Source organism: Pinus tabuliformis, chromosome 4_2, assembly GCF_031772625.1.
Source record: "Pinus tabuliformis cultivar Carrire ecotype Pingquan chromosome 4_2, CPIR1, whole genome shotgun sequence".
Lineage (NCBI taxonomy): Eukaryota > Viridiplantae > Streptophyta > Pinopsida > Pinales > Pinaceae > Pinus > Pinus tabuliformis.
The window spans coordinates 116,836,102-116,980,280 of NC_142304.1; the positions used below are offsets into that span (position 1 = coordinate 116,836,102).

At 38.4% G+C, this 144,179-nt stretch overlaps 1 protein-coding gene across 2 annotated transcripts; it reads right to left on the reverse strand.

Moving 5' to 3' along the window:
* Window positions 1-20,863: 20,863 nt before the first annotated feature.
* Window positions 20,864-110,007, reverse strand: ATP5 (delta subunit of Mt ATP synthase). Of its 2 annotated transcripts, none has more exons than XM_089428290.1 (6): window positions 109,654-110,007; window positions 109,459-109,509; window positions 109,083-109,326; window positions 49,499-49,611; window positions 22,071-22,157; window positions 20,864-21,333 (listed from the first exon to the last, which is right to left on the reverse strand). In XM_089428290.1, exons 1-6 carry the CDS (start codon window positions 109,777-109,779, stop codon window positions 21,205-21,207), a joined length of 750 nt encoding a protein of 249 aa, XP_089284416.1. In that variant the 5' UTR covers window positions 109,780-110,007; the 3' UTR covers window positions 20,864-21,204. The 2 variants fall into 2 exon arrangements, with proteins under 2 accessions (XP_089284416.1, XP_089284415.1); XM_089428289.1 differs by having other exon boundaries at window positions 109,459-109,512.
* Between the last annotated feature and the right edge of the window lie 34,172 nt (window positions 110,008-144,179).

Consider the following 144,179-nt stretch of genomic DNA (forward strand, 5'->3'; position numbering starts at 1 on the left):
AGGTTGATGCTCTAATAGCAATTTTGGATCAAAGAAAAATACTGATATCAGCTGATCATGACCAACTTAGATGGGGCAATAACAATGAAGGCACCTTTAACCTTAAAGAGGCAAAGCACTTAGCCCTGGAGCTTGATTCTACAGAACCGGATTGGGATTGGAAGAATCTCTGGAAGAACCAAGGATGGATGAAAACCAAACTGTTCATGTGGCTAGTACATCATAAGAAAATTCTGACTTGGGAGAACATCCGGAAAAGGGGTGTTTTACGCCCATCCAGATGCCAGCTATGTGAGTCACAAGAGGAGACAATGGAGCACTTCCTCAACACCTGCATATTTACCTCCACATTGTGGGATGGCATTGCCTTAATTTTCAGAAAAAACAGACAGGGACAGAGGAAGCATTACCAATACCCTTAGCAACTGGAGAAGAAACTTCTCTGATTATGAAACGATAAATAGAGCTTGGGCGTTAACTCCAAGCTTCCTAATATGGAATGTCTGGAAAGAGCGCAACAATAGAATCTTCAAAAATAAAAAAAGTTCCTCCCAGAGCATCATGGAACAGATCTTAAGACAGCTTAAGGAGACGATTGAGACTTTAGTGCAAACATCCCTTAAAAATCTCCCTTCAAATGCTAATATGCAGATACTTCTTCAGTTGGGTATGCAGGGGCTTATTCCTCAGGGCAAGAATAGGATAGTAAAACAACCGGTCACTGAGAAAGACTTTTGGCATCCTCCCCCTCAGGGATTTATGAAATGTAACATAGATGGGGCCTCAAAAGGAAATCTGGGTATAGCTGGTTATGGTGGTGTGTTAAGGGATGAAAAGGGCTGCATACAATACATTTTTCATTTCAATTTGGGAAGAGCCACAAACAATATGGTGGAGCTAATGGCACTTGAGCAATGTTTAGAAATCCTGAAGCACAACAATCTTCAAAATATCATAATTGAAGTTGATTCTGAGTTGATCATCAATTTGGTCAAGAGAATCTATTGTGGTTCGGCTCCGGAAAAGGTCTTGAGACACTGGAGGCTGCTTCAGGTATATCAAAGAATTCATCTCCACCTTCAGAACATGAGAACCTTAAGTTTCACACATGTGCGAAGGACGGCCAATAAATTGGCGGACATACTTGCTAATAAAGGGGCTCTCTGCACTAAAAGCAGCAATAAATATAGATGGAAAGAGGTTCCACAGGGCAGATTGAGGGATGATTGTCTCAACCAGGCGAATGAGGACCGAGAGATATATCAGCACAGAGATTGTCAACAGTAGCAGAGGTTGGGTTTAGTCGATACACATTTAATATGAAGTGGTTTTCCAGAGGTAATTTTGAAAACGGTACGCAGGCCTTTGTTAGCTTTATCAGCCCAGAACAGCTCAGACATAGAGTTCTTGGGTGGAAGTTGTTCGGCAGCTTGCAGATTTTTGCTAAACTTTCTCCTAATACAGATCATCTCAATTTTGCTCGGTGGGAAGAGGGGGTGAAGAGCCTTCAGTCAGAAGGTACAGCAGAGTCCCACCATAGGTACATAATTGTTGGCAATGGTTACAGTGAATCGGCGTGGTTGGTCTACAAGTTTTCGGGTGCTCGGACGGCGGGAATCCCTCCTGGTTTTCTTCAAAAGGAGACTCCTCTCATCCGTTGGATCAAGCAACTGAGGATCAAGGGTGGAGAGTCAAATTGCAGTTCAATGGGTTCAAGCCGGAGTCTTTGCTTCCTCAGCGGACTTGAAACTTACCTCATAATAACCTGTTGTGTTAATACCGCCCTCAAGGTGGTTTACGGATTATCGGAAGCTCTCAACACCGGGAGTGGTTTCACTGATTTGAGCCCGATGCCACTCAACATGCAACACATGGCTATAGTAGGAGAGAGAATACCGCCCTCATCGGGCAGGTATTCTCTGGGCTTCTTTTCCATCCGATATGTTCCTCAACCGTTGGATCTTGCGAGGCAGATCAATGGCCCAGATGCATTATGCAGGTTGGTGGGTCCAGGTCTGAGGCATGTCTCTCTGTTATCGTTCGTGCTTGTCTAGCTTCGTGGCGGGCATCAAGGAATTTCGGGCGGGCCACATACACATTGTTTATTCCCCTTTTGCGGACACAAAATCTAAATAATTGGGGGTTAATTCCTTTTCGGGTCCGATTATAGTTCCATCTTGTTTGGTTTTCTTTCGCTCTGTTGTAATGGATTATAATTCATATGTTTTGTGAAGGACCTTTTGTTAGGGGATTGTACCCATGGCACAATGGTTTAGCCTTTGGATAGTTGCCCCATACCCTGGGGGGGAAGTTAATTCTATGTCCCTAGTTTCCTCTGGGTTGGTTGTAATTTATGTAATTAATCCTTTTTGGTTATTTTGAATAGAAGGCATGACTCTTGCATTAGCAAAAAAAAAATATTAAACCATAATGTTGTCACATTGGACATCCTACACACCTTTATTGATTTGAGATGGTGTAGTTTATTTAATAAATAATATAAACCTTTATTGGTTTGAGATGGTGTAGTTTATATTAATAAATAATATAAACAAATGCACATGTCATTTTATCATTCGTATTTACATGTTTGGCTCTTCCTAGCTCACTGGCCACTATGATGGAGGGGATCCTTGTAAGTTTGTTTTCCTCACCTTAATTATATGCTTAAACTTAGTGGGTGAGAAATAATATTAAACCATAATGTTGTTACATTGGACATCTACACACTTTTATTGGTTTGAGATGGTGTAGTTTATATTAATAAATAATATAAACCTTTATTGGTTTGAGATGGTGAGGTTTATATTTATAAATAATATAAACAAATGCAGATGTCATTTTATCATTCGTATTTACATGTTTGGATCTTCCTAGCTCACTGGCCACTACTGATGGAGGGGATCCTTATAAGTTTGTTTTCATCACGTTAATTATATGCTTAAACTGAGTGGGTGTTCTCACCTAAGTTGGAGTGATGAAAACCTAAGTTTGTTTTCGTCACCTTAATTATATGCTTAAACTAAATGGGTGTTCTCACCTAAGTTGAAGTGATGAAAACCTAAGTTGGGGTAATGAAAACTTAAAGGGCGTTCTTACCTAAATTGGGGTGCTTAAACTTAGTGGATGTCACCTTAATTATATGCTTAAACTGTGTGGTTGTTCTCACTTAAGTTGGAGCGATGAAAACCTAAGTTGGAGTAATGAAAACTGAGTGGGTGTTCTCACCTAAATTAGAGTGATGAAAACCTATGTTGGGGTGATGAAAACTTAAAGGGTGTTCTTACCTAAGTTGAGTTAACGAGTTCTTACCTAAGTTGGGGTGATGAAAACTTAAAGGGTGTTCTTACCTAAGTTGGGTTAAAGGGTTCTTACCTAAGTTGGGGTGCTTAAACTTAGTGGGTGTCACCTAAGTTGGGGTGATGAATGGATTCCATTCTATGCCTCAACTTAATGGGGTGATGAAAATAGATTCCATTCTATGCCTCAACTTAATGGGTGTTCTCACCTAAATTGGGTTAAAGAGTTCTTACCTAAGTTCGGGTGCTTAAACTTAGTGAGTGTCACCTAACTTGGGGTGATGAAAATAAATTCCATTCTATGCCTCAACTTAATGGGTGCTCTCACCTAAGTTGGGGTGATGAAATCCATTTGCGGTGATGAAAATGGATTTCATGGTTCCTTCAAATCGAATTTACATTCTCATTTAGATCCTAAGAATTATGGGTCGCGGCCCCGATTATATTCTCCTAATGTGCAGCAATGGTCTTAAGCCCTTAAAACTCCATATGCTTTCGCGCCTGTGGGAAAATCCCAAAACCGCTGAGTCCAAGCACCGTTAGAATGTAGCCACCGGAACCAAGCACCAGGTGTAGGGGTCTAATTCAAAGACCACTAGATTCAATAACCAGCGTGTTCAAAGCATCACACAACCTTAGCCCCGACACTTAACCTCCAACGCTCACACGTCATTTCCTTGAGACAGAGATCTCAGATCTTGCCAATTTAAAACCTAATTCGTTGCACCTCCACGCCAATCCTCCGAGATGACAGACTCTGAGATGGAGATTCTTACTTGGCCCTGTCACCAGTTGAAATCTCGACATTTACAAAAAAGGGGTTTCTCGGCAATTTATTCCGAGAATTTCCTCCCGAGAAGTTTCTCTCGAGACAGAAAATAATTCTCGTCGTGTGTTGCGATTTTTCCCATCTCTGGGCTCCGTCACAATCTAGACAATTATCAATATTGCCTCTCAGAGAAATCTTTGAGATGTTTCTCTCCAATATTTTTGCTCTGAGATGGAAACGCCACGACAAAGCTCAGTTTCTTCACTATCGACTACCACAAATCTTAGTGTTTTAGAAAATGGTTTCTCAAAAGAATTCCCAAGAGGGTTCTTCTGATAACTATGTTCCGAGATGGCTATTTTTGACAGAACTCGATTTCTATTCCCGCAAGTCACGACGATTTCGCCCTTTCTGGTTTGCTTCCTTCTCAAACGTCGTCTATTAACTAACTCCTCGATATCATTTGACTTGGATCCATCTGTGATTCATGGTGGATCTCCTCACTGAAATGAGCGTTCAAAGCAACCAATCCACCAGTCTAGTTTACTTCCTCAACCTCACTCTCAACGCATTCAAAAATTCATGCACACACAAGATTTACACGTACAAAGGAAATTCAAAATCATTAAACACAGTTTTTTTTATAAGTTCAAGCTCGAATTACATACAGGGCACGCAGGCCCTCCCCTCCTCCTCGGCCTCGTTTTACATTGTATCTCCTCTCTGCCTTACAATACCCAAAGGGTTATGTAAATAGTAACAATTACAATCAGGATCGGATCATTCCAGATCTGTTACGATCATATCCTATTGTTATTAATACACGAACAGCCCTATCGATTTCAATGTTTTTTGAGAAAATATCGTATTTTTGCCCCCAATGTGCTTTATTGAAGATTGACAATCAATTTTGACTTGAATGCGTCAATGCTTCTGCGTTAAACTCCATGTGTATAAAAATTTATGACTTCCTTGTCATATGCTTCATTGTTGCATTTCGTTCTTTCTCATTTCTTTCTCTTCGAATATTGTTAAAGCTCCTTTTAATGAACTGCAACCAAGCCTTCACAAACACCGCACTGGCACTCTCCTCTCGCTCTTTCTTTTGGCATCTTAGGTTCACTTCCACTGGGACCTTATTGAGCTTCCTTTGCTCCTCTACCTATTGCACGCTACTCACTTTCCTGACAATTCTACCCACAATCGGAGTTGTGGAATTGTCACACAACTTCTACCCAACCGCAAATGGAAGCTGTTCTCTCCACTTCCCCATCCTCTTTGCAGTTTCCACTACTAGCACTCATTGTATCTGCACATATTCCCTTCTTACTTGTTATATGAGACAATGCGGTCTCCTCTATTTAAACAACTGAATTATGATCTCCTTTACCCTTACATTCCTCGTTACATGTAGACACAAGGCACTCATTAGTCTTTAAAGCATGAGACTTTAGAGCCCCTTTAGATGCTTCCGGAACCCTTTCGTCATACAGTACTGAAATATTCGAGCTATTCTGTTAGGGCTATTAATTGTTCAAAGTAAACAACTAATTACCTAGGCATTGGTCTTATCAACCCAGGAAGTGTCATGTTTGATCTAAGACTTCTGTGATCCATAATCATTTTTGTAAAAACTTACGGATAAATCACATAGGCAATAATTGATGGCCAACGTTTCGAACCTACTAATAAGGTTCATCTTCAGGACCAAGATGAAAAAAAATGGTCTATCAATGGGATTAAATAGCAAGAAGATGCATCAAGTGTCATGTTATTTCAAGGCAATCAAAAAAAATTATGCAAGCAAATATCAGAGGCTAATACTAACTCTGTATGAAATTTCCTATGATACTTTAGAAATCACTCTTACTTGCTTAAGGTAGATCTAATCTATGCACTCTTCTAAAGAAATTTAGATCTAGCAAATCCTAACGAACAAGAAGAATGTCGCAAAATTTAGAAACTAAGTGACAAGAATAAAAGTATATTCTGCCTCTAATTAAATCAAACTCACACATGCAGAAAAGAAATCCAACTGAAAGCTACAGTACCTACAACTAAAATTAATACTAATCAAAAATGTTACTCTAAAACAGAATTCCAACTCGTGAATTTAATTAAGAAACATCAAAGGAAATTTTGATAACCTCTCACTCATACATTTATAAGCTAATTCACAAATCAACTAAACTATAGCTAAGAAACAACAAGCTCTACTTTAAAGAATAACAATTGGGATATAAAGAAACAACATGTAGCCCCAAGAGTTAGCTCAATCGGTCAAATCAAGTGCCTCGCCAATGGGAGGTCACAGGGTCGAATCCCGAAAGCTCCTGGGGTTAGGTCAGTAAATAGGCCGAGGGGTGTTGATGCCCTTCGGGTGGCGTCCACTCAGAGTTTAAAAACCCTGGACGTAGCGGCTACCCACTGACCTGGGTATCCGTGAACCAGTAAGTGAAAAAAAAAAGAAACAACATGTACATATCTAAGGGAACAGCAATCAAAGGGAAAACACAATAAACTTTAACTTTATCAAAATAGTGTATATAATCGAAACTAAAAGTAACAACCAACCATGCAAGCTAAGGAACAACACTAACTAGGAAAAAACAGCACATGATTTTGTGTAAGAATAATACACTTCGTCAATAGTGAAACTAATATATTTTACGCATTTGAGACAGTGCCTCGTCCAAGGGAGCTTCTTTCATTAACTCAATTCAATAACTCAGATCAGAGTGTGAAATAACATATGCTAAACTTATTTAATAGTTTTTTTCATTAAAAGATCTCAGAGAAATAATTACAATTAGAACAGAGTTCCTAGTTTTTCCTTAAATTCAATAATTTTCCATCATCCAAGTCAAAGGCAGATCACCCCTTTTTATATTACAAAGAAGATTACAAATTAATATTACAAAATAAGGAACATCTTGAGAATCCTTGATTCTCAGGATGTTCTTTCTGATTCAAGGAAAAAGTCTTCTATCTCGATGTAAATGTTGAGAGTTGTTGTTGCAACCAATGTTATAATGTAGGAATGACTTTATGTTGGTGTTTTTCCTTTAGCCAAAATCGTTCATGGTGAAACCATTCTACACTAGGCTTCATGATTCTTGTTTTCGTAAAATCTTCCTCCACAAATCATTAGCTTAATTACAAATAAAACACTTTTATTCTCTAAATTATTGAATAAAACAAAATGGTTTTGTGGATAAAAAAAATTCACCAAGTTTTGTATTATAGTGAACAAAAAGACATGAGTGTAGATCAAAGGGATAGCAACATAATATAAGAATTAAAAAATTAGGTGGCAAAATGAGACAATTATATAGCCAAGCACATTTGCCAGATCTTTATATGCTTCCTTCACTGTAATAGCTTATTTCTCAACTTCACCATCTTCAATGTATGTATGCACACACTGAATTAAAAACTTATCAACCTCATATGCTTGTCCATAAAATAAAATTTTCTTTATTTCAGAAAACTCGTCTAGAAGTAAAACCCTTTCCACCTCATCCTTTTCTTCCATCAATGCATTTGTCCATTGTATATAGTCTCCACCTCGATTTCCTTTACAAAACAATTCTATCTCCATTCCTCTTCCAAGAGAATTTAAATTTTGTTCTCCTTCAAACTTTATAACAATGCTCGATAATTGTTCTTCATCTTTCACAAGCATCACATCCAAGTATTATTCTTCATCGCTACATAAAACAAAGTTGATGTTTTGTCCATCATTTGTAACAAATCTTGCACCCACACACCAATTATTAGATTTAAAATCATTAGGCCCTTTAGCCTCAATATAAACTAACAGATTATGATAATATATATACATCTCAGGGAGAACCACATAACATTTTCTTAATAGATGAATATCATATAATGATTAAAGGATTAAAATATACCAAGTTAGGATGTTTTACAACATTAACTAAAGTATTAATTGTTGGAAATACTAGGGGGGGTGAATCAGTATTTCTTTTCAATTGTTATTTTACTAGTTAAAACATTTATATTCAAAACACAAAATGAACAACAAGAATAAATGCTTTTATTAATATAATCTTTGCAATAAAATAGATACAACATATATATGGTTCCAATCTGTTGCCAAGCACCAACTTGGAATTTTGTGAGGCTCCAACCTCCAGAGAACCAACTCTGTTTTGTTAACGCACCAACCTTGGACTTAGGAGCACCAACTCCCAGGACACCAATCCTTCCAATTCTGAGGCACCAACCTCAAGGGCTCCAACCCTCTGCTATCAAGGCACCAACCTTGGATACAGGAGTACCAACTCCAAGGACACCAATCCTTCCACTTTTGAGGCACCAACCCCAAGTACACCAATCCTTCCAATTCTAAGGCTCCAACCCCAAGGGCTCCGACCCAATCTTGTCAAGGCATGTTTGATAGTGATTCTCTGCTCCCAAAACTCTTCTTTACTGAATTTTGTCTGTTTACAACTTCACTGTAGTCTCCACGCTACAGCATCAATGGCAACCAATCTACATATGAAGAAGTCTTTACAACTCTTCATACTATCCACACAGAGTCTGCAAGAGTTATCTCATGATGATATCAAATAGCCATCATGATCTTTGATAATGTCTCCACACAGCTTTAGTGAGTCTACTATTAGCTGACTAAGCTCTGCACAAGAACCAACTCTCTGTTTCAAGCCTTTGTTCTCACTGTCATGGTGAATGCTTCCAGTGTGACTACTGCACATTGTTCTTGCTATTGCAATCTCTTACTTCCCATAAATACATTCACATATGCTTCAATACTAGTGCTGGTTATTGTTCCCTTCAAGCGATATCAAATGAAACTTTATTTATTATATCACAGAATTGTTCTTCAGTATGCATTATGTACCTGATAAATTCATCACAGGTCTGAGTCTTTCACAGGGTAACATAATCAACAGAGTTTTTGGTCCTTCGACTGCCTCCTGGCCGGCTGGACCTTCGTCTGCCTTTTGTCCTACTGGACCTTCGGCCTCTTTCTATCTTGTTGGACCGTCGGCTTCCTTCTTTCTTCCAGTTCGCCAACAACCACTCATAAAGGCAATTCTCTGTTTTCTTATACTGATACGCCTGACCTTTGGCTTCCCTTTCGCTCGCTTGAACTTCCGCTTCCTCTGTGCTCGCTCGACCTTTTGGCTTCCCTCCTCCGGTCACTTTATCTTCCTCAATGCTCGTTCATCTACGCTCGCTTGATTCTTCGGCTTCCCGGTCCATGGCTTCCTCTATCAACAGGGAGGTCCCACATGCCACATCACTATCTCAATCGCAATCGGAAATCCGGCAGCGACAACCCTTATGATTTGCATGACTTCCCCGATACCCAGACGTGATATTACATAAAGGTATATTTTATGGAGCTATCGGGTCTGCATTCATAAATCGTCAGGTCCGCACATCAAAGACATCTCCGCAACGCTCTCCAATCTCCGATCTCCGATCAGCCCTTCACCTCTGCGATTAGAAATTAAATCGTGATCGTCGATCTGGCGCTCGATCCAACGGTTGTCGCTTAGCCTAATCACCAACCAGTCCGCGGCTGATCCATTTTCCCAATCAATCAACTTTCACGACACTTTGTGAACTTTGATCTGGATCTACTTGATCTAACGATCCAAAACGATTTCGGGTGAGACACAAGCACGAAGAATACCCGCCCGATAAAGCGGTTTTCTCTCTCCTCGGTTGCTACATGTTGAACAGTTAATGGAATCGGGTGACTACCCTTCAATACAACTTACAGCTTTTTGTCCGCCCGAAATACCACTTATGGTTTTGAGAAACCACCTCTTCGTTGATTATCTTCCGCGCTCTTCCACCATGCGATGACCGTTGATCTATGAGATCCAACAGATCCTGTGCACTCTCCATCTGTTTCCTCCCTAACTTAATCTCACTTACTTTTGATGGACTCTGTGTTAAAACCACGGTTTCTGCCACACTTCGTTTAACACACGACATTCATATATCGATTCATTCACTTAATATTGGATCGCCATCGATCCATTCAGTGGGAATACAAAGAAATACCCAGTTAACTATTGAACGCGAATACACAGAGTAATGAGAGTCCACACCAGGGACGAGTCTTGCCCTCTCGAATCAATTATAGCAATAAATTGACCTCTGTCTCAAACCCCCTCTAACACTCAATCTCTTGATTCTCACTCAAAACCTAATCATCTCAACTCCCTTGACTTTCCGCTCTTCTCTGGTCTGATATGGCTCCTTTGTTAACTCCTCTAATACTCTGCAGTACTCATGGCTTGGTTGGCTTGGCTTTCCTCTGGCTTCTCCTCATTGATTTGCTCCTTTGCTTCTTGCTCCTGTTTCTTCACGGATCTGCTCTGCTTCTCCCTGGCTTCATCTCATGATTTAGTATCCTAGAATATTGCCATATTGACATACTCATGTTGCTTCATGGATCTGCTCTACTTGGCTTCACATCATTGTTTACTGTCCAAAATATTTCCATATTGACATCAATGACAACCTAGATTAACAATCTCCCCCTTTGTTATTGATGGCAATATTCTTCTTCTCTCCCCCTTTGACATCAGTGGCAAAGGAGTGCACAAGGACTCCCCCTGTCGAACTGCTACTCTTCTTCATGAATTGTATATCTTCGTGAGTCTATTACTCCCCCCGTCATAGTGCTCTTCTTTTTACTCAAGATAGAAGGATTGTTGCAACTAGCACATTATCCCCTCTTCATGTCTCAAAACTACTTTATCATGGCTTCAACAATGCTTCAGTTTTGTTAGATGCTGCCAACTACTCTTGCTTCATACTTCATTCCCAACTGTATTTGTTTGTTTGAAGGTTGCCTTTATTTGTGTCCATAATTTACTTGTTCTCACATTCAATCCCTGAGTCGAGACATAAACTTCTGTAATAACAGCAACATGGTTATTTGCCCTATTTCTCTAGTATTAGATGACATTCTCTGTTGTTCCAATTTCTACTTAGTGATCAAGTGGAAAACATCTTCAACACCAGTCCAAAGAATAGTTAAGAGATCAAGTTCTTCAATGGAGTGCTCCTGAGAAATGATATTTATCAATGAATGATTGTTAATATAGCTCAACAAGGATTTCATAAGGACCCTTTCACTAATAGCTTCTGCAATAATGATCAAGAATCACAGGCTCCCCCTAATTGTATGCATCATCTCTTTTGGCAGAATCTTCCTATCAAATGCTCAGATTGTTGAAGATCAGGTCAACAACATGTGTTGTTGGCTGGAAAGTTCAAGGGACTTTCGGATTGTATTTGCTTCCTTCTCCATACTTGTGTAACTTTCTTCTTTTGCATGGTTCTAGCTTGTGTAAGAGCCCAAGTTAAGTTACAATCATGTGCCATATGACCAATGTTATGACACTTGAAGCATTCTACATTGTTCATGAATAAGAATTCATGATTTCTTCCTGCAAAATTGTTCCTTGGAGATTGTTGGGGACCATAATATCTATCTTTATGATATGGTTGGGGACCATAACATCTATCTTTATGATATGCTTTACAATCTTTTGCCATGTGACCAAAGTTTGTACAAGAATAACAATAACCAAGAAATAAACTTTGGTACCTGGGAGATGGAGATTTCCTTGATGTACTTCTGAAGTCTTTCTGTCTTGAGATCCTTTGATGATAACTATTGCTTCTAGCATCCTTGACATTATCTACATTTCTTCTTGGAGCAGGGTTTTTTCCATTGTTGCCTTGATTTTTCTCCTTGCCTTTGCTAGAACTGAGAGCATCACCATTCTTTATGGCTTCTTCACATCCCTTTTGTTTGAAGCATTATCATTCTTGTTTGAGGATTCACCTGCATACCCAAGACCTGATTTATCAAATGGACATCTTTGATGGCTGAGCATGTCATCCAAGGCTTGAGAGCTCTTCAAGTTTTTGTTCATCCCTTCAACCTTTTTCCTGAGGAAGACAATCTCTTCTTCTAATCTTTCACACTCATTATTCTTCTTAGCAAGTTGTTTCCCAGTTTCTTCCTTGATATGAGCAGCTTCATTGCTTCTATTTTAAGGGAGATGATATCTGACTTCATTTTGAAGATTTCTTCATTTTCCTTTGCTAGACTGCTCTCCATTTCTTCCTTGATCCTTGTAGCTTTACATGTTTCGGCCTTGAGAAGTTTGATGTTAGATTTTAATTTGAAAATTTCTTCATCCTTTGCTTTTAGTTGACATATCATGGTGTTTCTCTCCTTTTCTGCTTCATCGACCTGTTCTTCTATGATTGCTAATGCTTCCATTGTCTTCTCAGCGCCTTGTGCTAGCTTTCTTGCTTCTTGTAGTTGACTTGACATTATATCTTCCCATTTCTTTGTTTTATCCAATTGAATTGTCATGGATATGACTTGTTCATGATGCTTTCTTTTGTTTTGATGAAATTCCTTCTTAAGCTTGGCAATCTCTTCATCCCTTTCTTGTACTTGAAGCTTGACAAGGTCAACTTTCTTCCTTGTTTGGTCTCAGTCACCGGCTAGTGCTTTCTTCTTAAGTTCCTAGTTTTCCTTTTTCAAATTGATGATATCTTCCATGGAAGCCATAAGTTGAGCGAGGAGATCTTCTACAAAATCTTTTTCATTCTCTTCATCTTCTAGATCTTCTTTAGCCTTGATATCATCATTCTCATTTTCAACTTCTGTGATGGGTTCTGGATTTCCTTCTTGATTTCCATCATCTTCTTGACTGATGGTCATGGTCAATGCTCCTTTCGAGTGAAGGTCATGAATTTTGTCCCATATACCCTTTGCTGACGAACATTTTCCTAAATTGTTCTTTATAGAATGAGGTAGCCCATTCAAGATTTCCTTCATTTCTTTTGCATTGTACTCCTTGGATTCTCCATCCATCATGCTATCAACAATCATTGATTTCCAGATTTCAGTGCCTTGAGTCTTTAAGAAATTCCTCATTCTTGCTTCCCATATATTAAAGTTCCCATTGAACCATGGAGCCTCCTCAAATTGATTGTCTTCTATTTTAGTGGTAGAGGGAGACACATCCTTAGGAGGATTGGAGACTTTCTTCCTTGACTTCGCCATTTGTGTTCTAAAGATCAACCTTCAAGCTGTTAAGCTTTGATTGAAGGTACTGGCTCTGATACCAATTGTTGGAAATACTGAGAGGGGGAGGGTGGGGGGCGGGGGGTGAATCAGTATTTCTTTTCAATTGTTATTTTACCAGTTAAAACATTTACATTCAAAACACAAGATGAACAACAAGAATAAATGCTTTTATTAATATAATTTTTGCAAAAAAATAGATACAATATATATATATGGTTCCAATCTGTTGCCAAGCACCAACTTGGACTTTTGTGAGGCTCCAACCTCCAGAGCACCAACTCTGTTTTGTCAAGGCACCAACCTTGGACTTAGGAGCACCAACTCCCAGGACACCAATCCTTCCAGTTCTGAGGCACCAACCTCAAGGGCTCCAACCCTCTGTTGTCAAGGCACCAACCTTGGATATAGGAGTACCAACTCCAAGGACACCAATCCTTCCACTTCTGAGGCACCAACCCCAAGTACACCAATCCTTCCAATTCTGAGGCTCCAGCCCCAAGGGCTCCAACCCAATCTTGTCAAGGCATGTTTGATAGTTATTCTCTGCTCCCAAAACTCTTCTTCACTGAAATCTATCTATTTACAGCTTCACTGTAGTCTCCATGCTACAACATCAATGGCAACCAGTCTACATATGAAGAAGTCTTTACAACTCTTCATATTGTCCACACAGAGTCTGCAAAAGTTATCTCATGATGATATCAAATAGCCATCATGATCTCTGATAATGTCTCCACACAGCTTTAGTGAGTCTACTATTAGCTCCACTAAGATCTGCACAAGAACCAACTCTCTGTTTCAAGCCTCTGTTCTCACTGTCATGGTGAATGCTTCCAGCGTGACTATTGCGCACTGTTATTGCTATTGCAATCTCTGACTTCCCAAAAATACATTCACATATGCTTCAATACTGGTGCTGGTTACTGTTCCCTTCAAGTGATCAAATGAAAGTTTATTTATTATATCACAGAATTGTTCTTCAGTATGCATTTTGTACCTGATTAATTCATCACAGGTCTGAGTCTTTCACAGGGTAACACGATCAACAGAGTTGCTCGTCCTTCGACTGCCTCCTGTCTGGTTGGACCTTTGTCTGCCTTCTGTCCTACTGGCCCTTCGGCCTCTTTCTATCCTACTGGACCATCGGCTTCCTTCTTTCTTCCAGTTCGCCAACAACCACACATAAAAGCAATTCTCTGTTTTCTTATACTGATACGCCTGACCTTTGGCTTCGCTTTCGCTCGCTTGAACTTCCGCTTCCTCAGTGCTCGCTCGACCTTTTGGCTTCACTCCTCTAGTCACTTTAGCTTCCTCAACGCTCGTCCATCTACACTCACTTGATTGTTCGGCTTCCTGGTCCATGGCTTCCTTTGTCAACAGGGAGGTCCCACATGCCACATCACTATCTCAATCGCAAGGCGGTCCAGCGGCAACAACCATTATGATTTGCGTGACTTCCCCGATACCCAGACGCAATATTACATAAACGTATATTTTATGGAGCTATCGGGTCCGCATTCATAAATTGTCAGGTCCGCACATCAAAGACATCTCTGCAAAGCTTTCCAATCTTTGATCTCCGATCAGCGCTTCACCTCTGCGATTAGCAATTAAATCGTGATCATCAATCTGGTGCTCGATCCGATGGTTGTTGCTTAGCCTGATCACCAACCAGTCTGCTCGATCTCCACCGTTGATCTCCTCCCATCAAATCAACGACTGATGCCTTTTCCCGATCAATCAACTTGCACGACACTTTGTGACCGTTGATTTGGATCCGCTTGATTTGACAATCCAAAACAATTTTGGGTGAGACACAAACACGAAGAATACCCGCCTGATAAAGCAGTTTTTCTCTCTCCTCGGCTGCTACGTGTCGAATAGTTAATGGAATCGGGTGACTACCCTTCAATACAGCTTACAGCGTTTTGTCCGCCCGAAATACCACTTATGGTTTTGAGAAACCACCTCTTCGCTGATTATCTTCCGCGCTCTTCCACCATGCGATGATCGTTGATGTATGATATCCAATGGATCCTGTGCACTCTCCGTTTGTTTCCTCCTTAAATTAATCTCGCTTGCTTTTGATGGACTCTGTGTTAAAACCACGGTTTCTGCCACACTCTATTTAACACACGACATTCATATATCGATTCATTCACTTAATATTGGATCGCCATCGATCCATTCAGTGGGAATACAAAGAAATACCCGGTTAACTGTTGAACGCAAATACAGAGAGTAACAAGAGTCCACACCAAGCACAAGTCTTTCCCTCTCGGCTCAATTACAGCGATAAATTGACCTATGTCTCAAAGCCCCTCTAACACTCAACCTCTCACTTCTCACTCAAAACCTAATCATCTCAGCTCCCTTGACTTTCCGCTCTTCTCTGGTCTAATATGGCTCCTCTGTTAACTCCTCTGATACTCTGCAATACTCATGGCTTGGCTGGCTTGGCTTTCCTCTGGCTTCTCCTCGCGGCTTTGCTCCTTGGCTTCTTGCTCCTGTTTCTTCAAGGATCTGCTCTGCTTCTCCCTCGCTTCATATCATCATTTAGTATCCTAGAATATTTCCATATTGGCATACTCCCGTTGCTTCATGGATCTGCTCTACTTGGCTTCACATCATTGTTTACTATCCAGAGTATTTCCATATTGACATCAATGACAACCTAGATTAATATTAATCTCTTAATCTATCTATGTATTGTGCTTACCATATGAGGACCACCACTAACATACCAACACAATATGTATTCAATATATATACTACTACATGAAAGTTGGTATTTATACTAATATAAATATCAACATAATATGTGAGTATATATATCGGCATAATATGTTGTAATATATAATAAATGGTATATATAATATTATTTTGGTGTATATATACTAGTATATATACTTGTACATATATTGGTATATATATATATTGACTTGTATATGAACATGATATCAATATATCTATAGGTATGTATACAAACACATACACCTAGTATATCGGTACATAATATGTCAACGCGCGCGCACACACACACACACCTAGCAATATGTTAATATATATACTGGTATATATGTTGACACATATAACTAGTATATATACCAATATACACACACATACACAAAAGTCCATGAAAACCTTAATTTACATGTTTTAATTTGCTTTTTATATGGATTGGATTGTCAGTTGATTGTCTCTCTTTCTCCTCAATGGATGTATATTTTCCTCGAACTTTGTAATGTAATTGAAAGTTTCCTCAAATAATCGACATCCATCAAGCTCAATCAAGATCAAGAAACAAAGAATAATTTAGGCAAATTTACTATCAAATGTTTTTGTACATACAATATAAAGCCTAGAAAGACAACATTAGTCTTGGAAGTTACAATATAATTCTTGGAAGTTATCTAATGTTATTACCTTGACAGGAGTGGCGACAATGGAGATTCTAGTTGTGTACACAAAGATTTCATTTGCTTCATGTGCAATTGTGTTGCAAACATTTGGCCTTTTTTATCAGAAAATTTCATCATTTTAGTACAGTAACTTGGCTAGATTTACTTCAAATGGATGCTTTCTTGAAGTAGTAACTCAACAATCAACCTATTAATCACAAATATATAACATTTGAATACACTCCTCTACTAGAAGGAAAAGAATGAGAAAATAGGAAATTAGATGCCATAATTAGTTACCCAAACTTGAGGTCACCATAATTAGATCCCTAGGAATTTCCAAGTTGTTATATAGAACTCAAATTGTATCTATTGTTGAATTTGATAATTTCTCTAAGAAAAGGTTGTTGGGTTTTTCCATAATTAGGATTTTCCCCAAGATAAATGTTGTGCCTTTTTGTGTTTGGTTGTCTCTTCATGATCCTTTTGTCATTATAGTTAACTGCTGAAAATTTTCTATGTATAATTCCTTAATGATGAATGTAACACAAGATAAATTAATGAATAAATAATTGGAAGTAAATATCAGTAAAGGAAATAATGAAAAATCAGCAAACCTTCCCCTAATGCAATCTCAGGGGAGAAATCAAAGAGGCCCTCAAATGTATGATCCTTCTAGTTAGAAAATGCCCATAGAATCTTTATATAGGACATTTTATAAATGTGACATGATAAATGTTGGACTAGAGAAGAAAAAGAGAAAGCAAGTGAATGCCTACATAATATGGGGGGAAAGAGAGGTCAGGGGACATCGGAAGAGCTTCTTGCTAGTGTAGGGAGAAGGCATTTATCTTATGAGGAGGAAGGGTGTCATCGACATTAACAAGTCTAAGGGCTAGTGATTAAATTGGTTGATTCGAGGAGACACCTATTTAGTGTTTATTAAGGATGATATTTAGGAAAATGAGGTCAAGAAGAGAATTAGTCAAACGTAACTCCATTTTGGAGTGGGAGAGAGAAAAATCCTAACTTAATATCCAATAGTTCCTAGGGCACCTTCAATGATAGAAATCCTTTTGGAAACTTTAAGAGGAGACTTTAGAGGGTCATCAAATTCTTTCTCCTTCTTCTTGGGATATTTTGAAGAAATCTCTTGAGTTTACTTCCTCAAAATAATCACATTTGATTTTGGAGGAAGTCTTATTACTCTTGATAGAATTCAAAGGTCATGATTGAGAACGTGATCCTTGTAGATCCTACGTGTGACATTTTCTTATGTGGGAAAAGTTTTAGAATTTGGAGGCTTATTAGTGTGGCCTTTGTATACATTTATTTTTATTTTAACAATCATGTCTTATAGTATCACAATCATGTTATTTACACAAAATTCTCTATTTATTTAGTGTAAAGGATGCTTTAATTCAACGTAAGAAATCATCACCCTATCCTTGATTTCATTTTGATTAGATACTTGGGGCTTATGTGTTTTAGTTATATTGTCTCTCATTGTTTAAGATTGATGGAACTAAGTGATGCTCAAGCTAGGTTTGGAGGAAATGGGAGGAATCCACATCACTAGGTAAATATGTTGATTTATATGCTAAGATACATATGCCAATATATATATATGGGAGAAGAGTCAAATTGGTAAGTGCAGGCTTCGATTCAAGATTTGCAACATCATCTACAGGCAATGGAATGGATTTTTCTCCCATAGATATAATATTTTCCAAGCTTTCTGGCATGTGAATGTGCTCCATTGTTATTTCTTTTTTTTCCACTTAGCCATTAGCACTAATCACCTTTCTAATTGTAGTGCCATTTTGGGTTCCTTGCATCTCATGAAATTTCTTAGGCTCCTTAGCATTAATAACATCTTTGGTAGGATTATTTTTTGTTTCTTGCACTTGCTTGGGAGTAGTTGTCTTCTCACCGTAAGTGGGAACATTTTCTCGACTTGTCCTTCCCCAATGTCCCAATTTTTATGGGAGTCTCATCCACAATCAAAGTCCAATTTTCCTTGGACTTGACTTCCTCTATGAGGTCAATGACGTCAATGGGTATAGCAGGATTGGGTTTTATCGCAATAGCTTCGGGCTATGCTTTCTTTCTTCTTTCTTTTTTTTGAGTTTCGCCTCTTACTCCTTTTAAGCTTCCTCCTCTTATTGTTTGATAATGTATTTCTCCCGCAAATATGTCTGGAGCATAAGTAAGAAGATGTGGGAGTCTATTGCCCCAAAAAATTCTTAGCCTATTTTGATAGTCTAGGACATTCTTGCCCAAAAATAAGATGATCCAAGGGAGATATGAATGCATCACAAATTAAGAAGTAAAATTTAATATACTTGTCCTCCCATAGAAATTGAGAGGTATATGTACTTAAGGATCCGATGTTTTCCAACTTGGTCTCAATCCAACAAAAGCAGTTTTAGCACATTCATTATCTAACAAATAAGATGCCATATAGAACACAAACAATAGGAAACATTACACTCTCGTGGTCTAACATTGTGCAAATGAAGCGCAAACTCAAGATTGAAAGAACTCCAAGTTCTTTGAAGGTAAGGTCAATCATCGAAGGCAATTTGGTAAAGTCCAAAAACTAAAGGAGAAAATTGCCACCATTAGCATTTCACCCCATCCTTCACGTTCACCTTTCAATTCACATGTACTACTAGCACTCATGAGCCATGAGTCATCCATTTATAATTTTAGAATCTACCCAATTTTTTATTTGCCAAAGACATTTCCACCTATATTTTTAGTGACTCTGTATTTACGTAGTACATTTTGATTTTGATGAGTTAAAAGAAGTTAGAGTTGTTGATTATAATTTCTTGTATATTTGTCATTTCACCATCATTGATGTAATAACTAGTATGATTATATCAATATTTGAAATGCTATTTAAAAAATGAATCTTCTAGATATATATTTCATTTCTGCATTTGTACGAATCTTCTAGATATATATTTCATTTCTGTGTTTGTAATTTGTAATATTTTATGTATGTCCCTCGTGTTTTTCTTTTGGGCTCCAGATGTCCATTGTCAAACATTCATATTTTTGTATCCTCTAAATCTTGTGACCTAGTGTCATTTGATTTAGTTCCCGATTGAAGGCTACAATAAAGTATTCAAAGTTCTATGAGCAAAGCCACTAACTACTTCAACAATTGTTTCTGACATTGACAACAACATCCACCAATAGTAATAGTTTTGGCCTTAAATATTTACGTTCCTTTATTAAGATTTATCCCAGCAATTTCTTTACCAAAATCACAATTTTATATTCATATTTCAAAGGCATACATATGATCTTATATTACATTGTATTAGCAGTCAAATTTAAAAACACTGATTAATACATAATAATATTTACTTTTGCACTTAAACATTATTTTTAAGCCAAAAATTTTTAAAAATTCAAAAACATATAAATACAAATAATAGGGGTGAGAAAACATTCTGATGTAGGAATGTTCTTCGTTGTGTTCTCAAAAGTGGAAAAATAAATAAACTAATGCAATCATATAAGTTAAATAATTTACGACATCAAACACTTCATAATATTTCTCATATTGTCAAAATTAAAGAAAAAAAACACTAAATTATAACTTCATTTTAAATTATTATTTATCATTGCAAAAACATGTAACAAGATTCCTAGCCATGGAGATTCCTAATATGTAGATGCTTTATTACAATATTGTTGTTATCAATACCACATGCCCAAAAAACCATAACTCATTTCATATTGTTTATATCAATTTTTCTCTGATTTGTAACTGCTATTAAAATATTCTCGAATATTATTTGGAGGTTAAATCCTACCATTCACCCAACAATTATTGAAAATTAAATTAAAATTCTGAAAATCATATTCCAAAATATACACACCCAAAAAATCATAACTCTTTTCATATTGTTTATATCACTTTTTTAATTAATCAATTTAATTAAAAAGACAAAAAAGCCATAACCATTTTTTATAGATAAATATCAGTCTAAATTGTAACTATTATTAAAATGTTCTAGAATATTATTTGGAGGTTAAATCTTACCATCCAGCTATTAATTATTGAAAACTAAATTAAAATTCTGAAAATCCTATTCCAAAATATACCAACCTATAAACATAATTAACCACCGTATAAATGATGGTTGGTTCTCTCGCATCTACAAAACTCTGTCGAGCTTGAACGTTGACATTCGATGAGAGACGACGTTAATGCAGTTACCAATGCTTTTCGTATTTCCAATCTCTGTTTAATTTCTCAATTATGAAATATTTTCACTTTATAGTTTATTATTTCACATTTTAGTTCTTAAATGCTTTCACGTTCATAGTTTATCATTTCACGTTCTAATCCTGCAAAGGAGAAAAAATTGTCCACCCATAAATGGTGGCGGCATCAAATCCCTTGGTCTCCGAATTCACATAAACAGAAGTACGGTCATAGTGGCTACTCCATGGCCCTCAAAATGACATCTAAGAAAAAGTATTCTGCGGTTGTCAGAAGACGTAAAAAATGAAAAAGCATTATTTAATATCAAGCAGTGCAGACCAATTTATTGTTTCATTGACACCGAAGAATCCAGAGCAAAATCAAAGATTTAGAAAGTCCACTGGTTCGTAAAGGAGCCTCTCCATCTTTGCTGCCCTTGTTTTGATTGATATGTCAAAACGTTTATCTTCAAAATCAATAATCAGACCTCCAAGAATACTTGGATCAATCTGCAACAAAAGACAATGAAAAAAGTTGACCCAATATGTTAGTCATGTCTGTTGTTAGAAATTAACTGAAAAGTCAAAAACCCAAACACTGAACAAATGCCAATCAAGAAAATGCGGAATAAAGACTCGATACAATGCCATATTAAACAACGGCTGAAATTTTGAAGTAAAACCATTTGTTTACAATATATCAAAAAAAAATGAAAACCCAGGTGAACACCCATGCGCCAGCTATCACATCGGCAAAAAAATGGAAACCTGTCGTGACACTAACATTAAAGCTCACACAACATATGTCAGATTGACATGGTGAAGTATATCTAGGTGAACACCCATGGGCCAGCTATTACATTGGAAAAAAAATGAAAACCTATCGTGACACTAACATTAAAGTTCACAGAATATATGTCAGATTTACATGGTGAAGGAAGTACATCTAGGTGAACAACCATGGGCCAGCTATCACATTGGAAAGAAAAAATGAAAACCTAGCGTGACATTATCATTGAAGTTCACAGAATATATGTCAGATTTACATTGTGAAAGGAAGTACATCTTGGTGAACGCCCATGGGCCATCTATCACATTGGAAACAGAACCCAATCAAAGAATGGAAAAATGTAAAAATGTCTCCTCAGACTAATCCAAAGTTGCATGAATACGTGAACTCATGGCACAGAAAACCATTAAAATGAGTTTGTACCATAAAAAGCAAATATGGGGCTTTTCGTATTTACCTTTTCTTCAAACTTTACAGTTTTCCCGGGGCCGAGAATTTTTCCTAATACCTGCTTCAGATCCTTTTCCTCCTCCGCAGGAAGTGGCTGGCAATAAGAAATGGAATGGTGAGAACGCATATAGAGAAACTCTATTTAGCAAGTGTGGACTATACAATTCACCAACAAAATCACGACACAATAAGAAACCTTAGCCGTTATACAATAAAACAATCAGTGGAATTCTTTTAAGGACTAGTCTCGAGGAAATAGAGGTCTAATTTGGGGCTAGTCAACAGGAATGTACAATTAAGTAAAAGAGAAAGTAAAACGTCAAAAATGATGTGATGAAATGTGTTAATGCCAAAGATCCATGCCATGTTGTAAATAAAAAATATATGCCATCACATATTGGTTGCTACAGTCTTCCCACTAACTAGTATCCCCACAATTGGCCAATTGGCTGTGTAACAGTTGGAACATATATAAATCAATCTAAAGCTTCATACATCCCTTAAACTAATTTCCTCAATGCATTCTTTGAACAAAAATTTCCATACTATGATTTAAATGATCAACTAGCCTTTCATTTTCAGAATATCCTGTCTCAAGGTTTCCTCTTTGATTCTTGTCAGATGTTCTCATTTATGAAAATACCAGTTGCCTCTTCATTGTGCCGAGAGGTGTTATGCAGCTTCATCTGTTTTGTCTAACCCCGAGCATCTTCACAATGAGGCTGCCTTCCATGTAACACAACTATTCAGTCGCAAGGAGGTTGTAAAACCCAGAAATGGAAATCACAAATGCACCAGTAATGAAAGGAATACTCAGGCATGGGGATATCAAAAACACCAGTTATGGCAGGCACTCATATTCATTATTATTTATCCAGGCAGGAATATATAAAGCGCCAGTAGTTTATCCAGGCATGGGAATCACAAGCAAATGCACCAGCTAGGGAAGCCTGCAGGAATTTGTGGTTGTTAATTATCCAACGGCATAATGCACCTGTTGTTTATCCAGGCATGGGAATCACAAATGCACCAGGTCTTAATTGAATCCAAAATTATCATTCATTAGCTTGAATCAAGTCTTCTGTGACTCCACAATGTTTACCATCATCAAATGGCAACTTTTTTAACAGTTAATTGCAGAAAAATCTAATGGATGGGTGGCTCCAGCATCGAAACTCATTGTGGTGAAAGGTGACATGAACAAATGAAAGGGAGTGGCCTCAAGGGTTTTAAAGCCTCTCAGACCTCAACTGGCCTGAGTTTAATGGATCTGAGCTATTTACAATAATTTATAATAAATCATAGTTTGAATTCCGTCCCTAAAAAGAACATGAGAGTTCTGCTGAACTATAAATTAATATTTACTTTGAATGGCATTTTCTCTCACCTGAATCACTCTCAAGTTTTAATGCCTGCACTTGCTAACATAGCCCTGGATTTCAGGGATAATAATGACCATAAAAGAGCCTTGTTAAGTCTTGCAGCGCATTCCTATAGTACTAGCATAAAATTTCATGGCTAAATTGTGTGGTCATCTAACTGATCTGTAAGACTAACCATTTTCCAACAGTACAGCAACTCCTAACAAACGAAAAAAAATTATACACAAATGCATAAACATTTGACATTGGCTGGATGCTACAGACACTGAATCAACCAGTTATTACCCTTAACTAATGAGAAGTACATTTGTTCAGCAAAGGTCCATGATTTTAAGCATATTTTAAGGTCCATAAAATTCATCTTGAATGTAGGGCATTCTACATACTCATTTTAGCAAGTAACAGTAAAACCTAAGCCATTCCTTCTCCACTACAAATGGATATTAAAATTTGGTGGTGAAAGCCATGGATTTTTTAAGAAGTGTAAGAATATCCATGTGTATTTGGATTAGATCACATAGAAGAGATCAGATTTCTGACCAGTTGCAAAGTAGCCTTTGTAACACCTTCAAGATGACCCATATGTTGGGCCTGCATGCCTCTGTATATGATGCTTTGAGGCTAGAATGCCAATGTGATTTTAGGCCAAACACCCTATGTGCTAAAGGCCAGTGAGCCTAGCTATGTAAATATGTTATAACATTTAGATACACCACTGCTGCAGACCGAGATAAGAGAGATGAAGGACTAGGACTCCAAGAGTGGGAAAAGAGGCTAAGGGCTAAGTGATGAGCTTCAGCCACATGGCTAAGCCAAATATTTATTTGAAGCCTAAAGTCATGTTCTATCCTAAGTCTCCAAAAAGGTGGGGAAGTGACGTCCTTAAGGGCCACTTGTCATTTTTGGTACATGCACATAAAAAGTGGGGCTTTAGTGTCATTATGGAATATGGATTATATTCCATCCTTCTCGTGACTCTAGGAGTGTTTGGTTGGAAAGGGGTGGTGACCCTATGATACTATTACCCTATGGATCTTAGGTGGATTTGGGTATGGGGGTAGGTTTTCCTGGCATGGGGCCTGGTGGGTAGTAATGACTCTTGAGGGTAGTTGGAACTCTTGGAAGCCACAGGGCTTTGAAACTCCCTGGCTGGCCTGTGCTAGAAGCCATGGGAGGGTAGTGGCACAGCATGAAGCATTGTGGGTGCTTGCAGAGAAAAGGGCACACTACCTTGGGTTGTGCACACTAATGGTGGGCGAGACTATAGACTAGAGGTTGTTGGAATCTAATACATTGCCTTGACCATGTTGGTGCTATTTGTGGAGTCATAGACCCAGCTCGGGGGTGACCCATTACTGAGAGTATTGGAGGCAGTGTGGTATATGGCTAACTAAGGTGGAACGTCTGAGGTCCCCAGCCAATTGGTGCCATTTCTAAATTAGAAGTGTTCTTATTGTAATTAAAACCATTTTTCGTGCCTACTCTTACGAATATATTTTGTTATGGTTTATATGTCATCTGCAAAAGTTTTCATTTTGTTAATTATCAGTTTATTGTGCTTTAAGCATACATGAACAAAACAGATATTAGCATTCCAGTTACTTAACATAGGGCATGTGGGCATGGTTATTCATGGTATCAAAGATATAAGAACCAAAATCAAGGAAAATTTTGGTAATGGGTTTTGCAGAGGTAGTAAGGTGCCCCAATGGATGGTTGGGGGCATTGCAAAGTGCTATCAGAGTGAAGGTTACAGCACTAGAGCTGAATGGGTCAGAACTTCACTTGAATAAGAAAAGTTGCAGGTGTCTATTTCTTTGACAAAATTGTTCATGGAGAGGAAATGGGGAAAATTTCTTAAATTCAACCACATATGAAGAATGATCCTATTCAAAGAGTGGATGAGTTGCCAGAGGTGCAACTTTAAATTGCAGCCACAAATTGTTGTTATTAGGGTCAGATTGCAAAGTCGCAAAATCAACCATGGAAGAAAGTTCTGAAATGGGGCAAAATTTCTAATTCTGGGTAAGAAACCAGGGAGAAAATTCTCCCAGAATAATGACTGTACAGCGAGGAGTCAAATTGGTAAGTACAGGTAAGGGAGTGGAGTTGCAAATTTCGTTTACTCACATCAAATTCTTGGAAACCTTAGAAATTTTTAAAAATTCAAAAATATGTACCGATGACATCAATAATGACTTAGAGACACCATGTGGAAATTGAGAGGACAGGTGACAAATACATTTCAACATGGGGAAAATTTAGAATGGAGATATCTAGTTATCTGATGATCATTTCAAAGATCGAAATCAACCTCAATCATTGGAACAAATCATCCTACGCCATTAGATTTCGCAGATGTAAAAAGGCCCATTATCAGGAAATCAAATTTAAGCCTGAATTTAATATGGGTCATTGGATCATGATCACCTTGTTGAAAATAGTAGCAAGAAAAGGTTCCTTGATTTGTGCCTTAATCAAAGGTACCTCAATGAGTTCATGCCTTAATCAAAGGGGCCTCAACGAGTTCTTCTCTAGAATGCCCGAATTCCCTATAAGATGGGACGAATTCCTATAATTTAGGATTCATTCCTAAAAGTTAGGACGAGTTATGAAGCAGTTAACTAATGCGCTGAAGTGGAAGGCCGAGTTTCTTGTCTTCTAGTGCGAGTTAATTTGGGAAAAGGACAAGTGACTGAATCTCAAGTTCTGGAATTGAGATGAGATGAGTTACATGAGTTGGTACAACTCAGCTAACGAAATCAATCACAAAATCAATTTCCTAAAATATAATTTGTCAGATTAGCCATTCGAATTGTTTTAAAAGAAGGAACGAAGGCACAATTGTATTCATTCTCGTATGCACAGGTTGTGTGTGTGAGAACCTTGCAGTGAGAGCGCACTTTTGGAGCAGCCAGTACACAGCATAGAGAGACTTCTTGAAGCCAGATGTGTGCTAGGATTTAGGAGGTTCTTCCCGAATCATAGGGGCCTATTCCAGCACTACGAAATAGGAAGAAACAGATTGCAAGCAAGTAGGAGCAGAGGTCAAGGTTGCAGGCAGAGTGTTTCTAAGCTAGTGTAGCAGTGAGAACAGTTAGTTTTTCAATTGAAACAGTTGTCCTGTATTTGATCTATTTACTCAGAACTCTATCAATAAATCTACAGCAAGCACAGGGTTTTCCCAGTTGGCTTCCCTAGAAAAATTGTGTTGTCGAATTGTGTGATTATGTATTTATTTCTGTTCCTATTCCGCTGCAAAATAAGTAGAGAAATTCTGTGTCTATATGAAAAGAAATTAGTTTCACATTGTTCATATTAGCAGTTGCAGAATTTCGTGGATTTCCTACATGGTATCAGAGCAGTGAACAGAATCAACCAGCACACAGATTTCTGCTTTGAGAGGGTTGTGGACAGCATGTAAATGTGCCTTAAGGACTGTCAATTTGAAGTGGCAAAAGGACAGTCAGTGGGCTACTGATATAAACCCTAAGGACTGTGATTTGATGTGTTAAAGTATTGTTCAGTGGGTTGTCTTATGTGTGCCTTGAGTACAATACTTGACGTGACAAATCAGAGTCAAGTGGGCTGCCTAGAAATTCCTAGATCAGTCAGAATTGGAGACTGAGAGAGGGATGGGTGGATGCCCCAATTACTATCAACCATTGTTTTAAGATCCGACCGGCTCGGAACCGACTCGGCCGAGTTGGTCTGAGCCGGGAAAAAAAAAATTCAACCCGGCAGAAAATTCGGTTCGGTCAGCCATAGCATGACTCGGCCGACTCGGCCAGATCCATAACTACTCGGCCGAGTAGCTGACAGTGGCCAGTGAACCATAAAAACACGCCTTTTTTATTTTATTTTTAATTTTTCTAAGTGTGGGGGACACCAAAGGGGTTTATGAATTAGTTTGTTGGTCTTTGGGGTCCATTCCCCTCTCCCAAACCCTAGTATTTGATCATATTGCCCTACTAAGGCTATGCTATTCATGGTAATGTTAAATTCTTAAATTCTTAAAGTAAAAGGAAGTGACATTCTCCTTAATCTTCATTTTCATCCTTTTACTTAAATTTTTAACATTACCATGAAATGACTCAGGATTTTTGAGAGTGGTTCTGGCCTCATTGGATTTCATATGGAGAAAGTAGAATTTTAGATTTCATTCAAAATCCAGCAGACTTATCGGTTTTTCAGGATTTCAGGATTGGGGGATTGCAATGTTTCCATTGAATTTTGTCATGTATTAGGGTATGGAACTCGTATTTAATCAAGAGCACCAATCCCTCTATATACCTTGATGTTAGTGACATTGGTTGTCGAACTCCTCCGGGATTCGCTCCCAAACTGGGAGCTTCCGAAAATGTCGCTCCCGCTCCCCGCTTTTCTCCCGCTCGCAAGTAACACTGAGCCAAATGATGTTGCCAACTCTAGTAGTAGCCAGTAGTACTGGTCACAGATTTTGTTGTAGAGGCCATTTCTAGCCTCCTTGGTTATGTGTTTTGTTTTGATCTCTATATCATCATCGTGTATGTATTGGACAGTGCACTGGGTGCCATTTTAATATAATGGATATATTCATGAGCCTACTTTGATCATATGTTGTCTTCTATTTATATTCTAATGCTGTGTGTTTGGAAACATGAATGAAAATCTTTAAAATTATGTGTTTTTTATAAAAAAATAAATATTTAATGTATTTTTTACAACGACCGAATCATTGAAATCGAGCTGGCCGAGTCGATACCGAGTCGGAGTCGGAGTCGGAGTCAACCCTCAGCGGAGTCGGAGTTTTAAAACATTGCTGTCAACAAGGAGCAGATTTGTGACAGTTAAGAGGGCTGATTGTGGAGCTCTATGGCTGTCATCTTTGAGGCAGCAAAGTGGTTGTAAGTGGGCAGTAAAAGAATACCTCATGAACAGCGTTCATTGAGGAGCTAATGGGCTGTTAGGAGGCAGTTTGATGAAGCCCTAGTTCAGTGAATGCAGTGAGGCATCTCACTGATAAGAGGGCAGTTTGACAAAGACCCTAAGAACATGATCCTATCGAGCAGCAGAGGACATTGTTAGTGGGCAGCTTGGAAGTCCCTATGAGCTGACGATATTGAAGGAGCAGGAGAGCAGCCAAGAGATAATGATAGTGGCAGATTTGACGGATGGAGATGCAAGCATTCTGAAGTAGCAGAAGTTGCACTGATCAGCAGAAGAGGAGGCAAAGTACCTACCAGATGTGTTAAGGAGCATCCTTCCACATGACCAGAAACAAGCAGAGTTTCAGCCACCTGAAGGAGAAGGACATGCAGTTTCAAATTGAGCTAGCAGATGATTGTCAGTATGCAGCTAGAGGAGTTGGTACTGTTAGTTTTCAGAGAGAGTCAGGGAATCTTCTTCATCTCAAAGATGTTCTCAAGATTGAGACAGAATCTTGTTTTGGTAGCTACCCTTGAAGATAAGGGATGAGATATGATCTTCAGCAGAGGTAAGGCATACCTCCAGCACTTTGCTTCTGGATTTAAGAAGCAGATAGGTGCGAAGGTGAAGAATCTCTACCGGTTGCAGGTAGAGACAGGTGCACTCTTGAGCAGCAAGGCAAGGAGAGCTCAGAGTAGAGAAGTGATGGTTGAGCAACAGCAGGATTGAGCTCTCAAGATGCAGTCTCAGCAGCTGGGCTGAGTCGCTGACCAACAGGATGATGAGGAGCATAGCCCAGGGTGAGTGGAGGCAGCCACTCAGTCAGTGACTCCTAGTCTATGGGGAGTTTGAGCCAAGTGGGCAGAGGATTTGGTTAAGGGAGAGCAGAAGAGAGTTGAATCTTCCAGTATCACTTCCATCCAAAGGAAGCAGCCACAAAGGCACACAGGGTACATGACACTTATGATTGAAGTGATGGACTCACAGAACATGGTGGTAAAGAACATGGTGGGTAAAGAACAGGTCTTCAGATAAAGTTCTGCAGAATAAAGCAGGGAAGTCTTCTAGCTCAAGGGGAGTAGTTGCAGCAACGAAGAACATGGTAGTGTTGGAATCAGATCCAAGTGGATGAGGTTGTTCCAGAAGCACCTTCCTCGCTAAGAGGGAGTGTTGAAAATAGTAGCAAGAAATGTTCCTTGATTTGTGCCTTAATCAAAGGGACCTCAACGAGTTCTTCTCTAGCATGCTCAAGTTCCCTATAAGTTAGGATGAATTCCTATAATTTAGGATTCATTCCTAAAAGTTAGGACGAGTTATGAAGCAGTTAACTAATGCGTTTAAGTGGAAAGTCGATGTTCTTGTCTTCTAGTGCGAGTTAAGGATAAGTGACTGAATCTCAAGTTCTAGAATTGAGATGAGATGAGTTGCTTGAGTTATTTCAACTCAATTAACTCAATCAAACATATAACCAATTTCCTAAAATATAACTTGCCAGATTTAGCCATTTGAATTGTTTTAAAAGAAGGAACAAAGGCACGATTGTATTCATTCTCGTATGCACGGGTTGTGTGTGAGAACCTTGTAGTGAGAGTGTACTCTTGGAGCAGCCAGTATGCAGCACATAGAGAGACTTCTTGCAGCCAGATGTGTGCTAGGATTTAGGAGGTTTTTCCCAAATCATAGGAGCCTATTCCAACGCTAGGACATAGGAAGAAACAGGTTGCAAGCAAGTAGGAGCAGAGGTCGAGGTTGCAGGCAAGGTGTTTCTAGCTAGTGTAGCAGTGAGAACAGTGAGTTTTTCAATTGAAACAGTTGTCCTGTATTTGATCTATTTACTTAGAACTCTATCAATAAAATCTACAGCAAGCAGAGAGTTTTCCCAGTTGAGTTCCCTAGAAAAATGTGTTGTTGAATTGTGTGATAGTGTATTTATTTGTGTTCCTATTCGACTGCAAAATAAGTTGAGAAATTCTGTGTCTATATGAAAAGAAATTAGTTTCAAATTGTTCATATTAGCAGTTGCAGAATTCGTGGATTTTCTACACACCCTAAACCATTAAATAAGCATATATAAGTCTGAAATCAATATGGACTATTGCATTGCAATCAATCTTTGTCATTAGATCTTTCAGGGTTGAATGGCATTGTTATCGAGTGTGCATCTTTAACCTCAAACTGAATTGGACCATCAAATCTAGATCAGCCTCCATCATCAAATCTATTGCGGTTAAGCTACCTCATTAACAAGCGAACATCTCTAAGCCTAAATTTGATCTGGATCATTGGATCAAGGTGAATCTCGATTATTGGATCCTTCAGATTTAAGTGTTGATATTAATCTTCAAGCATATTTAAGGCCAATTTGATACTCACCGTCAGATCAAATTGATCCCAACCATAAGATCTTGAGAGCATGCAGTTCGTGCACCCAAGATAAAGGTGTGAACATGCCTGTAGTCATTACAGCCAGTAAGAAGATACCACATGGAACTCGTTCTAGTAACTTGTCTATTCTCTCTTGTGCACTAGGGAGCACTAGTGCAGTGAATCTCTCTTGGAGGATTTTTCATGGATGCTTCTCTCTCTTGGATGATGATTGGTGATTTTTGATGATCTGTACTATGTTAATGCAACTTAACGTCTTACATCTTGTTCCTATTGATGAATTAAAAGCTTAACGAAGTTTTCACCAAGGTTTTGTTGATGTTATATGGCTCTTGAATCTCCTTGCACAAGATTTTCATCAAGTTTCTCTTGAGATAACCTAGGTTTATCTCCCTCCCTTTATATCTCCAAAAATGATAAAGAACACTAGGGCTAAAGAGTTGAGGAACAGAATCCAAAGATTTTCACCAATCCATCAAAAAACCCTAAACATTTTCTTTTTTATTTGTTCTAAGGGAAAATAGGGTTAGGTTAGAGCAAAATAATTTATTTTCAACATTATTTGCATTGGATAATATTGTCCTAGGGTTGGGACTTGTATGCATTTATTTAGATAAGTAAAATATACCATAGTACATGCATTTTTCAACCACATATTAGGGTTGAAGTAAAAATTGTTGTAATTATTTCCTTTATCTACTCTTTATTTAGCCCTAATTTTGCAATATTTTATCATAATTTATGAGACTTTTTTTCTTACTGTTATAGACTACTGGCATACTATAATTGCTGGCTAAAATCCTAATTTATAACAGTCCAGTGTAATTTCTTAATTGCATGTGTTTGGGAATGACCTATCTGAACCTCTACTAGTCAACCCAAGCCCTATAGATAGAGCAATAGAAACCCTTGAAATCACTCTCTTGGAATCATGCCATAAATTACACACGACCCTAATCATTGTATATTTACCCTGGGTGAAATTTAATTGTAGAACCCTTAAGGGGATTCAGCCTAAGTCTAAATGGGTTACTTGATATCTAAGATCTACCACGGAAGCCTCCCTTGTGGGGGATTGTGTCCAACGGTCATCCATAGAAAGGAGGGGAGTAGTTGATGAGGCTACAGTCATAACTCTCTCATTGTTGCGCTCAATCTAGGATGCTTAGCGAGGCTTTGCACCAAGGTGCTAGATTTTGCAGTAACAACCCCAAAACAATGCTCTGATACCACTTGTAGTGAACCTTGATATACGAAAGATAAAAGATAAACCCTTAACTTCACAATAACCAAATACATCCACATAATAATAGAAATAAGAATATGGTGAGAACCCTCAAGGTAGGTTAACACCATCAAATACTACTTACGAAAGGAAACACTCCACAAGCCATGCTTGTTATAATACAATATTCAACATATACTATATTTATACTTTCTCATAATTATTCCTCGGCAACATTGCCAACTACCCCTCTTTATTATATTATTCATTCTAACTCCCTAGTTTTCCCATTTCATGCCCACATACTACCAAATGGCCCCTATCCCGTGATTATGGTCATGTTACATTCATGATCCCCCTCAAGTACTTTACTAGGTACTCCATATTATCCTTCCTAGGTACAATAAACTAGTCACTCTAACATTGAAGGTAAATGGAAGAACATTTGCATAGAGGACTCTCTGGACGACTTGAATGAAGAGTTGGACTACCACTAGACCCTAGAATGACCCATCTAACTAAAAGTGTGAGATTTGGAATGTCATTAGGAGGAACATCCCCTCGCCTCCTAAATGATATGGGCCTAGAAGCATCACTATTATTAATTTGTCGCTTGGTCTCCCTAGCAAATGCGAGCATTGTAAAAGATAAAGTAATCCTCCAAATGAGATCAATCTAGGGAGTGAATGGAGAATCTACGTAAAAAATCAAAGGGCCTCCTTCAAGTATAAAGTTAGGGACCTTTGATTGACTTCTAGGGAATTTAGAGGAGTCCATGACTCCCTAAATAGACAATGGAACCTCACTTTGATCTCATAATAAGCAAGCCAACAAGACCATTCTAGTAGGGGCCAAACTCGAGAGACCTCATGAGGCCTCCTACCCCTATCCAACAAGACCCTTATGGAGTAGGTGACACAAATCCGAAGACAAAGCCTGCCCTTAGGCAATCCTTTGCTCCCAACCAACAACAACAAAACACTCCCTTGAGATGACCATGCATATCATAAATCAACTCTTCTTCCAATGCTTGAGACAATCCTCTCTTCTTCCCTTCACCTCAAATGGTAAGAGAGACACATATATAGAGGCAGGTGGTTGGTGGTGTAGTGCCCCGCTCTAGTTGACTGACAGTGATATGAGATTAACGTTTATTTAGCCCCAAGGCCCACACTTTATTAATTGAGGACCTCAAGTTGAGGATCCGGACACATGACTCTATTATTATTGGTTGTGATATTAGTGGTTGTGATGTTTATGTATGATCTCCATTGATATTATGATGAAGATAGCATTAATGGTTATGCATGTTCTCTATTAATATTATGATAATTGTGGCATAAATGGTTATGTTTGTTATCTATTTGATGTTATGATGTAGATAGCTTTAATGGATATGTATGCCTCCATTGATTGTTTGAAGATGATAGCCATGATGGATGTGTCCCCTATGTTACCTACTTTCATTAATTCAGGCTTACAATGAACAATGATGTGAATGACTAGGTGTTGTTAATGATGCTATTATGACAATGACTAACACTGAGAAACATTGTTACTGATGATTATTGAGTATGGCAGGAAACCACCAGAGGCACTCGCATATGACGAGTTGACGATAACTGGTCTGATGAAAAAAATTTATATCATTTTATCTTTGAAATTCAAAGTCAATTTTGAAAAACCTGCTATATATGTTTATCTATATTCTGATGAGATGTTAGTGGTTGCAGACACAGATTAGTTGCTTGGCCGAATGACCTCAAACATACATAAACATCACAACCACTAATATCTATTATTAATTTGTCGCTTGGTCTCCCTAGCAAATGCGAGCATTGTAAAAGATAAAGTAATCCTCCAAATGAGATCAATCTAGGGAGTGAATGGAGAATCTACGTAAAAAATCAAAGGGCCTCCTTCAAGTATAAAGTTAGGGACCTTTGATTGACTTCTAGGGAATTTAGAGGAGTCCATAACTCCCTAAATAGACAATGGAACCTCACTTTGATCTCATAATAAGCAAGCCAACAAGACCATTCTAGTAGGGGCCAAACTCAAGAGACCTCATGAGGCCTCCTACCCCTATCCAACAAGACCCTTATGGAGTAGGTGACACAAATCCGAAGACAAGGCCTGCCCTTAGGCAATCCTTTGCTCCCAACCAACAACAACAAAACACTCCCTTGAGATGACCATGCATATCATAAATCAACTCTTCTTCCAATGCTTGAGACAATCCTCTCTTCTTCCCTTCACCTTAAATGGTAAGAGAGACACATATATAGAGGCAGGTGGTTGGTGGTGTAGTGCCCCGCTCTAGTTGACTGACAGTGATATGAGATTAACATTTATTTAGCCCCAAGGCCCACACTTTATTAATTGAGGACCTCAGGTTGAGGATCCGGACACATGACTCTATTATTATTGGTTGTGATATTAGTGGTTGTGATGTTTATGTATGATCTCCATTGATATTATGATGAAGATAGCATTAATGGTTATGCATGTTCTCTATTAATATTATGATAATTGTGGCATAAATGGTTATGTTTGTTATCTATTTGATGTTATGATGTAGATAGCTTTGATGGATATGTATGCCTCCATTGATTGTTTGAAGATGATAGCCATGATGGATGTGTCCCCTATGTTACCTACTTTCATTAATTCAGGCTTACAATGAACAATGATGTGAATGACTAGGTGTTGTTAATGATGCTATTATGACAATGACTAACACTGAGAAACCTTGTTACTGATGATTATTGAGTATGGCAGGAAACCACCAGAGGCACTCGCATATGACGAGTTGACGATAACTGGGTTGATGAAAAAAAATTTATATTATTTTATCTTTGAAATTCAAAGTCAATTTTGAAACCTGCTATATATGTTTATCTATATTCTGATGAGATGTTAGTGGTTGCAGACACAGATTAGTTGCTTGGCCGAATGACTCACATATGGGTGATGGGGTTGTACAAGTGGATGGAACTACATGGGAGGGGTGGCACAGTGTCCCTAATCTCACCCACTAGCACTCCCGTCGTGACTTGGGCTGGAAGGGTTGAAACACCTTCGCCTTGAAGATCACGATGTCATGAGGGCAGGTCCCAAAGTTGGGTCGCTCATGAGGATTTTACTGGGGGGTGTGCATCAAGGCGGATTCCTTGATCCCCGACACCATTAGTCTCACTATAGCAAGCAACATAAGAGATGATAGTTGTCTATGTCGTTGCACCTATACTTTCCCCTCGTAGTCACTGAATGCTTAAAGGGCAAGTGGTGTGGCACCCTTGGAACTTCAAGGGAATTTCTTGAAGGGCACAACCAACTTGGCACCCTTGGCATCACAAATAAACTATTAGGCGTGGCAACCTTGGAACTTCAAGGGAAGTTCTTGAAGGGCACGACCACACTTGGCACCCCTGGAATCATCAAAAATAAATTAATTAATAAATATAATCAAGAAATGAAAACTAGGTAAATTTACATCAAGGGTAAATGATGTTAGAAACCGAGGTAATTAAAATCAAAAATAAAACTTGGGCTAAGAGGATCATAGGAAGAAATAAAATAGGTTACCTTAAAAACTCTGCCCTTCCCATGTTGGAAAATAGTAGGTAGATTATGTAGTTTAATTAGGTAAAAGGGGAAAGAGTGACATTATTGTAAGGATAAAGATTAATCCTAAAATAGTTAAACTTAATTAAGAGAAGAGGATGGTGAATTAAAATAAGATTAATAAATTAAATTTTAGAGAAATGTAGAGAACCTCCATGTGGCAACAACCAACATAAGAATATCCATCTAAGAGATAACTTGAGTTAAATTAGGGAGTAGATAGGGGATCAAATCTTGACTCATTAATTGACTTTAGTAATGAACACAAATTAAGGAGTAAAAAGGGGGATCAAGAGGCAACTAGGAGAAGAAATAGGAATCTTGTTGAGGTGAGGAAAATATTAGTTTTAAATTAAAATTTAAGTAAATAATTTTGGAGACCCTTGATGAGAGAGTGACACATGGGTGGGTGAATAATCAAACTATTGAATTATAAAAAAATAATTAATTATGCATGACATGCCAAGTGTCACCTATGAGGACTCCTATAAAAAAAGGGGCAAGCCATGGGAGAAGGGACTTTTGGGAACCCTATTGTTGGATGGATGAGACTATGTCAGAGCAGTGATTACGAAACTATAGTGAGTTTGGTGAGGTAGAGGATTTTAGAGAGGGGACTCTTGAGCCAAGGAGTGCTCTCCTCTACCAGCTATTGCATTCCTCCATTGTACAACCCCATTGCAGCTCGGGGGTCTGCGGGGAAGAAGAGTACCCAAGGAGTAGGCTGGGAGGTTAACCGGTGGGTCATCGCATTCAGATCAAGTATGTCGTCATTCACTCTCGGAGGTGACCGACAACAAGGGAAGACAAGTAACGGCAAATCAAGTGGAGTCTCGTCTTCTGGTGAACGGTACATATGTGTTGCAATATTATTTTGTATGATTTCTTTATGGCCTTAGTTAAATATATGTAAATTTTATGATATGTTCAGTGAAATGAAATTCAGGGATGTGTTAGACAGTGCTGAATAAATTTGAATTCCCAATGTTTTTCTCTTCTGGTTGTATTTTATTGTGATTTATTTAAATATATATATATATATATAGTATAGAACGGGTCCTTACAGGGGGGAGTAGTGCCCTCTTCCAAGGTATTCCTCCAAAATGCTTTGATTTGATTTATAACCCTTCACATTTCATGTATCACTCTACTTTTTCCAACAATACTCTCTTTCTAGCTATTACATTTTAGATCATGTTCAAACAATGAAGCTAGTGCTCAACCTCCATTCGAAGCCTATGCGAACTCAGTCTGAACCAACCCAAGGGAATGCAAATAGCATTGAATCTAGTCACTTTAGGTGTACGGTGGTCATACAATAAGACCATACCCCAACTCCACAAATTTATCATCATAGAGAGGCATCCTCATATGTAACCCATTCATGGGTTTGTCCAAATGATCTATATGAACTACATGCATATGTCATCCAGTGTAATCATATTCAACTCCTACTCAATCGATTAGAGAGTATCTAAATAGAGGGTCACAATTCACTAAAATACCAACAAGCTCCAAAAGACTTGGGACCCCCATAAACCAAAAGTATGCTCATCTGAGGGGGCCACCTAATGCAATGAATTAGGTGAATAATAAGTTAGGTATGGATACAAGTTAAAAAACACAAATAAGCTAAAAATCTTTGAACACAACGAAAAAGAGAAACCATGCAGAATATAATCTCAAGATGAAGGGGGCAAGGACCAAACACTAAAAGAATAATGAGGTCTTTCTAACACTATCTATTTCCATATAAGCATGCATCAAGGAAAATGTGTTTGAAACCTCTCAAAAATAGCCCAATTCGACTCAAGCCAACAAGGCCCCCACAACTCTAACCCAACAATGGGTCGAAAAATGCAATCCATGAGAAACATTTTGCAAATGTCCTATAAGCGGTGTCGAAAATACCCTATTAAGAAAAGATAGGGACCAAAAGCCTTGAAAACTATACAACCATGTCTAGGCAGTGGTTATGTCAATCTCTTCCCTAATAAAATAAAAATGATAGATCATAAACTTGGCTTTACCCAGGTTATCTTTCAACTATCAAAGGTCATATAGTCTTTGGAGGCCCTCTAGGGATGGTGACAAGAGGATCACATTGTCAACAAAAAGCAAAATGGAAATCAAGACCAAATGAAGAAGGCACCAATCGTCATCCTAGATATGCACATGAAGGAAGGACTCCAACTCATCAATGTAAATCCCAAACAAGGTGAGGGATAGGAGACAACCCTATTTGACTCCAATAATATCCTTGATAAAATCTACTGCCTAATGGCTTGTCCAAAGACGGCCAATGAAAAACTTGTAAAGGCACATCATGCTAGACAAAAGGGTTTTGAAAATGCCAATGTCTCTATGTCTCTAGAACAACACCTTCTACCAGGCTAAGTTGAACACTTTTCAAAAGTCTACAAAACAAAAAAAAAAGAGTTTTGTAGAGTGATGTTTTGCCTCCTCAATGATGAATCAGATTGTATGGATGTGATCACTAGTCTTATCTAAAGGTCAAAAGCTTTCATATCCTCTAGCTCTAAGGTCACTCAAACTCATCCAAAACCTTCAGATGCAAGGTGGTGGGGTAGAGTTTCAAGAACATGTGACCACCCATGAATGTCTTGTAATAGTTATGGTTGGCTCTAGAACATGATTTGAGAATCAAACATATAGTTTCATGAGAGAATTTATGGACATCATGCATCAACAACATGGTTGAAGAAATTCTCCATGTGCTCATTAAGAGTGTTAAGTTCACGTTTGAAAAGTTTGATCAATAAACCTTCCTCATCTATTTCTTTGCTAGTATTTATGACTTCATTACCTCCCCATCTACTGCTTTGCTAGCATTCATGACTCTCATTACCTCTTGGATATCCCGACAAGGGAATAGACAATCAACAGCAACAGGGAGGTAACTCGTATAAAGGGCTACACAAGAATATCATAGCGGAGTTGAGGCTAAGGTCAAGGGGGGGAGGAGTGTGGTACATAAAGAGGGTGTGCCAAAACATTTGGGAGAAAGGCAAATGGATGTGTACAATTCACATCTCTCTATCAATTAGTTAAATAAACCAATCGAAGAAAGACACAAGTTACTATGCATCTAATTCTTGAGGATAGATACTTTTAATCCTTCACGCTTAAAATTGGCATGACATTGAAAGAAACTAATCATTATCACAATAAATAGTGTGCTCAAATGAGGTCCTTGCCAAAGAGAGGTTTTCGGAATCGTAAAACTATTGAGGCATGGAGCAATCAAGGGAAACTCAAAGGCTATCAAACCAAGCTATTCATCTAGCTAAACTCAAAGTAGAGATCAACTAACAAGGTGGTTGCAATTATTCAAGCAAAAATAAGAGATCAATGATTAAAACAAGTGTATTCAATTATTGCACAAGTTTTATTGAGAAATCCTTCAAGGCAAGATGCATATAAATCATTTACCTTTGTGTGCCCTCACAGTGAGCATGGATAGCAAGCATCCATGCACATTTAAGCAATATTAACAAGAGAACACTTGACACTTGTGATACTCTTCTATGTCATCATCATAAAATTGCAAATAATCAATTACCAAAGGCAAGAGTGAAGCAACCATTAGCCATTAAATAAACAATAGATATTTCCATGCAAAGAAGTCACATCATGTAAGCTAACAAGTGCTAACCTCTCTAATCTTTCAACGAGAACTAATCGCTTCAGGAAAAATGGATCCAACTCGATGCAACAACTAGATAAAATAAGGTAGATATATTGTTGATAATGTCCCATAAATGGAGATTTTTCCGATGAGCAATTAAGGAAATAACTAAAGAAACCCTAGTCGCCTCACTAACGGGTCCAAATTCTGGAGGGCCTATCCCTCCACCTACTCCACCTAATCTTGATATCAATGCTTTCAACGCACTAGTTGTTGGTGGTCTAGTGGTCTAAAATTTGTGTTTCATGCTAATCAATCCTACGCAATGGCTATTAGGCTAGCACAAAAAAGCCTAATCGAACAATTTATGGGCTTATGGCCCTCTCCACAATCTTTTAATCTCTGGATGGATAAAAACTAGAGACCCATGATTGAAGGGAAATTTTTTGTTTCCTTCTATGGGAGAGGGTTTTTCTCTTTCCTCTTTGAAAGAAAACAAATCAAAATCTAATTTTTGAAGTGGCACAATTTATGAGGGTTTAGGGTTTGTTTCTAAACCGATGGAATCCAAATTTCAACCGGGAAATTTTTCCTCAACACTGCTGGAACGAGGATACCTTTAGGAACATTGGAAATGCTTTGGGTTGCTATATCGATTAGGCAAAACCATGAGAAGGTATGCAATATTGTGTCAGCATTTATGTAGAAGTGGATCTTGATAAGAGATTGTCGAAGGCAATATATCTCCAACTAGATAATTGGACTCACTATCAAGAAGTGGATTATGATCAATTGGATTGTCATGAATATGGGCATTTTGCCCAAAGATGCCCAAAAGCGAAATAAATCCAGAAAAATAATGAGGAAGGATAACAATGGCACCAACCAAAAAGAAGAAAGTGTGCCCCCCAGCAAAATATAACCACAAGGACACGGGAAGGAAATGGATTGGGACCTAAAGGCCCTCCCTGTCCATAGAAATCAGTTGCCAAAGTTGAAGAATTGTCCTCTAGAGAGAACAAATGGCAGGGACAAAATTTGATGCCCTCAATCAAGCAAATGAGGGGAAATACCTGCTCCACTACATAAGAGATATAGCTCGTCAACTCACAACGTGTGAGTTCTAAGAGTCAAAATGACATGCCTCCCCGCAAAGATGTTCCAACTCTAGAAAATTTAGTCCTGGAGGAAGAGGCTACATCAAAAGAGGAAGAGGTATTCATTCCCCTCAAAACACCAAGAAGCATCAAGAATTTTTGGTTTATGGATTTGTAGATGAAAAATCAGAAGGTGAAAAGGTAATACGTGAAAAACCAAATATGAAAATAGGCCACCACACTAATAGAGATGTTCGCACATGCAAAGGAGGATAAAGAGCTAGAATCTCAAAGGTCATTAGAAGAGGCCTTTCAGACGGCCTGTAAACAAACCCAAAACAAGGACTTAAAGGATAGAAAAAGAAGCCACACCTACAAAAAAGGAGAAAAAGAAGGAAGGTGATATTGCACATACAAAAAAGGTTGAAGATGATAATGCTTCCTCCTCTCCATCCTTTTCAGAAGTGTAAAAGAAAAACATAGGTCCCTCCCCTCCTTTAACAAGAGGTAGAAAAGATCGCAAGAAACTCCAACTCCTAAAAATCTCCAAGCTTCTACAATTTATTAGGAGTATCTTTTGCTCATTCTTGATCATGCTTTGTTTTTGTATCAGTTTGTGTAAAGGGTCCAAAGATATAATCCCACCTCCTATCAGTTAGTATGTGTTGTAAATTTTGTCAAATTTTTCAAGTCTTTTGGCGTATTTGCATATATAGACATAATGGCTTAGATATCAATTATATCAAACTTTTTAATCCACTGGGCATTCCAAGGAGTCATGTGTGCGAATAGCCCCTCTTTTGTTGTAATTGTTGCATCCATGATGCATATTTTTATAAATATAGCATTCTCGTTCTTCTTAAAAAAATGCCCCATAAACGACCACAAATAGTTCAATGGGAGTGTTAAGTACAAAAGACGAAGAACAAAAGTGACTCCTAGAAAATCATGACATAAGAAAATCTAGCCTAAGTTGAAAAAGATTCAAAATCTAAGACCTAAGAAACATAGCAATGAAGCAAATATATGCAAGAAATGCAAAGAATTGCTGACCAAAAGCCATAGAATCTCAAGCGAGTTATGACTCACCTGGGTGGTGATCAACATTCCTTGACATTGTCCTTCCATTGAGAAACAAAGTGATGAAGCAATACAAGTAATGTTGAGAATTGAAGGCCAAAAAATAATGTGTGACTTGGGTGACGGTCAACATCTCTTGATGTTATATTTCCTAATATCAAAGTCCAAAGGGAAGAAACTCCTAACAAATGACTAGTCGAATGATTTGGAAGACAACAGGTAGAGAAAGTATAAGAAATGTCTACTTGTCTAGATGTTATAACCTACAACTAAGATTTGGTGGAAATGCAATGTGACTTGACCAAAATCTAAAGCAATATGCTAGTAAGCGTCGCACTGGTAAAAAACAAAAGGTCTCTTGAGGTCTCACAAATTTGAAGGTTGATGTAGGATTGTCCGCTTGCCTCTTGGTTCTATTGTTTTGCTAGAAGCTCCAAGAAGAAATATATAATAGGTTAAACAAGGTTTAACCTTAGCTAGAGTGGGCAGAGTGAACAATATCTTAGTATAAGGACCTCCCTCATGTATAGGGCCGCACATCCCTGATCTAGCAAATAGAAGAACCTACATATAGACTTCCAAGACTCCTTGAAAAGGTAGTGAAAACCATCCTCTAATCTCAAGGAACAAGGGGCACTAGAAGATGAAGTGATCCTTTGTCTTCATCTCCTAAAGATAAGAGAGCTAGCAAATCTTATCCCCACATGTGATGTAGTGGTAAGTTTCAATTGTGAGATAATGAGAACCTAAAACTATCCAAGGGGGATCTAAAGAGCATGCATCTAATGCCTACGTGTGTAAGGTGATCGAACAAAAAGGCCTTCTATCAACTCTAGAAAATGCTTTACATATAAGGCCATCTTGGGGCTTAACAAACCCATTGGTTTGAATCAAGTAACTTGAATAAATTATCTAATTATGTTTTCTTTAATGATCTTATTCAATTCTTGCATGTTCAGCAAGAATTAGTTAGTGACATCAAGAGAGTATTTGCGCAAAGCACGAAAACCTAAAGTCTCTATGTCAAAGCCCAATACAACCCCAATAAACTAGGTCACAAGACCTCCAAACCATGTAAATATGGATTGATGATGCTATCCATGAGGCCCATCCCGGACTAAATATCCTAAAAACAATTTTGAAGGCACTTATGTTGAAGAAGAGAAAACGAACCATAGCCCTAATTGATCTAGGGTTGGAGGGCTTTCCTCAAACCAAATCTAGGCCTTGAATGTCAAACACCCAAGTATAATCAATGGTGATCTTAATATCCATACATCAAAAATATAATGGTACTTTGATAAGACATACTTTGACCAACTGAAGATCATAACCTTGGTATTACCACGATTGACTGTCAACCGATGAGGATCCTAGCCTCATGAAGAAGGCAACCATTTCCTAGCTAAATATGTTCCTAGAGAAAAGGCTCCAACTCATCAACCAAACCCTACTTCACGCCAACAATACTCTTAGTGATGTTTGATATTGATGAGCTATGTGGAGCTGGAAAAGGGCAGATTCATAAAGGTGCATGATGGTTGTGATAAGAATGTCGAAGATGCCAATGTCTTTAAGCCTCTAGAATAGAGCATCCCTTGCGGACAAGAAGATGGGCACAACTAAAACTTCACAAAACCTGCTCATAAACAAAGCAAGTCCAACAAGGAGACATATCAATTACCAATGAAACAATGTGAGAGCCCAAGTCATGCTTAGTCAAACAAGAGAACTATTACATTCACAGAGGGAAAACATCATCCAACTCGACCAACCTCACCTAAAGACAAGCACAGTGATATGAAGCACCAAACAATGATCATCCTTGTCATCAATAAAAGAACTCAACTAAGTAGTAAGAACAAAAGGAAAAGAATTAACTATCCCAATAGATAAACATAATCAAATTGTTCATTCATCAACACAAGCAAATGGTATGTTGAGTCAAAGTTTGTCAAGAGAAGACATCAAAATCATAGTAATACCATGAATTAATCATTCAATTAAGCACCCCTTGCATTCATGCTCACTCCAAGTAATAGAGTAAATCAAGCAAACCAACAAAAGAACTTGAAATTATCTATGAGCATGGAGTACATCAAAAGCTTAAGCCACAAGGATAATAAGATGTGATCAGTAAGGCTTAAAAAAATTGGACTAGGGTCTAATGAGGGCCTCCGCAAAAGACAAGCAGCTGACAAATATAAGAACCTTTGATAGTAGCCAATAAGCAACAAACAAGAAGCACAAGAAAATCCTTGCTTTCCATGGAAATATAAGGATTGAAACATTAGCAAAATCATTAAAGGTTTTCCTTGTGAGGGAATCAATGATCACTCACACAAATAAGATTAACAACCTTACCCCTACAATACAATGGAACAACAAACAAACAAACAAAAAACTTATGAGATTTATTTATCAAGTATCTCCACAAATGACAACATGCTTGACAAATCTAAAAAGCTTTGATAATAGCCAATAAGAAACAAACAAGAAGCACAAGAAAATCCTTGCTTTTCATGGAAATATAAGGATTGAAACATTAGCAAAATCATTAAAGGTTTTCCTTGTGAGGGGATCAATGATCACCCTCACAAATACAATTAACAAACTTACCTCTACAATAAACAAGAAAAGAAAAATGTGAGATTTATTTATTAGGTATACAAATCAATGATCCAAGCTACAAACATGGTCCCAAGGCCTATTTGGATCTGAGTTACAATAATTTTCCATGGGCATGGAATAGAATATCTTGTTGCTCCACTCTCTGTGAGCATCCATAACCTGGCCCCCAATGGAGTCATCCGTATCAAGAAACTTGCTCCACTTCCCCACGGGTGTCTGTAAGCCCCATTGAAGAATGTCTACATCACCTTATGATAATTTAAGCTCCTTTCTAAATCTTCCCTTAGTAATATGTTGACCGGCAATTTATGGGTAGAGAAAGAAGTGGCCCTTTATAGGCTAGATAGGGTCGACAACCTACTATTGGGATTTATGTAAGATTGGCCATTCTTGCATATTCAAAGTATCCCCCTTAGATATTTAGCCTCAAAGATCTAATTTTCACCTTTCACATGCCAACCCATTTAGTGTGTAGAAGGGATTCAATCAAGCCAACGTCTTCCACTAAGGGGTTAATAATTGCTTAAAAAGCTCCAAGTCTTCCACTAACTTCCATTGTCCTTTGATGTCTACAATCCACAAAATTTCATATTGTGTTAAGCTTATAATCAATAACAAGCCATCTCTCGAATGTTAAGAAAACGAACTGAATCGTGAAATCAACCACCAATTGAAAAAAATATGAGGTTTAGGAAGAAACAAGCAAAAAAAATTGAAATCAAACATTGAAGCAACTACTCTAGAATCAAACATAAAGCAAATGATTGAATGCAATAAGCAAAATCCAAACACTAATCTATGAAAGCAAAATGAAATTCTACTATTTTCCTACCTACCTACATTGGCGTATCTAAAAATCAAGTGATAACACAGTGCCACCGTAAACATTGACGAAGAAATATCCACCAAGATTTTCATGTGGCATGTGTGTAGGTCCAAATGAAATACCATAAAATGCAAGATCGGGAAGATTGAATAATTGTATTCTTTATTTGAGGATAAAAGTAGGAGGTTCTTATTATTTTATGAAGGCATTAGAATAAACAAGAATTCCATCCAAAATACAACAATGTCATAAATGCCACTATCATCACCTTCAAACACAGGAATGGAATTCAAAAGATAATTGGTTAATTGATTGGCATGATTTCTCGATTGTGCTCATAAGCATTGATTAGCATCACTACCTCTTTGTTTGAGTCAACCTTAACCTTCTTACCAGTACAAAACTACTTTGCATGATGGATAACACTTATCTATAATACAACCCACATTAAAAGGCATGGATTAAGTTCCTCAAATGGAGATTCAACAATGTCAAAACTCGAGGAATGGACCCACACAACTAATACAAGTGACTGCAGCTAGGGTTCTCCCCTAGCCTCAAACATAGACCTTCCTTTTACCTCAATCTCACCAAGCATGGTCATTCTCTCCTCTCCAAGCATTGTTTCCTGGCCATTCTCTCCTCTTCGGGCACTATTTCCTTGCATTCTTCCTTAGTGGTAGTTGTTCAAAAGACCTCTTCCCTGCTGGAAAAATCAATTTCTAGCATCACAAAAGCTCATTCTACTTTTGTAACATCTTCCTCCTTTCTATGCTCAATACTCACACAAAAGCCAATCTTGGGCCATATATGAGAGCTAGTAAAGATAGTGATGTATATCCAATCTTGTTTCCTCAAACAGTAATCCTAGTAAAGCTTATTTCAGCAATATGGTGAAGAATGTCTCACGTTCTCCTCATCTTTTGGCAGAAGAGGTTCTTTCCATGATTATTCCCATAGATGTTGTAGTCAATACAAATGGTCTTATTTGTTGTTTCAACAATTTCTAGCAGCTAAAAAAGAATTCCTAACAACATAAAAAAACATCTCTACAACAACCCAACAAACTCTGAAAATCAACAGTTGAATCAGCTCTAAACCAGCCCAAGAAATTCTATTAATAATCCATTGAATCAGGTCCAAATCAAGACAATATCTCTTCAAATCAACCCTTATCAGCTTTCCCAATCAACCCAAGAAATTCTAAAAATAATCCCTTGAATCAACTCCAAATCAACTTTAAATATATTCAAATCAACCCTTCAATCAGCTCTCCAAATCAGCCCAAGTACCCCGGCTCAACAATTTCAAATAGCTCAAATGAAATGTTAGTAGGACCGCTTTAAATAGTATTAGTGGGGACCCAAGATTAGGTTTAACGTATTTTAAGTGAGTTTATATGGTCCCTAGCCATCATTGTACAACATTGTATGAAAACTGACCATTTTTTTCTATTTTATTTCTAGTTTTGTACATTGAACCAGATTGGTACAGCCCTATAACCATTAGGATCAGTTGGTTTTGCTGGTTCCACTTCAGTTTTGACAACATTGTTGTGGACTCTTCCTTGTATTTTCTATCTCTGATGGAGTGCTAGGGTTGTTGCAAGATATTTTTGATGTGCTAGGGCTAGGGGTTTTCACTAGAAATACTAAGGTGCTTGTGTTTGTTTGGGGTTTTCACTAGAAATACTAAGGTGCTTGTGTTTGTTTGGGAAGGAGAGGATAAAGGAAACATATTGATTGGAGCCAAGGGATCTTGCCAATGTGATAATAGCTTGTGGAGAATCTTTGGTGTAGCTAGGGTTTTTTGTGGTTTTCCATATCCAAAGTTTTGGAGAGTTTGTTAAAGAGTGCAACTAGGGGCTAACTCCCCCACTTGGAAGCCCCTCCTTTGATGACTCATTGCACATTTGGATCACTCTTGATGACATCTCCCTTCTCCAAAATCAGAATTTTTGCACACCTACAAATGGCCTTTCTTCAAGTCAGTCTCATCTTCAAGTCGGCCTCATCTACAAGTCGGCCCCATTTTTTCACATGAACCTTGGACCCCACATTGATCACTATAGATTAGTGTTGTGAAAATCGCGATTTTTCCCCTAGAACGATTAAATCGGCCGATTTAATCGTGATTTTTTCCCAAAAAATCTTTATTTTTGTATTTTTTTAATTTTATTTTTTGATTTTTTTGTATTTTTTTTATTTTGCCTATTTTTACCTATTTTTTCTCTTTTCAGACCCTCGCCGATTTAATCCCAATAGTGATTATCGCAACATTGCTATAAATACACCATAAGGCCTCCTCATTTTGGCTTCTCAGCATCACACATTTCTCTTCTCTTCTTGGGTACAATCATTGTTTTAAAAAACAGTCGAGTCGACTCCGACTCGGCCGAGTCAGACCGAGCCAATGCCTGGCCGGGTCGGCTCGGTGGCCGAAACAGAACGGCTGGCCGGGTTGTTACCGAGCCAGTCATTGACTCGGTTGACTCGATAACAACTCGGTCGACTCGGTAATGACTCGGCCGGCTCGGTAACAACTCGATCGGCTCGGCTCTTTGACAAAAATCCTGAAGCACATTTGTCAAAAGTTGTTCCGCCTCCTACATATCAATGGTTGGGTTGTTGTTTATTGCATATTTATAGCCCTAAAGTAATCTATCACTGTGAGAAAGTTTTGAAAATTACAAGGCCGAAGTATGGTTATCCTAGTGGCATGAATTAGAAAACTGAAACAATGCATTGAGCCATACAATGTTTTTAAAAAGGCAAACGCTCTGGCAATGGACTAATAAATACATATTTACCTCTGATTGTTCTAGAGCTTGACCATAATTAAATCAAAGGGTTTTGAGACTTCATTAGGGGCAGAGAATTGGTATTATTGTTGTTGTAGTCTAATGATTGTCCTTAGGCTGAGGCAGAAAAGAATCCTGGCATTGGTGGCTAAGTATGAACTTTGTATTGGACAGTGCACTGGGTGCCATTTTGATATAATGGATATATTCATGAGCCTACTTTGATCATATGTTGTCTTCTCTCTATATTCTAAAGCTTCGTGTTGGGAAACATGAATGAAAATCTTTAAAATTATGTTTTTTATACACAAAAAAAAATACTTAATGTATTTTTTACAACGACCAAGTCATTGAAATCAAACTGGCCTGAGCCGATACCGAATCGGAGTCGGAGTCGGAGCCGACCCTCAGCCGTTCCGAACCAGAGTCGGAGTTTTAAAACATTGGGTACGATACATCTGAAAATTGCAGGAGTTTCTTCACACATGCGAAGAGAACTAACTTTCTAACCTTCAACATTGTAACCAATCAATGAATATTTACACAATCCTTTCTGGATTGGATGTTTCATCATTCATGGACATACTATTCATTACAGCAGTGCCTGCACCCCAACCCCCCGCCAAATCTTGCTCGAAATTGTATCACCAGATTCCAGGGGAAAAGGCCATTTTGTCTATTAGTTAGACTCCGCCTTTTTTGAGCCCGTGTTATTCTGTTACATTCTTTGTGAGCTCAACACGAAGTCTGATGGGTTATCAAAGGAAGCACTGGCCCTCCCAATTGACTCTGTTGGTCTGTATGAATATGTGGATGGAGAAGAGATTGAATCCATGGAGACCAATATTTATCTCTAGGTAATCAGTTTCATATGATGTGGGAATACAAGAATTGATACGGGGTCTTCCCCTGAGGTTTGATGCTATGGTTTTCTCTAGATGTTGGACGATACAGTTTCAGGAAGTAGATTCCAGGGGTGCATTGACAATCAGATGCATGACAGCAAAATGTATATATTTCTTCCTATAAATACATACATGATTTTTCCTTTGAAAAAGAGAAAAAGAAACACACACACAGACATATATATATAACACATTACCTTGCAAAAAAATAAGATTGATAGAATAATTTAAGTAGGTTTAGAAAGGAAATAAGGGTTAATTTGTTTAGACTTCCCATTGGTCCCACACCACTCATAGGCACTGTGTAATTTCTGAGAAGTTTATGAGGCATTTCCAAGTGTTTCCAACACTGGTACGTGACCACTTCAGGTGTTCCCTGCAACAGAGCACTTTAATCTCTACCAATTATCATTACCCCTATAAGACACCAAAGAGAGCTAATATATCAAAATGGCGAAAAACCCATCATGGGAAAATTAAGTGTCCACACTCATCTTAAGTAGAAACCTTGACAAATCTTACTAATTCTTAAAATTTCAAGAATAAAGTGTTTGGTGATACTTTTGTCTAATTAAATTTCTAACAACTCAATATTAGTTTTTGAAAATTTTGACAATTTTTTAAAGTAAAATACTTTTACCCTGAGTTCGGGCGAATCATTTTTTGCAAAAAATGGAAATTGGCAAATCATTTAATAAAATGGGATATTAGCAAATGACGAAATTCAGCCCCTAAAATTTTCCTTGAAACCCATAACTAAGCATATACTACAGATTTCTTATCTATTTATCCACACATGCATGCTACAGCCTACAACAAGTTATGTGCTTGTAGCATTTACACAAAACAAATTTCAATACAAATCAAAACAAACAAAACTTTTGACAACCAAAATATAAGTCAAAGGATTCCATGCTCACAATCACAGTGGTAACGACAGCATGTACTTCCCCTTTGTGAGCCAATGTCAAGCGCATGAATGCCTTTGCAATGCTCTCAAGTTGTCTCAATCTGCCAAGGTCAGCTGCAACAGCTGAAGAAAAAAAAGCACAGTGAATACCACGTGTAAGAACAATAGCACTGATTTAATTAAACAAATCAATCAGCTTGCAATATAAGAACAATAAATCTGATTTTATCAAAATCAAAGCATAAAAATAATTCAGTACATCACAGTTGTTCCATCAATAATTGAAATCTACGTAAACTGGTTCAAGTTCAAATTCAAAGTCAACAAACTTCAGTTTGAAAGAAAAAAATCAACAATTAAAATTTCAGTGATAAAATTTGGCATTAATTCAACATATGACAAAATTTTGAGAATATAAAAATGTAAGTAATAAAATATAAGAAAAGTATTGTTCACATTAGAGAACAATCCATCTAGCAACTTAAAATATATATCATTGCATATTATTTCATTAGTAACAAGGTCTTATTGTTTATATATAAAGGGACTGATAACAATTATTAAATCCACCATAATTAATGAAGATACGATTGTTTAGCCATGATGGTCAGATGGGATATAGAGATTGCCCTATATATATTAAATTAATAACTTCTAGGCCATTTTGAGACCCTATAATGTGATTCGGAGACCGACTGAATAAAATAAAATTGTGTTATAAATTATATGTGTTTGTCATTACTGTAGGGTATGTCAGTGAGATAATTTTTGAAAGAAAAAATAACCTACAGGGTGGAGGCTGGTGCAAATCATGAATTAATCCACAAATTGTGGGATCTAACCCTTGATCCATGCCCACAGACAAGCAGTGTTCCATGGGGAGACGTCCCCCCAACTGGGAAATGTGTACCCGCGCTTCCTTGCGCTTCGTGGACATGGGGACGTCTGGGGGGTGTTTCCCCATGTCCCCAAAAAATGGAAACTCAAAGGGGGAACATTTACTCCCAAAAGAGGAAATGTATCCTGTGTTTCCAAAAAGAATGAGGTCAAATCATAATAATAATAAAAAAAGGTCAAAGCCCTAAAAAAATTATAAAATATTACAAATATACTATGAATCGATGGGGGTGGGGCAAGGGTTTTTTGGGTTATTTCATATCTGAAGGGACCAGCAACACGATGGGATGTTGATTCAGAGGATGATGCACAGGGAGATATGGAGGGACTTGATCAGACAAAGATGGGTTTGTTTGGTGCATGTTTGAGAATGCAAGTGATTCTGATTCGGAAGGTGACATGGTTGATCCTAATTTATCCGTGCAGCAGCTAGATGCAGAGACTTGTGGGGCATTACCTTGAGCCAAGGTTACTTGGGAGCAGGAGCGGGAGCGACATCTTCAGAAGCTCCTGGTTCGGGAGCGAATTTTTATATAACATATATATTTTTTATATTTTTATGCATATATGTCAACAAAAGCATGTAGAATGATGAATTAGATATAAAATGAATAAAAACATAGATTTAGCTATATAACATCAATCATCTAGAAGTTATAATCTTCAACAACCACATCCACAAGTTAGTAACATACAACATATTGAGTCTCATGATTCATCAATCTTAAAGTTTCAAGCTTTCAAAATTCAATATATAACATTTATCATCATTGATCATCAAAGTTGTACTTGTAAGCTAAGTGTAACCATTACAACAAAGAATATCTAACATGAAATGAAATGTTATAAAATGAAATGAAATGAAAAAACTTTCAACTTTCACGAAGCATCATATTCATAATTCATTTCCAATGAGTTATAATTGCCACATTCAAACTTCAAACTTAAATTATCATCATATATTGTTTACAAAAAATATCATGATAAATATGAAAGAGTCAACAGTTATAAAAAGTACTAGAAACTAGAAAAAACAAGTAAATCTATTATCTATTGCTAATGCTTGAGCCTCTTGCCGCCACGAGAAATGTCTAATTTTTTAGTCTTGTTGGAAAATCAGGATCTTTGTCATTAATATCACCCTCTAAGCATTAATATCCAGAGGTATCTTTGTCATTACCTCTAGATCTGTATAGGGATCTTTGTCATTAATATCGCCCTCTACGCATTAATATAAGATAGAAAAAACATAGCATGTCAAGTCAAGATTTTGTTTCAGTGATGGGAACATTTTTAGTAGGGTCGTGATAGAGAAGTTCGATAACCAATGTCACTAACATCAAGGTACATAGAGGGATTGGTGCTCTTGATTAAATACGAGTTCCATTCTCTAATACATGAAAAATCCACTGGAAACATTGCAATCCCCCCAATCCTAAAATCCTGAAAAATTGATAAGTCTGCTGGATTTTGAATGTGATCTAAAATTCTACTTTCTCCATATGAAATCCAATGAGGTTGAAACCACTCTCAAACATCCCAAGTCATTTCATGGTAATGTTAAAAATTTAAGTAAAAGGATGAAAATGAAGATTAAGGAAAATGTCACTTTTACTTTAAGAATCTAACATTACCATGAATCGCATATCAATACCAGTGTTGATAATATCGGTATCGGGAAAATATCGGCGAGGGTCCAGAAAATATCTTATCGGCAATATCGGCAAAAATATCGGCAAAATATCGGCAAATATCGGCAAGCATAAAAAATGCATAATATATTCATTTTTTCCAGATTTTTAAACATATAAAGCAATAGCAACATGAAATAAACACATTGGCACATAAATATGAAGAAAACACTGATATATATGATGTCAAATAAAAATGATACATCAAAGGCGAAACCAAATCCTGTTGATCCCTGATAATTGTCCATTCAAGGACTCAAATGTGGAGAACCAATACAAAATAACATCACATATATAAAAGTATTTCATCATCATGAGTTATATGTAGCACAACAAATAAAACTAGCAGCTATCTATCTGAAATCACTGCCCTCTCCCCCTTTTACAGGAAAACATGATGGGCTGTTTGCCAGGCCTGCCCCTAGTAGTAGGAGGCCCTAACCCTGCCTTTGCACCTAATGTCAAATAATGAGTGCTAGGTATGGGACTATGCTCTCCTATATCTATAGCAGATGGTGTTGATGTTGATGCTCCCGCAGTGTCCTCCTCCTCCTCTGAGTGCTGCTGCTCCTCTGACTTCGAGTCCTCCTCTTGCTGCCCCTGCTCTAATGGATCATCTGCCACTGGCTCTAACCATGAAAGTGACTCCTCCAAGAGGGGCTCCTCAGACTCCACCCTCCACGGAGACAATACATCAATATTGTCTAAGCTAAGTCACATGACACGAGGACACGAGACACGGAGGACACGTAAATACGAGTATTCAATACAAAACACAACGACCTGGAAACAAGACACGGGGGACATGTTTTATATATATATATATATACCAAAATATAGTTTTTTATCCATATTAAATTGCAGGTTGCAGCTTATCTAATCAAATTAAAATATAATTACTTCTCAAAGTTCATAGTTCACTTTAAAAAAATAAATAGAATCAAAATTTACTATTTAGAAATTAGAATGTGATATGCTTGGTCTTGATTCTTGAATATTCAATGTTCATTGTTCATGCACAACTTACAAACACATAAGAAAATAACTAAAGTCTAATCCTATTGATTTCCTCTGCCCTCTTGCGAGAAAAAGCCACAGCTTTCCCTTTCCCTCTAGATGTAGATGTTGGTGCTGGTGGAGTTGGCAGTGGAGTTTGTTATGCTCTAGACGCTGAAGAACTAGAAGTAGGAGCTATAGGAGGTAGACGACGTCCTCTACTGGTGGCAGGGGTAGCCCGGGCAGGTGGTGTCACCTAGAAACATTACAATCTCCCAATCCTGAAATCCTAAAAAGCTGAGCATTTTGAATGAAATCTAAAATTCTACTTTCTCCATATGAAATCCAATGAGGCTGGAACCACTCTCAAACATCCTGAGTCATTTCATGGTAATGTTAAAAATTTAAGTAAAAGGATGAAAATGAAGATTAAGGAGAATGTCACTTTTACTTTAAGAATTTAACATTACCATGAATAGCATATCAATACTAGGGCCTAGAACGCTCAAACCCTCCTTGGCAGCAATCACATCGCTCTCCCCTTCCTTCTCCAGCAATCAGAAATGAAAATGATATGAAAAAAACCAAAATCGGAATTTTATAGGCCGTGCAGAAATTTTTTACAGTCGCCGGGCGATATTTTCGATTGTCGCGCAATATTTTCCAAAATATCGGCGATATTTCGGAAATCGCGTGATATTTTCAAAAGCCGAAAATATCGCGATATTTTGTCGGCGATATATCAGCTCGCCGAAAATATCGTGATATTTCCGAATATTATCAACACTGATCAATACTAAGGCCATAGGGCTTGATCATTACACTGCCCCACTCAAAAATTATTTGTTTCTTTAAAAAAAATTGCATTTGGAATGTTACTGCAAAAAAATGCAAAAAATGCTAGGCGGCGAAAATTTCACTCCCATGGTATCTCCCAAAAACCTTGTGAAGGAGTTCTTTGTGCATGTGATTGTGAGCTTGGTTCAAAGAAAACCTTTGATTTTTTAGATATGTATTGGGCTTCCTCTTCTTCCCTTATGTATTTGGCTCCCTCTGCAGCTGACACACCTGCACAAGTTTTGATTCCTATTTGTTTATCTCCATTCCATGGCCTTTTCCCGCAGAGGTGCTTTCTGGTACGAGTGTATGAACCTGTGTAATCATTGTTGCAATGGGAGCAGTTAAATTTAGTGGTTCCACCCCTTTTCCCTGCTTCAAGCCTAGTAACATATTTCCACAATGGGGTTTGTTCTTGCTTAGTTTTTTGAGATGAATCATGTTCACCCTCCTCGAGCTCCTCCTCGCCAAGGTACTCCTCTCCGGGGTTTTCATCAAATCCACTATAACCCATTTCTTCATCCCCTTCTTCATGTTCAACCCTCCTTTTTCTACTCTCCAACACCATAATATCCAAAAAAGGAACCAAGAAGAAAAAAATGCCAAGCAATATAACCATGATGTTTGAAATTTGAAGTTTTGAATCTGCAAAAAAATGGAATGGGAATGGGAAATAGAGAAAAAAAAAATTATTTATTTATTTGGCAAAGAACATAAAAAAAATTGTTAGATTAGAGTGTAGATCCTACCTCTTTGGCCTCCAATCCCAAGCTCCAATCTCCCCTTGCAAGCTCTTCAAACTCCTCCAAGCTCCTCTCCTTGCTTCAATCTCTCTCCAAACTCTCTTTCTCTCTCTCAATGGGATGAAGTGAAAAATGGGAAAGGAGAGGGTCTATTTATTCCCCCCCTCCCCTTCCCTCTCTCCCTTTTTCCCTCCCTTTCCCTCTCTCCTACATCGTCGTCACCTCTCTCTCGGTCGCGTGGGCGTCGCTTTCCGCCGGTTGGGAGCAACTTTTCCAATCAGGGAGCGGTCGAGAGCGATCGCTCTCCGACCGCTCCCCGGTTGGAAAAGTCGCTCCCGGCGCGCAGATTGGAAGCGGGATCGAGGGGGGAGGGTGGAGGCGCTCCCCTGCAAACCTGCCCCGACGTCCCCACAAGTTTCCTAAAAATTGGTGGGGAGCCTTTGCATAGGTCGCTCCTGCATTTCCCCGCTCTCCGTCCCCACGTTCCAGAAACTTGGTGGAACTATGGAGACAAGTCTAGATTGAGCAGGGATAGAGGGAAAGGCATCAATGTCAAGTGGAGGAATAAAATTGACATCAAGCACTAGAATTTGTGTGCGCAGCGGATGAAACTAGAATGGAATGAAAACAAATGTAGCATTCAGACCAGGGTTGCAGGAACAATCCCCCACCTAGTTCATGAGGCGGATTTGCATCCTGCATGGACTTGTGGGTGAACCTCAAGCGAAACCATAGTTACACCCTTTTTGCCACTGCCTAGAAAATCGAAACCACAATGGTTCTGTGCACAGTTTGACAAGCCCGAACCATGGTTTTGGCAACAGATCCGTCATGGTTCACGACTAGTTTCGGGACAAGGCTGAACGGTTATGCTAACTTACTTTTTTCTATGAAACTAAGGTTAGGGTGGGGCTTCAAGTGAGTTAAAAGTGAGTTAGGGAAAAGAGAGGATGAGGTTAAAAGGCATTTCCCCCTTCTCTTTTCCTCATTCTTGCATCTTTGGAGAGCTTGGAAGAAGAGAGGAGTAAAGAAGGGTTTCCATCTATAGGAGCTAAAGAGGTAAGAGCAAACCCCAGTTAACTACCTCATTTTCTTGTCATTCTTGATTGTATTTTTTCTCCTCCCTCTCCTACTCTTACCCATTCTTTCTTTCTTGCTCATTTTATTGCAAGGGTGTCAAGCTAGATTCTAAAACGGTGTTCTTTTGAATTATTGTTCCACTTTTGGTTTTCATAGTGTTGGTGGGGAGTATACATAGAAGGGGAGATGTGGAAGAAGAGGATAGTGGTCGCACTATGAGTGACCCAATTTATGATGAGGAAGAAGGCTTTGGAGATGAAGGGGATGAAGAGGGCACTAGATTGCAAGGGGAAAAAGCTACATTGATACCCTTATGTTATTATGTGACAAAACTTGCAGGGGGAAAATGTGGTGGAAGCTACAAGTTTTTGTGTCCTCATAATTATCATGGCGGAATAACCTTATAGTGGTTCATATAACCGTGTGAGGAGGCATCTTTGTGGGGTAATGGACAGTGATGACAAAAAGGGTCCCATTGGGATTTCAGTTTGCCCTAATATTTCAATGGTCCAAAGGAAAAAATACATCCAAATATAGGAGGTTGGGTGAAATTTCCTTAATTGCAACAACTAGAATTTATTCTTCTGTCTAAACATGGCAAACATCAAATAATTATAGGAACTGAGAAATAATACACACATAAAATTTAGACACAGAGGTTTTTGGACAATACTCGCTAGAAAAACCCCAGTGTGGGGAAAGACAATTCTATAGATGAGGGTTTTATTATTATAATCTTCAGCAAAAATTGAGAATTACAATCTACTTGCCTCTCATTGGCAGAGTTCCAACAAATTATCTTCTCTTGGCCAAATCAACTTGAAAACCACAAAGTCTCCCTCGGCAGAAAATCTCAGCCTCTCTGTGTTATTCGCACTCCTTCCCAACAACTCGCACTAGTTGCTCCAGTAACTCGCACTACCTCTGGGAAAATGACACTGCAAGCAAATCTACCCCCAGCACTTCATCTAACAACCTCGCACTGCCTCCGAGAAAATGATCCGGCAACTGGAAGCTAAATCAAGCCCCTTTGTCACACGCACTAGAAAACTGGCAACTTGCACTACCAAATTCAACCTTTCTTTTGTTGATGAATTCGACCTCCTTCCTCTCACTGGAAACTGGAAATCAATTGACTCAATCTTCTCCACTAAAACCCTTTTACTAGTGTCTCCCTTGCTCAAATTGTAACTTGCTTTCACAGTAACTAGGTAATTCGAACTCCCTTGTGTGTCTCCAAAAGCCCCATCGATTTTCACTTATATTCTCTCATTGAGCAATCAACAGCCACAATCTAATCCAAGCTACAGAAAAACTAACAAGTTGCTCAAAAGAAAAGCAACAAACAAAAAATTTAGCCTGAATCAAGTGCAACCTCTATATTTGGTGGTCCATCTCCTCATGGTACTTCTGTAACCTCTAAATCTAGAAGAAAAATAGTAGATTTCTTGAATATTGGTGGGAGGGATGATGTGGATGCAAAACTAGTTTGGTTTCTTTGTGCTTGCATTATACCATTCAATGTGCTTCACTCTCCTTACTGGCATGATTTGGCTAAGGCCATCAAGGAAACCCCAAAACGATACAAGGGCCCACCCTATGTGAAAGCTAGAACTTTGTTATTAAACAAAAGAAAAAGCAAAGGTTCAAAGAGATTTGACACATTTTACATATGAGTGGGCTAATTGTGGGGTATCCATTATATGAAATCCTTAGAAAAATGTTAGAAACCAACATTTGATAAATGTTCTTGGTGTTTCTGCTAGCAACACAGTGTTTCTTGCAAGTCATGACTCCTCCATCACTGCATCTTCTCAAAATATTGTAGATATCCTATTGAAAACAATCAATGATGATGGTCCTAATAATGTGGTTCAAGTGATCACTGATAATGCAGCGAAGTGTAAGGGAGCAAGAAAAATAATTCAGCTGACTCATCCACACATCTTCTGGTATGAGTGTTTGGTGCACACGTTGAACCCTTCGATGCATGATATTGTGAAGCATAGAGAATGTGGATGGATTAATCAACTTTACAAGAGAGGGAAGCAACTCATTAAATATGTCACAGGGCATACAAGGGTCAATTACTTTTATGGCACTTACTCTAAGTTGGGGTTGCTTAAACTTTCAAAAACTAGATTTGCAAGGTATTACCTCACCTTTAGGCGGCTAGTGAAGGTGAAACAAATTTTAACTGCTATGGTGACGTGTGATTCATGGGATGAAATGAGCACTAATAGAGATGGTGCTAATATAGCCAAGGGCATTGTTCTTGACAGTTACTTTTGGTCATAGGTTAAATATGTTTTGCAATTCACCAAAAATTTATTACATGATCAAGTTTACATATTCAAATCAACCAATAATTGGGGGGTGAGCAGATGGATAGCATGTTGGGGCGAGTTAAATACGATGTTGAGCCTAGATATATCACCTTGTACAATTATATGTGGAAAAATGACGGGAAATGTTAAACATTCCATTGCATGCCTTAGCATATGTTCTTACACCTAAATACTATCATCCATCATGGCCTTCAACTTCAACACCTGGAGGGGGAACCAAGAGAAAACCACACCAAGATCTACAGGTTATATGAAAGCATTGGATAAATTAGTCCCTGACGAGGAGTGTGACATCATATGAAAACAATTTAGATATTGTATCCTTGGCACTGGCGCATTTGGGACCAATCATGCAATTAGAGATCGAGGGAATTTTTCTTCTCTCGAGTGTTGGAACATGCATGGAGGTGCTACTCCACTTCTACAATCTTTGGCAATACAAGTGCTATCATAGGTGGTAAACACTTCTTTTGCAAAGAGGCATTTGAGCACCTATAGTTTCATCCATATTGTTAAGAAACAAAATGTAAAACAAGTAGAGAGCTTGGTTTATTTTCATTACAACTTGTGATTTTTGTCCCATTACTATGAGGAGGCAAAGAATAATAAAGACCTTAAGCTTTGGGACAAAAACCTAAAGGAGGCCAATTTGGAGGATGGACTATTGCAATTAGAGCAATTGGAGACAATGTTCTCGAAACCAAACCGATGATTGAACAAGAAAACCCTGTCGACCGAGAATCGGTCGAAACTGGACCGAAACCAATAAAAAGTCTGACCAAAATACTCTTTGACCAAAAACACAAAAAATATTCAAATTTTAAAGAAAAACATATATATTTCATGTGCATCCATATGAATCTAAGCCATTTATATACAAATAAGCAAAAGCTCTCATTTATATAGCATGGAAGGGTGCACATAACCAAAATAGCATCAAGAGCAATCCATCTTTGGATGGCCATTAGCATCCAAAAAAAATCACGCTACAACAAATACCTTCATATCATCAAAATGATTGCTTATATTGGGATCTTTGTCATCAATATAACACTCTAACCATTAAAATAAGATAGAAAAAGCATAGCATGTCAAGTCAAGATTTTGTTTGAATGATGAGTGAATTTTTAGTAGTCACAATAGAGGAGATCGACAACCAACGCCATTAACATCAAAGTACATAGAGGGCTTGGTGTTCTTGAGTAAATACTAGTTCCATACCCTCATACATGACAAAACCCAATGGAAATGTTGCAATCCCCCCAATCCTGAAAAAACTATACTATTAACTCTATTGGATTTTGAGTGAGATCTAAAATTATACTTTCCCTATGAAATCCAACGAGGTTGGAACCACTCTCAAACATCCTAAGTCATTTCATGGAAATGTTAAAAATTTAAGTAAAAAGGATAAAAATGAAAGATAAAGGAAAATGTCACTTTTACTTTAATAATTTAACATTACCATGAATTGCATAGCGATACTAGGGTCATAAGCTTCAATAGGCTGGCCTAGGGGGGAATTAGAAATGGACCAACCAAATAAAAAATAAAAAGACAATTTTTAAGTTGGCTCATGTGAGTACGGACTACACATAACTAGTCCCAAACCAATCTGTCTAGTACTGAGTTGGCTAGTTCCATTACGGAACTAGCTGGTTCAGTACCAAACTGGCCTATTCTGATTTTGAAGCCCAAATCAAAACGTTTTGGGCCCAAAATAGTCAAACTAACCGATTTTGCCGGTTCCAATAAAATTGGTTGGAGGACGCTCTTATCCAAGATGATGATGATCAATATGACGCAAAAACCCCATCCAGTGCCATGGTCCCCAGGTTCCATTCTTCAATGGCAACACAAGGACTTGATTTTCAGTTCCACAACTTCCACGGCCACCATCTTCTTCATTGCCACCACGTGGAGGCTCATGTAGTGATCGTGGTGTAAGGAGGAGAGATTAGTAGATATATTCACAGTTCACTACTTTTATCATAGTCTAGACTCTATAGATCACAGATTAGAGTGTTAGGCTAGATTGTTATGAATTTGAGCTTTTCAATCTTCCTAGTTCAGTGTGTAGTTGGTGGTGGCCAGGTGGCCTATTTTGTAAACATTATTATTTGAATTTTGGTCATGACTCATGTTGACAGTTGCTCACTTGCTAGATAAGTTATTTGAATGTTTTATGATTTTATCTTCTAAATGTCTACTTTCTATTATATGCTTAAAATTTTGGTACTTTCTACCTTATATTATCTATATATGCTTAAAAATTCGGTGTATGTTTATAATTGCTAGAATCTAGATGGTTGATGCTTGAATAATTAATCATTGATGTACAATGGATGCCATATCAATCTTGATTTATGTACAAATATGCATGTTTTCATATCTTCTACAACTAATTTAGTGTTTTGGATGTTTTTTAATATAATTGCAAAGGCAAGTATAGTTATTCTATCGATTGGGAACTCGCTCTGATGCTGAACACTGCCAAACGCTGCCGAACCCTAGCTAGCCGCCACTCCTGAACGCTTCCACTGTAGCCGCCGCCGGACCTCTGCTGGTAGCCTGCAATGGAAATGGCGGTAGGAGGGGAGAGCTCCGCCTCCCCTCCAAAGAACTCCTCAAGCTCTGACAAAATACTGCATGCACAGCCTCTGCACCCCTCTGGCGCAGCCCCTGACGCTGGGCAAGAAGGACATCGCAAGAATGAAGAAAAGACACATACGGCCCCGACAGAAGAGGAAACTACAGACAAAGAGACGCACAACAAAGCTACGTCGTCACAGCCAAAGGCAACCTCGGCCACCTGTATCCCAAAAGCTGCAGAACGTATCAAGGTTGACCTGCCCAGCCACCGCATCAATGGTGAGATCCAATACATGCAAGATCATGCACTTATAGGAAAGTTTCTAGGTTTCTGGCCTACGGAAAAAGCCTTACAAGGTTGGATAGCATCAAAATGGAAGCCCAAAGGACAAGTTACTCTGCAACTAGGTCCAAAAGGCTTTTTCACAGCAATCTTTCACTGTGTGGAGGACAGAGTGCGGATATTCGAAGGAGGACCATACTTCTTCAATTCTTCAGGTCTCTATCTCACGGAATGGAAACCAAGATTCAGCCCGGACAAGGAAGATTTCACCTGGGCTCCGGTCTGGATAAGGATGTACTCCCTCCCAGTGGAATACTGGAAAGAAGAAACGTTGGCTGATATAGGCAACAAACTTGGCACCTTCATCCGAGTCGCGGCTGAAACAAAAACCGCAAATATACCTCGTATGCTAGGATCTGCGTCCAAATGCACCTGACCAAAGCTCGAGCTGATACGGTAAGTCTCTATCACGATGACTATGAATGGACACAACCTTTAGATTATGAGCATATTCCCTTCCGCTGTCGCAAATGTCATGAGCATGGCCACCTCTTCCGAGACTGTCCATTAAATTTTCAGTCCAAAGCAGCTAATGCTGCCCCTGACAAAGACTCCGAAGGCTTCATAAAAATTCCCAACCGCCGTAGGCATGCCAAAAAAAGTCAACCAGTCATGGACAATGCCCCCAAAGCTGACTCCCAGAACAGATTCTCTATTCTTGCTTCGCAAGTTTCGCAAGACCATCCCAGTTCTGTACCCCCTTTTAAGACCTCTTTGCCCTCTTCTTCCCTCAACCCCTCCGCCCCCTTGCAATCCTCTGACCCTGCTCTTTCGAATCTCACTCCCAACCCTTCTCTGGAGAAAGGAAAATCGGTTTCAGATCTTAGTCCCTTCTCCTTCTCCCAAGAGAATTCTATGCCGGATAATAAACAGCAAGACTTTGACATGGAGACAGATGCTACTCTAGCTCTCAGTCTTCAGAAAGAAGCGGATGAGGAAGAACAGAGTGATACTATTGTCATGGAGGAAGATCAGGCGGATGTTAGTTTAGATGTTTTAGACATCTTCACATTGGAAACGGCATGCAAACAGAGAGAATACAACTCAATTGCCCCCTGGCAAATAGACAAGCTGGAAGGAGTATTAACCAAGGTGCAGCACAATAAAAGCTTTGGCATACAAGGAGGCAGCCCATGGGACGGAAAAAAGGTGCTCAAAGAACCCAAGAAGAGAGGAAGAAAGACAGACCTTCAAAGAACCATAACAATAGGTGAAATACTTATGGAATCGGGGCGATTCCCTAAGTTGACAAAGTTCTATAAACCCAAACCACAGTTTCCATGAAGTTAATATCATGGAATGTGAGAGGACTCAACAGCCCCTCAAAACATAGAATGATCAAAAACTTGATTCAACAAGAAAAACCAACCATAGTTTTTCTTCAAGAGACAAAAAGCAATACTGAAGCTATTGAAAGAATTCGTGGCAAGGTCTGGGCAGGAAGCAGCTCTATCTCTGTAGACGCCTCTGGAGCCTCAGGCGGTTTGGCCATTCTGTGGAACCCGCAGATCATCTCATTATATGACTTCCACGCCACTCTCCATCTTATTCAAGCCTCCTTCCACCTCATAGGCACCGGAATCCATGGGCATCTCACAAATGTTTATTTTCCTCAGACAATACAGCAAAAATTAGAACTGCTGGAAACGATCTCTATCCTCAATGAAAATAGGCAATTCCCGCTCTGGATTGGTGGCGGCGACTTCAACATAATAACATCCATGGAAGAGAAGCAAGGAGGTAGAATCAGGCTCGACAGTGACAGTGATGGCCTCAGACAATTCATTCAAACCAATCAACTTATGGACATTCCAACCTCCAATGGAATATTCACCTGGACTAACAAGCGCCGAGGTATTCATCATATTGCTTCCAGGCTTGATAGATTCCTACTTTCTGATAATGCAATCCACCTGGGAGGGGATTTCAATGCTTCCATTATCCCCCAAGGCGGATCTGATCACTGGCCAATTTTGCTACAATGGTCCAGGCCAGGTAACTGCTGCAACAGACCTTTCAGATTCGAAGCATTCTGGTTCACAAATGCCAATTTTAAGGCGGTAGTCAGCGATGCATGGGCATCTTACATCCCGCCAGAGGGAGCCAAAATGTATCAATTCCAACAAAAATTGAAAAACCTGAAACATGTCCTCAAAGTTTGGAATCGCACAAATTTTGGTAACATCCAGGCGAAGCGCCAACAATTGGAACAGCAAATGCACATACTTCAACAAACTCTCATTCTTGAAGGCCGAACAGAAGAACAAGCACAACAGGAACAGATACTCTGGAACCAAATTGAAGAACGTCGGAAACAAGAGGAAATACTCTGGCGGCAAAAATCCAGAATCAACTGGCTCAAAGAGGGGGAGAAGAACACAAAATTCTTCCACAAAGCCACTATTCAAAGGCGAATGCACAATAATATTACCTTCATCAACAATCAACAAGGTGAAAGAATTGAGGAACATGAGGACATGGAAAAGGAATTCACCGGGTATTTTAAGGAAATTCTAACGGAACCCATTGATAACAGGGATGAAGCAATCAGAGCCATCACGCAGCATATTCCAAGCATCATAACTGCGGATCATAATAATAAACTACTCCAGCCCACGTCCTTGCAGGAAGTTGAAGAAGCCATGGCGCAACTCAAGGATGGAAAAGCTCCTGGGCCTGATGGCTTCACAGCCAATTTCTTCCATGAATTCTGGGAACTCATCAAAGTTGAGGTATGGGACCTCGTTGAAGAATCAAGAAGCATGCATTGGATCCTCCCGGCCCTCAATACCACCTTCATAGCTCTGGTACCCAAGGGAGAAGAACCCAACAGGCCGGAAAAATACAGACCAATCGCATTATGCAATGTAATCTACAAGCTAATCTCAAAGGTCATCGCAAACAGGCTCAAACCTCTCCTGCCCTTACTCATCTCTCCAGAACAAACTGGATATGTGGAAGGTCGGCAGATCATGGATGGAATCATATTATCAAATGAGGTAATACACTCACTAAAGATTCTCAAGAAACCAGGTATGATACTAAAATTAGACCTTTCTAAAGCTTTTGATAAGCTTAGTTGGAATTTTATTCACAAAATGCTTTTAGCCTTCGGCTTCAGTGCAACCTGGACCAGGTGGATTATGAACCTCATTACTTCTCCAAGCTTCTCTGTTCTTTTGAATGGTTCTCCTTCATCCCCCTTTCGACCCTCCCGCGGCATTAGGCAGGGGGATCCTCTTTCACCTTTTCTCTTTGTTCTAATGGCCGAAGGACTCAGCAAACTTCTCAAAGCGGTCGTTGCCTCTCAAGAGCTTAAAGGTATTTCTATCCATGGTCTCAATCCTCTGTCTCATCAGCAGTTCGTTGATGACACCATGCTATTCGGTCATCCCTCCTCGAGAGAAGCCTCTGTTTTCAAGTCTCTTCTCTCCCTTTACTCCGATGCCTCTGGCACTTCCATTAATGCCTCAAAATCTCAGCTCTTCTTCTTTAACACACCCCCCTCTACTCAAAGAAATATTGCCCGAATTCTGGGATTCACCATATCCCATTTGCCATCCAAATACCTTGGAGCTCCCCTCTCTGATTCAACCATCAAGCATGCTTCCTGGCGGTCTCTCCTTGATAAGCTTGAATCAAAGCTCTCATCTTGGACCTTCCGTGCTCTTAACATGGCAGGCAGACTAGTCCTGATCAAATCTGTCCTTCAAGCTATGCCGCTGTACCTCTTTTCCATCATGGCAGCTCCAAAATGGGTCCTTAAAGCCATTCGCAACCTCCAGCGCAACTTCCTCTGGGGCTCCACTGGACGGAATAGAAAATGGGCTCTTGTCAACTGGAAAGAAGTTTGCAAAATCAAATCAGAAGGAGGACTAGGGCTTCGGGATCCGCTTCAAAGTAACAACACAATGGGAGCTCGAATGTGGTGGAATTGGATCTCCAAACCTCATTCACCTTGGGCTCGATTATGGCAAGCAAAATATGCCCTGGGAAGTCAATGGAACGATCTCATCAGAATCAACTCCACAGCCCAAGGATCACCAATCTGGAATACTGCAAAGACTCACAGCCACTTCATTCAAGAACACAGCTTCTGGGAAATCCACTCAGGCACGACAGCTAGGTTTTGGGAGGATTCGTGGCAGCAGCTCCCCAAACTTGCAAATCTATTCCAAAAGCCCCTCTGGCATTCTCATATGCAGCAAGAGAACCTTACTCAGGTTCACCAATTCTGGCAACAAACAGGGCATCATGGATACCAATTATGGAAACCAGCGAACAGATGGCAGAGGGATTGGCAGGGCGAAACATATTCAGATATTGATCAAGAACGAACTCACCGCAGAATCCGTCACTCCAACCAGCAAGACAAGCTCAGATGGGGTCACACACACAAAGGCACATTCACCACTAAAGAAGCACATCAATTGCGCTATTCAGACTCCCAAGAAGATAAAGATCAAATATGGGCACGAGTTTGGTTACCAGGGCTATGGCCTAAAATCTCAACCTTCTTATGGCTGCTAAGTAAAAGGCGCATTCTCACATGGGACAATTTGATAAAAAGGGGATTCATTGGGCCTTCACGATGCCCAAATTGTAATCTCAACTCTGAGACCATCAGCCATTTAATGGAGACATGTCCGCTAGCAAAGCAACTCTGGGAGAAAGTGGAGAAATGCAACAAGTGAACAGAACCCAGGGGCGAGGATGTAACGAAAAATATCAGGACCTGGGCCAAGAACCCGTTCAAAAGCCAACTTCTCAATACTCTATGGGGTCTCATACCAGGCTTTTTGTACTGGATTCTCTGGAAAGAGCGCAACTCCAGAATCTTCAACAACACTTCCCGGACAATCGATGCACTGTGGCTCATCTACAAAAGAAATATCCAGGAAACCTTAGCCATAAGAACCTGGTATGACACAGACATGCCAGAAGCGCAACAAGAAAGGGACATTTTGAAAGAATGGAATCTTGATCTTTCTGCCTTTGCAAAGGTCATCACCCGTCCCCCACGCAGCTCCACCTCCCCATCCTCCTGGTCCCCACCAGCTACCAATTCATTCAAGCTCAATTTCGATGGGGCAGCTAAAGGTAATCCTGGACCTGCCGGATTCGGGGGAATCTTCAGAAGCCACACAGGAGCACTACTGCACATTTATTATGGTTCATTAGGCAAAGACACTAACAATGTAGCCGAGCTGGAAGGCCTCTGGCAAGGGATCTGTCTAGCAGAACAAAATCACTTCTTCCCTCTTGAGGTCGAGGGAGATTCTCTCATCCTAATAACAGCAGCCAAGAAAATACAGGCAGGAGCTACAGCAGTCAAGGTAGCAACTAGCTGGAGATTGCTAAGCAGATTGGAATCCCTGGAGGCAAAGCTTAAGAATCCTCAAAGTATAACCTTCCAGCATGTTCGAAGAACAGCAAACCAGGTAGCCGACAGAATGGCTAACCAAGGTGTTTCTCAGCCATCACCATACTTCTCCGGCTCTTTGGACATGGTCGATGATGAACAACTTAAAAGGGACTGCATCTCTTTGGTGCAAAAGGACCTCTCCCTCCCGGATGCGGGTGGTTTTAATGTGTAGCAGGTCAGTGGCTCGTCACATGGGCATGTGTCAGCCCGGACGAGCCACGTATTCCTGAACCGGTGTTCATTTAAGGGCGGCGGCGAATGTCCATCTGCGCGTTTTAAGACAAGTCCCTTCAGCATTTACTGTTCTCCTTGGTAGCGGGAAAATGGAGTTACAAAGGCTTGGCACCTCTGTCATTCTCCCGCAGTTCTGCGTAAGGTTTGGGTGCTCGGAGGTTGCGTTAGCACACTCTCTAGTTCTGAGGGAGGTTTCGAAGGGGCATTCCTGCTCTTTGGACAATCCGGGGATGCAGCGTGAGCGCCAAAGGATGATCAGCAGGCGCGGAAGCTCCAGAGGTCGTGCTTCGTCACAGAGGCAAGCTCTTTCCCCCTCTTCCTCAATTGAGGTTTCTTCCGACCGCAGTCGCTCCAGAGGACGTGCAGTTGGCCGAGGTAGAGCGATGGAACATCGAGAAATTATAGAATGTGGGCACTCTGCGCATCCCATGGTGAGATATCGTATTCCATGTACTCTGTCAAATTCAACTTTTATTGTTACGGTTTCGGTGGAGCATTGTAGCAATCCTGGTGGGCAGGAAGAAGATTTGCAAGCAAGCCCTCCTCGGATTCCTGGGTTGACTCCCACAGTCGACATGCAAGTTCCTGCGGTTGATATGCAGCGCCCCGTCATAGACAGTTCCTCCCCAAACCCGCCCAAGTGAAACTGCGCAGAGGAACACGCTCCCCGAAACAGACATCCCCAAGCAATTCAGATGCAAAGTGGAGGAAGATCCGCACACAACAGATGATGACTAATTCGACATGCAGTTCGCCACTAGTCTCTGAGAAAGGGCTTTTTTCTCTGTTTGCTCTCACCGCCATCTTGTATGTGTCAGGACTCAGTCCTTATGTATTTCAGTCCTTATATGTTTCTGTGACGGATATCCTTATTTGTTCCAGTCCTTATGTGTTTCAGTGTTTCAGTGTCGGCTATCCATGTATGTTCAGTGTCGGTCTTATGTAATTTTGGACATGATTATTCCTGAGCATTCTGTCATTCTCTCGACAGGAAACAAAGGGCTTCGGCTCTGCGGTAACACTGATGATGTAAATTTTGACCTTTTTGTAATATAATAGATTAGTTTGATTCAAATAAAAAAAAAAAATAATAATAATAATAATAATAATAATATATATATAATTGCAAAAAATTAATATATATAGATGCTTCCAAGATGCTTCGCTTCCAAAGATTTTTGGAAAAACACGCTTCTGACACTTCAATTCCAAAAGATATCCCCAATTCATCCATGCTTCGTGCAACATTGACTCAAATGACTCAAGCCTCAGGTAAACACGAAGACGGTGGCTAGGGTTTGATTTTTTTAATTATTTGTTTCTTTTAAATACATTTTCAAGGTCAACTTTCAATAAAGCCATGGGCTTACAGGCCAATTTCCAAGGTCACCTTTCCATGAACCTGCACACTTGCAAGCAAATTTATTCACTTTCGAAAGAGTTCAAAATCAAGTATGGGTTCAATTTGAGATTTGTCGAACTTAAGCCAGATTTGTTCAGAAAAAATTCACATTCTGCAAATTTTGAACTTCAAGCCAAAAATGCACTGAATGCAATGAATTGGATTGCAATGCTCTAGCATCTCCACGGTATTATGTGTTATTTACGACAAAAAGGATAAACATCTTAGACCATCTAGGACTCAAAAACATAGTAATTCATTACATTCACATTTTTTTCTATGTAAATAACTGCATGTAACGTAATATCTTGGTGTGTACCTAGAGTGGACACAACAAGATCAGCTTAAGTTGTAGAAAAACAGATATGGGAACGAATACGAGTATGGGGTTTGAAACGGATATGGCACTTTTTCAAAAAAATTGAATACTATATGACAAGGAAACGACATATACATATATATGACAAAATAAAAATTTCATATTACCATTCATCTTTTAAACTTTAGAATTTGGATTCTATATTTAAAAATACATAATCATCATCATTAATTCAACATAAATATATCATCATCATCAATTCAACATAAACATTGTCATCATAATTCAGCATTGGCATTTAAAAAAACATTAAAAAATAAAATATCACAATATCACCAAAAAGCTAAATCATGTTACTGAATATTACATGCTAGAACGCCTAAGCAATTTTTATCATTTACTAGTTACATTTACAAATAACCTAATATGCAATGATTCCATAACAATGGGTCAAGCCTTCTAATAAAGAAACAAGATGAAAATGTTGCGAGTTAAATGTTTAAGGCAATTACATGCCGCGCGTTATTCAAGTGTCAAATCCATGTACTTGAAAGGTCTTAAACAAAAGCGAGTGGCGTGAGGGCGTGAACTGTAGATCTATAAAACATATTTTAACTTACGTAAAGGATTTTAAAAATATCTACAAATCAATAAAGGATATTTGCATGTCTTCAAAATTATGTGTTCCACAATCCTATTCTTGTTCCACACAAAGGAAGCCTTCCACCAACTCCGCCAACTAATATTTCAAATTGTTGTATAATTTGATGAAACCCTAAAAAAATATTTCAAAACGTCAAACTTGCACTTGTCTCGTTAAAAAAAGAGTAGACATTACCGATTATGAGGTTATGAGGTCCATGAGCATTTATGTCACTCTGCTTTTTAGTGTCTCAAGTCCCTTCAAAATCAATTCTAGAAATCAAGAGGTAAGAGATGAATTATATTAAGCCTTCATCACGCGACGAAATAATAGATGATCGATCCATATTTTATGCTAGTTGGTTTCCTATTGTTGGGGGATGAACGATATGGGCCTTTTTGTGATGCGATAAACTAATGGTCGTTACCCCCACATCTCTGATATTATGTTTGCTATACGTCTAGGTTGTTGAGTTAATAGTTTCATTCAACATTGTTGTTGATGATGACATAGATGTGGTGTTTTTAATCTTCCAGGAATTCTTTAAAATACCTCCACACCTCTGACATACCCTCTCCAGCAACGTCTCTGCCATAGCATTGCCATTTACCTTTTGTGAATCCGAAAACGAATCACGAACAGATCCAAAAATAAATAAAACTAAATCTGGAGTTTCCAAAATTCTAATACGGTTCAAATATGTTTTGACGGCGTATCATACCCGTTTCTGTTTCAGAAATGGGGAACAACGTTTCAGGCAATTTCTCCAAACATTTCCGATAATAGAGAGATTAGCTGATCTTTCAGCAAGACTCAGCTTGCATAGAATAAATGAATCCCATAAGCCAAACACATAAAAACATATTTAGTAGAAATCTTGACGTGCAAAGGAGTTACGAGCAAAGCAAATAATTATGAGTCTGAAGGGATTTGGACCGATCCAATGGTGTGGAGCAAGGAATTTCTCCAAATTGGGCAAAAGGTTCAATTCCCATGAGGGCCTTTCCTAGAACCATGGGGTCACCTGGAGGTAGTGGTTATACAATGGGTTGCACCCATAGGGATTATATTAAATGATCTTAAAATGCACGTATGTGGATCAAAGCCAACCCCCATGTTTCTCTAAAAATTTGGTCAGGAAGTGGTCTAGAGATAACTTGGAGCAATTCTTGTGAAGATGACCCAGGATCTAATCCCGGTAGGGAAGCTCGTCCCCTGCATGTGGTCTACCAGCGAGGGCTTCCAACTAGGCTACCTTTGTTGGGTGTGTTCTCTAATAGATGTAGCCAAAATTTGTGACTTCTTAAACTTTGTGCCATTCATTGTTGTATTGTTGTACCCGATAGGCATGTAATATGTAAACCCTAGCTTAGTAACATCAACCTCATCCTCACAATTAAAAATGCAATAGGATGGGGCCGACGTTTTCTGAGTTTTCAATCCACTGGTTTGTGCCCATTCAAAAAATAAAAGTAGATAGTTACAAGCATAAATGCTACACAACTAACCATATTAGAAAGACTTTGTGTTACTCTTAATGATTATCACATTCAATGTAATATACCCAAGCAAAATCTCAAGCAAATTTTTCCATAATTTCGAAACTTCTCATTGACACTTTTCTACAAACAGTGAGCATGCAAATTCTGGAAAACACCTTTAGCAAAGATATATCGGATTTTTGTCAAACAATACATGAACATAATAAGAGAAATAACACTAGATAAAAATTTGAGGCAAGTTTGAATTTTATTGAGAATGAACTCCAAGGATTAAAAGCATGACTTGAGATCAAAACCTGTAATTCGCTCCACTGACAAGAGGACAATTGTTTTTATTAAATTAATATTATATTGTTTGGAATTCTTGCTTCAACACATATTGGACCAACACGGCCTCCTAGTCAATCAACTTCAGCACTTGGATTTACCCTAAAATTTGATCACTGAAATGCTCAAAGAATGATGTACATGTCCATCCAATGCCAAAATTCATATCATAGAAATTGACCATTGGTGGGATGAAGTTCGGCCTTCTAAAAACAGTGATAATAACGGGCTTCAGTCTTGCTAGATATATATTTATCTTCGGGGAGAGAATCAACCCTCTGAAATAAAACGACTCGGCCTTCCTAAAGATCGCCAACCCAGAGATGACAATAAAATGAAATCAGCCTCCCTTTTTGAAATATGAAATGACCCTGATGATATGCGTCCATAGCTGAGTAGATGGCACATGAAAGACTGAAATTGGCCTCAAGAAAATTATGCCTTTCTCCTTATATAAATTGAACCTTGGATACTAGAGTATTCAGCCTAGTTGAGGTTGATTTGAAGCTTCAAAAATTCGACACTTGTGAGGAAAACTCAACCACTTGAAAGATCAATAAATTTGGCTTCAAGAATTACAAATTCTTCAAGGAGTGAGCCTCCTCTTTTCGGAAATATATGATCTGGAAATTCCTTGGATGACTTGCTGAAGGAGAAACCAATTCGGCCTCTTTGACAAGGAGATTAAACTCAACCCTCTTCAAGGATGCAATTTGGCCTCCTCTTCTTATTTGTTCAATCTAAGTAATGAAGAATTTTGAACACCTTTGTTCCGCTTCAAAATGGAGGAAATTTAATCCACACTTTAGAAAAATCTACACTAGAAAATATAAATCTCAAACCCCCTGCAAAAATGACCAAGGTGCTGAAGAATGCCTGCAAATTAAACACATTAGATCTTCAAGATGAATTCTGGAGATAATCCAACTAGGATGGCAATAATGTCCACAAAATTGGAGAGATACTAGCTAGGGTGGCAAGAGATCCATCGAAACTAGTGTGAGAATCTCACTTAAATCCCTCGGTCTAAAACTCACTTGAGCTTCTCTTCAATGGCAATGAGAAATCATGAAATAAAATGATTAATAAATGAGCTCCACTCTTCTTTTCTAATTTTTCATTGAGTTTTCTCCAAGCTTCTAGAAGTTTTTTTAATATTATTTTATTGATCAATTCACCTTTTCTCCTAAGTGACTTTTTGCCCCCTTCTAATAAAAAAAAAATTTGCCCCTTTTTATTTAATAATATCAAAATTGGGTAAATTTATTTTAGGTCTCCTAGATAATTTTCCATCTCGCTAGGTTAAAGGAGACAACTAGGCAAGCGAAAACAATGGCTCCCAGCTCAAGAAATAGGGGACAATAGAGTCCTCCCCACCCAAAATTGCTTGTCCTCAAGCAATTTGAGTCTGGGATGTTGTAATATTTATTCTCCCTCCCATGTAGCTTCTTCTGAAGGCAAATATTTCCGTCATATATGATATTTTCTAATTATTCTGCTCCTCGGCCTTCTCTCTCTTACCATCAGAATCTCCTCAGGAATCAATATCAAGTGTCCCTCCTCATCCAAGGGAGGTAGCTCAGATGAAGTAACATTCTATTGTCCAACTGCCTTGTTCAAGAAAGACACATGGAATACATTGTGTGTCTTGCTTCCTTCTGGAAGCTCCAACTCATAGGCCACTTCTACTCTCTTGATAATTCAGTAAGGTCCATAAAATTGCGGCTTAAACTTCTCTAAGGCATTCTACTTGAGGTAAGACTGCCTATATGGCTGCAAGCGCAGGTAAATTATGTCTCCCACCTCAAAGCTCCTCTTTGTCTGGTGTCGATCTGCATATAACTTTTGTTGATTTTGAGTTGTGCAAAGGTTTCCCTTGAGTGCCTTGAGGATATCTTGGCACTCCTAGACCCACTCCCTAGCCATTAGGGCCCAACTATCACCAAACACCATTTCAGCAAAGGATAATGCATCATAGCCATACAACACTCCAAATGGTAACATCCTAATAAACACATGGTATGAAGTGTTGTAGCAATACTCGCCCAGATGTAGCCACTTCACCCACGCTCTTTGTTGTCCAGATACATAATTCCTCGAGTACCCCTCAAGCCATTTGTTTACTATCTTTGTCTGTCCATCAGTCTATGGGTGATAGCTCATACTAGGGGTGAGTTTTGTGCTCATCAATCGAAATAGATTTTGCTAGAATCCTCCCATAAATTTGTTGTCCCTATCATTGACTATGGTCTTGGGTAGACCATGTAGCCTGAAGATCTCCTAAAAGAATAACTATCCTACCTAGGACGTTGAGCTCCTAGAGGGGATCACAAAGAAATGAGCATACATAGTCAATCGATCCACCACCACATATATGCAATCCTTCCCTGCATTAAAGGAAATCCAATGACAAAGTCCATAGAGATGTTGTCCCACTTCCATTCTAGGACAAGAAGTGGTTGCAATAGGCTTGTTGGATGCATATGCTCCTCCTTATTTTGCCGATAGATACTATGATGCAGCAGCATCAATCCACCTCCAGAAAATCAACAAAAAGGACAAGCTTCTAGAAAGCGGGCGTGGCCATGAGGATAAAGTTTTCTAGAATGGATTGATTTTTCCTAGTTTCTAGGGATTGTGAGTGCTTTTAGGGATTACATCGGATCTTATCAATGATCCAATCATCATGTAGTTAGTGTTATAAATGTAGCTTTTGGTCAATGGAAGAGGTGACCATTAGAATTGAGATCAGGCCCGTCGGGCCCTAAGAAGCCATGATTGTAATTGTATCCTTTTTAATGAAACTACTCAAAGTTGAATGAATCGAATTCTTTGTGATAATTGATATGTTGAGCATGGCATGCACAAAAAAATCTGTGTGTGTGTATTACAGGCTGCATGAGCATAGCGAAAGTCCACCAATCGTGTACTTTTTCCATGCGAGCAAGACATGGTGCTGGGTTATTGTATTGAAGATACCCATCCTTGTGACCATATTCTAATCAATTGAATGAACAAGCCAAAGGCGTAGGCTAAGTCAAGGACAAATTTTGGGCACCAAAGAAATTTGACAGCAGAGCTCGAAACAATTCGCAAGAGCGTTGGAGGTATGAATACATCGATGGAGGGTCAACACATGTGGTTTTGACTTGCATCCCGCAGAAAAACTTGAGCACAGACTAAAGGAGGGAGCATTGAGTTGGGAATTTTAATGAAGAACAATCGCATGCAAGAATAGCGAGGAAAGATTAGAGTTTTGTGGGCAGGTAACCCACAAGTCCAAGATCAAACCAGTAGGAAAATTGAAAACTAACAAGACCCCAGTTTCATTTTCATCAAGTGGTATCAGAGCGAGAAGATTCTTGCGTGTAGTTTGGAAGGGAAGCAGCAGAAGAAGGTACAAGATGATTGAAGATCTGGTAAGAGATTTGTTTTCTCTGTGCAAGTGACAATAGAGGACGGTGAGGTGAGAAGATTTGCAACAACGTAGAGCAAGGAGTGCTCGTAGGCTTCCAGAGAAGAGAACCGCGAACATGCCAAAAGACCAAACTCAAGAGAAATTTTGGTGAGGTATAATGTAGCAAGGTGTAGACTTGTTACTACAAAGGCGTGTTGCAGCCAATGTTGCGAACATCACCATTGCGATAAAATCGGCAAGGTTCCGAAAAACCAAAAAATCTTAAAAATTAGGAAAATATTGGTAGAAATCGGCAAAATCAAGATACCATCAAAATATCAGTAAAAATCGACTAACATCGGCTAGGCCAAAAATCTCAAAATCGGAATGTTATCGAGATGTTCGCAACACTGGTTGCAATTCATGAGTTAAAGCTGTGTTACGAGAGGACCATATGCATATAACCAAGAAGTCATAAAGTTCTGTACCTCGGGAGTCTAATGCAAGAGAATCGACCCACATCCGAAAAATCAAAAAAAAAAGACAAGATTCTAGAAAGTGGACACGGCCATGAGGATAAAGTTTCATGGGATTGTGAGTGGTTTTAGGGATTACATCGAATCCTATCAATGATCTGATCATCATGTAGTTAGTGTTACAAATGTAGCTTTCGGGCAATTGAAGACGCGGGCATTAGAATTGATATCAGGCCTGTCAAGCCCCAAGAGTCCATGGATTGTAATTGTATTTTTTAAATGAAATTACCCATGTGCATTTGATTCCCATGTTATGGTGTATATGAGTATGATGTGAGGTAAATTGTGTGTTATCGCTTGATTCTAAGCTCCTCATAGTTGAATGATTCGAATTCTCTGTGATAGTGGATATTTCGAGCATGGCATGCACAGAGGAATCTATGTGTGTATTACAGGCTACATGAGCATCACGAAAGTCCACCAATCATGTATTATTTTCATGCAAGCGAGACATAGTATTGGGTTGTTGTATTGAAGATACCCATCCATGTGACCAGATTCTAATCAATTGAATGAACAAACCAAAGATGTAGGGTTGAACTGTGGACAAATTCTGGTCACCAAAGAAATGTGACAGCAGAGCTAGAGACAATTCACAAGAGCATTGGCGGTATGAATACGCCAACGGAGGGTCAAAATGTGTAGTGTTGACTTGCAGCCTATAGAAAAACCTGCACGCTGACCAAAGGACGCAACGTTGAGTTGGGAATTTTAATGGAGTAATCGCATGCAAGAATAGCGAGAAAAGATAGGAGTTTTGTGGGTAGGTAACCCACAGGTCCAAGATAAAACCAGTAGGAAAATTGATAATGAACGAGACACCAATTCCATTTTCATCATGCTACATTCACAAACATACCTCAAAAGATCCTCCTTGAGGCCCTTCCAAGAGAACCCCTCCCTGAATGCCCTATAGGTTTTAAGGTAGCCCAGATGACCTGCAAGAGGGGAATCATGTACAATCTATATAACCTTATCCTCCAACTATGAATTCGGCACCAAGTAGATCCTATCCTTAAAGTAGATGATATCCTGCACCACCCCATATATATTATCCTGTATCTGTCCATCCAAGATCTCACATGCCATCTTGTTCTTGGAATACTCCACCAATAGTTGGGACTTCCAATCCAAGGAGGTGTCCATGAAAGAGAATGTCTCGGGTCTCCTAGAAAGTGCATCTGCAACCACATTATTCTTCCCTTTGACATACTCAATCTCAAAATCATAAGTCTGAACTTTGCTCACCCATTTATGTTGTCGATCATTTAACTCCTTTTGATCCAAGAAAAATTTGAGGTTGTTGTGATCAATCTTAACTTTGAACTGATTGGCCACCAGATATGGCCTGAATTTGGCCAATGCATGCATGATGGTGAGCATCTCTTTGTCATATATAGAGTAGTCACACTCGTAGTCCCTAAGCTTCCAACTCTTGAAAGCAATAGGGTTATCATTATGCATCAATATTGCTCCAATTCCTTCACCTAAAGCATCACACTCCAAAACGTAAGACTGAGAAAAATCAAGCAAAGCTAAAACAAGAGAACTACTCATTACCTCCTTAAGTCGCACAAACACCTTCTTTGTTGAATTCGTCCGCACAAACGCTTATTTCTTGGTCAAGTTTGTAAGTGGTGCTGCCAGCTAGGAAAACCACTTGAAAAATCGCCTATAGTACATGCAAATACCCAAGAATCCTCTCAACGTCGTTACATTCTTGGGAATGGACCAATCGATGATGTCTCAAAGCTTCTCCTAATATAATTGCACCTTTCTCTACCAATCATTTGCCCCAAATAGCGCATCTCAATCAGACAAAACTCACACTTGGATAACTTGGCATAACATTGTTGCTCTTCTAATCTCATCAACACCTCCTCCAAGTGTTGCAAATGCTCCTCCCATGTTGTGTTGTATATCAAAATGTCATCAAAGAAAACTAGCACATAGTTGAGCAACTGCTTGTTGAACACATCGTTCATACAAGACTGGAAAGTAGCAAGCACGTTGGTCAGCCCAAAAGGCATAACCAAAAACTCATAATTGTCGTAGTCACATCTAAAAGTCGTTTTTGGATTATCCTACTCCCTGACTCTAATTTGGCGGTAGCCTGAGCGAAGATCAATCTTGGAAAAATATCTGGCCCCTTTCAATTCATCCATCATGTCATCAATTCTAGGAATATGGGGTATCAATTTTTTATGGTCTTCTTATTCGATGACCTATAATCGATACACATCCTCAGGGACCTGTCATTCTTGACTAAAACCATTGATGAGGCAAATGGGTTAGAACTGGGTGTATGTGGCCAAGTGCAAGAAACTCGTGAAATGTCTTCTCAATCTCATCTTTATATGCCCTTGGGTGCCTATATGGAGTGGTGTTGTTGCTTGGACCCCTTCCTCTAGCTCAATGATATGCTCGAAGCCCCTATCAGGTGCCTCCTTGGTGGAATATCCCCAAACACCCTCTGATATTTCTGTAATAAAGCTGCAGTTTTTGTCAAATATTGTTCATGCTAATCTGCCAACTTCTTCTCTGACAGTCTGCACTCCACTGCCCACTCAATATCTCCATGCCAAAAGATTGCCTCCATCTATTTGATGTCACCATCTTGGGAGGATAGGTGTGCATGCCCCTTAGCACCACCTTTTTTCCATCCTTCGTAAACTCCATCTCCATCTGCTAGTAATCTGTGGTGTATCGCCCAATAGAGATAAGCCATTGAACTCCCAGCACTACATTATTGTCATGAACATTAGTCACAAAGAAGTCATTTGTGACAGTGTAGTTCCCCATCGTCAAGCTCATCTTGGGGATCATCCTGTTGCACTGCATGAATTTGTTTCCTGGTATGGTTATGGAGAACCCCTCAAACTCTATGGTGGCTAACCAACATCAAGAAAATTGTGGGTGGCCCCACCAACAACCAAACTTGCCACCCTTTACCCCTATAAAGTCCCTCAAATCCTAAGAGTGCGATATCGAGGAATGCACATGAGGGTAGCAATGACACTACTCTTTTCTCCCTTCTGAGGCCACTCACCCTCCATCTCTCTAAGTTCCTCCTACAACCGCTCCTACTCGTCCTCCTCGTCCTCACTGTCAGAGAACACCTCGATATAGTGAGCCTTTCCCTTTGCAGTGCATTGATGCCCTGGTGCCCAAGGTTCTTGGCATGTGAAACATAGTCTTCTTCTCCTAAGATCTCTTCTAGTCTCCTCATCAAGCTGGTTTCTTCTAGTCCACTCCTTTTGAGGAGGTCTGGTATCTTTCCCCTTAGGTAGGAAGGTAGGTTTAGTGGGTGCTCTAGTCTTTGGAATTGCATCATGCAAATCCCTTGTTCTGTTGATTGCATCCTACAAAGAAGTAGGCCTGTAAGACCTCACTAACCCCATTAGAGGTTCATCCAATCCCTCAACAAATAGCATAATTCTCCTAGCCTCTAAAAGATCTAGTACCATCAATGACAGCATCAAAAATTCTAATATTTAATGCTTTATGCTACCAACCTGCTTAAGTTGTGTGCGTTCCCTTAAAGACAACTCCGGATCTTTTCGATCAAATCTTTCTATTACCCTTTGAGCAAAGTCCTCATAAGTGGTTATGTTGGCATGTCCCAAGGTGGTTAAGCCATGGTACCACCAATCATGCGCTTCTCCCTCTAAATGCAAGGTGGCCAACTTAATGGCATTTGCTTCAATTACTTGGTTCAGTTGAAAACTAAGTTGCAAGAAACGTTGGAGAAGCTTTGTTTCCGGCCAGAAACAAGGAAACTCATACCGTATGGCCTGGAAACTCGTTTCCGGCCGTACTGACCCATTTCTCGAGGAGGAAACGTGGCTAGTATGGTCGGAAATGAGTTTCCAGACCGTACAGCAAAGTTTCCTCTTCTAACTTGACTTTTTCTTGTATTTTTTTTTATTTTTCACTTCTAATTTTTTATTAGGCAACTAAAATATCTTCTGGATGCTTCTAGATGCCTCTCAAGTTATAAAAAGGAGGATTTGTTTAGTGGGGCAACCTAATGTTCAAGCCTATGGCCCTAGTGTTGATATGCAATTCATCATAATGTTAAATTCTTAAAGAAAAAGTGACATTCTCCTTTAATTTTCATTTTCATCATTTTACTTAAATTTTTAACATTACCATGAAATGAATCAGGATGTTTGAGAGTGGTTTCGCCATCATTGGATTTCATATGGAGAAAGTAGAATTTTAGATCTCACTCAAAATCCAGAAGACTTATCTATTTTTCAGGATTTCAAGATTGGGGGGATTGCAATGTTTCCATTGGATTTTATCATGTACTAGGGTATGGAACTTGTATTTAATCAAGAGAACCAAGCACTCTATGCAAGGGAGACTCCCAATAATCAAGAGCACATAGGGCACTAGGGTATGGAACTTGTATTAAATCAAGGGCACTAAGGTCGTTCGACTATGTAGGAAGAGACTCACAATCAAGCACGAGACAAGAAATTAGAAATTTCTCGTGGCTGATTTTGGATATTGCTATTTTCATCATGTGATCATTCATGAGTAAATGTGATGTAAATTTAGAGACTGATAGTTTATGCATTGACAATTGACAATTTAATCATAATTTAATAAATTAGAATGCATCATATATGCTTTATGATTGCACATATTTCTTAAATGTCCTAATAATAAGTCACCTGACACGGGGATTCGGGACACGTTGGATTCGAGATTCGTGGTGTCGGATTCGGACACGCTGACCCCCCGGAACAGGACACGTTAGGATTCGTTCTATATTATTTTATTAAAAAATATATATATATATATATTAGAAATTAGATATTTCTTACACAAATTTTAATTAATGATACAAATTTATTGATTTCAAACATAGATCTTCATCTATAGCTATTAGCATGCATAGTACATACAAAATTCAAATAAATGTCAGTGATACTGGTCACATAAATGATAAATCTATTAAAAATTTAAATCATGATTCATAATTCATAACTGAAAGACAACTTACAACTACAAGATAGTAAGATAAACACACTGACAACTGTAGTTTTCTCATTAAGTCATCAAATCAAAATGTGTTACATAGGTAGTGTTGGTGCAATGCCAATGGCAAATAGAAATAGAAAATATAAAACAACTACAGGTATACAAGCCTCAAGGCATCAATCAGCATCAATGTCCCCATCATCATGGTCCCCACTACTCTCCTCTACATCCTCCTCCTCCCCTGTATCCATAGTCGCCTCTGCATCTGCTGGTATGGAGGTTGACCCCTCTAAGTCATCAAATCTAACAGGCTCTAGCACTGGATCATTGAGATCCATGTTGGCCAATGCCAACTCAATAGTGGTGTCCAGACCCATATCATCAGGAAAGACATCCCACATCTTTGTCTTCCCCTCAACCACTCTTCCCTCTACCTGTAAATAAGACGAAGGTTGGTGTGCACATACACCATTGTCTCTGCCCTGGACTACTCAAGCCTGCTCTTCTTCACACTACACAAATTCCCATATGTGCTCCAACTCCTCTCGCAACAAGAGGATGAAGTCACCTGAGAGAGGAGCCTCATGGCCAACTACTGAAGAGGAGGGCTTGTTGCCCCATGATTTGCCCACCAAGAATAGGGCTTCTTAGCCCCCATGTCTCTAATCACATCATAACCTCCAAATCGACCACTGCCAGTGGAAAACTCTGCAAAGGCATCCTCCACCTCAGCAAGCAATGCACTATCCTGATAAATCCGCCTGAATGCCTCTTTCCTCCCCTGTGCGATTTCACCATCCATGTGAGGAGGGAATTTGCGGGAAGGTCCACCATTCAGCCACTCATGGCTGTAGTATTTGGGATTCAATGAGTGAGCCAAACAATGTAAAGGTGTACAATTCTTGTCCCATCTGCTGACAAGAATATCATGTATGGTATCGCAGAAGGCCTCTGTTGATGTCTCATAGTCGGGGCACTCACTCTGTAGAATAATGCTCCTCACAGACTCAATCATGGAATCCCATCCCTTATAAACCTCTCCTAGGATGGGTTTGTCTGTATCTGCAACTCGAAGCAAAGAAATGATAGGGTCCATGATCCGAATAATTAGACCCTCTCCCACCAAGCATCATCTAGCACTGTGTCCTTCACTCTTTTAGAGGCTGCCTGATCTGTCTTTCTCCAAAAAGACCAAAACTCAGAAATAACCATGGACCCAAGAGCGGTCTTGACCTCCCTCAACCTCTTCAACATCATGAATGAAGATGCAAATCGTGTATCAGCAATCTTCAACAATGATAGATTGTTGTACTCCTTGTAGATAGTGAGGGCATTTGTATGATTTTGCACAAAGTTACGGATATGTCTTGCATCCTCAATAATGCTTCCAATCCAAAGCACATCAGAAGCAATGGATTTCAGTGCTAAGTTCAATGAATGGGCAATGCAAGGTGTCCAAAACACTTGTGGATATTTAGCTTCCACAATCATGCCAGCAGCCTTGCAAACAGGTGCATTATCTGTAATGATTTGCACACAAGAATCAACACCTACATCTTCAACAACTTTAATAAATAACTCACCATAAATTGTGCATCCTTGTATTCACCAAGTGTATCCACTGCTTTCATGAAAACTGGACCATTCAAGGAAGACACCATGAAGTTGATGATTGGGTGTCGTGCTGGATCTGTCCATCCATCAGAAACAATACTAACCCCAGATGTTGGCCATGATGCCACAATAGGCTCAAGCATTTTTTGCACCTCTTTTTTTGCCTTCGTCAACAATGTGGTTCTCAGCTTCTCTGACCCAGGAGGCACATACCCTGCTGGAGCCCCTTGAGTTAGAGCTCGGCACATCTCAACAAATAAAGGTGAACGTGCAACATTAAATCATATGAAGTTTTGATAGCAGAAGAAGGCAATGGTGAGATCAAGCTCTTCTCGTCTCTCTTTTTGGAAAATCTTGTCCATTGGACCAAGTGCTCTTCTTTTTTATGCTTGTCCCCCAGTAGAAGTAGAACTCTCAAATGGAAATTTGGTGTTGGCTTTCCTCAAAAATGGAAGGGGGTCTTCATTCTTGGGTTTTTTTTATTTTGAAGCCAGTGCCACATGTTCCATACCAACATTGGCCTCCTTTTCCAATTCTTTTCTCTTTTGTGAAGTAATAGCTCTACAAGATCCAATCCCACAACCAGGTAAACCCAACAAATGTGATTTCACACGGTAATATGTGCTTTTGAAAGAAATGTTACAAAAATTGCATTTCCATTGCACATTGCCTCCTCCCTTTCCCTTGTTGTCTGGCCCATCCTCTCTTGTGACATATTTCCACAATGGATATTTATCATTGTCTTTAAGTTCTCTTCCCTCAACATTACTTGCAGCAGACTCTGATGATATTGGGGGAGGAGGGGCATCTCTACCCATGACATTCTTGCCCTTCCTTTGCCCCCTAACTGTTGCCTTTGATTGAGCCATGAACACTGTTACCTGTAAAAAAAATGAACAAACTTACAAAGCATGCACAAATTTGTAAATAAAAAATGAAAATCATATACAAACTGCTGTAAAAAATGCAAAAAAATGGAGGTGAAATGCCAGTCTTAGAACAGAGACAGTTTTAGCATGTCTTTTGGAAATTCAAGGTTGCAACTTGCCAGAGTATTCTGAGAAATTCAAGGTTACAATACACATAAATTATAATTAAATAGATTCCACTGTCCAGATATAAAGTTATTTCATGACTCGCAGCAAAGAAGGGTTTTGATCTTGCCAAGCTCGTACAGGATTTCAGTGTATTTGGGCAGCCAAGTTTTCTCCAAGATTGCAGTTTGATCCTGTGGAAGGAGAGGCCGAGAATAGGCATTATATTCTCTGATCTATGAGAGAATGGCCACAATTCTGTGGAGGAGGGCCAAGCCTCTGTTCACCATGAAAAGGAGGCCATGAAGCTTGGTTGCTAGCAGAATAGAAGCCCAAGTTACCTCAATACACAACCCAGGTGAGAAGGCCTTTTAAGACCGAGATATGGACTCCAAGTTGATATCTAAAGGAAAGAATCCATGGAAGTTTCGTTATCTATGGTGTGGAGTGGTTGAATAATAGTGTGATTGGTATGGATCCAAGTAAGTTGAGGCCCTTGAGAATGAATGGAGTGGAAGAAATGCCTTGACAAGTTGACAAAGAAAAAGGCTTCCTTTTGAAAATGTTTTCATAATGCATTCCCAGACAACAACGAAGGGAATGTTTCTGAAACACCATGCTGCAGTTAGGTGTTCATTCCCTCAACAAGAATGGCATTAAGCAATTTCAAAGAGGATTGAATCTAATCAGTGTTCTCATTACAGTACAACAACGAGAGTTCAAAAGGGACATGACATGTTTTGGGACTGCTACCTGGGAACCCAAATACCCTCAGATTCCCAACAAGTGAAGAAATATAGGCCACAGACCTGTAGATGGAGGCCGAGGATTGTCAAAGGGCTTGACTGGTAATCCGAGGTCAGAAAACTCCGTGGCATGGAGCTGCACAACGTAAACTGTAAACACTGAACAGTGAGATCAGAAATGCTGCAAATGCACTTACTTGGTGGACCGGTGGTCGATTCTCCTTGCTGAATGCTCTACTCCTTGCTGCAACAGCACAAATCACTTTCCAACAGCACAAATCACTTGCCAAATGAAAATATTAATGAGCAAACAATCCCTTTTCATACCCACGCTGAGCTTAGCGAGTCCTGGAAACAAGACATGATTCCCAAAATCGCGACACGCTTTTGAAAATCGTGACACGACCTCGGATTTGACATGTCATATGATTTGGACACGAATCCGGACCGAATCGTGTCGGATTCGCTGGATTCGGGATTCGTAGGGGGTTTAGGACGAATCCGGTTACTTAGCCTAATATATATATATATATGTATATATATATTGCATTTCCCCGTTTCCAAAATTTGGGGGGGTCATGTTTCGTACCCGTTTCCCCATTTCTTGCAACTTAGGCTGAAAATAAGTATCAAGCTTTTGGATCCACGCCCTTATGTATATCTAGGAGAACCATCAAAATCTAAAAGGGTCAATTTCCCAACAGTTCGCTGCAATAATGTGTTTTTTGTAGTTGCTCCTCCAGCCCCTTTGCTCTTGTTACCACTTTTCAAGAGACAAAAACCTTTGAAAGTGATTGCATCTTGGAAGCCATCTCCCATGGACTAGTATTCAACGGCATATCCTCTTGATCTGTTGGTTCTGATGGAATGGCAGGCAGAAATTTAAGCTTAGTGGGTCAAGATACCCCACTAGGGACATGAGGGAGGCTCTAGGGATTTGTTATGACAACATTATGAGATGTCCCTACTCCTTCTCCAGCATATGAGTCCCCATTGTTGCCTTTGCTCCGGTTTTGGCTCATCTCTTCAACCATTTCCTTTTGTCCCTTTGCCAAATCATTTAGGGCTTTCAAAAGGCTCTAAAATGATGCTTCCTCCTTACTCGAATCTCCCATCTGGACCTCCTTTGATACAATGAGAATTTCTTTTTGCAATGGTGAGTTTGGCTCTGGATCAATTTGCAGCTCTCTTTCTTTACTCCTATGCCTTTCTTCTATATTTCACGTTCTGAAAATTCTTTGAGGTCTTATGTGTTGATACCACAGTTGGCCAAGACCATGCTCTGATACCACTGTAATATACCCAAGCAAAAATTCAAGCAATTTTTTCCACAATTTTAAAACTTCTCTTTGACACCTTTCTACAAACAGTTAGCATGCAAATTCTGGAAAACACCTTCAGCAAAGATATCTCAGACTTTCAACAAACAATACATAAACATGATAAGAGAAATAACACCAGCCAAATACCTAAGGCAAGTTTGGATTTTACTGAGAATGAACTCCAAGGATTACAAGCATGACTTGAGAGAAAAACCTGGAATTCGCACCACTGACAATTGTTTTTATTTAATTATGATATTATATTGCTTGTAATTCTTGCTTCAGCACATACTGGACCAACACAGCCTCTTGGTCAATCAGCTTCAGCACTTGGATTTACTCTAGAATTTGATGACTGATATGCTCATAGAATGATGAACATGTCCAACCAATGCCAAAATTCATATCACAGAAATTGACCACTAGTGGGATGAAATTTGGCCTTCTTCAGACAGTCATAATAATGGTCTTCAATCTTGCTAGAAATATATTTATCTTCAGGGAGAGAATCAGCCCTTTGAATAAAACAACTCAACCCTCCTAAAGATCACCAAACCAAAGATGACAATAAAATGAAATCGGCCTCCCTTTCTGAAATATGTGATGACCCTGATGATCTATGTCCCTAGCTGAGTAGATGGCACATGAAATACTGAATTCGACCTCAAGAAAAGTATGCCTTTCTCCTTATATAAATCGACCCTTGGATAGTAGAGTATTCAGCCTAACTAAGGTTGATTTGAAGCTTCAGAAATTCAGCCCTTGTGAGGAAAACTCGACCTCTTGAAAGATCAATAAATTCGGCTTCGAAAATCACATATTCTTCAAGGAGTCGGCCTCCTCTTTTCCAAAATATATGATGTGGAAATTCCTTGGATGACTCGCTAAAGGAAAAACCAATTCGGCCTCTTTCACGAGGAGATTAAACTCGACCCTCTTCAAGGATGCAATTCAGCCTCCTTTTCTTATTTGCTCAATCTGAGTAATCAAGAATTTTGAACATCTTTGCTCTTCTTCAAATTTGAGGAAATTTGATCCTCTCTTTAGAGTCTAGACAAGTTCAACCCTAGGAAATATAACTCTCGAACTCCCTGTAAAAATGACCAAAGGTGCTAGAGAATGCTTGCAAATTAAACACAAACTAGATCTTCAAGATGAATTTCGAAGATAATCCAACTAGGGTGGCAATAATGTCCACCAAAATTGGAGAGGTACTAGCTAGGGTGGCAAGAGATCTACCGGGACTAGTGTGAGGATCTCGCTTGAAACCCTTGGTGTGAAACTCGCTTGAGCTTCGCTTTAATGGCAATGAGAAATCATGAGATCGAATGATTAGCAAATGAGCTCCACTCTCCTTTTATAGTTTTTCACTGAGTTTTCTCCAAGCTTCTAGAACTTTTTTTAATATTATTTTATTGATGAAGTCACTTTTTCTCCTAAATGACATTTTTCCCCCTTCTAATAAAAATATTTTTTGCCCCTTTTATTAAATCATAACTCCTTTTTCATTTAATAATATCAAAATTGGGTAAATTTCTTTGGGTCTCCTAGATAATTTTCCTTCTCGCTAGCCTAAAGGAGACAATTAGGCAAGTGGAAACAATGGCTCCCAACTCAAGAAATAGGGGACATTGCATTCAGATAGTCAAAACTATTACCTTTCGAATCACTTAATGGTTATCACATTCAGATGGTCCAGACTATTAACTTGCTAATTCATAATCTGCCTATTAAAGCTACAATTCTAACTTCTAATGTATAAGCTTAGGTTTTGGCAAATACAATTATAAACTTTGTTGGGACTTCTACCGCACATTCATGCAATATTTAGTATAATGCTACCTACAGAGTTAAATCAATCGGAGGTGTCAGATATACAAATTTCGTAGCACGCAACATTGTGTGCTTTTGGCTGCAATTGTTGTCCAATCAAAAAATAGTCATCCATGAAAAGACTTATTTTGTAGCCTTTATACAGAGCTTCCATCTAAGAGCATTCTCAATTGATATTATTGCTATGTGAATTACGCAATATAAAAGACTAGTTTCTTGTTTAAGAAGTAATACTTCATTTGCAAGTCTGCTCCAGTTACAACCGTAATCCTTGTTGAAAGTCTTTGGTTCATAATAATACCATGAAAGCATTGCCAAATATTGTGAGGGTTACTAGTTCATCTGTGTCATAATTTGCAAATATTGAATTAAAACAAAGCACAATGATAGAGCCAATGGCAGAGATGCTCCAAGGATGAAGAGCATCATTTATTACTAAGAAGCCTCCATGTCACAAAATGGCAGAAAACAAGAAAAAAAAAAAAAAAAAAATTCAGTGTAACAAAACATCAGGCAAACTAAAGAATCAGAAATATTCAAGCTAAAGAAGTGGCTTACTGAAGGTTTTTATAGCCATTAAAAACATTAAAAAATTAATTTTAATCACCAAAAGGTTCTGAAAATCAAGGCAAAATATTTTAGATTGCAAACTTGCAAAATTGTTTTGATAACTGTTCATAGGCTAAATCATAGCCTTTCTTTTGTATGTATCCTAGAACACATTGGATTCACGACATTCTTTTTGGACTTTTAAATATTATCCTTTGGATGTAACTATGATTATGTGTCAACCTCCTTTTAATATATTGATCTTGTTGTGGATGAATGATATTATTTGTTGCGTCAATGAATAACAATAATGAACGCATGTCACACACTATAGGGTAAAGAAATAGTACTCAAATTACAACAGAATAGAAGGGAGGGTAACCAAGAAGTGCCATAAGTGGTTATCCAGGGGAGGCAAATTGATTTTTATTGTATCAGTATTGCAGGGGATCCCAATGTATCGGCATTCATTAGCTTACATTCTAAAGGGCATGCTGGACAAAATAACGAATAAATGCTTAGTTCTTTGGTGGACAGGAGAAAGGGTAAGGAAGGAATCCAACTGACAAAATGGAGAAAAACAAAAGGCAAAACCTAAAGATCATAGAGGATGTAGCATAAAAAATATGCATTCATTAACACAAGCCCTAGAAGCAAAGAACTTGTGGAGAATTTTGAAAATAAAAGGAATGTTGGAGAAAGTAATGATTGAAAAATATAGTGCCCCTGCAATGGTAGAAAATTGGATAAAAAGTGAAGCAAAAAAATTTGCACGAGGATCATGTTGAAAATTTATTAGGGCAGCATTAGGACGACTTATTCTTGATTTCTCTTACTTGACATTTACCTGTGATATTATATTTTTCTTCTGTTTTTTATGTTAGTGTTCTTATCATCAAATAAATGCCAAAAACATGAAGATCACAACCATACAAAATGAACACATGAGGTAGGCTCCAAGCCAAGGCAAAACCCCTCTCCTAGGGGAAAACCCAAAAGATCTCTTCTTATAGAATCAATATCAAAGGAGACTTCCAAGACCAAGACAAGACACTGCTTTCACCAAAGACCAAGTCAACCAGCCTTTTACTTCTGCAAGTCAAAAATCTTCAAGAGGACAGCAAGACAAAAACTTCAAGGATCAAACTTCTCTTCTTTCTGAAATTTTTGGGCTTGAGGTAACCCTAGCAGCCTCAGAAATTTTCGCACCTGTGATCTAAACATAGACTAGTCTTCTTTCTCATTGGCCTCTTCTTTGCAGCCTTCTTTAATTGTGAACCAAAACATGTATGTGTATGCTATCTTTCTTCACAAGGCTCATCTAGCCTTTCTTAAACCCTTCGCATGTCCTGTATTATCACAGATCAAAAGATGTGTGTGCTTTCATCGAATACCAAATGAGCTTGAAGTATCATTCATTTATAGTCTTCCAAGAGGCTCTCTCTAGGCCGACTTGAACCATGTTGGCCGACTTGGTCTTTGGGAGCATTTAGACACTTTAGAAATACAAATATATTTTTTCTCTTTTGACACAAATGCCCAAATGGGGCTTTTACAATATGACATGGACTATGACTTATGACAAAAACCTAGAAGCACTCAATGGGTGCTTTGACCTAGAGACAAATGACTTTGAGCATGAAACCCATGCTTAATAAAATATTTTCTTTTACAATTTTTCTTTCTTCTCTTTGATACATAATAAATATATAGATCAAATGACAATTATGAAAACCGAAATTAGTTACATTTTCCAACACTCCCTCTTAAATAGGGAGCTAAGTTGCACGAAACGGGGAAACGGAAACGAGTTTCCGAAACGGGAAGCGAAACGAAACGCGACCTCCCCAAATTTTGGAAACGGGGAAACGCGAATATATAATATATATATATATATATATATATTAGGAATTTAAGAAATATGTGCAATCATAAAGCATATATTATACATTCTAATTTATTACATTATGATAAAATTGTCAATTGTCAATGCATAGACTATAAGTATCTAAATTTACATCACATTTACTCATGAATAATCACATAATGAAAATAGAAATATCCAAAATCAGCCACGAGAAATTTCTAATTTTTTGTCTCGTGGTTGATTGGGAGTCTCCTCCTACATAGTCGAATGACCTTAGTGCTCTTGATTAAATACAAGTTTCATACCCTAGTACCCTACATTCTCTTGATTATTGGGAGTCTCCCCTACATAAAGGGCTTTGTTCTCTCGATTAAATACAAGTTCCATACCCTAGTACATGATAAAATCCAATGGAAACATTGAAATCCCCCCAATTCTGAAATCCTGAAAAACAGATAAGTCTGCTGGATTTTGAGTAAGATCTAAAATTCTACTTTCTCCATATGAAATCCAATGACGGCGAAACCACTCTCAAACATCCTGAGTCATTTCATGGTAATGTTAAAAATTTAAGTAAAAGGATGAAAATGAAAAATAAAGGAAAATATCACTTTTACTTTAAGAATTTAACATTACCATGAACTGCATATCAACACTAGGGCAAACAAATGTAAGAGATCTACATTAGAAAAAAAAAAATTAAAAAACAAATGTTTTTTTGGGGGAAACGTGGCCCGTAAGGCCTGGAAACGCGTTTTCGGCTGTACGGCCACGTTTCCGTTTCGGGAAACGTGGCCATACGGCCGGAAACGCATTTCCAGGCCGTACGGTACGGGGAAACGCGTTTCGTTTCGTTTCCCCTGGAGAAACGCCCCCTAGGGCCACGTTTCCTGCAACTTAGCTAGGGAGGTATTCATAATTGATTAACGGTATAACGACGATAATCACTTTGAAATGTTCTCATAAGAAGAGTATCAACATACACAATGCTAAGGATACCCTAACTGCCAAGGTATCCTCTCAACTAGAACTAAGGTGTACCATTAGGCTACATCCCTGGTATCCATCCAACAAGATACCATCTAGGCCTCCATGCCCTCACACCAACCCTTACAGGGATCCAAGTATCAAAACTAAATTGGAGCTCCACACGATACCCTCCCTTTGGGATCTAAACATCAATTGAGATCTCAATATTAACCAAGCCAAGATGTCCTCCCTGTTGAAATATATAACTAGGTTCGGTCTTCATAGTGTCTATTGTAATCGTGAATTTATGTATTTGATGTTAGAGAGAAAAGAAATTTATTATTGTCACTCTTGAGGCATGGGTTTCCTGCTCAACATAAAAGTATTTATAGGTCAAGCACCCATTGAGTGCTTTTCAGTTTGTCATAGAATTATGAAGTCAAAAGAGTCATTGTCATACATGGAAGACCCATTTGGGCATGTTGTATCTTGTAAAGGAATTTTTTGTAAAGTCAAAAGTGTCATAAAGACCCTCCAAGACCTTGTCAAACAAGTCGGCCTACAAGAAGAATCAAGTCAACCTCATAGACAGCAATTCGACCTTCAAAGAAGCCTATATATAAGAGGCATTGACCTCACTTGAAGAGAACTCACTCAACACACAATAAATTCGATCAAGGAAGAGAAAAAGACCTAAAAGAGCGAAGAAGAGAAGGACTAGAGGAACAAAGTCTTTTGAGTATTCTTTTTGGGCTATCTCCTCACATGTGCGAAGATTAGGGCAAGATTACTACAGCAAAACCAAGTTGCAGAAGAAACTGCTAGGAAGTCGAAGTTGAAGAAGAAATTGTTGGGGAAGTCGAAGTTGTTGGGAATTGTTGGGTCGAAGTTGTTAGAGGTTGCTGGGTCGACGTTGCTGGAAGTTGTTGGGTCGAAGTTGTTGGAAGTTGTTGGGTCGAAGTTGCTAGAAAATGTTGGGTCGAAGTTGCTGGAAATTGTTGAGTCAAAGTTGTTGGAAGTTGTTGGGTTGAAATTGCTGGAAGCTGTTTAGTCAAAGTAGCTAAAAAGTTCATCAAGAAGGAGAAGTTTGACTTGGTCTTGTAGGGTTCTTTGTCAAGGGTCATAAGTCTTTGAATTCATCATTTGAAGTTCTATAAGAAGAGAAGAGGTCTTGTGGGTTTTCCTCTCAAGAGGAGAGGTTTTGGCCATGGCTGACAGCCTATATTTTGTGCCTCCTTGTCTCATTGATCTTCATTGTTTTCTAGTTTTTTGAAGATAGAGAACACTAATAATAAATAAGTGCAAAGGGAAGCAAATCAAGTTAAGTAAAAATACATCACAAGCAATTATCAAAGTAAGAGAAATCATATATTTAGCTGCCCCTAGATTTCTCAACACTCCCAAGTACCATCATGCAGGCAATTTTATGGTACTGCATCTCTCCCTCTCAACCAAATCACCAACCCAAACATGCTTATCAATTATTCAAAACTTCTCAGTGAGAGATCCATACATCAGCTACCTATTCAACTATTAGAATATCCAATAGCTTCACAAGCCCAACCAGTATTAAACTTCCAATGTATATGTTCTTATATGCTAGCACAAAACTTCGAGGTCTTCAACCATTATGATCTTGCGTAGGTCATCATACTATCAAACAAATCCCCATGGAAGCTTCCTTTTCCAATTTCTTCAACAGCATCAAACTCAGCTTCAACACTTCTTCAAAATATCCAAGCTTTGTTCACGACATATCAATATCATCTACCAGCAGTGCTTTAGCCATTCTTCGATCTCATTATTTCTTCAAGGTTTTCATTATAGCTGTCACAATATGCCCTCCCTCTTAACTAGGGAGTTATACACTTTCTTTATCCGAGCTTCTTCTCTACTAAGGGACAAATCCATCAACAACTCAACCACACAGGCTTTATCATCGTATCATCAGAGAACTTCCTTTTGGAACATCACTCCTTCTTATCCTTACATTTCAACAAGGTCATCTATTAATCAGCAATGTACACTTCTATGTTGCACGAAACTTCAAAGAACCTAACGTTTTGGGACGTACCCGTACCCGAAACTCTGAAACTCAAGCGAAACTCGACCATCATGTAATCATCTATGAGAGTTAATATAAACTTGGTTTTCCTTCTAAATTGTCATCCATGGGTCTTATTCTCTTTCTTCTTGCAAGATAATGTGTTTTTCACTTATTTATAAATTTCTTTTTATATATATAAACATAGATGACATTTCAGTCGACGTTTCGGCCGACGTTTCCATTTTTGGGAGGTGACATTTCTAAACGTACCAGTTTCGGAAACTCGAAAACGTTTCGGTGCTTCGTGCAACTTAGGTACACTTCAATGCTATCAAGATTCTTACAACTCCCTCTTTCCATCATGCTCAACATCATTATCAGGTCATCATCAAGAATGAGGTAGGTAAGCATCTTGAACACTATGTACCTGCAATTTTTTATTAGCAAGTACAACCAAACACAAATATTTAGGAGCATAAAAATTCAAACTAGGATTATCATATTATCATAGAGAGAGCATCTAGGGTTATCAAAATTTTGAGCAACAACTTTGAACTCTAATTATCAAATTCTAAACTTAGATAAGATAGCAATCAAAAGAGTAACATTCGACTAAGGTTACATTTTCATGTCCTAAACTTCTCACAACAACCTTTGCTAGGGTTTTTGTCACAAACCCTAGATTCCATCATCAAAACGAAACTTTAGATATCAGCGATTTATTTCAAGCATAGTGAAATCATTATTACATCTAAGGTTTCATTATCATGCCCTAGAAACTTATATCAATCTCTACTAGGGTTCCATTGTAAACCCTAAACACAAACATCAAAACTACAACAACTCTACCAAGTTAGTGTTTCAATCAAACAAAAGCATATACACCTAGGGCTTCATTCCTAGGATCTTGCATCGACTATTGCAACGATTTGGTCATAAACCCTAATTCATCAAACCCTAAAATCTAGGGTTTCATCATACCATCAACAAACTCTAAACATCAAAAAGGTTAGGGTTTTACAATGAACCCTAAAGGTTAGGGTTTTACCAAAGTAAATAAAAGATAGAGAGTATGACAAAGGTTGATTTAATTCAAAGGCTAATTACCCTCAATAAGAATCTTGATGATTCAAAACCCTAGACATGAGAAGTCAGTAATGTAAAGCAAACTGAAAAGATTATACCTTCTTATATGAAGAAGATCTACAACAAAGCTTGTAATCTTTAAACATACCTTGAGTTGCTCCTTTTACAAACCTTGTAGGGTTTCCCATTGAAGAGCTCCCTCTTGCATAAAATCAACATTTCTTTATCTACCTGCAATATTTACTAGACAATACCACGAAAAGTATACGAATACAAGAGCAAGATAACAAACTAGGAATTTTGTTGACACCTAATCCTTGTGATTGGGTAAATATATGTAAATAAATAAATGAGAAATGTGAACAATCATCGGGAGATGAACTGAACAGTGTCTCCCTCATGTTTATAACAGACCTACCTGATTGAATGAAAAACGGATCAGTTTTTCTGCCTAATGGAGTTACTGCCTGGCCTGACATGGTATCAGAGCCAGCTCCTTTTTTTAGCTCTCATGCTCCTTGTAACTCCTCTGTCTGTCTGCCATATTCCTTTTACCTAGGCTCTCTGTCAGCTAGAAGGTGTCTGTCCATGAATGTTTGTTGTTCTGCCATATTCCATTTATAAAACCTGCGCCTAGCATTAAATCGTCGCCTGACATGCGTTGAACATTCTGCTAAATGTTGGTAGCCCAAATTCATGTGGCTATCCAATGCCTTGAATTTTCACGCCATGAACAACATGCCTGGCATTTGTCGGCCAGCTAATCTCCATAGAACAGGAATCCTCTCTGGTTGCTCTGCAAGCCACAACGGACTTTCTCAGGGCTGCTAGGACGAGAGCAACAGCAAATAACTGAGCTCTGTTCATGCCATGAACGCCCGTCCTGGAGGATTCGAATAGTCGCTCGCCTGGCTTGTCTTTGTCTGGCACAGGCCATTAACGGCTTTATTCTTGTTTCTGTCATTGTTTATTTCAAAGATCTTGAAAAGCTTAGCCTCGGCTGGCCTGGATTGCTTGGAGGACTGTTGAGTTGATTCACTGTTGAAGCGTGGGGATCCGAGCAAGAAAACAGTGTTTTTGATTGTTTACTTGTGGCCACACCCTCGATTTGAAAGCCGTAGTAATACCCGATGCAATCAAATTGAAAGAAAGGGCCTTCTCCTTTAGAAACAGTGATAGCCATAGAGGCATCGTCCTTACTGTCCTCCATCAGCATAGCTTCAACTGTTATATACTCCTTACCGGATTTTTCCCGCCGCATTATAACCGCCTTCTTGCCTTCTATCCTGGAGGGTATGTCTTCCGATTGTAGTTGCAATAACCTTGTGTGTATAGCGTATTAACTTCAGATTGATATATATTGTATCACTACCATTGCTGGGAATTGGATAAGAACTGTGGGTGATGCACGCCGTAAAAAAGTATTTTTGTTTCTTGGTTTACAAGATGCAAAGATAGTATCCTCTTAATGCCATTTTGGAGGATCTCTTAGTTCTCTGGAAATTAAATTTGGAGAAGTGCTTAAGTTTTTTGCAGTTTTGTGGCGTATTTCATGTGGCTTAAAATCAGAGATACATCTGTTTCAAATTATTCTAAATACTTCTCTATATGACACAATATTTGAGAGTCCAAATTCGTCTAGACTACATTCTTCAGTTTTTCTTTGGTGAACGCAGTGCTGTTGAGGGTATTTTATACTGCCATATTTTGTGCTTTAACATTGTGCAGAAGCATGCAAATTGATATTTGAATCTGCTGCCCCATTATATCAGAACTATATTTTTTCCATTAAGAGTAAAAGTTTTGCTCTTTGCTAGCAAAAATAATTTTTTTGTTACAGTATGCATTCAAGAGGAAGAGGAAGATATTTCAGAGGCAGGGGGCAGACACCCTCAAGAAAAAAAGGCAGATTTGCACTGCATTCGCTGCAAAAGAAATGGATCACATGATGCCTCTACATGCAAGCTACCATGGGACAAAATTGAGCAGAAAAGAAACCAACAGAAAGGTAAAACGAATGATACAGACAAAGGTAAAGCACCTGAATCCGCTCACTATGTTGTGGCACAATGTAACATTGGAGTAAATGAAGATTTGTTTAATGCTTCACTTGCTTCATGGAAAAATGATTAGTTGCTTGATTCAGGAGCAACCTGCCGCATGATTCATAGAAAAGATTTTTTTGAAGATTTCACTGACAATGTTGATGGAGCAGTATACTTTGCAGATCAATCAAAAATCAAGCCATCAGGGCTTGGCACAATCAGGCTTAAACTGCCTGGTCTTCCAGACTTTCTTCTGGATCATGTTCTATATCTCCCACAGCTCAAGAGAAACTTGCTGTCCTTGGTCCACATCCGCCAGCAAGGTCACTCCATTCATATGTTTGATGGCAAGCTTGAGGTAAGAAAAGCATCTGACCACTCACTTGACATGAGGGGAATAGAAGAAGAAAGGCTTCTCAAACTGCAAGGAACATCTGCTCATGCACAACATTTCTCATACAATTCTCATCATGAAGAAGGTACACTTCCATCAAGTTTATTATGGCATGCTAGATTTGGACATTTGAACTATGACAGTCTCCGCTTATTGAAGAAAAATGGTGTTGCTGGTTTGCCTACAATTCCTAAAAAACTTAAGCAATGTGATGCTTGCATTCTAGGAAAGCATAGCAAACAGTGTTTTCATGATTTTCATGATTCACATTCAAGAGCACATAGGAAACTTGAACTCATTCATTCAGATTTATGTGGTCCAATGCCTGTTCCTTCTGCAAATGGAAATAAATATATCATGACGTTTATTGATGACTACACCAGAATGTGTTGGGTTTATTTATTGAAGAACAAATCTGATGCTTTTCCAACATTCAAGAATTAAAATGATGCACAATCTCATATTGGGTCTATTCGCACTGATAATGGAAAAGAATACACATGAAATGAATTTGAAAACTATCTTCGCCAACATGGGATCAAGCATCAAACAACTGTGCCTTATAATCCCCAACAGAATGGTGTAGCTGAAAGAATGAATAGAACAATCTTGAATATGGTACGATCCCTGCTTTTCTTCAAAAATGTAAAGATAACGTTTTAGGCTGATGCTGTTCTATGTGCTGCATATATAAAGAATAGATGTCCATCTAATGCTATAAGAAACAAGACTCCTTATGAAATGTGGTATGGACATGTTCCTTCGGTAAAACATCTCAGGGTCTTTGGTTCCACCTGTTATGCTTTGATACCAAAGGTACATAGAAATAAACTTGGTGCTAGAAGTCGTAAGTGTATCTTCCTGGGGTACTCAAACACCTCCAAAGCATACCGTCTCTATGATGAAGTAAATAAGAAGTTTGTTGTATCTAGAGATGTAATTTTTCTTGAATCATCCAAAATTGACAATGTTGTTGAGCGACAACTTGATCGTTTGGACAGATTCGCAAAAGCAAAATCATTTCAAGAATTTGATAATTAGATTCCACATCTTGAAGGGGGGACTCCTATACTAGATCAACATGTGGAATCTTCTTCTGAAGAACACTCTCCCCCGCATGAAACTCCAACAACGGATGATGCTTTAAGTGATGTAATTGATAGAATTGGGAGACTCAATCTTGACTCAGTCCCAACTCAATCAACGGAGCAGCTTGGACCATCTGAGAAAGGTCCCCCAAAGTGGCTGACAAAGACATTTGAAAGTGTTCATCCTGATGAAGTTGGAAAGACAGGAACCAAAAATTCAAACCGGTAAAATGGAGGTGATGTAGATGACTCTAATTCACCTGTTGATATGGATGTTTCTTATGATTGTGAATTGAACTTGTCTACAGATTTTGAACAACTTCCTTCAAAGAAGTTGCTTCTCATGATGAATGGAAAAAAGCGATGCAAAAGGAGTATGATGCCCTCATAAAGAACGGCACTTGGAAGCTAGTTGATCCTCCATTTGGAACCAAACCAATTGGCTGCAAGTGGGTCTACAAGAACAAGTATAAAGTTGATGGCTCACTTGACAAGCACAAAGCTAGACTTCTGGCAAAAGGTTTTGCACAAAAGGAAGGGGTCGATTATGAGGAGACTTTTGCCCCCACAGCAAAATGGGCTACCATCCAGACACTCTTTGCACTAGCAGCGCAGAACGGTTGGAAATTCCATCAAATGGATGTAAAAACTGCTTTCTTGAATGGAGATCTAAAAGAAAATGTTTTTATGTCCCATCCTGAAGGATTCATTGTGAAAGGACATGAACATAAAGTATGCAAACTTGTGAAGTCCTTGTATGGCCTCAAACAAGCACCGCGAGCCTGGTATGAAAAATTGACTGAGCATCTTCTGAAACTCAATTTCAATCATTTTGATCTTGATGATGCAACTTTATTTGTCAAGAAAGTTGGCAAAACAGTTGTATATCTTGTGGTATATGTAGATGATCTTTTAATGACAGGGAACAATGAAAGCTACATTGCATCCATAAAGAAGGAATTGGGGAAAAGTTTTGATATGACTGATTTGGGCTATGTTCATTACTATCTTGGCATTGAAGTAACCCAACATCCAAAGTCCATATTTCCTTCTCAAAAGAAATACATTGGAGATTTGTTGAACAGGTTTGGCATGACAGAGTGCAATCCTCTTACTACTCCAATGGAACAAAACTTAAAGCTCACATCTATTGAAGGAAAAGAATTTGAGGATGCAACAAAGTATAGACAGCTTGTAGGAAGTCTCAACTACCTAACTACTACCAGACCAGACATTTCATTTGCTATTGGAATCTTCTCCAGGTTTATGCAAAAGCCTTGTGAGGGACATTGGTCTGCTGCAAAAAGAGTTCTAAGGTACTTGAAGGGAACTCAAGACTTTGGAATCAAGTATACACAGGTGGACGACTTCAACTTGATTGGATACTCTGATTCAGACTTCGATGGAGACAAAGAAACTGGAGTATCTACTTCAAGATATGCTATGAGTCTTGGATCAAGAGTTGTCTCCTGGAGATCACGCAAACAATCAGTTCCAGCAGATTCCACAACAGAAGCAAAATACGTGGCAGCAGCTGAAGCAACAAAAGAAATTGTGTGGCTCAAGAAAATTCTTGAAGATTTGCAAGTAAAACAAGTACAATCAACTCCACTCATGATTGACAACACCTCTGTAATAAAGTTGGCCAAGAACCCAAAGTTCCATGATCGAACAAAGCACATCAATACTAAATATCATCTGATTCGACATCATGTTGAGGCCAAAACAATCCATCTCCGTCATTGTTCCACAAATGAGCAAATTGCAGACATTTTCACCAAAGCGCTTGGAAGAGAAAAGCTTGAACGATTCAGAACGAAGCTTGGACTCACCAACATCCCTTCAGATTAAGGGGGGGAATGTTGACACCTAATCCTTGTGATTGGGTAAATATATGTAAATAAATAAATGAGAAATGTGAACAGTCATCGGGAGATGAACTGAACAGTCTCTCCCTCATGTATATAACAGACCTACCTGATTGAATGAAAAAACGGATCAGTTTTTTTGCCTAATGGAGTTACTGCCTGGCCTGACAAATTTCATGGAATCTTTAGAGAGGAAGAATTCTTAGTGATTTTAGATCCAAACCCTAAAATATCAATTCTAGGGTTTCAAATCCAATTCTATACTTACTAGGGTTTCCAATTTCTCCCTGGACTACGTACAAACACTAGAGACCAGGAAAATAGGGTTTCTATGAAAAATAAACTAGAATAGGGTTAGGATTTCTCAACTAGGGTTTACAAGAACTCAGATGCCAACATCTTTCAACATTATGACGGCTACAAACCCTAGAACCAACAATGAGAATGTTGAAACCCTAATTAGACCTTTTATGAATAGAAATAGTTATATGTAACTTATATCATTCTTACCTTATCCTTTCTTGCACCGAGATTGTTTCCAATAATATGATTCTTCAAAGACTACTTTCAAATGGGGCTTCCAAATATGCTTCTACAAATCTTCAAAATGGCTTTTTGCTACCAACTATCCTTTCTTGCTTCTACTAATCTGAAGTTGATGCAACTTGCTTCCTTTAAAGAGACTTTTATTACTTTGATTAGGCCCATCGGCCCTTTCCAATAGTCATTATAAGAGTTCAGTCTTTTCACTAGTGCTATAACAATTTATGCCTTCACTAATCATAGAAAATACTACTTCAAATGATATTTGAAACTACTTTGGTTCTTCATTCAATGAGGTCTTCATCCAACTGTTGACCTTGAGGTATTAAGCCCATCAAAGTAAGGATTTTGGTGCCATATTTTGTTGAACTGTAGAACTACTTTTGTTCTTTGGATTCCTTTAAAACTTTGGTATTGAAGTTCATAAGGTGACTTTTGACCCTCTAATTAGGGTTTACTATAGTTATTGAAAATGCTTTTATTTGTGTTCTCAATTCCAACACAAAGTCGACCTTATAATCTTATCATTGCAGGTCTAATTGTATATATCCATAGAACCTAGTTGTGTATTTCAGATCTCCTATAGAGAGCTGGATTAGATACTTCAGAGAGTCGGATCTCAAACAAAATACTTGCGGCCCGATATCATTGTAATTTTTGCACAGAAGTATGAAGCTTCTATTTCTTAAAAACTCTTGGTGGTCTCATGCATGTACTTCTTACAGTTAACGGATATTTGAGTTGATGTGGATGCCTTCTCAAAGACTAAATAGGTGCCTCCAATAGATCCTTTTAAAAGCCTTGAACTTATACATGGGACATTGAATTTTTCAACAATTTTCAATCTTATGCACAGAATTTCAGAGGTTTGATTCATTAAGACTATGCTCAAAAGAATGATCTCCTCTAGCTTAGATTTACTTCAGTCTCAAGCTTTAGCTTAGATTTTTCTTTTGTTGATTATCTTAGTGTTCTTATCATCAAATAAATACCAAAAACATGAAGATCACAACCATACAAAATGAACACATCAAGTAGGCTCCAAGCCAAGGCAAAACCCCTCTCCTAGGGGAAAACCCAAAAGAACTCTTCTTATAGAATCAATATCAAAGGAGACTTCCAAGACCAAGACAAGACATTACTTTCACCAAAGACCAAGTCAACCAGCCTTTTACTTCTGCAAGTCAAACATCTTCAAGAGGACAAAAACATCTGAAATTTTCGGGCCTGAGGAAACCCTAGCAGCCTCAGAAATTTTTGCACCTGTGATCTGAACATAGACTAGTCTTCTTTCTCGTTGGTCTCTTCTTCTCATCCTTCTTTAATTGTGAACCAAAACAGGTATGTGTATGCTATCTTTCTTCACAAGGCTCGCCTAGCCTTTCTTAAACCCTTCTCATGTCCTTTATTATCACAGATCAGAAGATAATGTGTGTGATGATTCCATCGAATAGCAAATGAGGTCGAAGTATCATTCATTTATAGCGTTCCATGAGTCTCTAGGCCAACTTGGTGCTTGGGAGCATTTAGACACTTAAGAAATACAGATATAACTTTTCACTTTTGACACAAATGCCTAAATGGGGCTTCTACAATATGACATGGACTATGACTTACGACAAAAAACTAGAAGCACTCAATGGCTGCTTTGACCTAGAGAGAAATGACTGAGCATGAAACCCGTGCTTAATAAAATATTCTTTTACAATTTTTATTTCTTCTCTTTGATGCATAATAAATATATAGATTAAATGAAAATTATGAAGACCAAAATTAGTTACATTTTCTAACAGGTCAATAATTTGGAATGCTTTGGTCAAGGCTAGGAATATGGTTGACCTGGAAAACTGGCCAGAAATACAGGATTAGGATAGGAGGAGATCCTTGGATAGAGAACCTACAAGCTATCAAAAGCCTTGAAAATTGAACTGGCAAATAAGGGAATTCGTTGTTTAGCAGAGGCAGCCAATCCTGAAACAACCTCAAATTGGAATCAAGGGTGGAAGTCAAAGTTCATTTAGATATCAAAAGAGAGTTGGCAAAGGTGGGGAACATCATATCTAGAATCTCAACAATAGTGCTCATAAACTTTATAGAGAGGCAAATGAAATTGCATGGTCTAAAAACAAATCAACAAGGGTATATGCAACAAAATTAGGATACATAAGGCTTCTACGAAAAAAGTGAAGCAGAAAATCGTGGTGGTGCAAAGCAGTATGGAAGCTCACATAGTTGCTCAAAACAAAGATATTATTCTAGTTGGCTTGTCCATTACTATTCTAACCTAGGATAATTGCACAAGAGCTTGGCAGCGTGCAGAATGGTGCATCTTGTGCAAGAACGAGGATGCGTCCATTAATCATTTGTTGTGCATTGCACACTAAAGAGGCTTTAAAATTAGTTAATAGTAAAGGCAATTGGGAAGAGAGCACATTGCACAATTGTTGGGAAATAGATATTTGGTCATATCCATGTAAAGGTTTACTATGTAAAGTTTCTTAGGGTAAAAGGAAGGGAGTTACAAGCAAGTTGGTTGATTCTTTAGCTATTGAATCCAATCTACAAGCACACGTCAAGGCTCAAGAGGCAAAGAATGTGGTTTCAATTATTGGGGAAGGTCACCATGTCAAAGGCTATGATAGCTTGCACAGTTCACCAGGCAACTTGACCCAAGTATGTGAGGATTGCTCATCAAAACAGCTACAGAAAAGCTTGCATGTACTGGATTTGGAGGGTAAGGTATTGCTTACAAAACAACCTTATTTTCCTTCTGCAGGATCATCATATCTATGGGAAGTAATGAGGCATAAGCTTATATGTTGTCGAATACAAGGAAAAGCTTTAAATCATATAAGAGAACCCCCCATTAGATGTGATTAGAGGGTAGTGAATATCAAAGAAACCCTGAATTGAGGGGCACTATGTGGTGAGACCAAAGAAAACAAACCTGAAACAAACCCACAAGAAAATAAAAACTTCAAGAAAAGAAGTGTTGTGAATAAGCGTAAACAAACAATGATTAGCACAGTAGTTGGGGAATATTTTGAGGTAGCCCAAGTAATGGAATACACTGAAAAGTCATTGATCAAAGAATTTTGCGACAGTAAAATTATGGATGCAAAGTTACCATGGCTTCCTTTAGAGTTTTGAAATGAAAACTTCCTAGAGCAATTAAGAAACAATCTTGCAAAATTTCTAATGGTGGATTCTTCACATACAAGCAATGTGTTGAAAAAGATTGCAAAAGTATTAGTGGAAATTGTAGTAAAAGAAGATCTTGTCTATTACAATGTGCCATTCCAGTGGACAAGGAGATAATTGCACATTCATGAAGATGGTATGGAGAAGAAAGAATATGACAAGTCTCTTTTAAAAAGGAAACAAATGATGAAATGGATCAAAATACTTCTAACAGATTAGAGAAGACCATACCTCCGGCAGAGGAACAAAAGCACATAGTGACCCCCAACTTGATCACAAATAAGTACATCTAAGGAGAAGAGTGCAAGCTGGTGGAAATTTAAAAAGGTTCCGATCAAGGCTTCAAGAGTCGAGGAATGTATGTCAAATTTTGGGTGGTTTATGGCTAGACATGATGAGGGCTCCTAAGCACACAGCTCAATCGAGAGAAAATCAAACATTCACAGAGCACCAAAAATGCCATTGAGAGAAGTGAGACAAGGTAACAAAAACACATTACAGGGGTACTTACAGCCAACTAGCCCCTTCAGATGGTTGAAAAGTGATAGTGATGTCTCTGAACATCAAAGGATTGGCCAACCCTAGCTAAACTTGTATAACTTGAGAACCGTGACATAATCACGGTCCAAGAGTCTATGGGGGAAGAGGAAAATATCTCTAGGTGTTTGAAATTAGTTCTAGAAAACTGAGATTTTCTTGCTTTAGACATTGATGGCATGTTAAGGGGGATTGTTACAGTTTGGGATTCAAAAGTAGCTCTAACAAATGCATTTTCAGTTGAATCGGGTTTATGCATAGCCTTTGAAGTTAAGGAACTGAATATATTTGTTTGCTCAATATTTATGGGCCATATAATGACAGGGAGGGGTATTGAGAAAAAAATGTTGATCTTGATGTTTTAAAACAAGATTTTGCACTGGAATAGGTCCAAAGTTTGGGGTTATTCTTCAAGAATTGATATATTAGAATTTGGGGGACTATTTCAAGCATAAATTTGAGTAGGTTGGCTTCATTGATATCAAACTAGTAAAGATCATCCCAACATTAAGAAAAAAATTAGAAATTGAAATAAAGTGTTTTAAAGCACTTGGAAAAGGAAAATAGATCCAAATCATGGGTTGGGTCCAGTGGAGTGGAACTTCATACCATTGCCAAAAATAATTCAGATTGAGTTTAGAAATGATAAGCCATCCTCTCCTTTTAAATTCAATTTGAATTGGTTGGAGGAAGAGGAGTTTAAAAACAAAATTGAAAAAATGCCTAGGTGTTTTAACTCAACATTCATAGTGTTGATCTCGAAGAAAAAAAATAAATTCATTTGATAACTTCAAACCCATCTCACTTTGTATCTATATATACAAAATCATAGCAAGTGTGTTAGTTGTGAGAGGCGCGCTGTCAACAGTGATTTCTTCATAACAGTTTGGATTCCTGGAAGGCAAACAAATACACAAGACAATTGGGACAACACAAGATGTCTAAACTTCATGAAAAGTGATGAAAATGAATTATGAGGTCTCTTCGTTTTCAATATTTTTATGGGCTCGATCTTGGACCTATGGGTTATGGGCCCACTAAACTCTCTAGTTGCACCTCTAATCCATGCATGCATGCAACTTCAATCCATCAAACAATTGCAATGCATCAATGCATCAAGCCATCAAAACATCAACCCATGATTCACACACATAGAATTAAATAAAGCAAATATCAAATTTTATTAATTAAGCCCACTATACTATTACATAGCATCTATGGGCGCCTTGGCTAGCCAGATATTTGTTCTAATGGTCACCTCTTCATACACACACAAGTTTATGATTTATATTACAAAATTACAATATCATGGATTATCTCCAAATCCACAATCTTCTCCATAAAGCTCTCAACATGATCGTTTCCACAAAGTGTTAAACATGATCTTCTCCACAAATCCCTCAACGAATCTGATTTTTCACGCTTTTAATCCTTTACAGAATAGATATTACCCTTCTTGTTGACAATTGTGCCTTCTAGAACTCATTCTTGCTAATTTTTCAGAGGATGGGTCGATGCTCTTGCATCAGAGACTCCCAAGGTACAAAAATTTATGAACTCCCTGTCATATGCTTCTAGTCTTCACATAACAACTTTAACTCATGAGTTGCAACATGCCTCTGCAGTAACAAGTCTCCAACTTGCTACACAATACCTCACCAAACTTTCTCCTGAGTTTGGGCTTTTGGCATCTTCTCGGTTCTCTTCTCTGGAACCCTACGAGCACTCCTTGCTTTAAGGTTGTTGCCAATCTTCTCACCTTCCTCTGTTGTCACCTACACAAAGAAAACAAATCTCTTACCAAATCTTCACTCATCTTGTACCTTCTTCCATTGCTTATCCTCCAAACTACATGCAGGAATCTTATGCGCTCTGATACCACTTGATGAAAATGAATTCTGGGGTCTCTTCGTTTTCAATATTTTTACAGGCTCGATCTTGGACCTGTGGGTTATAGGCCCACTAAACTCTCTAGCCACACCTCTAATCCATGCATGCATGCAACTTCAAGCCATCAAAACATCAACCCATGATTCACATACATAGAATTACATAAGCAGATATCAAATTTTATTAATTAAACCCAATAAAATATTACATAGCATCTATGGGCGCCTTCACTGGCTAGATATTCGTTCTAATGTCCACCTCTTCATACACGCACAAGTTTACAATTAATATTACAAAATTATAATATCATGGATTATCTCAAGATCCACAATCTTCTCCATAAAGCTCTCAACATGATTCTTTCCACAAAGCACTCAACATGATCTTCTCCACAAATCCCTCAACGAATTCCTAAGATCCCTCATAGATCTGATTTTTCACGCTTTTAATCCTTTACAAAATAGATATTACCCTGTTTTTTGACAGTTGTGCCTGCTAGAACTCATTCTTGCTGATTTTTCAGAGGATGGGTCGATGCTCCTGCATCAAAAAGCAAAAGGAAATCAAGAGGTTATGGTTGATAATGAAGTTGGATATATCAAAAGATATGATAGAACAAATTGGTTGTACTTAAGAAGTTGAGATCAATACTGATAGGTGTAAGGTTCAAAAGGTTCAATTTATCTATGGTCAATTGGATCATGGAAAGCTTTACATATATAAATTTTGCCATACTGATAAATGGGGCAGTCTTGACCTTTTTAAACCTCCCAAAGGACTAAAGCAAGGTTGCCCACTACCTCCCCTGATATTTCTCCCGGTAGCAGAAAGCCTTAGTAGGGCTGTCATGAAAGCAAAAAGAAAAGGGACAGTACAAGGTATAAAAATAGGTTATTTTCTACTAACCCGTCTGCTATTTGTAGATGATATTCTGCTAATGTTAAATGGATCTGAAAGGGAAGCTAGGAAGTTTCAAGAGATTCAAAAGATATTTTGCACAGCCATTGGGAAGGAGTTATTGTACAGAATTTTCTTTTAATTGTTTTGGCTTGAGAGAAGAAGTTCAAATAATACTTACTGGGTTTTCAGGTGGAAATATTGACTTACAGACCGATCTTTTAATTGTTTTGGCTTGAGAGAAGAAGTTCAAATAATACTTACTGGGTTTCCAGGTGGAAATATTGACTTACAGACCATTGATCTAGACTTAATCTCAACCCTTAACCTCATTGAGAGATTAGGGTTATGGAGTCTTAATCGTCAATGGTTAATTGATTCCATCAATAACCCATGAATCAAGATTATAAAGGCAAGATAAGTGAAGGAGAAACACACAAGAACTCAATGTCAGTGATTGAGGCACAAAGGATAAGGACTCAAGCCTAGGGAAGACAAAAGTAGTGATTGGCCTTACAAAGTCAAATCAAGCAGCAAAGGGGCTCAGATCAGGCCGTACAGCAGCCATTCAGCAGGCCAAGAGCACAGATCAGCTAGGATTCATGGCCGTACGGCAGTCCAGCAAGGCCACACATGCCATATGGGTTGCACTAGCAGCCAACAACAGGTCAATTGGTGATTCAGAATTTTTGGAGGGCCGTACAGCCCACACAGGTATCCAATTAATTTCCAGAAATTTGATGTAGCTCATATTGTTCTCTGAATGGGCCATTTTCCCAGTAAGGGCCCTTGTACGCTTTGATATTATTTAATGAAAATAGATTTAAAGGAAGAAAATTTCCGTGTATTTGTGTGGAGATTGATTTATTTGCTTCCCCTCAAATTTTTGCTTTTGCTAGTTAAAAACTCAGTAGTGCACTTTATTCAGTAAGCTGTAATTTAAATTATTTTCAACAGAAAATTACTAGGAAGTAATTTTCCAATTTACTGTGGTTAGAAAATTTAACAAACAAAAGGACATGGGAGTATGGGACTTGTAGCACATTCATCTGTTTGGGAAATCTCTCACGGCAAAGAGCTTGTGGAATTTATTAACAAAAGAAAGTTTATAGAAGAGAGTTATTAACTTATTGAGCAGAAGTATATTGCCCATAATACATTTTTGAACTAGACCAGCAATCCAAGGAAGAACATCACAAATGTGTCTAATCTGTGGAAAGCTCTGGTATTGTCTTTCCCTGTCATTTGAAATAATTTATCTTGGAGGGCTTGAGGGGAGTAGGTAAGACTAGGATCGGATACAATTCTGGAATGTGGGAACCCTCCAAAGGACAAGAAGCATTTTCAAGAAAAAGGTGTGTATCATTTAAAACAAGCGAAGGATAATACAACAACTATTATCTAGTCCCAAGTTTGGATATCAACTGAGTAACCAGAATTAAAGGGGAATGGAAAAGATACATGGAACTTGATGATTGTAGAGTTAAAAATGAGACAGACTCATTAGCCTGGGCTTCAGACAATGCATCGGGTATCTATTCTGCTAGGCTCAGGTACAAAGTCATGATCTCTGGTGAAGTACAACAAGAGATTTGGTGGTGGACAGTAATATGTAAAATCAAAGCCCCAAAAAAAGTATTTTATTATGGTTGCCACTTAAAACCAGGGTTTTGAATTGGTATATCATTCCAGAAAGGGGCAAAAGCAATCCAAGGATGTAAAGTAATGTTGAAGGCAAGAATTCAAGGCAAATATGGGAATTGATAATAGATGAGTCATATCCATGGAGCTTCTTTGATGGGACCAAAGAGAGACCACATGAATTCCGCAGTGCTGGAGGAGTGCTTTTCTTATCAGATTATCACTTCTTAAAATATAAAGCAGGCCTCAGTACAAGTGCAAACAATACTGCTGAATTCTTAGCATTTCAATGTCTTCTAATGTTAGCAAATGAAAAAGTTATAGAAAGAATGCAGGCATATGGAGATTCTCTGTTAGTCATCAATGCAATCAGAGGGGTGAATCAGATTCTGAATACCTCACTGAAACCATTTGCTTATCAGATAAACGAACTTTCAGACCTATTTCAAAATATATTATACACTCGCATTTTATGGTAGCAGATGGGCTCTCAAAAGAGGGTCAGCAGGTGGAAAGAGGAGTGATAAAGCTGGAAGAATCACAGGAGGGAGTCAGCCATTTATAGACTTTGCCTTTACCTTAAAGAATTTAAAGATTGGCCGTTGGTATAAAATTCTATCATTTGTTTAGGTTTTAGTCCTAACCCTAAAGGAAATGTTATATTTGTTTTTGATAAATCTGTATACAGTCCATAATACTGGACAGATCAGTCCAATAATTACAGATATGTGAAGTCGTTCTGAGATAGAGGTATGCCTACAACATATCCTCTAAATGTTTATTTTCTGTAAAGTTCGACAATTGAAAAAATGCAATTAGCATAAGCATAGACAATTCATGCGACAAATGCTGTAATGACACATTACGAATGTAATTTCACATTCAGCTATGAATAAAATTGACATTTTTTTTTTGCCAATGAATTTGTTGAACATAATGTGAGGAACACCTTGGAGCAAAGGTATTCTGGCAAACACACATCAACCCTTCTAAGTTTTTCGTGAATGCACAAGTCATTGTGTCGAACATTCCAGCACATAGAGGTATTTTGACCAATGCAAATAAAGAATCCATCTAGAGGGCATATATTCGATAGTCATTTCAGTAGAGAAAAAAAAAAGTTCAAGAATAATTAATACATGGCAGCTCGGCTCTCACACATGAAACAGAGAATGCTCTATCTTTTATAGTCATTTGCATTCCGCAAACTTAGCCAAATATAATCTGTCGTTTTCATAGTCATTATTTTTTGAATCTTTTTTAAATCCTGTGAATGTCATGAGAGAGGCTGAAAACTAGGTATCAAAACATTTTGCATGATATTTCACTATCAGGATTCAGTCTGAGTAAATCAAGTACGGGAGCCTCTAAGGTGAGAAATTGGTCATGCCTTCAAATTGAGACTTCCAGAACCAGTAGTAACACTTGCGAAATTCTAGAAACTACTTGTATACAAATAATCAAAATATTATTGTAAACTAATAAGTATGGATTTTTAGGATCTAAAAGGCCCACGCCCAGATAACCACTGTATTGAAATAATCCAACTCCTTTTTAATTCCTTAATTGGTTTCATTCGGTAATGAAAAACCCAAAAAGAACTCGATTTCTTTGGATAGACGCATCTCATCAAAATTTAGAGGCAGGACCTGGTTAAAGATCGGAAAATTCTTTTCAAAGAACACTCTTACGTATTCTCATTAATAAACTGAAAGGGTGCTTATCTCTTTGTAAGATATCATGCTATTTATTGTTTTAGACATGTGACTTCATTTGCTATTTTCTGCCTTGAACCATCCTATATCTAAAGATGCATTTCAAGTTCGGAAAAGTAAACATCTGTAAAAACCACCATCTTATTAAGATCCAAAAAAAAATGGAATCAAAGTTTGCATTGCATAAACGCCTATCTATTTCCCAGTTAGGCAAATGCCAACCAAAGTAAGCCGTGTTTTCCTTCCCCCGGCAGAGACGCCGTTTTAGCGTACCTTCGGTGGGCAAAGAAGACAAAAAAACGTACAAAGAGCAACAGAAGTATAATATTTCAATAACCATCGCACCGAAAAGCATTGCAAATGCAGAGCATACAATACGATCGAATCATTCAATCCATCCTTACCCAAGAAGTTCTTAGTTATGTCTGAAAAGCTGGACTCCTCGAAAATTTCTCGCACGGCCTTTAGTCTGGTATCTCTTGGCACAGACAAATCCTTGATGAAATTTCGAAAACTTGGACTACTGTTAATAGCTTCCATGAGGGTTTTGAGCTCAGATTCAACCCTATCCAACATGTTAGCTTTCACAGCAGACACATAAAGAGCAGAAGCATAATTTCCAGCTACTCCATACATAGGAATAGGAACCTGTCATTCAAACAAAATAACCTAATTCTTAAAAGCTGATTTGAGCAAACATATATAAACTTAGCTCTAAATAATCAGTCCACCATTAACAGAGATCTAGAATTAAAAAGTAATGTCAAAGGCATAAAATACCATAACATGTGTCTCTTTGACCTGTGACCCCGTGGAATAGTTCCTTTCTACCTGCTAAAGATGGAATTATGAAAGAAAATAAGATCGGATCCACGAAAAAACAACAAAACGACGTAGACTTCAAGACCTTGTTAAAGTAATTACGAAACCAGGGGAGGCATTGAGTGTGAGGAGAAATGGGGCATACATACATACCCTGAGTAAAGGCGAGATCGAAGCGAGTGCAGAGCTAGGTTTTGTGAAAGAGGGGATGTTGGAGTATGCCCTCGTCATTGCCGTGAAGGCATACGCTCTTCTCTGCACGATCCTACTCAAACTCATCCTTGCAATCCTAAATTGTAAAACCAACACCACCCAGTAACCTGTTTTGCCCCCTATCAAATGACACAACGGGATGAACCAAAGCCAGAGTTGCAGAGAGACCTAGCACTACGCTGGCCTTTCCCGTTTCCAAAATTTGTATCGCACGTGGTTGGGTGAATCCCCTTAACCGCGCTATACTATTTTACCCAACCAAAGGTTATATTCCCTCTTCCATTACAGTTTGTGAGGATGGAACGGCACTGTCACTGCGCTCTTATTATAGTTATCGCAACAAGGGTTATCTACGTGGGTTTATTGGTTAAGTTTATTGTTTTTTAATTAAAGCGACGTAGAGTAGGTACATTTCATGAATTTTTTAAATTAAATATTGGATGGAATTAGCATGGACAATTAGGAAATTAATATCAATAATATGTGCTTTGGTAAGAGCTAAAATATCAACAGACATTAAGACTTATTTTAAAAAATGTTTATCTTCAGCCTTATTACAACGAGCTAATATTGATCTTATTATATTAATCTTATGAGCCTTATTATAACCAGCCAATATTAATTTTATCTCACCTTATTCTAACCATATATAGTTTCTAAGATGAGTTAACAATGATCATGTATATGGACTAAGTGATAGAACAACAAGGGATTATCAATTGTTGAAAATTCAAAAAACATGTTCTCTAAAGAGAGCTTGATAGGTTCATATCTTTTCTCTCACAAAATAAGTTTAAAGCTTTTTTCTTTTTCTTTTTTTAAATAAATGAGGCATAAAGTGATATCATTTATCCTTTTCCAAACAGAGTACTTCAAACATAATGAATCAAAGCCATTGAATAAGATTTATCTTATGTTGATTACAAAAGATTTGTGCATGCTTAAATCTTGGACCCTAATATGCATATTCATGGGGTTATGTCTTTTAAAGAAAACTCTCGAAGCATGGATCTCTTATATTTGGAAAACTTAGGATCGTTTTAATCAGCCTTTCTAATGCAAGGGTTTTTTTATATACCCTCGTCTTATGCTAAAAGGGATGACATTTTTTAAGTTGGACCCTTGTTCCTTATAAAGGCAGGATTGTGTATGAAGTATTGTTTTACAAGCTTTTGCCCTAAACTAGATCTTCCCACAAAAACTTCAATTTAGGTGAGGCCTCCCTTTCTACCTTTTGGAGTATGGAATAAGCCATTAAATTGAGTTCATTAGAGATGGGTTGGAGTATTTTGTTGATGCATCTCGATTGTGACCAAAGAAAAGGAGATAACATCCTCGATAAGGAATTTTGTGAAGTTTTGCCTTGATAAAACTAAACCTAAAAATATTTATATTAGAATTAGGGGCATGGTTCATATGCAAAAGGTGAATTATAAAAACATCCTTTTAAATATATAATTGTCGTGACTATGAGTGTCTATATGGTAGATGTTTGTATACCATGAGAGGAAAGTAATTCCTAGTCAAGCAAATAATCAACTTCGATTAGTAAATCTAAGTCAAAAGGAAAACTCCCAAATCCAACATGGAAGGAAAGCAAATAAATCTTATTACAACACCAGCTCAAGGTTTTCACCTTGGAGAAAGCATTTAACCCCAATAATACTTTCAATTCCCCTTTTGTTAATCATATTCTTCATGTGGTTCCTTCTTCCCCTAAACATGTTAGGGATCCCCCGCTTTGTCCCCATTTCAAACCCTAATTATTCTAACTCTTGAGTTCGATCTCCTTGGACTCCCTTCCCTTGAACACCATGCTAAATAAATTCAATCCCTATGATCCCTTTAGTGCCATAAGCAATGGATCTCAAACTACCAACCTAGATGTTGGATGGTTTAAGATCGTTATAAGAAAGGTCAATGCTATAAATCTTATGGGAAAAATTCAAGCAAATATTGTTAATGATTCTTTGAGGTAACTAAAGGATTTCTACAAGGGGTCACTGAGTATCCCTCATCCTTCAAATTCTCAGATCTTAAATTAGGATATTTTGAGTGTTTCTCTCCAAAAACCTTATACATGCTTTGCTAAAAAAAGTCATATATATTAGTTGGAAATGAAGATTATGTATTGGAACGTTTGGGTCATCGCCACTAACTTATACAAGAAGGGTTTGTACAAAAAGTATAAGCATTAGAAAATAAATATATTTTCATTCAAGAAACAAATATGACAGTAGAGGGTATTCAAAAGTAAAGGGCTAGATATGGAGACAAGGATAAGGTATCCATTAGGGTTCTGTTGGAAATTTGAGGGGTGTCCATATAGTATAATATTTTTTCCTTGGGGTTTGGTCAAATAATGCAAGGGAGTTTTGGACAAGTGTTCATGATTTCTCTGAGACTTGGAATTTCCCTTTTTTTGTCATTAATATTTATGGTTTTATTTGGGTTGTTCTTGAGACAACAAGTTATAACTTGTGATATGCAAAGAGGAACCATTGGTATTGCCATGGATAAGAGGGGTCATGAACCTCATCTCTTGAGCTTGTGGGAAGATGGGAGGGAATAGCAATAAACCTAGATTTCTCTCTACCTATTGTACTCAATATAATTCTCCAATCTATGCAGAACCAAAGAACAAAAATTTTAGCCATAACAACAAGAGGAAAGGAGAAGCATTTGTATTGGAAAGATTATACAAGTTTTTACTTAGCAAATATTAGTTCGATAAGGGTTTTGAGCTTGAATCCTTTATATAAAACGTGTCATGTCAAATCATTGGCTTTCCTATTTGGATCTAGCCAAAGGTAGCAAACCTAAACAAGTTTCCTTTGATTCAATACCAACATGGTTTAATCACCTTGATAGGCCTTGGAATAGTGGCAAGAATGTTTCCCTTCCTCAACTTATTATTTTAGTTATCAACCTAGGGTCTATACAATGTTTCAAGGTGTTATGCATTTTATATGAATAACACGCCTATCTTCTTTCTCATGCTTCATGTGCATGTCTACTAGTTGGGGCTTGTGATATCCCAAGTCTTACTCCAAGTCCTTCAATAAGGTTAAAACCATTAAACAAAGAAAGCAATCCATGACTGTAACATGAAGATGAAAATTAAACTAAGCTAAGAATGTTGTAAATGTATTGACAATTATATAAGGAAGCAAACTTCTTGAAGGAAACTGAAGACAACATACTTGCAACTAGTTCATTGCATAAAGAAGAATGAAAACAAAGTGGTTGAACTATTGTATAAAAGACGGTATTGTTGAATTGAAATTTAAGCTATTGCAGATCCTAACCTCTTGTAAAGCACCATAGCTCAATATCATCATTGTGACACCTAGAAGGCGTCACTATTGAGCAAAAATGCAATAAAAAATGAAACTATGATGTTCTACATGAATTATAACAGGCTTATAGGAACACATCTAGGACTATAGGAAAGTATCTATAACATATGTGCAACTTACTATTCTTCCTGAATTCGACACAACGTGATCTACAATAAACAAAACATGACTAATAATGTTGGAATGGAGTTCTCATAACAAGAAAACAAAATCAAAAAAGTCTTCCTACAGAATTGGAATGCTTAGAAAAAACAAGGTAGAAATATATTTAATTAACAAAAATGTATTTGAAGCATTATAACTACACTACAACAAATCCTTGTGATTAGCTTCCTCTTTAGCTCCCTTTTTTTGCTTCCACTGACTGGTTTAGTGTATTTTTCTCCATCTTTTTGAAAAAATCGACGTTATTTATCGGGATGGCGCAAATTTTAGCTTTTTTTACGCCTATCATAAATAATAGACGTTATTTTCGTCGGATTTATCACCCAGTTTAGCATCTCCTTTAGCTCATGATCTAGCTTCATGTATAGCTTCTTGTGCAATGTCCTATTTTGCTCTTGGATATGGCATTGTTTTTAGCATCCATTTTAGCTTCTCGTTTAGCTTCCTTTGTAGCTTCCTCCATAACGTCCTATTTTTCTCCTTTTTACGGCATTGGATATGACTTTTTTTGTTATACATGTCGAGGATGACTTTTGTAATTAATTAGATATGGCTTGATAAACAATTGCTTCACTTTACCATAATAATGTATGATTATAGCTTGCAGTTGTCATTAGTTTTACCATTATGGTAATCTTCATCATATTTAGTATCATTACCCTCGCCATCATTACTTTTTTATTATTACCTTTACTGTCATTTTTGGAAATTGATGCGACTGTGCGAAGTCTTTTCTCATGAGAACTAAAAAGACCCAATTTGATGAAAAGGGAATAATTGTTGTGTCTCGACATTCTCTCCTTAGCAAGTGTCTATGTTTTCCAAGGTAACTTTGTAACAAACCTTTAGCAGCACTGAGCAGTTACAGTTTTAGGCAGCCATGGGAGGAGTGGTGGTAAGACATGAACCCAATTATGTTGACATGTTGTTATAGTACCCAGAAGCTCTAGAAATTTTTCAAAATGCAGGGTGGTTGAGTTATTTTGAGAAATTGTAGGGTTTTAGTGAGTTGGTTGCTCTGGAGTTTGCACAGACCCTAACTAAACAGTACTCTGAAGTCAGGGGATTTAGAATTATTGTTATAGAGGAGGTAATTGCAAGAGTAACAGGGCTGCCACAAAGAGGGGCTCAATGGTTTTCAAGGAAGGTGGTGATTCCATCAGCTAAGGTTGAGTTTCTGCGAGAAGGAGAGGAATTGACAACTAAGGGTAGGGGTTTTGACAAAACATCCCTTCCCCACCCTTGGGAGGATGTGGCTCTCTTCATTCAGAAATTTATCACCTATGAGGGTCACTTTGGGATTGTATTCAACTATCACTTTCAATTGTTGGCACAACTTAGGACAGGGAAGTTGATAGATCTCCCTTATTATTTGTTGAAGTTTCTACAGCACATGGTAGAGGTAGCATGAGGGGAAAAACACCCGAAAACTTATTTAACCAATCATGCACTTATCAAATTGGTCATAATTCACTCACTACAAGAGCAGGGGAGTTCATCGTTTGATCTATTATCAAGACCACGTGTGGATGCAGAGGATGATGAAAGTGAGGAGCACAAAGAGAGTGTTGAAATAACACCTGCAAGTAAAGCAACCACACCTCCTATTAGTAGGGTTGTTACACCCCCTAAGAGCAGAAAAGTTACAACCCTTAGGCAAAGTATGAAGGATGTATTTTCTAGACCTGGTCATTTAAACCCTGAGAATGGAGCTCTATAAAGGTTTGCATATTCAAAAGAAAAAGGGGCACGAACAGAGGAGCCTATGGAGGTGTCGAGTGGATCATCAGAAAATAGCTATCATGGGTGTCTTATAGAAGAAGAAGAACCAGAAGAAGTAATTATTGAGACAATAGTACCTAATCCAACAACTGAAGAAAGAAAGGGTTATGAGAAAACCAAGGATGCCTTAGGTGAATGTAAATAAGAGAGGACTAGAGAAGTCGATTGGTGGAACGAACCCTAAGAAAAAGGTGCGTTACACAGGAGACTACTCTAGCACCTGAAAAATGTATTGTTTTAGTTGAACTAGAGGAGCCTGAGAAACAACAAGATGAGAGAAAATAGGAAGAGCATGTAGAGGAAGGTGCCTCCATGCCTGAAGCCTCTACGGCTACACCAGAATTTAGGGAATAATCTGATGAACAGCATAAGGAAGGAGAACGAGTAATAGAAAATCCTATGAAAGAACAAGAGGTTTCCCCTCTAACAAGTAAGACTAAGATCGACCCCCTTGTCCATCAAATTGAAAATTTGAAAAAATAAAATGAATATTTAAGAAAACAACTTGTCATGGTTAAGGAAATTGCAATTTAAGAATAAAAATGGGTTAGACATGTTATCATAAGCAGTAGGAATATATCATCCATTGAAACAACCATGAAAGTATTAGGGTGTCAACAATTTTTCAAGGAAGCTATAGTTGTAGAATCAATTATTGTCTTGATAGGAGTTCAAGTGAGAGGATAAAATGAAGAACTTCAACATGTTTCTCCACAAGAACCTGCTAATGACGTTTTTGTTACACAAGAACCAACAGACGAAGCAGAGCAGGAAGAAGAAAATGGTTTGTTGCTCCACAAGAACTTGTTTATGATGTTGTTGTTACACAAGAACCAACAGTTGAGATAACACAACAGGAGGAGAAAGGGGATAAAGAAAAGATTGTTGAGTCTAAGGCTGTAACAACATCATAAACAACCCAACTAAAATCTGAAGAAATATTGAGAACAACATATTTGCTTAGGGAAGTAGAAAATTGGAAGAAGTTAGCAGTCTTCCCTAAAGATGAAGTTATTTTTCTGAAACAACATGAGGAGATGGTCAACAGTCTTAAGAAGGAATGGGCTGAAAAGTTAAGAATTCAAGATTTTGTGAGGGTTCAAAGAGAGAGGAAGCAGGCAATAATACAAGTGAAGGAATTGCAAGAAGAGGTGCAATTGTTACAGCAAGAGAAGGAATTTATGTATGGGCTTATTGATGGTTTACTAAGCTGCAGACTTCCTTCTCCATCTTATCCTTTATATTTGCAGGAAAAATGTTTTCTCTTTCAATTAACAACCCTTAAGGAGAAACAACCACAAGGAAAGTTCAAGATTTCTTGGAAACTTTTTCAATGTTAATTTCTCATAACAACATTTTTTGTGTGAATTATATTTGCATGACCTTGCTTGTTTTGGAGATAAATCTTTCAATTTGACACCTTATGTGGGGGATGTTCAATTGAGGGATTTTGTATCTTTTGCTCAAAACTAGGTAAGTTGGAAAGTTGCATATGACACTGTAACATCCAATGAGGGACAAGTAAAGTTGTGCATCATAAATGAGCCTAACTCTATTGATGTTGTCGCTAGGGCACACAATCGGATATTGAAAATTTCAACCACCGAAGCATTAGTAATGGAATATTGGGGTTCAATTTTATAGAGATGCCTTAGGAATATTTAGGGGATAAGAGCTAATGCATTAGAAGGGAGTAAGCTAAGGTGGAATATTTGTCGACAGGAGCTCAGGGAAGAAGATCCTTATTGTCATCAAAATTTTATACAAGCCCTTTCTAGAGTTCCTCAATATGTGGATTGCATTAAGAGGAGTGGCCCAGGATGGATTGGACTCAAATTTAAGTTTCCTCTTGTTTGTCTTCCAACTTATCAATATCAACACCCATATCACTTTACTGATAAACTATGGGTAATGGAGTTGGTTCTTTATCGAGGCTGCAGGGGCAAAGCATAGGACACTACAGAGTCCTGTGATTTCTCAAAACTACACTCTCAGCATGTTAGGAACCAGTCACAAGGGTCTGCACGAGGACATGCACATGCTTAAGTTGGGGGGAGATGTTGGGCCATGGAATTATTACCTTTTTACATTCACTTTCTTATTCCTTTTTCTCTCTTTTTGACCAACAAGGCCACATGTACCATTGTAACAACCATTCTTTATCTAAGTATGTTCTTTTTTGAATGTCACCTTCTTAGTCTAATTTTGCTTATAATTTGGCATTGGAACTATTGTCTTGGGTGATTTTTATTATAAAAACTGATAATATGGGTTGTTTCAGGTTTAAGTGGTCTCTTGAAGTTGTTGTTACATGATTACACTTCTCAGTTTCCTTTATTAATTTGGACAAAGGCTCCAAGAAATATTATTGATACACAAACAATTTGCCTTGTGCATGTTATCTTTTTCTGACACGGACCAAATCAAGAGCGCATCAAGTCAAAGTCAATTCAATTGTTGGGAGATATTCATGGAGCATACATATCATTTAGTTAAGATTTTTCGAGAGAGCTTTATGCATGCGGGGGCAACGAAGGAACTTAAATAGATAGGATTGGAAGGAAGGGGAAAGCACCAAGCTCTATATTCCTGATGTTTTATTAATGCAAATCTCAACTTTGTGGCATCATATATTTCTTTGAGTAGTTTGCACACTTTTTAGTGCACTGGCCCCTACTGAGGAGGAAGGGCCCTTCTCAGCTATGTGATTTTTGTTACCGTGAATTTTATTTATTAGTCATTGATTACATAAGAGTTTTTTTTAATGTTGTGGTAGTATAAGTCCTGGATAGGTCCCTCTTAGTGTAGCAACAAATTATTTACTTTCATGCTACTGATTAGATTGCACTTTCTTTGGATGTGTGTGTTCAGCATTTGATTGGGTGATCAAGGGTTGCAGGAGTGTTGTTTATGGATGAGAGTGGTTGTGTAACAGAGTGATTTATTTTGTGACTGTGTGACTCTTTTCTGATTATGTTGAAGAGTGTAACAACTTGAATGTTTGTTGAGAGTGAGTTTTGCAATGACCTTGGTTTGAGATTCATTATGCTAGTTATCATTGCCCTTCCATAGAATTTGCATGATAGCCTTTAAAGTTAAGCCTACCCAGATTGATAATTAATGCAAGAGTGGACTTGTTGCTTTGATTTAAAGGAATAATTGTTTCGCCCAACAGTTAATGTGAAAATTATTTAATTCATGTTACAGTTTGATGGTGTGTTCATTTCATTTGAATGCGTGTTTCAACATTTGTTGAGAGAATGGTTCCAGGAGTGCTCTTCTTTTCCAAATAAGAGTGACAGTGTGACAAAGTGGTTTTATTCTGCATTATGTGTTTATTTCATGAGAGTGTGAACAAGATTTGAGAGTGTAACAACCACATTGTTTAGTTGTTGAGAGTGTGATTACAACTATTTAGTTTGGCATTCATTAGAACTAATCATTATTTTCCCTTGCATATATTTTGTGCAATAGCCTTACAATAACAAAACCCACCCGGATTGACAATTAATGTGAAGAGTTGGAACTATTGCTCTAAATTCAAAGGACAATTGTTCTGCCCAACAACAAGTTGAAGCAAAAATTGGAATGTTGTATGAAATTTGAAACAAAGTGACTTAAGGTTCAAAGTAAACATATAATAATTCAAAAAGTGTGTAAAATAATTAAATAAACAATCTACAATTTGAATCAATCAGATTGGCCAATAAACGAAGTCGAGGCGTTCATTTTAGTGAAGCGACGCAATTTTGGCCTACTTCACAAAAATGCATGCCCAGCCTTCATTTCAAGGGAAAATTGAATGATTCAACTTGGAGAGTATTTTTTTACTCATAAGTAACATTAATACAATTAAATATTTTTAACTGTGTATCGTTCCATTGATATGGTAGGCAACATTCCACCGTTTTCCCTAGGAGGATGCCATTTATCCTATCATGTTCCAACTATCTTCCAACCAATTTTACAATTAGAATGTACAACATTTTCATCGACTAAATATGGAAAAAAAGGGTATGTTGCCTCTACTCTATGTTGCAAGAAATACAAATTGACATATAAACAGTTAATATCCAACTAACTTATTGAAAGTCAACTATTGATATCTTGTTCTCCGTCCAGATAACAAAGTTGGTCCACTTTTTGTTTGGTAACATGTCCTTTTCGAAGTTTAAATGTTGACAAGTTAAATTAAATCATTCATTTAAACCAAGTATATAGTGAGGTGGAAAATAGTAGAATACACCATTTGTAACTAAAATAACTCAGAAAGAAGGAAGAATGAGGGTATGGTAGACATTTTTTTGAGTTGTTTAGAATTGGTTTGAAAACTAAGAAATTGTCATATTTGTCAAATCAATTGCAAGAAATTGACACATAATGTGAGGAACGTGAAAGAGGTTTTTGTCACAAATGGGCTTATTTCCAATTAATGACATATGTACAATCTTCAACGACCATTTTTATAAGCCCATTTTTTGTACATTTTCATTGTGTTCTTGACAAAGCAATTCAAGAACTCAAGTCACTAGTTTTGAATTTTGACCAAGAGAATTAAAAATTGTGCACAAGTGTAAATAAATCATTCATTCAATTATGATCGTACAATCTTTGTGTGCATTTGTATGTTTATGGCTTTCATTTTAAACCAAATGCCCATCATAGTAAAAATTGTTAAAATTTCACTTTTCATACATCCATTGTGAGCACATGAGGGAAGGTTATAAAAATTGAGTGGAGGAATGTTATTTCCCAATATGTATACCTATCTCATTCCCAAATCCATTTACTATACTAATTTTATAGCAGGGGTTGGCTTGCATTTTTATTAAACTAAAGGGATATCTCATGAATACATGACAACCCTTAGGTGTTTTTACTCAACAAGCTCCTTTTCAGCCCAAATTGAAAAATCGGGTGTATATTGAGGTGGAAAATAGTAGAGAACACCATTTCCAACTGAAATCACTCAAAAAGAAGGAAGAATGAGGGTATGGCAGGAATTTTTTATGAGTTGGGTTAAAAAAAAAATGTCATTTTGTCAAATCAATTGCAAGAAACAAACACAAAATCTGAGGAATGTGAAAAAGGTTTTTGTCATAAATACATCTATCTTTAACCCCATAGGCTTATTTTCAATTAATGACATTTGCGCAGTCTTTGGCGGGTATTTTCTAAGCTAATTTTTGTACATTTGCAGTGTGTTATTGACATAACAATCAAGAACTCAAGTCATTAGTTTACTATTTTGACTAAGAGACTTGCAAATTGTGCACAAGGGTAAATAAATCATTCATTCAAATATGATTGTGGAATCTCTACATGCATTTGTATGTTTTTGGCTTGCATTTACACCAAAAGTCCTACATAGTCAAAGTTGTCAAAAGTGTACTCTTCATAGATTGAATGTTGATTATAAAGCTTATTATATAAAATAAAATAGAAAAACATAAATGTTATTATATATCAAGTTTATTGTTCATATAAATGTCTAAAAACCTAGTTTGTTGGCATCCTCGATGTGTATCATGAACTTCCATCCTCCATGTGCATCCTTAGTGTGCATCCCCAACCTGCACCTTCAACTTCCATCTTCAATGTGCATTCTCAACTTCCATTCTCAGTGTGCATTCAACTCTGATTCAAAGACATCGTCGACCATGGAAACAGGGGCCTACTTTGCCACGCCATCAGCTGAAAAACAAGGTTTCCAACTTGATATTTTCTCAGTGAAAAAGTTCCAAGAGAGCACTGATGAATGGAATGATAGAAGCAAGTGGCCAAAAGGTATGCTCGATATACTCTCAAGAGAAAAAGTGCATCAATTTGTTTTTGGGGAATCTAATTTCATAACTAAAGAGATAGATGCAACTATTTTTAATTATGATCGTAAGTTGAAGGAATTGGTAAGTTTTGGGAATGAGGTTTACCTGGACCCTGATTTGGTTGCCAAATCAACTAATATACCATGCAGGGGAGGAGTAATGTTGGACCACTTGAAAATCCCTAAGGTAGAAAAGATTGGGATGGCCAACAAAATATGTGGACAAAATAGTTGTTACCCTAAATGGTTTAAAAATGGAAGATGTTTCCCTAGGATTATACAGGACCTTGATTCATATTGTCCTAAAGACCATTCTGAATCACCACAAGAAAGATATTTTCGGTGAATGCATGAAGCTGGTCATACACTAGGTTGAAGACTTGGCCATAGATGTACCATTTCTATTGGCTAAGAAATTGCACCACAAATTGTAGGAAAGTAAAGTTAAAAGGGTCAAGTTCAACTACCCGGGAACACTGCAAATAATTATTGACCTGTGTTGACCCAACACAGTGTGATCAACTAGTCCTAAACAAACATACAATAGGATGGGTAAAGTGCAGGAAGATAATGACAAAAGACCTCAACATGTTCTAAAGAAGAATGTGGAAGGGGTTGCTCCTATTACCACTTCACAATTACATGAAGATTTTTTGGAGGAAAATATGGAAAGTAACATCAATCGAGAGAACCTTGATGGATGTTGCAGCTTTGGCAGGCTTAAATACATGCCAAGATGTAGATATGTTGCAGGGATTTGTCAACACTGATGAAGAAGCTCTTGATGACAGTATTTCTGCTTCTTAAGAGGGTCAAAATGATTCTTGTATAAATAGTTGTGAATTGTGCATGACTAAGGATAAGCAGATTATTGAACTCATGCAACAAGTTGCAGATTTAGAGAAATCCAAAGAGTCATTATCTTCTCCACAGGTTCACCATGATTCCTCAAAAAAGAGTTGTAAAATATGCTTGAATAAGGATCAACAAGTTCTTCATCTAGAGTAGGAAGTCACAAGATTGCATAAATGTCTATGGATAGTGAACAGAGGGTAAAGGTATCTAGAGATAAGTACAAATGATAAATTGAAGAGTTGAAAGCTAAAAAATGTAACACTACAGATGATGGAATTAAGGAACTTAATGATTTAAAAGAAAATTCTAGGGTTGAAACGAATAAATATGCAGCCAAGCTACTAGAGCTAAAAAATGAGCTTAAAAACAAGCCTGAGGTTCTTAACAAACTACCTTTACAGACCTGATTCCACCTACAGTAAAACTTATGCATGAAGTGGAGAAAGAGCAATATATTCATACTTTAAAGGTTGAGTTTCTTAAGAAAACCAGTAAAATGGTTACTAAACACGGGGAAAAGATTGAAAATTATGAAGAAAGGGTTAAAATGATGAAGAGTGAGGTTGTAAAGTAAGATGAAGCGTTGAAATATGGTAAGAAATTGAAGGCCTTGTTAGAGTTTGAGCATTTATTAAGAGCACGAGAGAATATCTTGAATCAAGCTATTCGAGCAGTAGATACCAAAAAAAAAGAAACTCAAAGATATCTTGCTTAAGTATGATTGGGCCTTGTAAGAGTGAGAGATCTCGTCATTTAAAGTTGTTGTAGCAATGGATGTTGGAGGTGATGTGCTTAACACATCAACAATGAAGGAATCACTCAAAAACAAGCTAACTGCAAAGGAAGAGCAAATTAAGGAGCTTAAAACAAAAGAAAGCAACACAAATTATGGGATGCCAAAGTGAGATACAAGATTTGAAATCCCTAATTCACACTTTGCATAAGCCCATAGCTCTTGCACTTCCAATTTTACAGATTTCAGATCAACGAGTTTTGAAGGTTGAGTTGAGACACACAAAGGATACTATTCATGAAAAAGAAAAAGAATACTTTGAAAAGTAAAAGAAGAATGTGGAGTTTTTGAAGAATTAAGTTCCTTTGTACAATATACAAACAAAGTGAAGGAGTTGGAAGATAAATTGCAAGCAGGTGTTGCAACTTCCAAAGAACCAGAGGCTTGTGTAAAAAAAATAAAAAAGATTAAGTTCCTTTATACAATATAAAAACAAAGTGAAGGAGTTGGAAGATAAATTACAAGTAGGTGTTGCAACTTCCAAAGGACGAGAGGCTTATACACAAGGCAAGAGCCCTGAGGTGTTTTAGCTCAACATAAACCTTTTTAGCCCAAATTGAAAAACAAGGTGTATGAAGAAGTGGAAAATAGTAGAAAACACCATTTATACAGTCTTCGGTAGGCATTTTTTTGAGCCTAGTTTCTTGAAAATAGCAAAAAGAAATGATAAAAATAGAATCCAGAATATTCCAATTTTAATTTGTCCTTGAATTAAAATTCGAATTTAGTCTCGCGAGCTGCTTTGAAATTAATTAATTAATTCATTATGGATTAATTAGTTGGAGAAATTCAATTTAGAAGTCTTTCTGCAGTCATGCAACAATTATCCCTTAAATTAAGGAGATTATCCCTTAATTAAGGAGATAAGATTGAGTTACATTTGAGTTGTAATTAGTTAGCTCAGTTTACTGAGTTAAGTCCAGTTAAATTAGTTCCAAATTGTTTGAGGAACTAATTGTGAGTTATCAGTCAGTCGCTTCATGCATGCACTCAACAAGTGTACTCCAGATAATTGAAGATTCTCTCATCAGAAACTCATGCATGTCTATTATGAGAAAGACCCAGTTGAGCTAAATGTCAAGGACAGGTTACTATCAATTGCATGTGTTTTCCTATAAAGGAAACTCATCCATGCAGTCAAGGGAAGGTTCCTTGAGGATTGTGCAGTTCTGACAGTGTGTTAGAGCAATGTGTGAGAGCAGTGTTACACTGGGTGAAGGAGATCATCCCAGAGGTAACTGCGCAAGGAAATAGGAGCTTGGAGGGCAGAGGAGAAGGCTTGTGAGAAACTAGGTTTGCCTGTGAGCATCTAGGAGGATTGTATTGAGAGCTAGCTAGCTGTGAGAGCTAAGGCTTTGTATAATTCTGATGTATTTCCACCTTGTATGATAATAAAGATAGTGGGGTTTTTAGCTGAGGCTTTCCCCTAAGTATTTTCTGTATTTCATGTGTGTTGATTCTTCTTCTTTTGGTTAAATGTGTTCAGCTCTGATTCAGCTCGATCTTTAAGCTTCTGCAAGTTTGATAGTAGAAGTAGATTATAGTATTTTGCTTTGGTATATTGCATTATCGAGTTAATCTACAGTAAGATTTTCTACATAGATCTCAGAGGTATATTTGTAGAGAATTCGCAGGAAATTGTACATGGTATCGGAGCCAAGTTTATCAGAGCTATGAACAGTATACAAAGAAGAGAATTCGAAGTTTGAAGTTCGGGGTTGCAGGTGAAAATCGAATTCATATCATACTTAACAAAAAAAAAGAACGAGATAGGACATTATGCGACTAATTGCCCATCGAAGAAGTCCATGAAGGGATCCTTGGAAGGATCGGAAGGTAAGGCATTAGCCTCTCAGTTCGAAATGGACTTCACCCTCATCGCATGCATGGTGTCATTGATGATGAATTGTGGTTGGTTTCTTGACAGTGGAGCCTCATTCCACATGACCGGCGATAAAAGTTTATTCAGTGCCTTGGAGGAGAAAGACCTCAAGATGCGCATAGAGATGGGTGACGATGAAAGGTATAGTGTTTCAGGAGTGGGCACGATTGCTTTTCAGAGGGAGCATGGAGCTTCTATCACCTTGACAGATGTGAAGTATGTGCCCGGACTGAAGAAGAACTTGGTATCGGCCGCGATGTTGGAGGACAAAGTCTACGATGTTGTCTTTGGTAAGGGAAAGGTTTTCCTTAGACACATCACCACGAGATAGGTGAAGTAGATTGATTCACGAGTCAAGAACCTGTATTCTCTTGAGGTTCAAGATGCATGCAAAGCCTTGAGGAGCAAGGCAAATGTTAGTGACTTGGTGGTTGAGAGGGAGAGTAAATTACCTCTCAACATGCATCCCCAGAAGAAGTCTCAGACAATTGTGGAGGAGCCACAATTGGAGAAGTGAGCAGAGGGATCACATGGAGCCATACCTCCAGGTGTGAGGTGGGGCGATGTGAAGTGATAGTCCCAAGAAGGTTGAAATTGGGCAGGGTCCATTGAGAGGTTTTATATCATGATCGTACCTTGCTACAGGAGCCCAAAGTACATAGTAGCAGGAGGAATCAATGGGATTGATGCAGTTAGAGATCAAAGTGACAGAGGCTAGAGTAGTCAAATACTGAAGAGCGCAGAGAAGGATTGACAACAGTGTAGAAAGGCAGAGTCAGTCGAAGCGCAAAGTTTTCAGTTGACAGAGGCAATAGTAGTCAAAGACTTTGATGATAGATGCATCATACTGATTCAGGTTGGATGTTTTTTTTTTTTGTTTCTGGAGTTGTTGGAGCAACAACACCAGAGAGAAGTGTTGCATGCAGAGCATTCCAAAAGTTCAGGATCGGGATCGAGTTGAATTCCTTTTTTGTTGAGAGGGAGTGTTGAAAATAGCAACAAGAAATGATAAAAATAGAATCCAGAATATTCCAATTTTAATTTGTCCTTGAATTAAAATTGTGAATTAAAATTCAAATTTAGTCTCACCAACTGCTTGGAAATTAATTAATTAATTCATTATGGATTAATTACTTGGAGAAATTCAAGTTAGAAGTCTTTTTGTAGTCATGCAACAGTTATCCCTTAATTAAGGAGATAAGATTGAGTTATATTTGAGTTGTAATTAGTTAGCTCAATTTACTGAGTTAAGTCCAATTAAATTAGTTCCAAACCGTTGAGAAACTAATTGTGAGTTATCAGTCAGTTGATGTATGCATGCACTCAACAAGTGTACTCCAGATAATTGAAGATTCCCTCGTTAGAAACTCATGCATGTCTATTTGAGAAAGACCCAGTTGAGCTCAATGTCAAGGATAGGTTACTATGAGTTGCATGTGTTTTCCTATAAAGGAAACTCATCCATGTAGTCAAGTGGAGGTTCCTTGAGGATTGCGCAGTTCTGATAGTGTGTTAGAGCAGTGTTACACTGGGTGAAAGAGATCATCCCAGAGGTAACTACGCAAGGAAATAGGAGCTTGGAGGATAGAGGAGAAGGCTTGTGAGAAGCCAGGTTTGCCTATTAGCATCCAGGAGGATTGTACTGAGAGCTGGTTAGTTGTGAGAGCTAAGGCTTTGTATAATTCTGATTTATTTCCACTTTGTATGATAATACAGATAGTGGGGTTTTTAGCTGAAGCTTTCCCTTGAGTATTTTCTGTGTTTCATGTGTATTGATTCTTCTTCTTCTGGTTATATGTGTTCAGCCCTGATTCAACTCGACCTTTAAGCTTCCGCAAGTTTGATATTAGAAGTATATTATAGTATTTTGCTTTGGTATATTGCATTATCGAGTTAATCTATAGTCAGATTTTCTACATAGATCTCAGAGGTAGATTTGTAGAGAATTTGTATGAAATTCTACATGGTGTCGGAGCCAAGTTTATTAGAGCTGTGAATAGTATACGGAGAAGAGAATTCGAAGTTTGAAGTTCAGGGTTGTAGGTGCAAATCGAATTCATATCATACTTAACAAAAAAAAAAACGAGATGGGACATTATGCGACTAATTGCCCATCGAAGAAGTCCAAGAAGGGATCCTCGGAAGGTGAGGCATTAGCCTCTCAGTTCGAAATGGGCTTCACCATCATCGTATGCATGGTGTCATCGATGATGGGTTGTGGTTGGTTTCTTGACAGTGTAGCCTCATTCCACATGACCGACGATAAAAGTTTATTCACTGCCTTGGAGGAGAATGACCTCAATATGCGCATAGAGATGGGTGACGATGAAAGGTATAGTGTTTCAGAAGTGGGCACGGTTGTTTTTTAGAGGGAGCATGGAGCTTCTATCACCTTGGCAGATGTGAAGTATGTGCTTGGACTAAAGAAGAACTTGGTATTGGTCGCGATGTTGGAGGACAAAGGCTATGATGTTGTCTCCAGTAAGGGAAAGGTTTTCCTTATACACATCGCCATGAGACAGGTGAAGCAGATCGATTCATGAGTCAAGAACCTGTAAGCTCTTGAGGTTCAAGATTCATGCAAAGCCTTGAGGAGCAAGGAAAATGTTAGAGACTTAGTGGTTGAGAGGGGGAGTAAATTACCTCTCAACATGCATCCCAAAAAGAAGTCTCAGACAATTGTGGAGGAGCCACAATTGGAGAAGTGGGCAGAGGGATCACATGCAGCCATACGTCCAGGTGTGAGGTGGGGCGATGTGAAGTGATAGTGCCAAGAAGGCTGAAATTGGGTAGGGTCCATTGAGAGGTTTTATCTCATGGATTGTACCTTGCTACGGGAGCCCAAAGTACATAGTAGTGGGAGGAATCAGTGGGATTGATGCAGTCAGAGATCAAAGTGACAAAGGCTAGAGAAATCAGATACTGAAGAGCGTAGAGAAGGATTGACAACAATGCAGAAAGGTAGAGTCAACCGAAGTGCAAAGTTTTCAGTTGACAGAGGCAATAGCAGTCAGAGACTTTGATGACAGATGCATCATATTGATTCAGGTTGGATGTTTTTTTTTTTTTTTGGTTTATGGAGTTGCTAGAGAAACAACACTAGAGAGAAGTGTTGCATGCAAAACATTCCAAAGGTTTGGGATCGGGATCGAGTTGAATTCCTTTCTTGTTGAGAGGGAGTGTTGAAAATAGCAACAAGAAATGATAAAAAGAGAACCCAGAATATTCCAATTTTAATTTGTCCTTGAATTAGAATTCGAATTTAGTCTCACCAGCTGCTTGGAAATTAATTAAATAATTCATTATGGATTAATTAGTTGGAGAAATTCAATTCAGTAGTATTTCTGTAGTCATGCAACAGTTATCCCTTAAATTAAGGAGATTATCCCTTAATTAATGAGATAATGTTGAGTTATATTTGAGTTGTAATTAGTTAGCTCAGTTTACTGAGTTAAGTCTAGTTAAATTAGTTCCAAACTATTTGAGGAAGTAATTGTGAGTTATCAGTCAGTTGATGCATGCATGCACTCAACAAGTGTACTCCAAATAACTGAAGATCCCCTCATTATAAACTCATGCATGTCTATTATGAGAAAGACCCAGTTGAGCTAAATGTCAAGGATAGGTTACTATCAGTTGCATGTGTTTTCCGATAAAGGAAACCCATCCATGCAGTCAAGGGTAGGTTCCTTGAGGATTGCGCAGTTCTGACAGTGTGTTAGAGCAATGTGTGAGAGCAGTGTTACACTGGGTGGAGGAGATCATCCCAGAGGTAACTGCGCAAGGAAATGGGAGCTTGGAGGGCAGAGGAGAAGGCTTGTGAGAAGCCAGGTTTGCCTGTGAGCATCCAGGAGGATTGTACTAAGAGTTGGCTAGCTGTAAGAGCTAAGGCTTTGTATAATTCTGATGTATTTCCACCTTGTATGATAATACAGATAGTGGGGTTTTTAGCTGAGGCTTTCCCCTGAGTATTTTATGTGTTTCATGTGTATTGATTCTTCTTCTTCTGGTTATATGTGTTTAGCTCTGATTCAGCTTGATCTTTAAGCTTCCGCAAGTTTGATAGTAGAAGTAGATTATAGTATTTTGCTTTGGTATATTGCATTATCGAGTTAATCTACAATAAGATTTTCTACATAGATCTTAGAGGTAAATTTGTAGAGAATTTGCAGAAAATTCTACATAGTTTTGTATGTTTGGACTCGGTTCTTGACACAAAAGTCATTAGTTTCGAATTTTGACCTAGTGACTTACGAATTGTGCACAAGTGTAAATAAATCATTCATTTAAATGAGGTATATAGTGAGGTGGGAGATACTAGAAGAAACCATTTGCAACTAAAATCACTCAAAAAGAAGGAAGAATGAGGGTTGCCACGAATTTTTTTGAGCTGGGTAAAACTGGTTTAAAAACTGAGAAATTGTCATTTTGTCAGATTAATTGTAAGAAACCGACACAACATTTGAGGAATGTAATAGAGGTTTTTGTCACAAGTGCATCTGTCTTCAGCCCCATAGACTTATTTCCAATTAATGAGATATGTACAGTCTTTGGTCGGCATTTTTCTAATCCCAGTTTTGTACATTTGCACTTTGTTATTGACAGAACAATTTAAGAACTTAAGTCATTAGTTTTGAATTTTGACCAAGAGCCTTATAATTTGTGCACACGTTTAAATAAATCATTCAATCAAACCAGGTTTATAGTGAGGTGAATAAATAATAGAGCACACCATTTGCAACTGAAATCATTCATAAAGAAGGAAGAATGAGTGTATGGCGAGCATTTTTCTGAGATGGGTAAAACTGGTTTAAAATTTGAGAAATTGTCATTTTGTCAAATCAATTGCAAGAAATTGACACAAAATTTGAGGAATGTGAAAGAGGTTTTTTGTCAGAAATACATTTGTCTTCAACCCCATAGGCTTATTTCCAATTAATGACATTTGTACAATCTTGGGCGGGCATTTTTCTAAGCCCAATTTTGTACATTTTCACTTTGTTCTTGACAAAACAATTCAAGAACTTAAGTCATTAGTTTTGAATTTTGACCAAGAGACATACAAATTGTGCACAAGTGTAAATAAATCATTCATTTAAACTAGGTGTATAGTGAGGTGGAAAATAGTAGAACACATAATTTGCAACAAAATCACTAAGAAAGATGGAATAATGAGGGTATGGCGGGTATTTTTCTAAGCTCAGTAGAACTTGTTTTAAAACTGAGAAATTGTCATTTTGTCAAATAAATTGCAAGAAACTTACACATAATTCGAGGAATTTGAAAGAGATTTTTGTCACAAGTGCATATGTCTTCAGCCCTATAGGCTTATTTCCAATTAATGACATCTATATAGTGTTCAACGGGCATTTTTCTAACCCCAGTTTTGTACATTTGCACTTTGTTCTTGATAGAACAACTCAAGAACTTAAGTCATTAGTTTTGAATTTTGACCAAGAGACTTAAAAATTGTGCACAAGTGTAAATAAATCATTCATTCAAATCAGGTGTATAATGAGGTGGAAGATAGTAGAAGAAACCATTTGCAACTGAAATCTTCTCTCCTTTATCCAAGTCTACCAATGTAGCAATTCATCATATCTGCCAATGTTCAAGTTTGAACAAATATGCACTCTTGGGCCAAACTAATTACAATCTTGGTAATGAAATTTGAATTGGGAAATTATTGGACAATACCTAACCTTAAGATATAACCTTGCATCATGTCTGACAAATATCCTACATAACTATGTTTCCCACTTATACACAACTTTCACATAAGGCAAGTCAAAGCAAAACTTAGAATGTCATATGAAATCTAAAGTATAAATATTTATGCTCAAATTAAAGATATCACAATGAAAAAGTGTGTAAAATAGTAAAATAAACAATCTACACTTTGACTCAATCAAAATTGGCCAGTAAATGAAGTTGGGGCATGTATTTTAGTGAAGCAAGGCAATTTTGGCCTGCTTCACAACAATATATGCCCAACCCTCATTTCAAGGCCAAATTGAATGATTCAACTTGAAGAGTATTTTTTTACTCATAAGTAACATTAATACAATTAAATATTTGTAATGTTTCACATATATATTTCTGTTGTTCAAGAATACTCAAAATTGCATTAATTTCATATGGTAAAAGGTAGTGTTTGTGTACCTCAAATAAATGGACACCAGGACCTGTAATTAATTGGCAATGAGATAATGATCATTCCATCCTATGGGTCTGTGAAATTTTACCCAGATCTTGTGGTGTAACAACACCCTAATGGGCCTCAGTTCTTGGTTATAACAACAACCTCTTTTGTCCTTCTTATCTGTGATATGAGAAAGATTATGACAGAGATATGAAGGAGATATGTTGAGCCCATTGACAGAGATATCATGACAGACCTATCATTGTTCCGCTGCATTGTTATTGCTAATGTTTTGTTTACATAATTGCTTATGATGACATGGGGTGAATACAATGTGAAAATGTTGAAAATGTTTTAAAATGCAATTATCTACAACAAATACTTCTATCCCTAAGAAAATCAACATTGTTTCTACTCTACTGGTTAGTAAAGATGCAACAATATGTGTAAAATAATAACATAAATAATCTACAATCTGAATCAATCAAACTAAAATGTAAGCAATAAGTGTAGGGTTAGAATTATAGGTAGACTATATTTTGAATAGAGTATAATTAGTCCTTACAACAAAAATATTAATTGATATTAGCATTTTTTCCTCATGTAACACACTTTACCACTAGTGTGTATAACAATTTTGTTGCATTCCTCATTTATAACTTAGTTTATGTAATCATTTTAGAGCTAATTAAATTATTCCATAATGAATGTAGTGGATTACTGAAATTATGATTATTCTTTTGAATGTATTCTATTAATCTTTTTTTTTTTTTTTTTTTTTTTTTTTTTAAGCAAGAGTAGTGCCTTCTATTTCAATAAAACAAGCATAATTTACAAAATTTACACCAAGCCACCAAACTGCGTGGTAATGTGCTTGCAAGGATCGGTTTCGACATAAACTAATACTTCATCACTCTCAACCCTTTGAAAACATGCAAAAATAAACCACGGGACTCACAGGATCCACGGTCCCACTCCACAAAATCCCATCATCACCAACCTAATCCTACCTTGAAAACACCACCAACAAATAACCCCTGGACCTTACTAAACCTTGCAATTAATTCCGACCGTAGATCTGCTAAATTCCATCGAACGGCGGAACTGAACCCTCGCACAGCTTAAGTGATCGCTCTTTAGCGCGCGATGAGGGTGGTTTTCTGGCCCAACCCTCATCTGCATGTCAAGATTTGTATGTGATCGCTGCCCGAAGTTCAAAACTGCCTTTCGTACAAAGGTGGTGTGATCACACTTAAACCGCTTTGGAAGCGGTTTAGTGTTCCACCACTGAAACTGTCGAAAATTTTCCCGTCGTCTTCTGTTCCCCTTCTCCTCCCGATTTAAAGAGATGACCCTGTGCCTGACTTCGGGCCTGAGCATGGGAGAGATTCCCACAGTAGCTGAGGCCGCCCCTGACCGATCTTCCTCAAAAGGCTTGTCAAACTCGGAAAGTGAAGCATGCCAAAAACCGATCATTGTTATTTAGCTTCCTGAGTTTTGTTCTTATACACTTCTTTGTCCTCTTCCTCCTGGTTATGGCAGAGTTCTTTTAGGTTGCTCGGCGGCATTGCAGGCCAATCCATCAAAACTCTGCTATCTTTACATCTGACACCTTGGTTGGCCAGAATATCCGCCAGCTTGTTAGCATTTCGACGAACATGGATGAATCAAAGAGTGCGAAGTCCTTGAAGATGTCCCTAGATTTTATGGAGAACTGTATTAGCCTCCAATGTTTTGAGACTTTCTCTGGCCCTGTTCCATGACTGATTCTTTTGGCTGTGTTGATGACTAACACTGAATCCGCTTCTATTATTACATTCTGGTGATTGTTCTGTTTCAAAAATTCCAAGCCTTGTTCCAATGCCATTAATTCCTCCATGTTGTTGGTGGCTTTTCCTAGATGACCGTAGAAGAGGGAGATGATGCTTCCATCTTCATCCCTAAGAACCCCACCAAAGCCTGCCATGCCCGGGTTGCCCTTTGAAGCTCCGTCGATATTATACTTTAAAAAACCTACCGGGGGAGGATTCCAGAAATCTTTACCCGGTACCCTGATGTTTATTTTCCTGTCTATACCTTGCGGTCTCAGCCCCTGCATGCCTAACCGCCTGAGAATTGAAATCTCTGCTTCTGAGGGAGGATTTTTAGGGAGGTCCCTAACTGTAGTGCTGACTGTCTCCTTAAGCTGTCTTGAGATTTGCTCCAACACGCAAAGAGAGGAACTCTTCTCGTCTTTGAATATTCTTCTATTTCGCTCTTTCCACACATTCCATATGATGAAACTTGGTAACAGAGCCCAGGCAGAGTTAAGGACTTCATAATCTGAGAAATTATCCCTCCAATTAGTCAGGGTATTTGTGATGCTGCTTTTGTCTCTATCTGACTGTTTGAAGATGGTGGCGAAAAATTCCCATAACGTGGAGGTGAAAATGCAGCTATTGAGAAGATGTTCAAAGGTCTCCTCTTGGACTTCGCAGAGTTGGCATCTAGAGGGACCCAGTATACCTCTCTTCCTGATATTATCCCAGGTTAAGATTTTCCTATGGTGAACCAGCCACATAAATAGTTTGATTTTCATCCAGCCCTTGTGCCTCCATAGCTTTTGCCAAGTTCTGTCCGTAGTTTGGGCTACCATCCCAAGGAGAATCCCTTTCGCTTCCTTAATGTTGAGATTGCCTTCTTTGTTCATGCCCCATCTTAGTTGGTCCTGCCCTTCAGAAACTAGAATCATCCTCTGATCCACCAACCTCTTAAGGGTTTCTGCTTTACTGTTCAGGTCCTATTGTCTCTAACCTCTATTTCCTTCCATGTTCTCACTAAGGAAAAGGACAACACCTCTGCCACAACTATCATGTTGAGCGGAACCATTAAAGTATGGCCACGGATAAGATTTTCCAATGGGTTCAAAGCTAATATTTCGAGTTTTCTACCTTTGTTCATCCTCGGGGATCATGTTATAAATGTTGGCATTATGATTCAGGGTTGGCGCTATGGCACAGGTGTTGTCCTTGATGGCAACTCACTCAAGTGGCAAATCTCTGTTCAGGCTCTCAAAATAATAGAAAATGTGATACCTGCAGGTGAGCCTAACAAAAGCTGCGGACCCGCAGGTGCCCTGAACAAGAAGTGCGGGCATACCCGCAGGTTCTCCGAACAAAAGGTGCGGACGTCAAATTCACTCACTTTCATGCAGAGAAGCGCGCGCACGTGGGAATTTTTATGATTGGTCCATGGTATCTAGTCCGACGTGTGTGATCCTATGGTTTTGGTCCATGGTATTGCATCTAAAATATTGAACCCGGTTTTTGGGTCCCTTGTATTGGCTTTCTATGGTTTTGATCCATGGTTTGAGTAAGGGCTTGCCTATAAAAAGGAAAGGAGATCAATTGGCTAAGCACTTTTTTATGTGTTGAAAATCTTAAGAGGAACAAGATCTGAAATAATTATAATCGCTTGGTGAGTTAGAGTTGAACCTGAGCATGAGAAGACAGATCAACTGAGGGGTCGTGATCTCTTTGGCGCATGATCAGATCTGTGGATCTGACAGTTTGTGGCACATTGGAGGACTGATAATTTGGCTCTATTCGGAGGTCCGCAGGCGATCCACAGCGCAGGTGCGGTGGTACGCAGCTCAGCGACAAGAGCAGGTGCGGAGGTACGCAGTCCAGTAGAAGGCGCAGGTGCGGAGGTGCGCAGTCCAGCAGAAGCCGCAGGTGCGGAGGTGTGCAGACCAGCAGAAGCCACAGGTGCGGAGGTGCGCAGTCCAGCAGAAGCCGCAGGTGCGGAGGTGCGCAGTCCAGCAGATGGATCACGTGCGGAGATCCGCAGTCCAGTAAACAGAGTAGGTGCGGAGGTGCGCAGTTCAGCAGATGGATCAGGTGCGGAGGTACGCTGTCAAGTAGACAGAGCAGGTGCGGAGCTACGCAGGGTAGACAAAGAAGAACTGCGGATATTCGCAGGTTTCTATTGGTGAAGTTGCAGACTTTTCTTGAAATATTTGTTGGCTGCCTTTTGTCTATTGCTGCTGAATTCTGGGTTTAGATTACTGGTATTGCTTGTCTGGTTACTGCATTCTGAGAGGCTCATTAGTTGATTGTAAAAGGAGATTGGTTGATTCACATGTACTTGATGATTATTTGATGTTCATGGATCTAGTCTGAAAATTAATGAAACGTGGTCCTTGGAAGAAAAGAAGTAGGTCAGCACCTACGTACTAGTAGCTCAGCTAGTACAAGAGCTAAGGGGGTTGTAGCTCCCTTCCAGGAGAGACTGGAAAACGAGAGAGGGTTGTAGCTCTCTGCAGGTTGCAGCCTGCATACTGGTAAAGGACTGCACCAGTACAGAATCATTGTAAAAGAAGTTTCTAATTGAAAGAAGATAGAGACACATTGCAACAGGTGGTTTTCACCCACATTGGGTTTCCACATTATATCTGGTGTTCTTTGGTGTGGTTGTCTGTTTTTCTTGTTCCTGTTCATTATTATATGGTACTGACATTCAAATTAATGGTCAACATCTGAAGAATAAATTAAATTATAAATCTAGAGGGAATATTGAAAAGAATTTGATAATATTGATTCACCCCCCCTCTCAGTATTATTTCCAACAATTGGTATGAGAGCAGGTCCTTCAGAAGAAGCTTGATCGCTTGAAGGAATATCTATCATCATGAACAACTACGAGAGAGAAGCGTTGATCGGGCCACCAATTTTTGATGGGACAAACTTCGTATATTGGAAGGTAAGAGTCACTGCCTATCTTCAATCTCTTGGTACAGAAGTCCGGGATATCATAGATACAAGGTGTTAGCGCTCAAATCTGCCTCAGGCTGAGGAAGGCAAAACTCAAGGCAACATCAAACCAAGCTCAGCCTCGTAGCTAGCCCTACGAGGACAGGAGAGGGCTCTCTCCAGTCAATCTCGATAAAATGAGCAATAGGGTGCGAGATGACTCTAGAATGGGAACTGATTTTAGGCTAGTAAATTGATAGGAAAATTTGATTTAGATTTTTTGGGTTTTTGTTGGAGAAATGGGAAAGAACAATTTTGGGTGCGGGGATTAAGGTCAGATCTTTGCAGAATTCGAGTTGGGGCGAGGTAGGCAATAGTCTTGATGCCTTTGATCAGGTGTATGGATGGATCAGAATGACAAGGAGCTGAAGAGGGCAAAGGAGAACATGGATCCTCTCCAAACTGGCGAAAACATGTAAAACTAAACAAATTTAAAGGAAGAGCACTGTAAACAATGAATTCAACCTCATTTACTCATTCATTTAGTTTCAGAAGCATAAGAAGGGAATGGCATACATTAAACATGAATAAACTTACAATAAACTGAGAGATAACACCATCAAGAACTGAAAGCCACAAGAATCCCAACAGGTGCTGCAAAACCTCTGATCTTTCCTTAGCCAAAATATGAAAAATATGTACAATAGTGTGCCAAGATCTTCCCAAGGGTCCAACCTGTGCTACTGAATGAAAATTTACATATATAGATCAAGCTAACCTCATTTCCTAACCTCTAGGGGTCGATCTCCTCCTTCTAGGAGCAGTTTGAACAAATTCTAAACATGGAGCAAGAATCTAGGTGACCAAAACAACCTGCCTCTAGAAAGAAGGAAACTGATTCATTACATTAATTTCTTGCTAATTTGTGAATGAATCATCTAGAAGAAGGTAGACAAGTGCCATGTTACCTTACATACATCAAATTACATCATGTTGAGTCAAAAATCACATCAAGGAGTGAAACTGGTGAAAACTGGCTGAAATTCTGAGTTGGAAGGTGAAAAATTGGCCAAAATCCTCTATGCGCAGCGCACTTTTCAGGCTGATTTTGAGGCACTTACCGGCATCCAAATTGAGCTCACGATAGCTCGTTGGAAAGCCCTGGATGTCTACTTTCCAACCCAAGTGGAATTTTCCAATTTGGAGCTCATTTGCCCTCTCAAAATTGCATTCTCCCAGAGGTACTTCCTGTTGTTGCAAAAGGTGGCAGCAAGGTGGTTTTCATGGTGTTTTTGTGCCTTTTGACCGTCCAGAACTTGATGAAATACTTTGGAAATAGCTGAGCATGCGTAACTTACCATGACAAACCCAAAAATATAAATTTTTCCTCCAGCAAGTGTCCCAATCAAAAGCGAGCGCGCATGCGCGCTGCGCGTACAACCAAAAAACCTGTTTTTGGGGACCAAAATTTTCAAAATGACAAAATTTTCTCCGAATTCGCTCAAATTCGGAGTGAAGACCCTCCATCATGTTTCATGCTCAGCCAGCGAAGCCTCGGCCAAAACTCGAAGTGGATCTAGCCTCTTTCGTCGTTTTAGTGCTTTGCTCAACCTCCTTTGCAAAATCTTCATTTTTGCTTTGCCAACATGCATGCGAGCCCAATAATGATTCTTCATGTGACGAAGCATGTCTTTGTCTCTATTGGCCTTCGCCAACAACTCCTCCAGATGTCGATTGACTTTCTCAAGCCAAAATTGTCACTCAACAGGTGTCAAATCACCAGGTCTCTTTCGGGCTAGCCTTCGGTCCTCACGTATTTGTCGCAGCTCTATAAGTGTGTGCTCATCCTCTAACTGTTTATTGCGCTGCTCCAAGTATTTGATTAGACATTCTGCCTTCAGCAACTTCTCATTCAAGCTATCAATCTCGGTCTTTTGCTCTTGGATGATCTCTTTCAGCTTCGAGCTAGGAGAGCTCCTATCCACATCACCCAATGGAACATCAACATCATGACCACTTGAATGACCCTCCTCATAAATTGGCCTCTTGCCTCTGTCCTGAACCTGTACCTGTACTGAAGAAGAAAGCGAGACCCCTTCCACACCATGTGGAGATAATACTCGCCGTGTAGCGGCAAATAAGGCCCTGTGGCCTCGCTGATATGTCACACATGCTGGAGCGCTAACATGCTCGGTCTCAGGAATGTCAAACTGATGTGAAGGCCCTCCCTCATCATGAACTATCTCGGGAGGTGGCTGTGGCACTGTGAAAAAGTCGGGAGAAATGAATTCCTCCCAAGTAATACCCTGCTGTGTCAACTGATGAACCACTATGATCTTGATCAACGCATAATGATAAATACTCCTGTGCTGCTGTGCTGGGGTCTTCCTTTGTACTAATACAACCATCCTCTCTATGTTGCGAAACATGAAGTATGGAATGTTCATCAGACGTACCCTTGTAAAATGCATCAACAAACGGACATGGTACGCATAAAGACAGGAGAATCTGCCCTCACAACTGAAATACCGAATGATGAGTTTCATCAAAGGTGCAAACTGATCATTCAGGTATTGGAAAGGAAAAACCCTGCTCAAGTGCCTCATATACCTAGGTTTGATGTATGGCTCATAATAGGACTTCTCTAGCTGCTGACGCTTATTCCATTGCTCTCCAATATTTGGTATCCCAGTGGCATCTGCAATAGTCTCTGGTGACAAAATGAAATTAACTCCGGTGAGGTTTACATGGCCATCATGTAAATGTAGAACAAACAAGCGAGCTAATTCACGATGATGCTGAATTTGTGAAATTAGCTCACAATAGTGATAGCATGACTGACGACGAAAACAATCCATTGCAAGCGGGCAAGCCTGCAATTGAACCAAAGAGATAGGCTCTTCCCTGAGAGGCTTACCACCTTTGCCACCTCTGCGAGACCTTCGTGGCACTTTACCCTCTGCTGTAGAATCACTGTCATACTGCTGCTCATACTCTGACTCCGTGTCTGACATGTATTTGGTGTCAAGATGTCTGCGATATGAATAGTGATATAGGTGTGGTGGAGTCAAATTTCAATGTATACTCAAAACTCTACTATGTTTACCAAAGCATCATACAATCTATGCCATAATGATAATGCTCTGTTTTCAATGCACTGGCACAAAACAGTCACTGCTTGACAAATGAACAAAAATATAACTTGTGCCCTTTAGAATGTTGACTAAGGTTTACAAATGAGCATGGAGCTGGTTTTCATCAATGGAGGATGAGAAATGTTCACCAAACCACCCACATATCTTTAAAAAACCCTTAAAGAATGATTCTATCATGAATCTAGGGTTTCATTTTCCAAGACCCAATACATCAAATTCCCATTTTTTGAAACACACTTCAAACATCCTAACATTTACTAAGCAGCAATAAAATACCTACTTGCAAGCTTGGAGTGGATTTGGTATGATCTGGGCGCATGTACCAAGTTTTTTTGTTGCTGCTACCCAATGCGCAGCGCACCCTTCTATGCGCAGCGCCCTTGTAAATATACACTGGCCAGTGAGGCCCAATGCGCAGCGCACCACCCAATGCGCAGCGCACACTTCCTATGCGCAACGCACACCTCCAACGCTGTCCACGGATATGCAATCACAGTTTCGGCCTTCAAACACTTGAACACGATCTTGCTTTGGGAATTTGTGAACAAATAGACTTGTTTTCCCTTTTATATACAAACAAAATATCTCACCAAATCTGATTTGATTTAAATTGATTCAATAACCCACTTTGTAATGTTTGGCACTTTTTCACTTTTGGTCTTTTAATACAATACTGCTTTTTGATTTTCTCATGCTTTTCTGAGGTTTGAACTGATCATATTTTGTTGATTTTTGCAGGGATCTGGCATTTTGGCTTTGGAGAAGATTAGAGGCTTGCTCTGAAACCCTTTGAGATAAAACAAATATAATTTCTTACAATAACAATTTTTAGTTCCAAAACAGAGTTTTGGACCTAAAATGTTTTTAAATGCTTTCTGAGGAAACATATTAAGTGAGAATCTTGCGAAACCAACCTCATGGCCTGCGGGATTTTATTATGTGTATGCACGGGACTCAAAACCCTAGACTCTAGGACTAAAGACCCTTTTTTAACAAAACTAATCATGTATGACGATGAATGAAATGACCATGTACTTTGGTGATTTTTTAAGAAATTTTTGACTAACCCTGCAGGGACAAGCATGAGGGAACACAAGACAACCAGACCCCCTAGTCAGTCAATGGCATGCCCCTAACGAAATGCAACGAAGTGGAGCGAGTGAGACACCTAAAATGATATGCAAAAGCGAAAAGATCTGACGGAGGGCTGTAAGGACCGACTCTAACACAGGGTACACTTTTCCGTTAGCAACACCTATAGATCCGGCAGGTAAGAAGCAATATGAAACAAATGCAAAGGCTATTAATAATCTATTAGGATGTCTATCTCAATCAGAATTCGTCAAGGTTATGCAGTATAAATCCGCAAAAGAAATATGGGACAAGATTGTTCTGAGCTATGAAGGAGATGAACAGGTAAAACGAGCAAAACTTCAAACCCTCAGAATTCAGTATGAAAATCTCAGAATGCACAATGATGAAAGTGTGGCTAACTATTTCCTTCGTGTAGATGAGATTGTTAATTGTATGAAAAATTTGGGTGAAGAAGTAAAAGAGGCTGTTGTGGTTGAAAAGGTTCTAAGATCCTTGTCCCCTAAATTTGAATCTAAAGTCTCTGCAATAGAAGAAAAGGAGAATCTACGAAATCTCACTATGTCACAGCTGCACGGAATTCTGACCGCTTACGAAATGAGGAAAGGAGGACCATCAGACAGAAGAGAAGTTGCATTCAAGGCTTCAGGCAAAGGAGATTACTATGAGTCAGGACATCTATCAGAAGAAGACGAAGAATCAAATTTTGTCAAGAACCTTCAACGGGGTGCTGGAAGATTCAGAGGTAAGTTACCTTTCAAATGCTTTGCTTGTGGAAGAGTCGGTCACTATGCTGCAAAGTGTCCTCATAAAGACAAGCTTGATAAAGGTAAGGAACCTGTCAGATGGAACAAGAAACAGAATGTAAATAAGAAAAGTTATTACACTCATGAAGACAGTGATGGACTTTCAAATAGTGACGAAGATGAACAAGGTAACAATTATAGACTCTTAATGGCCTTTGAAGATGATGATTTCATGGATGCTATAGATGAAGAAGGTCTGTATGAAGAGATTTCTAAACTCAAAATTTGTTTAGAAGAGAAAAATATGATTATTGATACTCTGCAATTCCAACTAGCTGAAAAAAAAAAACTTCATGAAAAGTTAGAATGTGAAATTGTTGGTCTTAGAAAAGAGATTGAGAAAAAAAAAGCTCTTAATCTTAAATTTGTTAAAGGATCTGAAACTCTGGATGAGATTATCAATGTGCAGCGTTCTCCACTAATTAAGACAGGTCTGGGATATAATGAAGAAGCATCTCAAGCATCCACCTCCAAAAGTTATCTTGATGCAGCAAGGAGGAGCGAGCAAAGGCCTAATAGAAATCATCAGGTAAATCAGGGACAATTTACCTCAAGAATGAACAAAGACTATCAGGTAAATTGGGGACAATCTACTTTAAGGACAAACAGAAGCTACAACCAGCCTCAGGTAAAACCTTCTCAATTTGCCTCAAGAATGGATGTCAATAGAAACTAAAATCATTTGGTCGGTAGATTTGATAATCATAGGAGTTTCTTCAATGGCCAATGTTTCTCTTGTCATAACTTTGGCCACAAAGCAGCTCAATGTGTTGCCTATAAGACAATCATGACTAGAGAAGCTCAAAAACAAAGGAGCATGACTGGGATCGTGAAAATAACCTACAATAACTTTTCTGCTCTTGAAAATGAAATAGAATGCTCTATTTGTAACAACTTCAGTCATGAAGGTTCTGAATGCAGGAGCAGGTTTCGGCAAACAACTCAGAAGGAGCAAGCCTCAAGTGTCAAAACATGGAGAATGAAGGAACCACAACCAGAGAGATGTGGTATAGATTTATATGTAGAAGGGCAAGAAAATCAATGGTACATTGACGATGGCTGTTCGAAACACATGACAGGTGACAAGGAAAAACTCCAGTCATATAGTGCCTTAGAGAAGGAGAAGAAGGTCTCTTTTGGAAATGACACCCCTGCGCTCATAAAAGGTAAAGGTTCTGTTCAGTTGAAAGAAAAGGTCAAAGCTGGAAATGTTATGTATGTTGATGGGTTAAAGCATAATTTGTTGAGTGTCAGTCAGATGTGTGATCAAGGAACATAGGTAATATTTTAGTCAAATGGATGTAGTGTTTGTGGTCTTGATATAGGAAAAACAGTGATCAAAGGCATAAGGACTCCAAATAATTTATACATATTCAAAGAAGGACAACATCAATGCTATCTAAGCAAGAACGATGAACACTGGTTATGGCACAGAAGATTGGGGCATCTTAGCTTCTCACAGATAAGGAAAGCATGTAAATACCAGGCAGTTCGTGGTCTTCCAGACATCAGAATTCCAGACAATACAATTTGCAAATCGTGTCAGTTTGGTAAGCAAACCAGAACTAACTTCCCTGAGAAGGAAGGATCAGCTAGCAGGCCACTTGAACTTGTCCATACTGATGTATGTGGCCCATCTAGGAAAAGGTCACCTCGAGGAGAAGAATATTTCATATTATTCATTGACGACTTTTCCAGGATGTGTTGGATAGGACTTATGAAGCACAAAGACGAAGCCTTTGAAAAGTTCAAATCATTCAAAGCCTTGGTGGAGAACGAATCAGATCACAAAATCAAATGCCTCAGGTCTGATAGAGGTGGGGAGTTTACCTCGAATGAATTTTTCGACTTTTTTGAAGAACATGGAATCATAAGGGAATTCTCTATAGCTAGGACTCCTCAGCAAAATGGAGTGGTGGAAAGGATGAACAGAACAGTTCAACAAATGGCTCGTGCTATGCTTGATGAGTATGGAACTTCGACAACCTTCTGGGGTGAAGCCGCATTTGCTGCAGTTGTTATTCTCAACAAAACAAATATTCGGTTGAACAACACTCAAACTCCTCATGAGCTCTGGTATGGTGAGACTCCTTCGGTAAAACATTTCAAAATTTTTGGAAGCAAATGCTATATTAAAAATAATGATGAAAATCTTGGCAAGTTTGAACCTAGAGTAGATGAAGGCATCCTCCTTGGCTATTCTCCTCACAGCAAAGCACACAAATGTTACGATAAAAGGCTTGGAAGAATTGTCGACAACATTGATGTAGTGGTGGATGAAAAAGAAAACACTCCCAGGCAGGCAAGATATGAAGACTTCGAAGATGATGAGGACTATCCATCAACATCAAATCAGATTCATAATGAAGAAGAAACCCATGAGGCACCAGAGGAACAGATAAGGATAGAAGAAAAGACTCCATCCAGGTATGTTCAAAAGAATCATCCAGAATCTCAAATTTTGGGGCAAAAGGAGGCAGGCATACAAACAAGAAGAACAATTGCAGAAGCTTCAAGCTATTTGGCATTACTTTCCTTCACTGAACCACAAAATGTAAGAGAGGCATGCAAAGATGAATGCTGGGTCAAGGCAATGGATGAAGAACTTGAATAGATTGAAAGGAATAACACTTGGGAATTGGTTCCTAGACCAAAAGATAAGAATGTCATAGGGAAAAAGTGGATTTTCAAAAATAAACTAAATGAAAATGGAGACGTGGTTAGAAACAAGGCAAGACTTGTTTGTAAAGGATATGCGCAACAAGAGGGCATAGACTTTGAAGAAACCTTTGCACCAGTTGCTAGACTTGAGGCTATAAGAATGTTTCTTGCACTCTCTAGCTTTCAAAAGTTCAAAGTATTTCAGATGGACGTAAAATCTGCCTTTCTGAATGGAGACTTGAATGAAGAAGTGTACATTGAACAACCAGATGGGTTCATCCTTGGAAATGATCCAAATCTTGTATGCAGGCTCAAAAAGGCTCTCTATGGTCTTAAACAGGCTCCTAGGGCATGGTATTATCGGTTGGATAAATATCTTCATCAACAAGGTTTTATAAAAGGATCAACTGACAACAATCTATATATAAAGGTTGATAATGAAAAGTTGCTAATACTTGTTGTGTATGTAGATGATATCATCTTTGGTAGCAATGAAGAAGACATGAGTCAAAAGTTTGCCTTGGTGATGCAAAAGGAGTTTGAAATGTCCATGCTTGGTGAGCTCACATATTTCCTTGGTTTGCAAGTCCAACAAAACAAATATGGTATTTTTCTATCACAAACCAATTATCTCAAGCAGATCTTGAAGAAATATGGGATGGAGGATTCGAAACCAGTATGTACCCCTATGGTGACAGGATGCAGCCTCAGCGCAAATGATGAGTCGACAGAAGTACATCAACCAACCTATAGATTCATGATTGGAAGTCTGCTTTATTTGACAGGTACCCGACCATACATCATGCATGTAGTGGGAATTGTTGGAAGATTTCAGGCAAATCCAAAGGAAACTCATCTTCTGGCAGTTAAGAGAATCTTCAAGTACCTTCAAGGAACTCAAAACTATGGCCTATGGTATCCGAGAGATACAGATCTCACACTTAATCCTTATACAGATGGAGATTGGGCTGGAAGCGTGGACGACAGAAAAAGCACTAGTGGTGGTGCATTCTTCATGGGTTCCAGATTAGTATCTTGGTTCAACAAGAAACAGAGTTCAATAGCATTATCCATAGCTGAAGCAGAGTATGTGGCTGTTGCATCCTATTGCACACAACTCCTTTGGATGATGCAAACATTGCAAGACATGAAAATCACTTGTACTGCACCTATCTCCATCTTCTGTGATAATACAAGTGCAATCAGTATTTCAAAGAATC

Excerpts from the sequence above, each read along its gene's own strand:
- ATP5 (XM_089428289.1), bottom strand. The coding sequence starts at position 109,779 with ATGAGTTTGAGTAGGATCGTGCAGAGAAGAGCGTATGCCTTCACGGCA. Across the intron at positions 49,612-109,082 it reads CATAACTAAGAACTTCTTGG|CTGTTGCAGCTGACCTTGGC; the intron begins GTAAGGATGGAT and ends TTTTTTCTTCAG. Across the intron at positions 21,334-22,070 it reads CTGTAAAGTTTGAAGAAAAG|ATTGATCCAAGTATTCTTGG; the intron begins GTAAATACGAAA and ends CTTTTGTTGCAG.